Here is a 144,179-nt window from a genome sequence, read left to right as displayed (position 1 = left end):
ATTCTGCTGCTGAAAACCCATCTCTCAAAGGAAATTAAGCTGCTGCTGCTGCTGCTGTTCATCTCACCTCTGGCACTCTCTCTCTCTTTCTTTCACACACACACACACACACACACACACACACACTTTTAACTTCACTTGCATGTGGGTCAGACGCAAGACCAAGCTAACCATGGACAACATTATTCAACATTTAGGCATGGCGGCGAGAAAAGTTACTTGTTCTTTTTAAGTTGAAGGTTCTCAGTGAAAAAGCAAAAGCAAGCACAGCTGCTGTGTGATCTGAGACAAGTCATTTCTTTTTTAAGAGTTGCATTGACATCTTTCCCCCCCTGGACTCCAAAGGAGTCTAGATAATACAACATCTGGGGTTATCAATAGAACAATCCACATAAAAAAAAATCTTTAAAGCACATCAACAATATGATCTATAATCATAAAAGTCTTAAACAATCCAACATAACTTTTCTACTAAAATCTCATAGAAGTCTGGGAAATGGTCATTATTCACTCACATGAAATGGAGAAAAATACAGTGGTGCCCCGCTAGACGAATGCCTCGCTAGACGAAAAACTCGCTAGACGAAAAGCATTCGCTAGCGAAGGCTGCCCCGCAAGACAAAAAAGTCAATGGGGCTGCCTCGCAAGACGGGAAAAAAAAATTTTCGTCATGAAAACCGCTTTCTGCCTTGGTGCTTCGCTAGACGAAAAAATCACTAGACAAAGACACTCGCAGAACGAATTATTTTCGTCTAGCGAGGCACCACTGTACAAATCATAGCCTTGAAAATGCACAACTCATCTTAGGACAAAGGAGGAGGAGGGGAAGCAGTGGTGTAACATGGGGGGGGGGGTTGACAACAAAGGGGCAGTTGCTCCAGGCACAAAATTTTAAGGGAGCGCAAAATTTCAACACCCAGTGCTGCCTCAATACAGCTGCGCACTTCTGTCACTGAGCTTCTCCATGCAAACCAGGAAGTGACCTCTCCAGACAACGGAACAACTCTTCTTATCTCTGCAGCTGCCATCTCCTGGGTGATGCAGACGCCATTAGGCAGTTGGATGAGCATGTGGACTCCAGCTGCTTCCCTCCCTGCTAGCCCCGCTCCACGCTACCCTAGGTGCTGGCAACCCACGCTATGCCATTGAGGGGAAGAGGCACCCATGGGCACACTTATTTACTAATTTATTAAATAATAAATTACTATATTATTATTAGCCTGAGTTATGCACTTTTGAAAGAAAAATCACATGCGGGGAGGGTTTCCTTGGCAAAGAAAGCACTAATTCCCAAGCACAAATGGCTGACACCAGCCAGGTGGTGGTGGTCGCTTGTTCCTCACCCTGCCATAGACAAGCATTTCTTAATTTCCCTCCCATGGCCTGCAGTTGGGAAGGTGGGAACTAACTATGGCAGCTCCAGGGCTGGTGCATATTTCCAACCAGTTTCAGGATAGTTGGGGGGGTCAGGTGAATAGGACTGCTTCCAACACCCCGTTTCCAACCCTGCTGGAGCGTGAAGTGGAGCTCCCCATCTTCGCATCAGGGAGGGTTCTGACCATGAGCTGCCTCTGAGAAGGATTTATGTGGCCTCCTATAGCCCAGGGGTTGGGAGCCTCCTGGCTGCAGACCAGATTTGGCCCACAAAGCCATTTCCCCAAATGCATACCCAGTTGCCTCACACAGCTGATGCCACACATCAGGAGACGGTGATGGATCTGCTGTGAAGACATAATGAAGGCAGCTGGGTTGTCCTGCTCACCCATCAAAGTTAGCCTGAGGGGGTGGGGAGAGAGAACATCACTCTCCATTTGGGATTCCCTGCAGCTGATATGGCCAAACTGCGGAAGGCAGTGGAGGATAGGGGTGCCTGGCGTGCTCTGGTCCACGGGGTCACGAAGAGTCGGACACGACTGAACAACAACAAAGCAGCTGATATTCAATAGTACAGTGGTACCTTGGGTTACAAACACCGAGTTACAAACACTTCGGGTTACAGACTCTTCTAACCCAGAAGTAGTATCTTGGGTTAAAATCTTTACCTCAAGATGAGAACAGAAATTGTGCTCTGGCAGCGCAGCAGCAGTGGGAGGCCCCATTAGCTAAAGTGGTACCTCAGGTTAAGAACAGTTTCAGGTTAAGAACGGACCTCCGGAACTAATTGTGGGAACTTTTATATAATATAGTAGCAGAGTTAAACTTTCCTTATTTAAACCTGCACAACGACAAGCGGATTGCTGACTCGTTTGAGTCTTTCGTCCTTTTCTTGATTGTCAATCCCTTTATCTCCCTCAAAATAAAGATACACATGAATCTGATTAATAACCAAAGTAAAGTAATCTACTGACAGATCCATTCATGTACATATTTAGGTTACAAAATAAAAGATATAAACTATATAAACTATATTAGTGGGTCTCTTAACACATCTTTAAGCAGCAGCTGCCTAACCGACCAACAGACTAAAGCTAACTGACACAAAGTGGCAGTTGGTCCTCCCTTAGAATGTTGGAGTTGACTGACATCCCACACTAATTAACTTCGTAACCAGAGATACCGCTGTATATCGACTCAAACAGTGGAGGCAGAACAGAGCCATTGTAATCGGTAGCTACTGATAGCTCTGTCTTCCATAAATTTGCCCAACGCTCTTTTTCTTTTTCTTTTTAAGCCATCCAAGTTGGTTCCTGTCGCTTCATCTTGTGGGAGCGAATCCCATGATTTAACAATGTACTGTGTGAAGAAGTGCCACTCACCTGGGGGGAGCTGGGAACCTCTGTTCCAGAGACGCTCCCCCAACATCACTCCTCTTTGCTGACAGACACCAGAGGAGGGATGATTGCGCACCACCCTAACTTGTCCTCCTGTAGTGGAAACTCGCGGAAGATGTTTGTAATCACAAGGAGTCAGGTGGCATATCCTCCTCCCTTGAAATTAGCACAGTAATGCTTATCTTTGGTACATGCCGAAAGGAAGATGTCCAGCTGTAAGAAGTTGCCGGTGAGGAAGATACAATTAGTTGTGAACACCTTCAGCTGCCAATGATCTTAGCCAAGCCACACCCAGGTGCCTGACCAGTCGGGAATGGCACCTGATAGCCAGGTAGAATCAATCAAACCTATTAAGTTAACTATATAAACGAAGGAATGGAGGGGGACCGATTGGGCTTCGCCACAGACCAGGTACCGGGTGCTGTGGGTTTCCTGGCGTGAGGGGTCTCTCTCGCCGCTCCTTTGGGGCCCCGGGCGGCAGAAGGGGAGATTGTGCTTGGGCTTTTATCAGGTATGCTACATTTGTCTGTTGCTGATTGTATCTAGGAATAAAAGCATATTTGTTCTTCTTCCATTGGTGTGTTCATTGAATCCAGACCCCAAAAGAACTCTGCCCCTTCCCGGGACACCCCCTTCCCCACCCAGCCATCAACATCGGAGCTTAGGATTGCTCTGTTAGTGTCGTTGCTTTCAACCGGAGAGTGGGGCGTGTGCTTCTGTTACCACCCCCCCCCCATTGAAATTAATAGGACTCAGAAGTGCTTAGCTTTGGCCAGATTGTGCCCTATGCTTCTCTAATAAACTGAAGCGCATTCAGCCACAAAAACCGTGACGCAGATTCATACATAAATGCTGGCAAATGGATTAAACAACGACAAAGGTGTGGCAAGGTCCACTGCATCTTAGAATTGCTTTAATGAACTGCACAGAACAGATGTGGTGCTATTAAACAACAGAAACCTTTACCCAGGAACCAATTAAAGTTGCTAAATGACTCTGGTGTACTTACTTACTCATCACATTGTGTGCAAAACCACAAGCACTTAGCATAAAAGCGAAGTAATTAATTGCTAAATGCATCTTCTAGAGTAGCCAGGGAGCAAGTTGATTTTAGGGTTGCCATACGTCCAGAATTTCCCTGACATACCCAGAATACTGTAGTCGGGAGCAAAAAATAAGTCTGGGAAAATCTGGACAGATTTCACTTTTTGAAAAATGGCAACCCTACTTTACTCCTCTCCCTCCTTCTTTCCCCCTGTAAGTTCCTCAGGGCAGGGACTGTCCTCTCATTCTCTATAATATGACACATGCACTGATGGTGCTCTATAACAAGAAACAAACTGCATAGCATTACTTTGAATGCTTTAATGTGCTAATGAAAAGCTTGCAAGGCTGCAGCCCTATGGACGCACTTTCTTGGCAGTTAAGGTCATTGAACAGTGACACCAGGTTTCATGACAATTGGCCAGGGATGCTCCTGAACCAGAAAAAGCTTTCCCAGCTTCCAAGCTCAGGTGTGCTCACAGCAGCCACTGGCAAGGCCTGCTTGGGTTGATTGATGAGGTAAAGACAATGATGGTGCACTTTCACAGAAAGCCCAGAGCGACTCTGCACTGGGAAGAATACAGTTTGCTCCCCACCCCTTTTCTTCATTTACTAGGCTGTTTCCAAGATGGATGGTTTCGCTTACCAGCTATCTAGTCAATCCATCAAAGCTGTAAGGTATATGAAACAAAGCTGACCGTTGTGCCTTCGGAATCCCAGGTTGTGTGTAGCTAAAGTTTTGCAATGTGGTGTTGTTGCTGCTGCTGTTTAGATGGGTTATTAAAACCGAGTGCTCCTTTTTTCTCCTTGCTGGGCATTGTAATTGAAAGTTTAATTCACTCCTAGTGATTTAAACTTATGGGCTTCCTTGTGTCCCTTCCCTTCCTCCTAATGGCCTCTCTCCCTCTCTGCTCCCTCATCTCAACCACCATCTGTGTTCTGCTTCGAATGCTAATGGGATTTAATATGGATCATTTGCGTGTTCAGACCTTTTAACCTCACCCCAAATAAATTCAGAAAGGACTCAAATTTTAGTTGGTTTCTGACAGAATTTAGGCCACAACTTTATTGATTACAGCAACTGATTGGTTGCATAGGCTCTAGCTCCCTGCTCTGCAGGTAGCGCTGACCCAGGGTTCCAGCATAGGTCAGCCAAGGGTGAACACCTGGATAGAGAAAGCCAGGGACCTGCTCTATCCGCCATCCAAATGTCCCCCTGGACTCAGGCACGGGCACAACCCTCTCTCAGGGGTTGACCAAACCTTCGAGTCCCTGGATTCCTTTAACAGAATACACTTCACATAGGGATGGCGAGAGCATTCTCCCATCCCTCTGAACCAGAGCCTATCCACAACCTTACAAGTTGTGACAATTTGCTACGCAGCAGGTGAAACCCAAATGGCAACAGCCAATCAGCCAAGTGGGGAAAATTCCTGCCATGCCCCTGTCCCAACGACAGACGACGGCATAGCAAGGTCAAGCGCACAAGCCTTAAAAGTAGGGAGAGGTGGGCAGGTGTTCCGATGCACGCACCAAAAAGAGGAAGCTCTGGGTCACATGCATGGGTATTTATAGGTCGCTTGATCCCATTGGCCACATTGAATCCTGCATCAAGGGTCCTACCGATTGGGTGTTGTGGCTGTCAATCACTCTCACCCACAACACAGGGATTTGGTTGCCAGGTCTCACTGCAATACATGCCCCCTTTAAGGGAGGACCCGATCTATCGTAGCAGAGCATAGGTGCTAAAGATAGCTAGGCATAAAGCAGTCTTTGCCAATTGATCCCCCCCCCATTGTTTTGGACTCCGACTCCCATCAGCCTTTGTCAGCACAGCATGATGGGAGTTGTAGTCCAATAAGTCCTGGAGGGTAGCAGGTTGGCGAAGGCAGTAGTATATAGATAAAGTTCAGTCAGCGAGGACTAGTGACAGATATCTGGTGCCCACAAGCACTAGTGTACCTGCCGGTACCTCCTACGGTGCCCACAAAAGTTCCCTGTAAATATCCCCTAAAAATCCACAAATCACGAGAGTCTATGTGCCCTTCCTGATCAGTTGCAGTTTGCACTGGTTCAGCCTTTCCTGTATCGAACACACACACTTAAACATGCCCACATTTCGTTGGATGCCAGGTTTAGATACCCATCCTCCCATCTGTTCTGAACAAAGGAGAAGTGCAAGTGAATTCCTTCCATAAGCAAGCACACTGGTAGCTCATTTGTGTGCCTTTCTCCTGTTAAGTATAATTGTTTAATTGCGCACTGAAATGGAGAATGTCTGTATTTATATTGCAGAAATGTTTAACACTGGAAAATTTCTTTTTTTTTATTAATTTCTTTTGAAATTTTCCAATTAAAAGCACAAATCATTACATGGTTAAATGTTTCATACTCCCCCCTCTCCCACTGAGGGGAGCAAAGTATCCAAACCCCTCTCTCACAGGAGTACATAAAATCATTTTGCGTTTAACCCCCCATACTTTACAAAAATCGTTGCTTAACCCCAACCCACTTCCTGGGCCAGGTATTCATACATCTTACAATTTCATCTTTTAAATAGACTTCCTCAGATTCCCCCCCCCTGCTGACTTCATAGTAATACATAATTCCCAGTTTTCCTCTCATCTTCTAATCTAATTTAAACCACATTAATACAGTATTCCACAATTAATTACTAACATTTCTTCACTACCTCAGTGTTAGGGCGCCAACAAGTTGGCGTGCTGAAGTGCAGCAGTCAGTCAGATAAGCCAAGGTCAACAGTCCGGGTCAGAAGCCAGCTGAAGTCAGGTATCCGTATGAGGGTCAGGAGAAGCCGAAGTCAGAACAGTCCAAGTCAGGAACCAGCCAAGTCAGTCAGGGAAAAGCCAGGAGCCAGGAACAAGACAGGAGTCAGGAACAGAACAAGCATGAGCAACCACGCACTCAGCATAGCAGTTGCAGGTGCTAGTGAAGGGAGGAGCCAGCCTTTCTTAAGTAGCTGGCCTGCAACCACATCTCTTACGAGTTGCAGCTGCCTCTAATTGTTCCCTGCGTCTCTCAGCTCTACGCTCTACAGCTGAGAAGGGAGGAGGGGAAGGGCCCTGCCTGTTTCTCTCCTCACAAGGGCCTGATTCTGGCCCGACTTCCTCCTCCTCTTGTTCTGGTCTTTCCCCCTCTCCATCTGACTCTTCCTCTTCCGAGGAGTGCCGCCACCAGTCTTCTCCAGGTACGAACTCCTCCATTTCCCCAGGTTCTTCCGTGGGTGCAGCCTCACCAGGGGGGGCTTGCCACCACTCCTCCTCATCTGGCTCAACCCTGACACTCAGCTTCATTATACTTCTGCACTTTCCTTATTCCTCTACCAATTTTATCTATTCTAACCACATTTTCAAAACTACTCCCCTTTTTCTTATCCCCTTCCCTTCTTTCAGCCTCAAAAATTTTGGCTAATATTTTCTAACATTGTCCATTATCACGTTGTCCATATCCATTTGTCAAAACCATATATAAGTAAAATACCATATAATAAGTCCAGTCTTTTTATCCTACCCCAACCCTTTCAAAGAGCCCGACCCAAAAGTCAAAAAATTCTGGTTCTTGTTCCTGTATGTCTTCTTGCAGCCTTGTAATGTTCTCGCAGTGAAATGGCGCAGACCTAGGTAGTTGCGCTTGTTCATCTTCCTCCTGAACCACAACATTCTCATTGTCCATTTCTTCTTGCACACAGACTTCCATTTAGATTTCTTCTTTAAACTTTTCTTCTTCCTTTTGAACTGATATTAAATCCTCTGATCTGTCCTTAATCTCAAGTCTTTCATTCTGTGCAATCGCTTCTATTCCGACCGACTGTCCCCAGCGCTGCACTCCTTCAACTAGCTGCTGCAAGGTCGAAAAACAACTTTCCAGTCAAAACAACTTATTTTCTTTCTGCAGACAATGCCAATTTGCTTTGTTCATACCAAGTTTTTCGAGACCCCCAGAAAGAAGGGGTATATATTTTCCAAACCAAATCCAATCCAATCAAATCTCAAAGCCAAGTTCCCTTTTGCAGGGAAAACAGTTACAGAAGACTTCTCTGTTTCAAAACTTTAACAGCAGCTTTGGTTACAATGTATCACTGTCTCTTACTGTATCATCTGTCAGGGACCGACCTCCGTTTTTAAAGTCCCTTCCAAGCCAAATTTTAAAAGTCTTTTTCCTTCTTTAAATTGGTACTTACAGAGTCCAAATAGGTTCCAAATCTTGGAGAAATTGAGCGCTCCTTCTGCCAGCAGCCACTACTTCACGCTGAAGAGGTAGTGATTTATCCACAATACCCAAGCCTGCGACCCCACTCGCTCCGTCAGCCCTTACTAGGGCTTACCGGAGAATAGGGGAGGCTCATAGGGGTATCTGCTGGATCCACGCCTCCAGGATGCCCTTCCTGGAGTTTTTCTGGGGGGTCGCAGCGCAGTTGCGACTCCCCCTTCCCCCTCAGCGATAGAGAAACCTTAGAGCAGAGGTTTCTCCTTATGTGCAGCTCGGCACCCAACCAGAAGTCAACACTGGAAAATTTCGTTGGGGAATACTGAAGCTAGAAACAGCTCTCCACGCTTCTAGCTGGGTTAATAATTAACTGTTGGCGTTCTCTGCTTTTACACATGAGTGTTTAACCTTAGATCACATGATACAGGTATTCAGTTGCAAATAGACATTTTGAAGGGAGCTGTCTTTTGTCTTTTGTTCCCAGTCACAGTGGGAGAAGGATGTGCAAATGAGTCTGTCCAGGCTAATAGAGACTGTAATAGGAATAGAATAGAATAGAATAGAATAGAATAGAACAGAACAGAAATACTTTATTGTCACTGTACCACATGTTTACTGTAAGGAGAGAGAGACCCTTGATTTTAGGTCTGTTTGGAATTATATTTCTAAGAAGATGCTGAGCCTAAGCTTAGACAAGCATATCCCTTATGGAACTATTTGGATGTATCGTTGATTTGTTTTTGTACCTGTTTGGAAGTTCTGGGTGGTAAAGCTTTGAATCATATTTATGGGTCTGAACAACATTTATTTCAAAAGGAGTCTGTTTTTATTCATCTAATTGCTTCAAGCTGAACAATATTAATATCTGCAATATCTCCCCCCTAATGAAGCAGTTGATGGGCTAGCACCATTTTGTGTCCCTGATTTTCTGATGCGGCAGCCATTTTGTGTTATGCCACACCACCATGGCAGCCAGTTTGTGACTGGTGCCCATGGCACTTCGTCAAAATTCCAGATGTTCCCACTGACCCAAAAAGATTGGTGATCCTGGATTGTGAGAAAGAAAAAAGCAAGTGAACTCTGGGGCCACCCCTCTGGGCTGCACTAAACTTGCTTCTCTTTGAGGCTAAAATGCATTATTCTTATTATTAGTTAGTTAGTTAGTTAGTTAGTTAGTTAGTTAGTTAGTTAGTTTCTATACCACCCTCCATCCAAATACTACAGGGTGGATCATTCTGTCGAACAAACAGAAAACTTGTGCTGACCGAACCTTTGTAACAGTGCAATGTTGAATTCCTCCCTGGTTCTCATCATCCCTGACCATTGACCATGCTGTCTGGGGCTGGTGGCATTTGGAATCCAACAATATCTGAGGGCTACAGTTTTCCCCAAACTCTGATACAAGTAGTCTATTATTTATTTAAGAAGAAGGAAATAGCAATAAAAGAAACCTGTACAGTGAACCCAAACTCTGCAACTTGGTTCTGATAGTCATGGGAAAGAGAGAAGATACCTTCAAGAACACTAAAGCCCCGCTAGAAATCTTACTCAGCGATTTGCCTTGCCATTCTGCAAGGCATTGTTTCACTAGGCATTGCACCCATACTTCCATGCATGCTGTCACGACCATAAGGACTAGAAACCTGCTTCAGACAAAATGTAAAGCTGAGACTTTGTGGCTTGCCTATGCTTCCATGGAACTGGGGCATTCTTGTAGCCTTGGCCCTTGGAAACAAAAAGGAAAGAAAACATTACTGCTATTTTTCTCTGCTCTTAATCTAAAGCATCTGGAACACTCTAGGATGGCAATCACAATAACATCTGAAGAACTGGTTTTATTTCTCTTGCTGCGTCCTTTCAGAGTCTAGCCCTTTATCTCATTATTTAAAAAGGTGCTGGTGATGCAGTATTGAAATGATACACAATAGGCCAAATTCTTCCACTGCTGCCTACAGAAACCAGACAAAAGTGATGCATCATCACTAGGCAGGCAGATCTTCTTTCCACCTAAAAATATTGTGTCCTTCATCTGTTGTCAGAGGCAACATTTCCTTTTGTCTGCTTGAGGGAGCATGTGGAAGCATTTCCTTTCCTTTATTGTGGTTGTATGTCCAAAGCCTAGGCATTTGCAGAAAGGAATCTTCTCCGTCACGCAAATCTGCCTGCATTTAAGCAAGAGTGAAACCCATTATAGAAGCTTATCGCCTCACTTCTTTAAACTGTGGCTATCAGCTCTTCAAGCTGTTGCTGCTACCCACCAAAAACAAAACAGAAAAACCTTCTTTATTAGTCTTGCTCAGTTGCTTTTTCTTTTTCATAGAAAAAAAGGGGTGCTGTTACTCACCATGAAGTTGTTACAGTAAGTGACACACTTTTAACATTAAAAAAAGTTGCCAGTACAGAGTACCATTGAGTACCCCCAGAAAAAACCACTGGTGGTGGATTTCGCCAATTGAAGCCATTGCATTAAAGAAGTTAAATACAAGGTCAAAGTGGCCAACTTATAAACAGTTAATAAAGGAAGAACAAGGGAAATATACCGGTAGATTAAAGGCTTTCGAGGAAGTGAGAATGTTTGGAATAGATAGGCGGCAGTATATGCAATTGAGAAATGTTTTCATTGCGGATCAAAAGGAAGGTTCTTCCAAAGAAGATTCTAAATTTGATAGCGAAGTAATCCAAAGTGTTACGAAATTATTATCTAAGACATATAATTTATTACTAAATTGGGATTGAATGGATGAAGAAATCAAGGAAACAATGGTAAAATGGTCTAAAGATCTTGGACATACAATTTATGTTGAGCAATGGGGAAAACTCTGGAAAGAGGACATAAAATTTACCGCCTCGTATATGATCAAGGAGAACTTTATTAAGATGTTTTGTAGGTGGTATTTAATGCCGGTAAAATTAGCTAGGATGTATAAATTGAGGTTGAATCTGTGCTGGAGATGTAATAAAGAAACAGGAACGATAATGCATATGTGGTGGACATGTGAACAAATTTTTAAAAATTGGATAATGGTACAAGAAGAAATGAAAAAGATGCTTAAAAAATCAATTACTAAAAGACATGAAGTATATTTACTAGGGCTATTAGACAAAGAAATACCACAGAGAAAGAAAAAATTATTCCCGTATGCAAGCACTGCTGCTAGGGTAGTCATAGCGGCAAACTGGAAAGCACAGATGGTCCCAACAAAGGAGTACTGGATCTGCAAATTAAGTGAGTATTTATCATTGGCAAAATTAATGGTCACAATAAGAAATCAATCCAAACAAAAGTTAAAAGATGAATGGAAATACTGTGAGGATTACACGGTAAAATATTGCTCAAAAACTAATATACTATCATGCCTTGATTAAGAGATATGAAGTAAATAAGATAAAAAAATTAGAAAGGAATTAGGTGAATAAATATATAAATTAATATAAAGGGAAATCTGGAATGCAAGAGTAAGTTTACAACGTTCTTTTTTGTGGAAGTCAAATTGGTGACAGAGGGAAGTCAGAGGGGTGTGGTGAGGGGATTTTGGTGGTGGGATAAAGAAAGAAATTTGCGTAAGGAAGAATTACAATGTGATGTAATTTACTGTATGATTTTGATGTATGAAATGTATTGTGATAATTATAAGATTGTAAAGAAAGATTTATTATGGTAAATTAAAAAAACAACAACCACTGGTCTTGCTGAAGGCCCTGTCATCCACCATGATAAGAAAGACAACTGAATTCCTGTTAACTTGGGAGTTTTTGTCTCTCTGGAAGCTTTTCATCCAAAACAGCCACAGGGATAATTCTTGACAAACAGCTGTTGTACTTATCATTTTACCTACAAGCTTCTCATTTACCTTGGACTTCTTTGCCAACGTGTCTCCCATCAGTTCCCGCCAGTGTGGTCAATGGAAGGGGGTTATGGGAGTTGTAGTCCAACAACGTTTTATGATGTTTTTATATGTGTTGGAAGCCACCCAGAGTGGCTGGGGCAACCCAGCCAGATGGGTGGGGTATAACAACAACAACAACAACAACAACAACAACAACAACAACAACAACAACAACAACAATGCCACAGGTAAGCCACCTCTGGCCTGGGCAGTCCCAGCAGCAAGTGATGGCCTAGCAGTGGACAAGGGCAAGGAAGAGATGACCAGCAACTGCATCTGTCTCTCAGTCTCCTCTGGACCTAGGTTGCCTAGGGAGCTGGGAAACTTCCTTATTTCGAGTCAGGCCTTTGGACCATCTAGCTTAGTATTGCGTGCACTGATTGGCAGCAGCTTTTCAGGCTTCCTAGCTGAAATATTACCAGCCCTACCTGGGAATGTAGGGAGTTGCACCTGGGACCTTCTGCATTTAAAGCAGATGAGCTACGATGCTTCTTGTTAGCAGCTCCCTCTTGTTAGCCGCCTGACTTGATGCCCATCTTTTAGTAGGCTGCGAAAGGATAAATACTTTTTAAAAATTTTCTGTGTGGGCAGATAAACACTTTCAGTAACGTGTATGGTTTATTGCCTTCTGTTTATTTTTATGGCACTTTTGAATTTAAGATCTGCGCAAGAGATCTTTGAGTCTCTTTTTTTCAAAAAGCATGGAATGAATTCAAAATAAAATAATGAAAATGCTATCTTTATTTTCATCAGCATCGTCTCTCCAGCACCTGTCGGCTCAGCTCCTGCTGCAGTTTCCACATCAGTTGCAAATCATGGATAGGAAGACAATGGCTTCTCCCCAGAGAGCACTTGCTGAAGAGCTGGGGCTCCATCTTCCTTTTCCTACCCATCACAAGCTCTGTGTTGCGAAGAATCTCTCCTCCAAGCCCAGTGCTGCAATGGGAAGGGAGATAGGGGCTGGCGGGCCATTTCAAAGGGCTCTGTGATCCAAACTATGGTTTTTCCATCCCTGCTCTAGGGTCTCAAGCAGGAGGCCTTTTGAATCACCTGGTACATATTTTTAAAAATGGACATACCAAAGATTGAACCTACGCTCCCTCCCAAAACTTTGCATATGATAATCGGCACACTATTTAGAAAGCATGAAGACAAATGTTAGAAATCATTTAATAATGTTTTTAAAGCCCAACAGATTGAGCATAGATTGCATGTGAGTATCCCCCACACTGCACTCCTATTTTCTGAGGATATACCTGAAACACTTTCCATTACATATTTCTGATTTATTATATATATATCTCTGTTAAGTCACTTTGAAACTACTTTTTGTTTTAAAAAGCGGCTGGCGCTGTGGTCTAAACCACTGAGCCTCTTGGGCTTGCCGATCAGAAGGTCGGCGGTTCAAATCCGCACAACAGAGTGAGCTCCTGTTGCTCTGTCCCAGCTCCTGCCTACCTAGCAGTTCGAAAGCACACCAGTGCAAGTAGATAAATAGGTACCGCTCCAGCGGGAAGGTAAACGGCGTTTCCGTGCGCTGCTCTGGTTCACCAGAAGCAGCTTAGCCATGCTGGCCACATGACCTGGAAAAACTGTCTGCGGACATACGCCGGCTCCCTCGGCCTGTAAAGCGAGATGAGCGCCGCAACCCCAGAGTCGTCTGCAACTGGACTTAACTGTCAGGGGTCCTTTACCTTTACCTTCAACACGTGCAAATGATGGTGGTGGTGATTTTATTTTTTACCGAGGAGGGAATTCTAAACTTGGATCAATACCTCCTGCTCTGAACACAGTGCAGTTGTAACATCACTGCAATGGCTACATTAAGCAATGGCGCAAAGTTTATGGGCAAAAAAATTCAGTACTGCATTTTGACATTCCCCATCCTGTGTGTTTCCTCTGCCATACACACATGACTGCCAATTAGCCATGCTCTATTGTCGTGTGTGTATGTGTGTGCCATTGATTATTATTTTTTTAAGTTAGGGGAAGAGTGATTCCTGGTTCAACTGCATCACGAGCATTTAGTAAAGCTGCTCCCCACTGTTAACTGAAATGCAGGAGAAAACACCCACAGCCCAGATCTATAGTTAGGAAGGCATATGCTGGCTTTGGACAGGCAAATCCTTAATTAGATTGGCCGCCTGTGTCAACTTGCAACAACTAGTGTAACCAATGGGACATCTAGACTTGAATGCTGGACAGAGAGCATCTCGTTGTGAACTGCCTGCCACAATTCCAGAGGACGGGGGGGGGGGGGAATGTGTAAAGCAATCATCGGGTATTTGTCCAGCAGCTTCTCTGAAAGACGCAATCAGTTCATGCACTTTATGGAGGCAGAAGGAGAAGCTAAGTTAATTGAACAAATGATCCATGGCAAATTATTCGCAAGACTCTAATCAACAGCTCCGTGTGCGCGGGGGAGGGGGGGGATATCCAAGATGTAACATGCAATTAACTTTATCACATTTGATTAAGACCAAACTCAAGTGCTTATCTGGATAACTGTTTATATAGCTGGATTCTAATCAACTGGAAGGGGACTCTACGATTTGCTTTGTCAGGATGTTGTTCTCGAGGTCTTACAATATTCTCAGTTGTGGTATCAGGCCCAGAATACAATATAGGTTATTGTTAAAGGAACGAGTTAATGGAATGAAGCCAGTTATAAGGGAGCGGAAGCTTGAAGTTAAAATGGGACCCAGCACTATGTGGCAGAGATAAGATAAGCAACCACTAGCCGTTCTTCAAAGGAAACTCCCCGTCTTTGGTATCTGCCAGCATTCTCCAACCAGGTGCTAAATGGATAAAGGACAACTTGGCTGACAGAAGTTATTCCAGAGACTTTGATAAATACCTTCAAAATAGAGTCCCGTGGCTGGCAGAAGAGACACCTCTTCTAAATGCAGTGTGACATGTTGTCACTGATGAGCACTGAGCAAAATGCGAGCCAGGGCAGGTGAAAAGGAGCTAACCTTTTCATCACGGTAAAAGTCAGGGCTTTTTTTCCCAGCCGGAACTCTCTGGAACTCAGTTCCGGCACCTCTCAGGTGAGTGGCCGCCATTGCCATTCTAAGAGAACGAGGGATGTGTTCATGGTGAGTTCTCATACCTCTTTTTCTAGAAAAATAGCACTGGTAAGAGCCATACCCCATGCATTTCTTTCCTTCATCCCACCTTCACTATGCATATCACGGCTTACCTCCCAAAGAGTCCTGGGAACTGCAGTTTGCCCAGGGTGCTGGGGAACAGGAGTCTCCTAACAACTCTCGGCACCCTTAACAAACTGCAGTTGTCCAGGTTCTTTGGGACAAGACATGGCTGTTGAAAGCGGTATGATGCTGCTTTGAAATGCATAGCACAGACAGGGCCCTTATTAAAGCTAAACCAGAGTTATTTTGCACAGCTCGCCACATGGAACTAATCGGGACAAAACCACATAGTCCATTAAACAAACCCCCAAAGGCAATTAGCAATAAACGCTACTGAGGCTTCCTTGGCTATCAAAGTGATGCTGCTGCGATTTCTTGTTTACTTGACCTTGTTATTACCATTCCCCCATCCAAGCAGAAGGCTTGTAAATTTACCTGACCAGCCTTTTCATTATAGGAGACTTTTCCTCCTTGGGGAAATAATTTCAGCTGCCTATAGCTGCCTGCTAACTAGTGGTCTTGTCGCATGGCATAAAAAGGCATAAGAGGAAGGTGGTGATAAGAGAAGGGATAAGGTCATGAGACCGGCTGGATCAGAAGACTTACAGTATCTAGTCCAACATCCTGTTTGTCACAGGGGCCAACCAGATGCCCCAGGGATGCCCACAAGCAGGGCATGAGGGCAATAGCCCCCTCTCCCTACCTGCAGTTCCCAGCAGCCAATATAGCTAATGCCACAGAAGACAGAACTGGGATTCAATATGACCTTAACAGATCAAAATTAACCTTAACAGGGACAAAACCGAAAGGGCTTCCGGAACGGATTCTGTTTGACAACCAAGGTTTGACTATATATAAATACTAGGGGCTGCGCCCCTGTTTTCTTCACTTGCCAACACAGCTTAACCACCACCCGCTTGCCAACTCCCTCTCTTTAAAATTAACCACTTCCCCTCCCTTTACACCACAGTATTAGAAGGTACCGGTATACACAATCCTAGTGGTGGCCATGGGTTTTGGGGGGGCCTGGCAAGAGAGTTGTTTGGGGCTGCTTGAGAGCATCAAAGAAAACCAAGTAGAAACTTTCACTGACCTCTAAACATGAAGCTGCAGTGGAAGTGTGGGCGAATGCATCATGATACATTCGTTGTGGTCAAATTTTTATTGCAACTAGAGTGGAGAATACTACTTAATGATTACTACATTGTAAATACATGATGAATACAAGTCATAAAGGAAAAGGAACAATCTGCTACCTCCATATGTGATGCTCTTATGTAAACAAAAACAGCAAAAAAAAGACAAAATAGCACACAACTCCCCCCCCCCTTCCAAAAAACAACAACAAAGAACCGTATTGTATACTGTCAGGGTAGGAGGGACATATGGTGAATTGGTGAGAGCTAGTTCACTGATAAATAATGTTATGGTGATTAATCGTTTAATTCTCAAGTAGCCTATTTAATGACTCCAACTTTTTCAAGTCTTCTCGGAAGCAAAGCCTTCTGTCAACTCATGGTAATGCAAACTCTCCCAACCCTATGTTCAGCTGAAATCAGTGCTGATCCGACTGCGCGTTCTTGCGACACAGAAGAGCATAGCTCATTTTTGATCAGTTTGGACTTTGAAAATGACCTGTCATCAGACACAAATGTTTCAGGTACAGGTTAAATAATATAAAGTGCTACACCTAAATTGGGTTAAAGATATCGAATACTGCACATGGATAAATTGAAGGGGGGTTGCCAAAGCCGTGTGTTTTTCTTCAGGCTGATTATATTACCTTTTTTTTTAAAAAAAAAAAACAACCATCTTGATCTCTGCTAAATCATTGGCTGCGTACACATTACCAGTTAAAAACAATCTCTATGTGGATTGAAACTGGTTTATGGGGGGGAAATGCATCAAAATGCAGCGTTTCATATGAAATGATGTGATGGAGACGGGAGAAGTATGGATTGTGGCTAACCCTGCAGATACACTACTTCCCAAAACAGCATGCTCTGGATGCAGTGTAAATGGTACACAGCCAACATCTGTATACAAACCTACCCAGGTGTTAAGATTCTTGGGTGAGCACCTCCTCTCAGTCTCATCAACATGGATACTTGAGTTGAGATTCCTCCACTGCCAGAGGTTGGACTAGAGAGCCCTCGGAGTCCCTTCCAAGTCTACCATTCTAGGCTTCTGTTATCAGAGGCACTGTTGGCGATGACACAAGAGTGAGCCTTTTCTATGGCTGCTCCCACATTGTGGAATTCCCTCCTAAGAGAGGTTAGATTGGCTCCCTCTTAGGTATCCTTCCGCCAGCAGGCTAAGGCCTTCCTATTCAGACAGGCTAAGGTGCAGATGCTGATCAGCAGGTGGCGCTGTGGTCTAAACCACTGAACCTCTTGGGCTTGCTGACCGGAAGGTTGGCGGTTCAAATCCCCGCAATGGTGTGAGCTCCTGTTGCTTTGTCCCAGCTCCTGCCAACCTAACAGTTCGAAAGCACGTCAAACTGCAAGTAGATAAATAGGTACTACTGCGGTGGGAAGGTAAACGCCGTTTCCGTGCACTCTGGTTTCTGTCATGGTGTCCCGTTACACCAGAAGCTATTTAGTCCTGCTGGCCACATGACCCAGAAAGCTGTCTTTGGACAAACGCCGGCTCCCTCAGCCTCAGGGGCGTCACTAGGGGGGTGCGGTGGGGGCGGTACGCCCCGGGTGACAGGGGTGACAAGTGGCGGGTGGGGGTGACAAGCGGCAGGTGGGGGTGACAAGTGGCGGCCCCTCCTGCCACTCCCCATGCAACGCCAGTCACCCTGGGAGCAGCAGCGCTGCAAGGACGGGGTGCTCCCTCGGCCGTGCGCTGTTGCTCCCGGGGCGACGGAGCGAGCGGCGGCGCGTGGGGGTGACAAGAGGCAGCCCCTCCCACCATTCCCAAGCGCTGCCGCTCCCTCCGTCACCTTCACCACCCCGGGTACCGCGGAGCCTTACTCCGCCACTGCTCAGCCTGAAACCGAAATGAGCGCCACAACCCCATAGTCGCCTTTGACTGGACTTAACCATCCAGGGCTCCTTTACCTTTTAACCCAGGCATCCCCAAACTTCAGCCCTCCAGATGTTTTGGACTACAATTCCCATTATCCCTGACCACTGGTCCTGTTAGCTAGGGATCATGGGAGTTTTAGGCCAAAATAACTGGAGGGCCGCAGTTTGGGGATGCCTGTTTTAACCTTTTATTCAGACAGGCTAAGGTACAGATGCTGAACACTGGGCTGCTGTCAGAGCAAACTATGCATTAGTGCTGGTTTAAAATGTTTTGAATGTATTTTAACTATTGTTTTAAACACACTTCATTTTTATTGCTTTGCATTTTGTAACGACGCATTTCAATGTTGGTAAGCTGCCTTCAGTCCCAATATAAATACGTTAAATAAATAATAATTTAAAAAGTGGCTCCCTCTAAATCCCCTTGCTCTTTGCCTAACTCTGATTCTCACGCTGCCTTAGTTTTTCTTCTGTGATGCTCCAGAATGGTAATGATGTGATGCCATATTGATTAGCTCAAAAAATAATGGGGCTAATGGTATGCAGCCATTCCTTTCACTACCTGCATTTGCAGCAACAGCAAATAGCCAAGGCAGGAGAGAAATTCTGCCATATGCCCTTTCCCTAAAATCCGCTGCTTTTGAAAAAATAAATAAATATTTGCTTTCGAAAAAATGAAATGAAAAACACCCCCACCTTTCTTTGCAATGCAACCATAAAGGCTGCGAAGAACAAACAGAATGAAATGAAAGTCCGTCACAAGAAGAAAAGAAATATTGCAATAAAATAAAAGAGCAGATAATTAAAACAATGCAGAGAAGCAGTAAAAATAACAAAGCCTGAAAAGGTCTTTGTAACAAACAAACAAACAAACAAACAAACAAACAAACAAACAAAGAAAAAGGACATTGCCTACTTTTAAATGAAGATAGTTCTGAGACAATGTTCCCTAGCTGCTGGTGAAACACCAGTGTGATTTTGATTTGATATTTGTATTTTGCTTTTCCAGCAACAGATGTTGTGCTCAAAGCGGCTCCCAGTATTCACAGGAGTGTTAGGGAGGGGAGCACCATAAACATTATGCAGTCGTGCCTTGGTTCTCGAACGTCATCCATTCCCAAAGTCCGTTCGACTTCCAAAAATGTTCATAAACCAAGTCGTGGCTTTTTAGAGCAGCCTGCCAGATCCCAGTTTCTTCCAGAACTCATCCAGGCACTGCTTGCTCCTTCCCTCTCCCTCAAGGAAAACCCGGCCGCCCACCGCAGAGAAGCTGATTCAGCGTGAGGTGGGGGGGGTTGCACGCTCCTCCACTCTCTCTGGGGAACTCTTGGGGGGGGGTTAGCATGAGGCATCCCTCCAATCTCTCCTAAAACAGGTGAAAATATTTACTAGGGAGAAGTACCAGAAAAGAGGAACTACCTCAAGCCATGATGCTGCTCCTGTGCTGCAACTCAGGAAAGTGCAGCTGCCCTAGTGCTGTTGCACTGGGCAAAGTCTTACACAAGCCCAATTAGTTTTAAATAAGGCCAAAGAGGACAATAAAAGAGGCCCTGTTGGATATATGGGAGCTTCATCTGAGTACACAAGGCCAGGATTAAGCTTGGTCTCTTTTTTTCTTTCCCGCACTCTTCAGCTTGTAATCAGGATCAAAGTTCCAACTCTTGTTTTGTGTCAACGTTCCTCTTCCCAGTGTAATTGCTTTTTAACCTGCTGTTTCCATAACTGGCTGGCTCATTACAATTTCCTTTTTAATCCTTCTATATGCAGATCCCAGAGAGAGGGGTGGTGTTTTTTTTTAAGTGTGAGATAGATTAATTAAGAAGCAAAATGAGAGCTCCTGGGGTAGCGGATGCATCAACCCACTCACATTCTCATTCTCATAGTTTTGTGGTTTGAAGTAGCAGTTGAATTCTCAGCGTCCCAGTTTGGATTAGACCCCAGACCTTTGGGAACCTGAATCTAGTTCAAAACACTCCCACTCTCAGTTGCCTTCCCATTTTATGTTTCTAACCAAAAATGGAGAAGAGAGACTTGAGCACTGCACAAATGGCCTCTTGAATGTCTCCGGCATATTGGTGTGGGCAGAGAAACTTCAGGGACCATTTCAATGAATTTCTCAACATGAGGGTTGGATTCCCCAACAATTTCTCAGAGATGGGTCTCATCATTAGCAGTGACAGAGCTTCTTCCTACCCTCCCCAAATGGTTTCCCTCCCTTGCTGCTAGGGGTAACAGGAGTGAGTTATTTGCAATTCCGTACATACTTCGCCTTGGAAGGTCACCATTCCCCATCACTTCACATGGCTTGGCACTCCTCACCAACTCTGCAGCATGCAACCTCATGTTGGATGCCATGATAAACAAGCCGTTTCCAGAATCCCGCCTTCAGGCAAAATCATCACACACCTGTTATGTATTCAGTGGTCTGTGTTTGCCTGAGCTTGAGTCTGGACTAAGGATTCTGAGCCCCCATTTTCTGATTCGATACATGGTATCCAATCACAGAGCATTTCAGGATTTGGACCTCTGCCATTGGCCCTTAAACTCTGGGTCATGATTCACAGCTTGGAAGTTTAGACAGCCAATTACGTTGGGACTGGGAGTGGCCCAAGCCTTCAGAAATGTATATTGTTGTAGCGTGGGGTTAGTGATTTCAGTAAGTGATTTCAGCTCTCTGACATAGTAAGCAGGAGACAGTTTCTCCATGTAACAATTCTTTATTTAGGCAACAAGACTGGCTGAGGGGAAGGTTTTGTCTTTTGGGCAGCCCAGGACCTCAATACACATTGCCCAGGCTTAATCAAACCCTTGGTCCATCTACTTCACTTACTGGCAGCAAGTCTCTGGGATTTCAGACAAGGAATCTCTCCCAGCTCTACCTGGAGAAAGGTAAAGGTAAAAAAAGGTAAAGGACCCCTGGATGGTTAAGTCCAGTCAAAGGTGACTATGGGGTTGCGGCACTCATCTCGCTTTCAGGACGAGAGAGCTGGCGTTTGTCCACAGACAGCTTTCCGGGTCATGTGGCTAGCATGACTCAACCGCTTCTGGTGCAACAGAACACTGTGAAGGAAACCAGAGCGCACAGAAATGCCATTTGCCTTCCTGCGGCAGCGGTACCTATTTATCTACTTGCACTGGTGTGCTTTCAAACTGCTAGGTTGGCAGGAGCTGGGATAGAGCAACGGGAGCTCACCCCATCGCGGGGATTCGAACCACTGACCTTCTGATCAGCAAGCCCAAGAGGCTCAGTGGTTTAGACCACAGCACCGCCTGCACCTGGGACCTTCCACATGCAAAACAGATGCTCTACTACTGAGGTAGAACTCTATGACTTTATGATTCCATCATGTAGCATTCAGGTGCCTCTGAAGGTTAAGGAAGTCCCTGGCAGGATCACACCAGAGCTCTATCAGTTAGTAGGTGGGTTAAACAAACAGATCCAGTTTCCATATTGGGTTTCCATACTCGGCTGGAGGCTGGGTCACACAGCCTACCAAGACAATGAAAAGTAGCATCTTGTGAATGAATATTTAATAGCGATGAAAGGAGGGTGGGAAGAGGAATAGAAATGATCATTATGGAATAAAAATACTGTGCTGGCATGAATGTGCCCATGCAGAGGAAATTCATTTGAATAATAAAGAGCATCTCCTGCCCATGCTTCCTAGGTTGCAAACCAGCTTAGCAAACTAGGTTGCAAACCATTTGCCCATTCAAAATGCAAACACAGTTATCTTTCACGACACCTTCAAAGGCGGAAGTGGGAAGATGACCTCTAACCCGTAAATTAATCTGTTCATTAGTGTGCTTGTTTATTGGCCAATTATATTCGAAATTATGAGCTGCTTTCAAGGAGGGGCAGGATATGCTTTCTATGAATCAGGAACTCGTTTGCTGCAAAGAAGAAACTGCTGATACAAACAGAGCAGTCCTCTCTGTCAGCACATTTCTGTTCAGCCCCATATTTAATTAGACATCAGCTCCAGCAACCAAGGAACTAGATATGTCTGATGTACATGGTGCATGTTCACAGTTACTTCTTTTGAAATCCGCTGGGTTGCATAAAATGGTGTGCAATGAGACTAGACTTAACCATCCAGCGGTCCTTTACCTTCTAACTTTAATCATTTGCAACATGGACTTGAGCTAAGGACCCACCCTGTTCCGGTGACTTAATTTCTTTTGATTCAGTTACAGGTAGGTAGCCGTGTTGGTCTGCCATAGTAAAAATAAATAAATAAATAAATAAAATCCTTCCAGTAGCACCTTAGTGCACACTTCTTCAGATACACTGAAACAGAAGTCACCAGACCCTTATATATATAGTGAGAGAGTGGGGAGGGGTATTATACATGATGAAGCTATCTTTAGCCATCTCACCCCTTGCTTTTTCCTGTAAGACCAATTGCAGTCGTTAACAGTTGTCAACAGGTTTTCCACACCTATCAGCCAATCACCCATTCCCACCACCCTTCTGAGTCATACCCCTCCCCACTCTCTCACTATTTTTAAGGGTCTGGTGACTTCTGTTTCAGTGTATCTGAAGAAGTGTGCAGGCACAAGAAAGCTCAAACCAAGAACAAACTCAGTTGGTCTCTAAGGTGCTACTGGAAGGATTTTTCCCCCTTTTGATTGTTTTTAATATTGAATTCTAAATCGTTATAATTCATCCTGGTGAAGGTCAAGTAAAACAACAACAACAACAACAACAACAACAACAACAACAACAACACTTTAATCAAACCACAGTTTCCATAATTACAGCCAAACTAGGAACTCTGGTTTGATGGCTGTGTGCTAACCAGGATTAAACTAGGAGTTTCCCTGTTTGGATGTAACAGTGAACTGTGGTTTAAACAAGCCATGCTGCCCCATGTGGTGATCCATCAGACTGCAGCCTGGAATATCTTCCTGACGGTGAAGTATTTTCAGGCTCTGGGCTGGCCCCACATAGGATGACTTTAGTGGGCAACTTGGGTTTGGAGAGACCTGGGTTCACATTCCTCCTCAGCCTTGAAGCTCACTAGGTGGCCGTGGGCCAGTCACGCTCTCAGGCTGACCTACCTCACAGGGTTGATGTGAGGATAAAGGGAGAGGGAAATGTCCTGAACCTTTTGGAGGAAAGGCAGACTGTAAATGTAGCAAATGATTAGTGAGCAAATTACTCAGATGGCATGCTGTATTTCAGAAATCCTACTTTGCCCAAGAGGCAGGAGCAAGATTGTCCATTATAGTTGCTTACCAGGGGGGTCCCCAATGCGCGTTGGGGAGAATTGCATTTTTCACTAAAGGGTATATAACGTTTCCATGTTTCTGGCAAGTTATTATGTCAATGTTATGCAATATGAGCTCTTGTCAAGGAGCTGGAAAGACAAACACTGACAAGCCTAAATCAATTGCATAACACCCATTCTGATGCTTATGAGGGGTTTTTTTTCTGCTCCTGGACATTCTCTTAATGTTGAATGAGCATTTGCAATGTCAGTGGGCCCAGAGTGGCTGCTTTTATGGTGACAGCAGAGAGAGCCGCCTAATTATAACGGAGAGGATTTGGAGATTAGCATTTTCAATAAGGGATTCAGCACAAGAATAAATAAATAAAAAGATAAAAAGATGGACAGAAATGCTGCCTTTGCAGAATTTCATCCTTGTCTCTGCAACATGCAATTAAAAATGTCCACTGCAGAACTGCAAGGATGGCTGGGGAGAGAAATCCATCTTTCTTTGATGGCATAAGCAAAACAACTTGCTTTAGTTGTTATCAGCATATATTTCAGGCAAAAGAAAGCCGAGAACCGAAACTCGGAATGGCAGCAAAAGCTTTGCAACTGGTATTATTATGCAGCACAGCCAGAATCTGAAAAAATCCTGGCCTGTGTGGGTGGATCAACGTTCTGACAAAGAGAACGTGGCATCTGAACAGGAGAAGAGCCCTGCAGGATCAGACCAAGACTCCACCTAATCCTGTATCCTGTTTTTACCAGGGACCAGACAGATACTTCCTAGAAGCCTACCAGCAGCAGATGAAGGCCTGCTACTTGCTGCCGCAACCCGCCCACCCAGCTGGCATTCACAGCTACATTAACTCTCAATGCGCTAAATACCAGGGATGGGAAACTTCTGGCCTATGGGGCAAATGCAACCCAATGTCTTGAGCCCCACAGCCTTGGGCTTGGGTTGGCAGGCTCTGAGGCAGGAGGAAGGGAGAGAGGAGAGCTCTGAATTGCGGGAACCTGGGGTGGAGGAGCAGAGGCAGATTTAGAGCAGTGTGACCGGCTCCACCACACAGGCCGCCAAGCCGAGGGGGTCCACAGGGCGTTGCAATTACGATGTAATGGATTGAGCAGAGCAGAAGGTGAGAGGCAGGGGGCACCAAACTTTATCCTCGCACAGGGGACTGCTGAAATTTGAAAGACCAAAGTCTGCCCCTGGAAGGAGAGGCGATATCCCCTTTCAACACCAACTCCAGTTACTTAGAGGCTGCAATGGAGAAGAGACAGAGCTTTGATTTTAGCAAGTTGTTTGCAATCTAAGTTGCTTTGCCATATGCTGGGAGCAGTATTTTTTTAAAAAAATATACAGCTAACTGAATCCATATTTTTTATTGTTTTAAGTTGTTTGGAAGTTAAGCTCTTTTTGAACCATATTTTTGGACTGGGTCATTTTTTATTTTGATACAAGAGTCAGTTTTTGTTCATCCAGCGGCTTCCACGTGTGCAATATTAACCATCTCAATAAGAAGAACCCAAAGTGGAAGGGCCATCGCTCAGTGGCAGAGCACCTGCAGAAGGTCCCAAATCTCCAGGTAGGGCTGGGAGTAGCTCCTACCTGAAACCCCGGAGAGCCACTGCCACTCAGTGTAGACAATACTGAGCTAGGAGGACCAATGGTGTTACTCAGCCCCAGGCAGCTTTCTAGGTTTCCATCTAGTCCAGCATCCTGTTCTCACAGTGGCCGAACAGATGCTTATGAGAAGTCCGCTAGCAGAACTTGAGTAAAAGGTAGAGGTAAAGGTAAAGGACCCCTGGATGGTTAAGTCCAGTCAAAGGCAACTTATCTCGCTTTCAGGCTGAGGGAGCCAGCATTTGTCCACAGACAGCTTTTTGGGTCATGTGGCCAACAGGACTAAACCGCTTCTGGCACAACGGAACACCGTGACAGAAGCCAGAGCACATGGAAATGCCTTTTACCTTCCCACCACAGCGCTACCTGTTTATCTACTTGCACTGGTGTGCTTTCGAACTGCTAGGTTGGCAGGAGCTGGGACAGAGCAACAGGAGTTCACCCCATCATGGGGATTCGAACCACCAACCTTCTGATTGGCTAAGCCCAAGAGGCTCAGTGGTTTAGACCACAGCGCCACCTGCGTCCCCAACAGAACCTGAGTGCAACAGCCCTCTCCCTACTTGTGATCGCCAGCAACTGGTATTCAGAGGCATCCTGCCTCCAACAGTGAAGGTAGAACATAGCCCTTGGGTTCCTTGCTGTATGCCCAAGAGTCCTTCGGAGAGTTGGAAAGTGAAAACCAAGCAGAGGGCCTTCTCGGTAGTGGTGCCCGCCCTGTAGAACACCCTCCCATCAGATGTCAAGGAAATAAACAACTATCTGACTTTCAGAAGACATCTGAAGGCATCCCTGTTTAGGGAAGTTTTTAATGTTTGAAGTTTTATTCTGTTTGTAATGTTCTGTTGAAAGCCGCCCAGAGTGGCTGGGGAAACCCAGCTAGATGGACGGGGTAGAAGAAATAATAATAATAATAATAATAGATGATGATGATGTCATTAGTCAAACCAAAATGTGCAGCTTCTCACTAAAGCTGGACTGCTTAATGAAGGATTGAACCATAGCCAGTCAGAGAGAGAGAGAGAGAGAGAGAGAGAGAGAGAGAGAGAGAGAGAGAGAGAGAGAGAGAGAGAGAGAAGATCCAGAGAGATCCATAAAACGATTGACTCAAACAGTCTCATCCTGGTGACTTGGTCATTTGCCACTTGTTGCTTCTAGAACTGCATCCCTTGTTACTTCTTATACTCTGTGGGAAAAGTGATTCAGAGTACCTGACCAACAGGGAAGACCAGTGCAAACAGTTTGTTTAGTTTCTCAGTAAGTGCCTCCATCAATCCTCCTTCAGCCATTCTCTGTCATCTAAAGGTCCAACCATATCCCTGGCTACTAGTCTACTAATGCTTTGCGGGTATTTAAAGAAATTTGTTTGTTTTCACGTTCTTAGCAATATGCTAAAATTAAAAAATGTTTTTAGCACTTTGCTTCTTGTTTGCCTTAGCCTCCTCTTGTATTTGTTTTGTGAGAGTTTATTCCTGTTCCCTGTCCCCCTGCTGAGATGGCATCCCTGCTTCTTCCCCTGTTAAATATCTGTGTGCCAAGCTGATGGTAGGAAACAGAAGTCGGGGGCAATAACCTCAAGTGGCAACGACAAAGGGAAGCATATTCTATCCAGATGGACTCTTTCTGCCTCTGAATTGATTTTATGTCTTTGTTAAAGGGCAGCGGGACACATTTGGGGAGCTGGTATTGAACTTGTGGCTCAGAATCAATTAAGGCCAGGAGGTAATGGGGTTATGCTCTGTCTGCCACTGCTTTCCCCTTATTTTCCTCTGCTTATTATTATTATTATTGGTTTGCATCAATATTTGCCTTATCAGGTTGGACAGTAGCCCCAGCCCACAGAAATATTTCTGGAAATGCTGGCTCTTGCAAATCTTAGGAGCAATTCCCGTTTGCTGCTGGTAACAAAACAAGCCACCTACCAGAAGGAAGGATCAAACAGGACCAGAGCTGAGAATGAACTGTTTCCCCTTCAACCTAGGAAGAGAGGAAGCTATCTTACCTGTATACTGAATCAAGCCATTGCTCCATCTAGCTTGGCAGTGGCTTCAGACAAGGGTCTTTCTCCCAGTCTGACCTGGATATTGAACCAAGGACTTTCTGCATGCAAAGCAGATGCTCTAACCACTGAGCTACAGCCCTTCCCCCAACGCTTCCCCTGCTGTAGAGACTTCCAGATGTTCCACATGGTAGGGAATACTTCACACAATCCCCATTAGATGGCCGCCCAGGGAGAACTTGCGCCGCATCAAAAATACTATTCCAGAAACGCACCTGTTAAGTCTGAGGGTGCAGAAGGCAATAACAGCCCAAAATGGAATGGACCAGAATGGCTATTTTATAAATAAAATTGTTGCAATAACAACAAAAACCAGTGGGATGTGTTAGAGATTGCACTGAAATATTATTTTAGAAACGAGACTCCTGCAATATTGAATTTTCATTAACCCCTTCCATTCGCAAAAGTGTGGGAATGCAGGAAGTGACCTCATTTGGAGTCAGACCACTGGTCCAATAAGTGTGGTATTGTCTATAACAGGTGTAGGGAACCTTGGGCCCTCCAGATGTTGCTGAACTACAAATAACATCAGTCCCGGGAAGCATGGCCCAGGATGATAAGAATTATTTAGCAACATGGTGTCTTGATCCAGCTAGCGGCATGGTGTCTAGGACCGCCTTTCACCATCTTCAGCTGGTGTGTCAGCTACAGCCACTCCTAGACAGGGAAAGCCTGCCTGGCAACAGTGAGCCTCACGCTGATAACCTCAAGGTTAGATTACTGTAATGTATGCTATGTGGCCCTGCCCTTAAGGCTGGTCCGGATGCTACAACTGGCGCAAAACTCAGTCATTATGCTGCTGAGTGGAACTATCTACCATGAGCTTGTGACACCACTTCTGAAAGATCTGTGTCAGCTGTCAGCTTGCGGCCTGGTCAACTTTTAAAGTTTTTCCTGTGACCCATGTGCTGCAGAGGGAAGTGAGGGGCAGATGAGACTCATCTACCTCGGAAGGTAGCCCATCTAGAAGAAGGAAAACTCTGGTTGTAATCCTCCACTGCCTTGAGGAATATGTTTGGAGGGAGAAAAGGCTAAGGACTAAACCCTACACAAATTTGGAGTGGAGTCTCTAAGACAGTTGGTTGGCACCTTGTACGCCTCCTTCCAGCAACTCCTGCAGCCAAGCTGGTGCCAAGGGTATTGCTTTCCTTTCCTTTGGACCACATCAGTGAGTCCAGGGCGGCGGTGGGGGGTGGGTCTTGTCATCTGGGCAGCCCAGGACCTACATACGCACTGCCCAGCCTTGCTTCCCAGAGAGTTCACTTCATTGGTTTGACTTCATCCCTGGAAGTGTACTCCAGTTTCTCTCGAGACAGACAGATGCCAACAAAAATAAAGCCCTAAACAACTTGCGCTCAGATTATCTGAATGAATACCTTCCCCAATAGAGATCTGCCCACTTATTGAGTAACTTGGATGATGCCTGTCAGGGTTGAGATGGACGAGGAGGAGTGGTGGCAAGCCCCCCCCCCCCGGCAAGGCTGCACCCACGGAAGAATCTGGGGAAATGGAGGAATTCATACCTGGAGAAGACTGGTGGCAGCACTCCTCAGAAGAGGAAGAATCAGATAGGGAAGTGGGAAGACCAGAACAGGAGGAGGAAGAAGTCGAGCCAGAATCAGGCCCTTGTGAGGAGAGGAACCAGCGGGCCCCCTCTCCTCCTCCCTTCTCAGCTGTAAAACATAGAGCTGAGAGAAGTAGGGAACAATTAAAGGCAGCTGCAGCTCATAAGAGATGTGGTTATGAGCCGGCTACTTAAGGAAGACCAGCTGCTCCATTCACCAGCACCTGCAACTGCTGTGCTGGAGTGCGTGGTTGTTCTTGCTCGTCCTGTTCCTGATTCCTGTGTTTGTGACTTCAGCTTCCTGACCCCTGGCTTGTTCTTGACCACGGCTTCCTGATTCCTGGCTCGTACGTGACTTAGGCTTCCCTAACTCCTGACTCAACCGACTTCGGCTACTCCTGACCCCCGTGTGACTCTCTGTCCTGATTTGGCCTTGTGTGCTGGCCCCAAGGGTTTGTCCATGAAGCGAGGTCCAAGTCCAGTCCTGGGTCTAGGGGTCCAAAGGAGGTCAGTCCGGCGGGGAGCGAGGCAGGGAGCAGGTCAAGGTCCAAGGCAGGTTCAGGCACAAGGTTGCAGGTTGAGCACACGCTTGCAACTATGTTGCTCACGCAACTTGGGCTGGGTCTGGCTGGCTTTTATCTGGCCCTATGCTTAGGGCCGCCCCGATCCTCTGGAGACTCGCCTCTCCTCCGGGCCTGGAGGCGAGCACTCCTCCTGCAGACACTTAACTCCCTTCGCCTCTCTGCCCTGAGCCTCTGTAGCTCAGGAGAGGCTGGTGGGTTACTGGACCCAGGGGATGCCTCAGCTTCCTCTGAAGAGGCTGGGAGTGGAGCACCTGCAGGCAATGGGTCCTCCCTCCCATCAGGAGCCAGAGCAGACTCTGCTGATGCCTGCACCTGGGGATCCAGCACAGGTGGGGATCCTTCAGGCTCAAGCCCTGGCCCCGGCTCAGCTGGTTCTGGAGGCGGGGAATCCTGTGCAGGCTGGGATCCCTCAGGTTCAGCATCAGAGTCTGACTCCCAGGCCATCACACCATCCCCCCTCCCAGGCCTCCCCCTCAACTGAGGGGCCGGACCAGGCTTCCTGGGGTAAGCTGCATGGAAATCACGGAGGCAGGCAGGTGCGTGGACGTTTTCCACTGGTTCCCATGAACGATCCTCAGGCCCATACCCCTTCCAGTCGATGAGGTATTGGAGCTTCCCCCTGCGGTATCGTGAGTCGAGAATGCGCTCCACCTCGTACTCAGGCTCCCCCTCAACCAAAACTGGCTGCGGTCGTGGATTGTCTGGGTGGAACTCGTCGGGCGGGGCGACTGGACTAAGTAGGGACCGGTGGAATACTGGGTGAACCTTGAGTGATGGAGGTAACTGGAGGCGAAACGCCACCGGTGACACCTGCGCAGTGATGGTGAATGGGCCGGCAAACCGTGCATCCAGCTTTCGTGAGGGCCGAGAAGGATGCAGGTGACGGGTAGAGAGCCACACCCGATCGCCAACATGGAGTTCTGGCCCCTCCTGACGATGTCGGTCAGCCTGGACCTTGTATGCGTCCTTGGCCTGGCGCAGTTGCTCCATCAATAATTGTTGCTGGGACTGAAGCTCCTGAAGCCAGTCTGTCACTGCGGGGACCGCGGAAGCTGGCAGCACGTCCGGGAACAAACGTGGATGGTAGCCGTAGGAGGCCTGGAACGGGGTCTGCTGGGTGGAGGCGTTCACTGCATTGTTGTAGGCGAACTCCGCCAATGGCAAGTGATCGACCCAGTCATCCTGCTGGAAGCTGCAGTAACACCGGAGGTACTGCTCCAGCACCGCATTTGCCCGTTCCGTCTGGCCATCGGTCTGCGGGTGGTGGGCCGAAGATAGACAGACCTCCGTCCCAAGGGTCTGGTGCAGGGCTCGCCAGAAGTGGGATGTGAACTGGACGCCGCGGTCAGAAACCACACGCTCGGGAAGGCCATGCAGGCGGAAGATGTGCTGCATGTACAGTTGAGCCGTCTCCTTAGCTGTGGGTATGGACGGGCAGGGGGCACAGTGCACCATCTTAGTGAAATGGTCCGTGAAAACCAGGAGGCAGGTACAGTGACGAGATGGGGGCAAGTCTACCACAAAGTCCAGTGAGACCGTGTGCCAGGGACGTGGTGGGACTGGTAATGGCTGGAGCAGACCGGGGGGTCGCCCAGTAGGACCCTTGGCCCGCCGGCAGACATCGCAACCAGCAACATAGCGTGCCACATCAGCCTTCAGGCGGGGCCACCAGAACTCCCGGCTTACCAGATGAGTGGTCCGGTACCGCCCAAAGTGCCCTGCTGCTGGGGCATCGTGGGACATCTGGAGAACCTCAGCCCGCAATGGTCCTGGTGGGATGTATAGACGACCCTGGTGCAGCAGTAGGCCCTGGTGCAGGGCCAGCCCTGGATATCGAGGGCATGACCCGTCAGACAGTTCCCGGAGCCGTTCCTGAGCCCAAGCGTCGACCCGTTGCTGTTCTCGCACCCGAGCCTGCAGTGGCTTGGCCTCCTGAGTGGCCAGGAATGTGGCTGGTGGTAAGATAGTCGTCGGTACTGCCTGCTGTACAGTGTCTGCGACGTCCTCGGGTTTCCGGGACAGGGCATCCGCTTTCCGGTTTTGGGAGCTAGGGATGTAGCGGATCCGGAACTGGAACCGGGAGAAAAACAGCGCCCACCGGATCTGCCTTTGGTTCAACTTGCGGGTGGTCTGGAGGTACTCCAGATTCCGGTGGTCCGTTCTCACTTCCACCGGGTGTCGTGCCCCCTCAAGATGATGGCGCCAGACCTCAAAGGCCACCTTGATGGCCAGTAGTTCCCGCTCCCACACGGTATAGTTACGCTCCGCCGGAAGGAGCTGCCGGGAGTAGTAGGCGCAGGGTAACAGCGGCGCATCGGGTCCGTGTTGCTGAGACAGGATGGCACCGAGAGCCGTACTGGAGGCATCAGTCTCCACCACGAAGGGACGAGAGGGATCAGGATGCTGTAAAATCGGCGCCCTCTGGAAACAGGCTTTCAACCCCTGAAATGCCACTTCAGCCTCCTCATCCCAGGAGAAGGGTGTCTTGGGGCGCAGCAGTCGGGTTAATGGGGTGGTGCGATGAGCATAATCTGCAATGAAGGTCCGGTAATAGTTGGCGAACCCTAGGAACCGCTGTAAGTCCTTGCGGTTCCGGGGCGCTGCCCACTCTCGAACCGCAGCCACCTTCCCAGGGTCCATCTGCACCCCGTCAGGGGAGAGTCGGTGTCCAAGGAAGTCCACTGACCGCTGGTGGAACTCGCACTTGCTGAGCTTGGCATACAGGCGGTGCTCCCGCAAGCGCTGCAACACGGACCGAACATGACTCTCGTGACGGGCTGGGTCACGGGAAAAAACCAGAATATCATCTAGGTACACCACCACGTATTTGTCTAGCAAGTCCTGGAACACGTGGTTGATGTACCGTTGAAACACGGCGGGTGCGTTGCATAATCCGAACGGCATAACCAGGTATTCAAACTGCCCATACCGGGTCCCGAATGCCGTCTTCCACTCGTCCCCGGCACGGATCCGAATCAAGTTGTAGGCCCCTCGGAGGTCCAGTTTGGTGAACATCTGCGCCCCCTGCACCCGCTCCAGCAATTCTGCAATAAGGGGCAAGGGGTACCGGTCTGGGATGGTGATCTTATTCAGGGCCCGGTAGTCATGGCAGAGGCGAAGCTCCCCACACTTCTTCTTAACGAAGAGTACAGGAGCGGCAGTGGGTGAGGTAGAGGGCCTAATGAACCCGCGTTCCAGGTTCTTGCGAAGGAAGTCCTGCAAGGCTTCACGCTCTGGCTCCGAAAGAGAATATAGGCGGCTTACAGGCAGGGGCGCCCCAGGCTGGAGGTCTATGCCGCAGTCGAAGGACCGATGAGGTGGCAGCTGGTCTGCTCCCTGTTCCTCGAACACGTCTAAATAGTCCTGGTACACGGCAGGGAGCGTTGACACAGCCTGCCCCCATGGGGGCAGCTGCTACTAACTCGGACTGAGCATGGGAACCCGGGTCTGGGAAGCGTACAGTCCGATTGACCCAGTCAATGTGAACATTGTGCGACTCCAGCCAGTCCATCCCAAGCACCAGGGGAAACCGGGGCATGGTGGCAATGTCCAGGGTTCGCACCTCCCGGTGCTGCTGGTAGCACAGGACCAAGGGCTGGGTCTCCCGAGTAACCGCGCCCGAGCGTAGGAGCCGTCCGTCAATTGCCTCCACCTGTACTGGTTCCGGCTTGTTCTGAAGCGGCACCTGATGCTGAGTGGCGAAGGCAGAGTCCATATAGGAGCGGGTTGCCCCCGAATCCACCAGAGCGTGGGTGAGAATCCAGGGCCCACCGGGGGGGTATAGACGCACCGGTATCATGAGGTGTTGCAATTCCACTGGTGAGGGCCCATCATGCGATGCTTGGGGCCCCAGGTAGCCTGGGCCATCGGCTACTGGGGTTGGCCGTTTCACCTGCGGCTGGCGTTTCTCAGGGCAGGTTCGGGCGTAGTGTCCACTCCCACCGCAGTAGAGACACAGGTTCCCCTCCCGACGCCGAGTCTTTTCCGAGGGGGAGAGGCGAGGCCGCGCTGCCCCGAGCTGCATCGGCTCCTCCAATGACTCAGCTCTGGCCACGGAACTGCAGGGAAGCACCGGCGCTGGGAGCCCGGAGTGCCGGCGGCCCCGGGCCTGGCGACGGTCCTCCAACCGATCATCTATCTGCAGACTCCGTTGGATGAGGGCATCCAGTGTGGCAGGGCGATCCAACGTGGCCAGCTGATCCAGTACCTCGTCTGAAAGTCCCTCGAGATACTGGTCCCGCAGTGCAGAGTCGTTCCAGGTCAAGTCCTGCGCCAGCAGCCGAAATTCTGTGGCGTAGGTGGCCACTGTGGACTTGCCCTGTTTCAACCGCCGAATTGCCCGATTGGCTTGACTCCCCTTCTGAGGGTTGGCAAACGTGGTTTCCAGAAGATTGCAAAACCCCGTATAGTCTGTCAGCAAGGGGGAGTCTTGCCGGAGCAGCGGCAACGCCCACTTGGCCGCCTGGTCCTTCAGCAAGCTGATCAGGAAGTGCACCTTGGTGCGGTCGTCGGGGAAATCCCGAGCTCGCCCCTGAATATACAGCTTGGCCTGGGCGAGAAACATGGGAAAGCTGGCTGGGGACCCATCAAATTTCTCTGGCAGGGCCACGGGGTACTTGCCAGGAGCTGGGGCGGCGGCCCCAGGAGCCGGTAAGGCATCCAAACGCTGCTGAAGCGCCGTAACCACATTGCTTAGCTGCTGCACGGTGTGGGTCAAGGCCTGGTTCTCCTGGGCCAATGCCACCAGCGCAGCCGCCTGGTCAGCCATGGCTATTAGTTCCTCCCGAACGCACCCCAGCGAAGGGGGAGTGCGGGTGGGGCGTGAGCAAACTGTGCTGGCCCCAAGGGTTTGTCCATGAAGCGAGGTCCAAGTCCAGTCCTGGGTCTAGGGGTCCAAAGGAGGTCAGTCCGGCGGGGAGCGAGGCAGGGAGCAGGTCAAGGTCCAAGGCAGGTTCAGGCACAAGGTTGCAGGTTGAGCACACGCTTGCAACTATGTTGCTCACGCAACTTGGGCTGGGTCTGGCTGGCTTTTATCTGGCCCTATGCTTAGGGCCGCCCCGATCCTCTGGAGACTCGCCTCTCCTCCGGGCCTGGAGGCGAGCACTCCTCCTGCAGACACTTAACTCCCTTCGCCTCTCTGCCCTGAGCCTCTGTAGCTCAGGAGAGGCTGGTGGGTTACTGGACCCAGGGGATGCCTCAGCTTCCTCTGAAGAGGCTGGGAGTGGAGCACCTGCAGGCAATGGGTCCTCCCTCCCATCAGGAGCCAGAGCAGACTCTGCTGATGCCTGCACCTGGGGATCCAGCACAGGTGGGGATCCTTCAGGCTCAAGCCCTGGCCCCGGCTCAGCTGGTTCTGGAGGCGGGGAATCCTGTGCAGGCTGGGATCCCTCAGGTTCAGCATCAGAGTCTGACTCCCAGGCCATCACACCTTGGCTCGGACTGTTACTGACTTCGGCTTTTCCTGGCCCCGGTACTGTTACCTGGCTTTGGCTGGCTCCTGACCCATACTGTTGGACCTTGACTTTATCTGACTCTGCCTGTTGCTCTTCAGCACGCCAGCCTGTTGGCGTCCTAACAATGCCCTTCAGGGCCTTCTTTGCGGTGGAGCCCAGTTTATGGAACCATTTCCCCTTTTGAAGGATAGCAAGCATCAACTCAGATGTGTTTTTGATGCTCATGCAATGCTTCCTTGTTCACTCGGGCGTTTGCTGTGCCACCTATGCCAACCTTTTGGTGTTGTTGTGACTTAGAAAGAGTGTGTGTGTGTGTGCTTCCATCTTGCGGTGAGCCACCTTGGGTATGTCAATAAAGGGCTGCATAGAAATGCTGTAAATAAAGGAAGGCAGACAGGAAGAAAGATAGATAGAAGAGCCTTGGGCATAGACATTTCTAAGTGCTTGCAGGGCTCCCTTACCTGGGCTGGCATTATTATTCACTTTAATAGAACAAGCCAATTCCCCAAGTCTCCGTGGCAATTCAAGGAATGCTTGCTCAGGAAAAGGCTTCCCCTGTCCCTTTCTGCCTTTTATTCTGGGGCAGGTGCTGCGAAGACAGGCAGCCTGGGAGGGGAATGCTGACGCTGAAAAATGTTTCTGTTCCTCCAAGCTGTTTTCTATGCAGAGCAGGCAGCTTTGCAAGTCCCCGGAAAGTGGACTCGCCCCTAATAATTCCCTCTAATTTCCCCCATAATCAGCCAATAAGTAGGCAGGCTAATGAATCAACCCTAGCGTAGCAGCTGGAGGGGGAACACTGATGGCTGGACCTGCCCTAAAGCAAAGTGGCACAGAGTTTGATAGGAGCTTTGACCTAGGGGGATGCAATCCGGGGAAGGGCAATAGTTCAGTGGTTGGAGCACCTGCTTTTGCATGCAGAACGTCCCAAGTTCAATCCCCAGCATCTCCAGATAAAGTTGGGAGAGACGCCTTCCCGAAACCTGGACAGCCACAGCAGGTCAGTGCAGACAATACTGAGCTAAGATGCAACTCGGTGTGAGGCAGTTTCCCATGTTCCAAAAGGTTAGGAAATTTTTTCGCACTTGCCCTATTAAAATGGAGTTATCGAAGAGCACAGGGGCCTTGCATGATTCCCCTTTGTTGCAATGAGGTATTGCACTTCCTGGTGAGCCATGTTAGTTAGTGGGTCAGGAGCGGTGCCATTTGGCTCTTCTGCCGCAGGCAAACTAGCATCTCGAGCCAGCCCTGCCAAGCCGCATGTACGTCTCGCAGAGAACAGTTGCATAATCAGGTCTGCAGCCTCCCTTGACATTTGACGACCATGACTTGCTGCATAATTTGCAAGGGGGAAAGGGGAGAGGCTAAAGCAAAGGCTTTCGTTTGCTGAGCGGTTTCCAGTCCCAGGCATTTTTCCAGTAGCTTTCTGGAGTAGCGTTCTTTGCCCAGTTTGCAATGCTTTAGGTTGCTAAGTTGCCAGTCATCAGGAGCTTTCCCCATAATTTTTCTGGCAGTTGATGGACAACTACAACATTGTGTGTGTGTGTGTGTGTGTGTGTAGCAAAACAAAACAAAACAAAACCCTATGGCCTGGAGAAGCTAGGATGGGTAGCCCTTCTTATCTCAGCATTCTCTGCCTTTGAAATGTATCTGTGCATGCAGACAAATCCAAGCCTGCAATGAAAAGGCTAATTGTCAGACACACACACACACACACACACACACACACACACACACACACACGGCTTGTGGGAACTTATGAAAAGAAATGGAAACAGAAGCTTCTAACGTCCATTCCTGGCTGAGGCTGGCGTTAGGTGCTTTTGATGCATAAGGCATCCAACAGATAAAGCTAGGGATGAGAAACGGGGGGGGGGGGGGGGGTTGAGTGGTAAAATTCAATCTGCTACCTACACCTGCAGCATCCGCTCTGCTGAGAATTGAGTTTCCCCTCTTGTCTGATTCAATCTCGCCAGCAGAAGTCTGTATACGGGGCTCTCTTTGTGCACATTCAATGTCAACAAAAAGGCAGCACTTGCTTTTCAAATATCTCTTATGGAAGCCGAGACATGCTGGTGTTTGGTCATAGTAGTATGCTTCCCACTAAGAAACTTCTGGGAAACAGGGCCACACAGGTTTGCTTTCTCTTGTACAAGAGAGTTTTGTAGATGTAAGAACACAAGAGCCTGGCTGCTTGATCGGGTCAAAGGCCCACCTAGTTCAGTGTCCTGTTTTCACAGTGGCCAACAAGTTGCCGATGGGAAGCCCCACAAGCAGGACCTGAGCGCAACAATATTCAGTGTGGTGTGGTGCTTAAGAGCAGTGGACTCATAATCTGGTGAACCGGGTTTGATTCCCTGCTCCTCCACATGCAGCTGCTGGGTGACCTTGGGCTAGTCACACTTCTCTGATGTCTCTCAGGCTCATTCACCTCACAGAATGAGTGTTTGTTGTGGGGGGAGGAAGGGAAAAGAAGATTGTTAGCTGCTTTGAGACTCCTTAGGGTAGTGATAAAGCGGGATATCAAATCCAAACTCCTCCTCTTCTTCTTCTTCTTCTTCTTCTTCTTCTTCTTCTTCTTCTTCTTCTTCTCCCCACCTGCGATTCTCAGCAACTGGTTTCCAGAGGCATGCTTCCTCCATTGTAGAGCAGAACCATTGTGACAAGTAGCCACTGATAGCTTTGTCCTCCATGAATTTACCGTATTTTTCGCTCCATAGGACGCTCCGGACCATAGGGCGCACCTCATTTTTAGAGGAGGAAACAAGGAAAAAAATATTTGCAGCTTTTTTTGCAAAGGGAGAAGCCCTGGGGTTTTGGGGTTTGTTTTTTTTGGAGGATCAGCTAAAGGTTTTGCTGCTGTTTTTGCAAAGGCAAAAGGCCTTTTTTGAGAATCAGCTAAAAGTTTTGCAGCTTTTTTTGCAAAGGGAAAAGCCCTAGGGTTTTTTTTTGTTTTTTTTGAGGATCAGCTAAAGGTTTTGCAGCTTTTTTTGCAAAGGGGGAAAAGCAAAGCTCCTTTTGCAAAGGGGGAAAAGCAAAGAGGAAAAGCCCCATTTTTATGGGGTTTAACTCACATTTCTGAAAAATCCTAAGGAAAGGGAGCCTTTCTACTGTTTGTAGACAGATAATCTAATCAGCCAGTCACATGTCCTGGGGAAACAAACAACCTCCCTCTGCAGCACATTCAACAAAGGAGGGCGGGGCTGAAAGGGAGCCGGGACTCTTATCTCTCTCCCGATCTCTTGCTGATCAGCTGCTGAGCGGGTCCTTTCAACACTCCCTTTTCTCTTTGTAAAATAAAAAGCACAATTTGCTTTTGGCCCCTGGGCAATTCAGCTCCAGGGACCACCATTCGCTCCATAAGACACACAGGTATTTCCCCTTACTTTTTGGGAGGAAAAAAGTGCGTCTTATGGAGCAAAAAATACGGTATCTAATCAACTTTTAAAGCTGTTGAAACTGATAACCATCTCTACATGCTGTGGCAACAAATTCTATAGGTTAACTGTGCACTGTGTAAACAGCTGGAGCCTGATTTTGTAATATTTGTTCTGCCCACCTTCTCTACATCCCGTTGGATTTTGCATTCACAACCACACAAAGTGATTTTCCCATGTATTAGGAAAGCATTTCCTAACAATTAGCTCCCATCAGCTGATGACCCCGGGCAATTAGCCTAATGAAGGATTCCAGGCACAAACTCACACAAGCATGTGCTCAAGTAGCCTGGATATGCCATGTTAGTGAGCCCAGCGAGAGGTGGTGGTGGTGGCAGTTATGCAAAGGTATAGACCACTTCACAGCATAAAGTAATCAAAGTGGTGTGTGCACACACAAAAGCAGAAAAAAGCATGCAAACACAATAAAAACCAATTCAACAAATTCTAAACTCATTAAAGCCATCCATACAAACTCCATACAATAATTTCATCAGGTATAAAATCCATCTTCCATTCATGACTTGGGGCTCATCCACACTTCTGTGATTCCTAGGCATGGGTCCGAGAATCATAGAATTGTAGAGTTGGAAGGGACCCTGAGGGTCATCTAGTCCAACCCCCTGCAATGCAGGAAACTCAGCTAAAGCATCCATGACAGATGGCCATCCAACCTCTGCTTAAAAACCTGCAAAGAAGGAGAGGTTTCTGCTTTTTGTCCCGCTGCTTTCCCTGGGAAAGCCAGCTGTTTACTGATGAATCGGAACAAACATCAGCTGGGGTTTCTGTGGATTGTTGCTTGTTCCAATTCATCGGTAAGCAGCAGCAGGTTTTCCTGGGATAAAACGGTGGCACAAAAGAAAAACCTCTCAAAAACATGCCTAGAAATCCCACAACAAAGTGTGGATGGAGCCCTTGGCTACACCTCAGGGAAAGTCTTCTCAAACAAAACTGCATGTGGCTGGCAACTAAACATAATCATGCTGGGCACCTGTCTAGTGACTGATTCCTGAGAGCTGGAGCTGCCACACTAAAAGCCTGGTTTCTAGTACAGGCTTAAATGCACCTCTGGGGCATATGGAGATTTCCATTCCCCAGCAAAAGGATGGTGCCTCGGAGATGCTCAAGAACTATGTAAGGGCTTGACCCAATAGGTCTTTGAATAAGTTGTCTCTTGCGTTGGATCTGTCCAAGGTGCTGAAGGACCTGTCTCTAACCTTCTGCTGTTCATTTTTGACTTTTCAGTCTTCTCCCTGCTACGTGCTCCGAGTCCAGACCGCTGTTTTCTCCTGACTTTACAGGGTAACATAAGCAAAATTAAGAGAGAGAAAAGGCAGGTTTTTTTATTCCCAGCAACCAGTATTCAGAAGCAAACTGGAGGTACAGTACAGCCATCATGTCTTGTAGGCATCATGTCATCCTCCAGGAACTTATCTAATCCTCTTTCAAACCTATCCAAGTTGGTGGCCATCACTACATCTTGTGGGAACAAATTCCACAGCATGGGGGCGAATTCCACTTGTGCTGTGCGATGAAATGCTTTCATTTGTCTGTCCTGAAGCTTCCAGTGTTCACTTTCATTGAATTTCACTCCCAATCTCCAGTATTATGAGAGAGGGAGGGCAACTTTTCTCATCCACTTTCTCTACATCATTGCATGGTTGTATATGCCTCTACCATGTCTCCCCTCACTTACTTTCCTTACGAACTTCTTTTTGTAATTAAGATTACAGAACCATATAACATACAGTATATGCAAACGGATGAACTTATTGTTTCCCTCAAATATGCATTGATTCATGGGTCACTGTGGTTTTGATGAATACGTTCCAAATAACTTTAAATTTGCCCATACATAATCTTTGTCTGAGAGTGATCCGTTTGTAGGTTGCAAGAGTTGTCATGTCATCTATCCATTGGCCTTCCTTGTGAACTTTAAAACGTTCCAAATGTTTTAACCTTTCTCCATAGGAGAAGGGACACAGCTCAGTGGTAGAGCAGCTGTTTGGCGTGTAAAAGGTATCGGGTTCAATCTCCGGGGTGTGGGTATGTGTGGCTAGGATAGATTCCTGTCTGAAACCCTGGAGAGCTGCTGCCAGTCAGTGTTGACAAACTGAGCTACTTGAACTGGTGGTCTGATTAAGTATAATGTAGCTTCCTGGGAGTTGGGCTGGCAAAGGTTGTATTATGATGATATTTTTCAGGGTCTGAGAGATGGCTCACTGACAAATGTGCCCCACCACCACCACTGCAGGGGAGTACATTTCATTCCCAGCAGTGGAAACAGCGGCTTCCTTTCGCTGCTGCTAATACTGAAGGGAGCCATCATTCAGCCACGGCACATGGAATCGGCTCCTTTCTGTGTTAATCTAACCATCTTTTTTTTAAAAAAAAAATGCAGGCTCCCTAGACAACCTATAGGAGCCAATAATATTGCAGCAGCTACTTATGCCTTTTTAGTAGATATATTATTGTGACGTTGATGGTTCCATGGCCAGGGTGGGTGGGCGGCAAGTCAGAAGGGGGAGGAGACGCTTGAAAATGACAAATTTCAGAAGTAAAACAAATGGGAACGGCAGAAATGAATCTTTCAGACCACTGACTTGGCTAATTCAAATCAATCTGCAGTGAACTGGCCTTTTCAATTCCTTCTGTGTCTCTGCCCTTCCGTGGGAGCAAACTCCAGACAGACAGCATGAAAAACCAAGCGGGGTTATGCAGCAAAGGCTCTGCATTGGTGATCTGTTACATCCTACCCTGTCGTGCAGACAAGGATGGTTTTCTTCCCCCTGAGGGGTACCGCAAAGCCGTTTATTTTGGGGAGTCTGCAATAATTTTGCAGTAGGTGAAAGACAGGCAGAACAAGATCCCTTCATTTCTTTTAGCCATTGCTTTCTGGCCATGTCAGAATCTGAAGTGATTGTGGAGGCATTAAGTACTTCAGGAGAGCACGTCTCTGCTTTCTTCTCCTCTTCTTCTCACCATAATCTTGCTGTGAGTCCTGGAAGACCTGTTCCCTGCCTGGCTGGCCTTATTATTATTATTATTATTATTATTATTATTATTATTATTTGTTGTTGTTGTTCAGTCGTTCAGTCGTGTCCGACTCTTCGTGACCCCATGGACCAGAGCACGCCAGGCACGCCTATCCTTCACTGCCTCTCGCAGTTTGGCCAAACTCATGTTAGTAGCTTCGAGAACACTGTCCAACCATCTCATCCTCTGTCGTCCCCTTCTCCTTGTGGCCTCCATCTTTCCCAACATCAGGGTCTTTTCTAGGGATTCTTCTCTTCTCATGAGGTGGCCAAAGTACTGGAGCCTCAACTTCAGGATCTGTCCTTCTAGTGAGTACTCAGGGCTGATTTCTTTGAGAATGGATAGGTTTGATCTTCTTACAGTCCATGGGACTCTCAAGAGTCTTCTCCAGCACCATAATTCAAAAGCATCAATTCTACGGCGATCAGCCTTCTTTATGGTCCAGCTCTCACTTCCGTACATTACTACTGGGAAAACCATAGCTTGAACTATACGGACCTTTGTCGGCAAGGTGATGTCTTTGCTTTTTAAGATGCTGTCTAGGTTTGTCATTGCTTTTCTCCCAAGAAGCAGGCGTCTTCTAATTTCGTGACTGCTGTCACCATCTGCAGTGATCATGGAACCCAGGAAAGTGAAATCTCTCACTGCCTCCATTTCTTCCCCTTCTCTTTGCCAGGAGGTGATGGGACCAGTGGCCATGATCTTAGTTTTTTTGATGTTGAGCTTCAGACCATATTTTGCGCTCTCTTCTTTCACCCTCATTAAAAGGTTCTTTAATTCTTCCTCACTTTCTGCCATCAAGGTAGTATCATCAGCATATCTGAGGTTGTTGATATTTTTTCCGGCAATCTTAATTCCGGTTGGGGATTCATCCAGTCCAGCCTTTCGCATGATGAATTCTGCATATAAGTTAAATAAGCAGGGAGACAATATACAGCCTTGTCGTACTCCTTTCCCAATTTTGAACCAATCAGTTGTTCCATATCCAGTTCTAACTGTAGCTTCTTGTCCCACATAGAGATTTCTCAGGAGACAAATGAGGTGATCCGGCACTCCCATTTCTTTAAGAACTTGCCATAGTTTGCTGTGGTCGACACAGTCAAATGCTTTTGCGTAGTCAATGAAGCAGAAGTAGATGTTTTTCTGGAACTCTCTGGCTTTCTCCATAATCCAGCGCATGTTTGCAATTTGGTCTCTGGTTCCTCTGCCCCTTCGAAATCCAGCTTGCACTTCTGGGAGTTCTTGGTCCACATACTGCTTAAGCCTGCCTTGTAGAATTTTAAGCATAACCTTACTAGCGTGTGAAATGAGTGCAATTGTGCGGTAGTTGCAGCATTCTTTGGCACTGCCCTTCTTTGGGATTGGGATGTAGACTGATCTTCTCCAATCCTCTGGCCACTGCTGAGTTTTCCAAACTTGCTGGCATATTGAGTGTAGCACCTTAACAGCATCCTCTTTTAAAATTTTAAATAGTTCAGCTGGAATAACATCACTTCCACTGGCCTTGTTGTTAGCGAGGCTTTCTAAGGCCCATTTGACTTCACTCTCCAGGATGTCTGGCTCAAGGTCAGCAACCACATTACCTGGGGTGTATGAGACCTCCATATCTTTCTGGTATAATTCCTCTGTGTATTCTTGCCACCTCTTCTTGATGTCTTCTGCTTCTGTTAGGTCCTTTCCACTTTTGTCCTTAATTGTGGTAATCTTTGTACGAAATGTTCCTTTCATATCTCCAATTTTCTTGAATAAATCTCTGGTTTTTCCCATTCTGTTATTTTCCTCTATTTCTTTGCATTGCTCGTTTAGAAAGGCCCTCTTGTCTCTCCTTGCTATTCTTTGGAAATCTGCATTCAATTTCCTGTATCTTTCACGATCTCCTTCGCATTTTGCTTGTCTTCTCTCCCCCACTATTTGTAAGGCCTCATTGGACAGCCACTTTGCTTTCTTGCATTTCTTTTTCATTGGGATGGTTTTCGTTGCTGCCTCCTGTATAATGTTACGAGCCTCCATCCACAGTTCTTCAGGTACTCTATCCACCAAATCTAAATCTTTGAACCTGTTCTTCACGTCAACTGTGTATTCATAAGAAATTTGATTTAGATTGAATCTTACTGGCCCAGTGGTTTTTCCTACTTTCTTCAGTTTAAGCTGGAATTTTGCTATAAGAAGCTGATGATCTGAGCCACAGTCAGCTCCAGGTCTTGTTTTTGCTGAGTGTATAGAGCTTCTCCATCTTTGGCTGCAGAGAATATAATCAATCTGATTTCGATGTTGCCCATCTGGTGATGTCCATGTGTAGAGTCGTCTCTTGTGTTGTTGGAAAAGAGTGTTTGTGATGACCAGCTTGTTCTCTTGACAGAACTCTATTAGCCTTTGCCCTGCTTCATTTTGATCTCCAAGGCCAAACTTGCCAGTTGTTCCTTTTATCTCTTGACTCCCTACTTTAGCATTCCAATCCCCTATAATGAGAAGAACATCCTTCTTTGGTGTCATTTCTATAAGGTGTTGTAAGTCTTCATAGAATTGGTCAATTTCGGTTTCTTCAGCACTGGTAGTTGGTGCATAAACTTGGATTACTGTGATGTTAAAAGGTCTGCCTTGGATTCGTATCGAGATCATTCTATCATTTTTGAAATTGCATCCCAGTACAGCTTTCGCCACTCTTTTGTTGACTATGAGGGCCACTCCATTTCTTTTACGGGATTCCTGTCCACAGTAGTAGATATGATAGTCATCCGAACTGAATTCGCCCATTCCTGTCCATTTTAGTTCACTGATGCCTAGGATGTCAATGTTTATTCTTGCCATCTCATTTTTTATCACATCCAGCTTACCAAGGTTCATGGTTCTTACATTCCAGGTTCCTATGCAATACTTTTCTTTACAGCATTGGACTTTCCTTTCGCTTCCAGGCATATCCGCAACTGAGCGTCCTTTCGGCTTTGGCCCAGCCGCTTCATCAGCTCTGGATCTACTTGTACTTGTCCTCCACTCTTCCCCAGTAGCATGTTGGACGCCTTCCGACCTGAGGGGCTCATCTTCCAGCGTCATATCTTTTATATGCCTGTTGTCTTTGTCCATGGAGTTTTCTTGGCAGGGATACTGGAGCGGCTTGCCAGTTCCTTCTCCAGGTGGATCACATTTGGTCCAAACTCTCCACTATGACCTGTCCATCTTGACCTGTCCATAGCTTCCCTGAGTAATTCAAGCCCCTTCGCCACGACAAGGCAGTGATCCATGAAGGGGATTATTATTATTATTTGAATGTAAATATCACCCTATACACCTCAGGGTGGATCACAGGATAAAATCAGAAATATAAAACCACAAAGTACATAATCAAAATAAAAACAACAACAACCCAATAACCACCACCCCTAACACATTTTAAAATGGATGGGATTTCCCACCTGGCCTGGGAGGGTGGGCCTGGACTGACTCCAGCTACAAAAGCTGTGGCTGCTGAACAGATTCTTGGGTTAGGGAATTGTTGGGGGGGGGGGTTGCTGCTGCAGTTGATATGAATTTTTTGTATCTTTCTTTTAGATCAGCTCCAAGGGCCTTCTGGCAGTTCTCTTGCTGCAAGAAGTGAGGTTACAGGGAACCAGGCAGAGGGCCTTCTCGGTAGTGGTGCCCACCCTATGGAATGCCCTCCCGTCAGATGTCAAGGAAATAAACAACTATCTGACTTTTAGAAGACATCTGATGGCAGCCCTGTTTAGGGAAGTTGTTAATGTTTGATGTTTTATCGTGTTTTTAATATTCTGTTGGGAATTGTTCAGTTTAGTTGTCTGCCTTTTGATGTTTTATTACTGTTTATGCTTGTAATTATGTGGATTCCCCCCACCCACCCATGTTGTACGCCACCTTGAGCATGGTTTGAACTATGGAAAGGGAGCATCCAGATAAAATAATGTATTTATGAATACATAATCTTCACGTCTGTGCCTGTACATTTGGAGATGGAGCATGCTCGGGAGGGCAGAACCTGTACCAATGGAGTTAAGTTACAAGAAAGAAGATTCTGAATCAACATCAGGAAGAACTTTCTGATGGTAGGAGCCATTCAACAGTGGAGCGGACTCCCTCGGAAGGTGGTTGTGGACTCTCCTTTCTTGGAGGTTTTTAAGCAGGGGTTGGATGACCGTTGGTCATGGATTATCTAGTTGAGATTCCTGCATTGCAGGGGGTTGGACTGGATGACCCTCAGGGTCCCTTCCAGCTCTACAATTCTATTATTCTATGTATAAATGCAAGGAAGCTACCACCTCTGACAAGCAGCTAGAAGGAGAAGATGATCACTGTGCATACCGCTGGGGGAATGGAAGAGGGTGATCTGGGGTTGTATGGTGTATAGGAGTGCCAATCAATGCACAGCATGAGCCGATGACTGCCTCACTCCCCAACCCTCATGAGAAATACACAATGACTGGGCTGAAATGAAGGGCAATTTTCATACAAATTGTTTTTCTTTCCCTGATGGAGTGTCATTAGGAGGAATGAAATTGTTTGCCTATTCAGGGCCCAGAATCCAGAGTATGCTTCATTTGCCCTCAGTGATGTGATCACGTTCGCTGATCGACTAGGATTCACCCGTATGACTAAAAATTAGGTTCTTAATTTTCCCCAAAGGGTCAGTAAGTGGTGACCAAATGTTTGATCTGACTCTGATACGTAGCTCACTGGAGCAAGCTCAGTGGTGTGGAATTTCAAACCTATTTTCAATTAGCAGTCCAGGAATTCATCAGCTTTTGTTTGTTTCTATGCTATACATTTTAAAAGTGAATTTTTGTCTTAAAAAAAAAAACACTTTAAAAATGGGGTAGGCGCTTCTTCTCCTTTGGTGATCACTTGTAGCTGAGTAAGATTGTCTTCCATAACACAGTCTTAACAAAACAAAATAAAAAATAAAAAAATTCCTTCCAGTAGCACCTTAGAGACCAACCAAGTTTGTTCTTTGTATGAGCTCTAAGGTGCTACTGGAAGGAATTTTTTATTTTTTATTTTGTTTTGCCTATGGTAGACCAACATGGCTACCTACCTGTAACAGTCTTAACAGTGAGTCCATAAGTGACTGTGGAGGCCAATTCTGGATCCACACATCCTTCCACAGTGGGGACATAGGTTTCCGGGTGGGAGTTGATCACGGTGAGGGTTTGCCAAACGTGCCTTCCTCTTAGCTAGTTTCTCCTTTTCGCCCTGAGTTCCTGCTTCTTCAAAGTCCATGACACCTTTGGTAAAGGCTGTTCTCCAATTGGAGTGCTTGTCGGATGGGTCTATCATTGGGTGTGCGCAAAACTGACACAGAGGATAAATAGTTGTATCTATCTACCTCTCATCGGACCCCAGCCTTTGGGGCAATTGGCCAATCACAAAATATTCACAACCATTAAGAGATGTGATTAACTTTTATTTGTCAGCTAACCAGGACCTAAATCAGGTATCAAACAGTGATATAAATTTAAGGCAGGACAAAGTTGTTGTTGTTGTTGTTGTTCTCATCCAACTCTGGATTTGTTCCTTGGAATTTCTCTTTCCTTCCAGGGAGTTTCCTGGCTTCCTAGAAAGGCTGGTGATTAATGTTTGCCTTCTGTTGCATCAGCCCAAGTCAACAAACATGTCACTGAGTTATCTGATTGAGGCCAAATGGAAGGCTGAATCCAGCAGACAGGAGGGAGGAACAGCAATCGAGAATGACAAATGAAACCTTTCCGTAACTGGTTGGCCCACCCTGCCACAGCAGAAAAGGCTAGGCACAGGAATCAATATATGTCTGGCATAGAGGAAAAGAAAACTGGGGAAAGAGGGATGCATCTGTTAATTGCAACCTACTAATTGCTGCTATATAAATATAAAAGAAAAGAAGACAAAAATTCAGTAGCATTTTAGTGTTGGTTTCCCCTATTATACAAACCCTTTAAGGTAATTTTGCCTAATATGCACATTTTTTGCAAACCAGTTTTCTCTTAGACATGCTATTTTTATTTTTTGCCAACTTTGCCCTCATTTATGCATTTTTTGTACATATTGTTTGGCTGGACAACTGCACTACAAAATTCAGAGACTTTCAAAAGTTCAAAAAGCTGAAGTTTGAAATTCAAAAGCTTGCCTGTGTCCCAGTTCACATATTGTTTTGGAATGTATGAACGAGGTAGGGTGGCCTAGAAATATGAACTGGGTCAAGTTGCTCCCCAATCCTTAACCACAGCCGATGAAATTGAAGAAGAAGAAGAGTTTGGATTTGATATCCCGCTTCTCACTACCCGAAGGAGTCTCAAAGCGGCTAACATTCTCCTTTCCCTTCCTCCCCCCACAACAAACACTCTGTGACTAGCCCAAAGTCACCCAGCAGCTGCATGTGGAGGAGTGGAGACACGAACCCGGTTCCCCAGATTACGAGTCTACCGCTCTTAACCACTACACCACACTGGCTCTCACTATACTCAGTATAGTAGCAATCTAACATAATTCTGTCTTTCATCTTTTAAAATGGAGAGAACACACAATCTTGGGCTGTCTTCTGTGATGGATAGAGCTGCTCCCAGTTTTGACAGGCAGTCTTAGCATAAACTTTAGCAGAATAGCATAAAGGAAAAATAATTCTAAAGCAGAAAGGAAGCATCCATCAGATGGTGTCTTCTACCTTCATTAGTCAGGTGGTATCTCATTACCTTCATCCAGATGCGTTCTGCTTTCTGATATATGCATTCATGTCGAGCCGCTCTGGGCACCACACCTCACCACTCGGGGCTAAAGGTGAGATTTATTTAATCCCAGTTGTGTCAGACTAAGACAGAAAAAAATATATCCTGCAGAACAATTAAGCATTGATTTAAAGATTTCCTTATTTCAAGCCGTCCATCTTGCCGCATGTTATGTGATATATTAGATGGATTGGACAGATTGTGAAATTTCTCACAACAAGCAAAACTGGGAAAATGAGGTATTTGGCATATGGAGGCTTGGAAGGAACAGATTGTTATTGATAAATGTCAGTTCACTGCATACACATTGGCTGGTGTTTTTTTTTTTTTAAAGAATTCTAGGAAAGCTTACTTAAATTTGCAGAGAGTGAAAGCGGGGGGAGAATTCTGAAACACAGCTTTGGGTTTCAGTTGTTTATGACGTTAAACTAGCATTGTTTTAGAATAACAATAAGGGTAGCACTCTCTATGTCGGGGCAGGAATGTTGTTGGACTAGAAATTCCATTATTCCTCATCGTTGTCCATGCTGGCTGGAACAGATGGGCATTGGAGTCTAGTGAAGGCCACAGATAGATCTATCTGCAGTGCATTTTACAAGGTACAAGAGGACAGCCCCTTACTGTCATGGACTGGTTGGATCACAACAATACAAACACAACACGTAGGCTAATAGTTAGTAGAAAATATATAATAGAATAATGATATCATTCAGATTATAGGAGTAAGCCAATCAAAGTTCATATATACAATATAACAGAGTGGTAGCGAGGACCGTCAAGCCGTGTGTTCAAAACAGATGTCTAAGGACAGTCTCGCAATAGTCTTTCAAAAGTATCAACAGAAGATGTCTCAAAAGTTTCAAAAGCAAAGTCTCTCAATAGTCTTTCAAAAGTTTCAACGGAAGACATCTCAAAAGCCTTGAAACGACAATTGTCTCCAGAATGATACTACTGTTTCGTAATAGTCTTCTCAGCCGATGTTTTTCAACAGAATATGTAAGATTCTTGCTAAGGTTCAGTGCTCACTAGATACACTACACTACATTACACTACACTACACTACACTACACTACACTAATCTAGTGAGCACTGATCCCTAGCATGAATCTTACTTACATATTCTGTTGAAAAATATCGGCTGAGAAGACTATTACGAAACAGTAGTATCATTCTAGAGAAAACTGTTGTTTCAAGGCTTTTGAGATGTCTTCCGTTGAAACTTTTGAAAGACTATTGTGAGACTGTCCTTAGACATCTGTTTTGAACACACGGATACTGCTCTGTTATATTGTATAATATATGAACTTTGATTGGCTTACTCCTATAATTTGAATGATATCATTATATATTTTCTACTTTTAGCCTACGTGTTGTGTTTGTATTGTTGTGATTGGTTCTTATTGCAACACGGGTTTGTTTTTGGTTCATGGACTGGTTGGAGGCAGCAGAAAGGTGGGAGGAACCACCTGGGGGAAACAGGGGGAACTCTGAAAGATGGTGTAGCCATGCATTATTTTTGTTTTCTAAAGGTTACAATATAAACTTCCTCTGATGCAACCATCTTTAGTGCTGGGGAAACCCAACGATGGGAAAAAGTATTTTATTCATCACCACTTACGTCAATGGACACCTTTTGTTTTTAAAAAAGCTTACATTATAGTAATAGAATCGCATATATCCAGATAAATAAATATGCTCTCATCTTTTCCTGTTGATTAAAAAAATAAAAAGGTAAGACCAAAAATAAAAACAATAAAATAACCTGCCCCAAACTGATATGAGTGTGGAATCAAGTGTACTATCCATCACCAGAAATGGCAGGTATACTGTCCCACAGGTGTCTACACACAACTGTTCACTAGTTGTTTGGGGAATAATTTGGGCTTTCTTCAGGCATTGTTTGAAGTGTGGAATTGGGGGGGGGGAGAGAAAAGAACAGCTTTTACAGTGATGGGATGGAAAAGGTGACCAAGTGGGATAAATGACTGCCTCTTCAAATCTCAGAAACATTTTTGTCTTGCAAATAGCATTCCTTTGACGACACTTTTTACGTTTGTATGCAGACAGGCTATTTATATTTCCAAGGAGAGTGATAATCCCAGCATATGGTTATGAACTAACCTACATTGTTTTGGTCCTTACCTCCTGCCAGGATTTCAGACATCCTAAATTATGTTCTCAATTTGCAACAGAAGCACATGAGCCAATTAAAACTGCTCGTGCAAGAAGAAGAAGAAGAAGAAACAACAACAGAAAGCGAATGGAACAGATGCATATGAGCTCTCTGGCACAAATGAATTAAGGACATCAAGCTGCCATTGCTCTCTTACTCATCATTGCTATGCCTTGCGCTCATTTGATTTCCACCTCTGGTTCTTCAGAAGTCTACTCCAATATAATGCAGACAACAACCAGGGATTTATTTTTTTAAGACAATGTTCTGTTGCTGTCTTTTTTTTTTACCCCCTTTGTCTTGCAGCAGAGGCCTTTCCTTTCAGAAGGTGGTCAATATTGCACCCTTCTATTTAAAAAAATTAATTAATTTATACATTTCCCATTTTATGTTTTACATACATTAATCATCCTATCATACTCTTATATAGACTTCCCAACCTATCTTCCCTTGACATCCTGTATTGCTTCCTTTAATCATGACCTGGAAAAGCTGTCTGTGGACAAACACTGGCTCCCTTGGCCTGAAAGCAGAGATGAGTGCCACACCCCACAGTCAAATTTGACTGGAATTAACCATCCAGTGGTCCTTTTCCTTTACATTACCATCACGGCCAACTGGATGTTGTGTCATTTCATTATTCCTTGAGAACCAGCTTTGTAGCTTCTGGGATGTGTTCACGCTACCGATGTCAAGTTTTTGTTGTTGTTGTTGTGAAACGACACTAGTAAAATAGATGCATAATGTTATGAATTTGGGGTGGGTAGGCTGTATGCCTGAGCCTCCCTTCTGCTTCCTGGATCCAGCCATGGATCCCGTTGCTGGAATATCCAGGCCAGCCTGGTAGTGGCCCTCTAAGTATGGGTCTTTCAGGTAACAAAGGGAGTGGCTCTGTATCCAAGGACAGATGGGTGGGCCTCCCTCCCTCAACTGCCTGTCAGTTAGAAAGACAAAGGGCCGGAGCGGAAAGTTGAGTTACATGAGCTGGAGGAAGCTGGAGGAAAAAGCTGCAGGCTGGAAAGGCAGAGATAGAGTGTCATGCCTGATTTCTGTTTGATTCCAAGGCTGTGGCTATGGGGAAGGCAAGACTCTTTTGGGGTGTTAAGACTGTCCACCCCTCCATTGCAGGCTCAGGTTGCCTCCAACATGAATAGGGATGTCTTCTTCTTCCTCCTCTTCTTCTTCTTCTTCTTCTTCTTCTTCTTCTTCTTCTTCTTCTTCTTCTTCTTCTTCCCTGCCCATTTGACTTGGATGTCTCAGCCATTCTGGGTGGTTTTCAACATATATAAAAATATAATAAAACATTTAAAATCTCCCTATACAGGGTTGACTTCAGATGTCTTCTAAAAGTGGTAAGATTACTTATCTCCTTGGTTCAGGGGTTACATTCCCTCCCTCACCCGCTTTTCATCTTCTGTTGATATCCCCAAGGAATCTGAGAAAAACAAAAAAAAACAATATTGTTCATCTCTCTGTAGATTTCTAGTTGCAGACATGGGATTTGAGCTCCCCCACCCCATATTAAAACTCTTCAGTTTTTGTTCTTCTCCGTCCTTTTAGTTTATTTTATGTCTATTCCTTTGACTCTTGTGTTTTCCCTCTAGCCTTCAGATCTAAGTTCAGATCTCATTTGCAAGCCTGATTTATCCTTAAATATTTGAGCTGTTTAAATTTTACTTCTCTGGTTAAAGCACCTTGGGATGTATTTAATGAAAGTCACTGTCGACATCAAGCGTGTGGTGGTGACAGATTAATTGAGTGATTAATTATGTACATTTGCTGCTTTGTGCAACAATGGTGTGTGTCTGCAGTGTCTCCCTTTCATTTCTCAGGCTGTTTAATTAGATCTCTGCCATAGAAGCAGACAAGAGCCAACACTCACAAGAAGGGAAGGGTTTGACCATGGGTAGGCAAAGTAAGACCCGGGGGCCGGATCCAGCCCAATCACCTCCTAAATCCGGCCCGTGGATGGTCCGGGAATCAGCGTGTTTTGTCCTTTTATTTAAAATGCATCTCTGGGTTATTTGTCGGGCCTCCCTGGTGTTTTTACATGAGTAGAATTTGTCCTTTCATTTAAGATGCATCTCTGGGTTATTTGTGGGGCATAGGAATTCATTCTTTTTCTTTTCTTTTCAAAATATAGTCTGCCACGCTGCCGACCCCCACACAAGGTCTGAGGGACAGTGGACCAGCCCCCTGCTGAAAAAGTTTGCTGACCCTTGGGTTTGACCATTCATCCTTCCACCTAACAAAAACATTAAAAATGTTATTCATCTGATGTCATGGTGGCTCTGGGCTTCCTTCCCCCTTGTGTTATTCCTTTTGCCTAGTGGAATGGGAAGTAATGATGACTTAGATATTTATGCAATGAATGTATACACATCCTGTAGCTGGCTCCTGACCAGCTCTGATTGGTGCTGCTATTTCCTCAATCCCAAGAAGATAATGCAGCCTACTGTGCAAAGGTAAGCGTTATCTTCCTTGCTCCACCCAGTTTTGCCTTTGGCCCCACCCACTACTAATAATGGCCTCCAGATGTTCACGGAGAAGGGAATGTGGACCTTGGGCTGAGAACAACATGGCTTTTTGTAGAATTTGCTCATGAATTGTGTCCCAAGCAAAATGGCCCCGGGAAGAAGCAGGTAAGATGTGCTTTGCCCTCTTGCGGCTGTCAGGATCATGCCCACAAATTCACAAGCTCACAGTAAACCTCACACAAAGCAGCTGGACTCCAGAGACCTTAGGAAGCTATGAGATGCCATTGCTTTGTTTGTTGGTTAAATAATGCGTTTGGTGGACTCTCCATCATTGGAGGGTTTTGTCAGGGATTCTTTAGGTGTGATTCCTGCATTGCAGTGGGGTTGGAGTAGATGATCCTTGGGCTCCCTTCCAACTTCGCTGGTTTTCTTGAGGTAAAATTTAACAAAATGTTAACTGATGGACATCATCCTGCTCTGGCTACCTGAAATGCCAGAAGTAATATAACCGACCCTGCTGTACACCTTCGTTGAGTGCTTTTGCCTGGCTGGAATGTGTCCTTGATCTGTGAGAATACTCTGGGTGGAAAAGAAGGAAATTAAGAAAAGAATTATATGAATTCTGCCTCTGGATCAGAACATTACTCCAACGCCATCAATCACCTTCACTCTTATTGTTCAGAATGGCTGGCTTCCTTTGAGGCTGCCCAGAATGAGAGGTGGAAAGGTGAAGATCAATAAGAACTCACCCTGAAGGTAGGACTGAGGAGCAATGATTCAGAAGGAGCTTCTGGCCTGTGCCGACTTCAGAAATCAGACAGAAATAGGGCTCCCATCAGTGGTTGCTAGTGGGTGAAAAGGATGACAGGACGATCCTTGTCCTTGTGGCTTCTTTGAAAGAACTTAAGGGAAGATAGGGGCCACATTTTTAATATTGCAGAGGTGATTTGATGGCACCATACCTTCCCTCTAAACACCTGTCCATTTCCCCCCTGCCTTGGGCAGCAGAGATATGGTGGAAGCATTTGCTGGAGAAATTCCAAAATGGGATGCGACCCAGCTGTGTAGGTTGCAAACATGGTTCAGTTTGTACCAACGATAAGCAGGCTGCAGCAGGTGATTGTTGCCTGTGCCATTCCACTGGTTCTCTCCATCTCACCAGACTTATGTTATGCCCAATATGTCTATGCTTTCCCATAGGACCACGCACTGTAGCTCACCCATCTTGGCTCACAGGCATCTACATGCTAGCATATAAACAGCTCTACATGGTGCAGAAATGGCTTACCCAGTGGGATGGAGCCTTAGTCATGGTGTTGCTGCCGCTTACTGGGAACAGCGGTGTTGGGGTCAGCATGCTGTGGGTTGGTTCTGCCAATGCGTTCCCACTGCACCAACCTCCACCCTCTTTCTCACGTCAGTCACTCACAAGCAAACATATTCGTGCACAAACACCCAATTGCTATTAGCCCATCATTCATGCACAGCTCTGTTCCAGTTCAGAACCCCCACGATTGCTTTTAAATAAAAATATCAGGAGATCTGTCTAAACATATCCCACGTTACATATAGCTTGCCATCATTGCAAACCAAAGCGTTGCGTGATGGCAAGGAAACATCCTGCTTAAGTTTATGGACTGGGCTGCTTTGCTTTTAAACAGAAATGTTAATTTAGTGATGCAACGCTAGTATTTTTAGTTATTGTTTTGTCATGGTTTTACTGTGCTAACAGCAAAAGGTAGGTGTAGCTATTGAGATGCCCTTTAAAATGTGTTGTGGGAGGGAGGATTCTTAGTTTGTTGTTGTTCTTATTTTTACTATGTATTTTGTGGTTTTTATATTGTACTTTTATGCTGTGAACCACCCAGAGATCTGCGTGTGAAGGATGGTATACAGATTTTAATAATAAATAAATAAATAAATAATACCCCTGGACAGTTAAATCCAGTCAAAATTGAATAGGGGAGTGGTGCTTATCTCCACTTTCAGGCCAAGGGAGCCAGCGTTTGTCCACAGACAGCTTTTCCAAGTCATGTGGCTAGCATGACCAAACCACTTCTGGCACAACGGAACAGTGTGACGAATGTCAGAGCGCACGGAAACGCCGTTTACCTTCCTGCCGCAGCAATATCTGTTTATTTACTTGTGCTGGTATGCTTTCAAATTGCTAGGTTGGCAGGAGCTGAGACAAAGCAACGGGAGCTCACTCCATGGTGTGGATTCGATCTGCCAACCTTCAGATCGGCAAGCCCAAGAGGCTGGTGGTTTAGACCCATTGGCCACAATGACCAAGATAGCAGCCAACCCGAGCCTCATCGCTGTCTTCCATCATCTTTGTCATGCTAGTATTTAAAGTAAAATCAAGTTGGCACTTTACATTGGTACAAATGTGGGATTAATTCGTATCTCAGGGAAAACAAAGTGTGCTCGATAACATGTGCTATCTTTTTAAAACGTCAGGCTGCGCCATCTGTTCCATCCCTGCTACATTTTTCCACCAGAAGGTCTTTCTTTCCTCCAAAGGAAGGAAAAGAATATACATAAATCGCTGCATTCCTTCGATCAGGAAGTGACATCTGCAATGGGAGGGAGAGAGCGGTAAGCCCCATGGGGAGCGGGGGCTATGTTTACTTTCCTAAGGAACAAAGAAGGGGGGTACTGTAGATTGACATGCTATATATACACACACACACACAGAGAGAGAGAGAGAGAGAGAGAGAGCTGTTTCTGCAGCTGAAAACCCTCTTATATCACATGGAGAATGCTGAAATATGTCCTATTTAGAAAACTATTTGCTCGCCTGACAAAGTGAACGAAATTTGTTCATCCTGTTACCTGTTACCAAGTCATATTTGCATAAATACAACTCTCTTTTTTTTAAAGAGAGGACATCAACTCCTACCACTCCTCTGACTACGGCATCAACCTTCTGCTAGGCCACACCAATCCAAGAAGAAGAGGAGGAGGAGGAGGAGTTTGGATTTGATATCCCGCTTTCTCACTACCCGAAGGAGTCTCAAAGCAGCTAATATTCTCCTTTCCCTTCCTCCCCCACAACAAACACTCTGTGAGGTGAGTGGGGCTGAGAGACTTCAAAGAAGTGTGACTAGCCCAAGGTCACCCAGCAGTTGCATGTGGAGGAGCGGAGACGCGAACCCGGTTCACCAGATTACAAGTCTACCGCTCTTAACCACTACACCACACTGGCTCTCCACTGTAGGGTGGAGAGATGCTGCACAGGCCAGTTGACCTCATGCCAGGTGTGCCAGTCCCCAAGGCGTCACCCAACACCGTGCAGGCTGGTGTAAACTTCCACAATGTCACGCTGGGCCCCCTCAACACTGGGGGGGGGGGGTGCTGAGCCCTCTTCAAACAAGTATTGAGGGAGTTGGAGACACCCCCGCCCCCCTAGGGTTGGCATGCCTGTCCAACACTCTAACCAGTACACCAGACTGACTCTCGCTAGTGAGTCCCCTCGGACAAATTCAGAGCAGAACCACACTGCTCTACCCATCTTTACTGCAGACGCTGGTCTCCTGCTTGCATGAGGCAAGGCTGGGACCTGAAACTGCCCTCCCCCCAAGCACGTTCAGTATTGGAGAATAGGTTTCACAGCAGCCAGCTGAAGCGTGTTCATTGTCATGCTGCAAACCACTGATAAGTATAAATAGTGTTTAACATTTCACGTTAATGAAACTAAGTGTTGTGCAGGTCTGGACGATAATAGACATCAAGTTTTCATTTGGAATATTTTAGGAAAGAGCCCCACTGGCAGTTGCTGCCAATCCAGAAGTGGGGGCAGGGAGAGATTTGCCCAGAGAATATTTTAGCAGTTCATTAAAGCTCAGCTGCATTTTTCTTTTGCGGCATTAAAGGAATTCACTCAGCAATTAACCAAATTCACGACAAGGCATTTAAATCAAATATATGTGTTTTCTCTTAGCAGCTCTTTCCGGTGGCTTCATGACAAAGGTGAACACATAGGCGGTAATTCAGGTGTAATGCTGAACCACGATTCAGTGTTATATGTGAAACTGCACCGGCTGTCAAACCACAGTTTCTGGGGTACTGCAATTCACAAACCAGTTACAGCTTCGCCTCAAAAGGGTGCTACACCATGAAAATGAGAGTAAACTTAGGAACGCTTGAAGCCGAAGAGATGGGAGAGAAAAGGAGAGAAGCAGCTTGGTTTGGCGTGATGTCTGCTGTGAACCATGGGTTGCAATGTGTGGGAAGTGTGGGCATGCAATTCAGCTTGTACTGGAGGCTGATACATCTGCATGAGAAAGGGGAGATAGAGATAGGAACTCCTAAGTTTCCTAGACTGTCTAGTGTTAATCTTCCTTCAGAGTTAAAACTCTTAGGGTTGATGATCTCTCCTTCCTTCCTTCCTTCCTTCCTTCCTTCCTTCCTTCCTTCCTTCCCATGCCTCCCTCTTGAGAGCCGACATATTTGGAGCTCTCTCACTTTACATGCAAGAGCAAACTTTCTTCTTCTTCTTCTTCTTCTTCTTCTTCTCCTCCTCCTCCTCCTCCTCCTCCTCCTCCTCCTCCTCCTCCTCCTCCATTTCATTTCAGGGGGGATTTCAAAGTGGTTAACAACACATTAAAACGTCAAATAAAACAATCCAGAATAAGTTACAGGTAGGTAGCCGTGTTGGTCTGCCATAGTCAAAACAAAATAAAAAATAAAAATAAAAATAAATCCTTCCAGTAGCACCTTAGAGACCAACTAAAACATTGCTGAAGAAAGTAAAGAATAAAGTATACATTCAAAGCAACATCATTAGCATGATTAAAATGCTGGTGAATTTTCAGGAGAACTTTGGGGGGGTGGGGAAAGGGAAGGAATTGCAAATTGGCACCAAAATGTGGGGAACTGAAGACGGGAGAAACTGGGAGAAACTGAAATTGGCAGGAGCCAATGTGGTATCCTCCAGAGGACCCCAACTCCCACCAGCATGCCCAATGGTCAGGGAAGATGGGAGTTGTAGCGGTGCAACAGATGACCCCCGTGGTCCCTTCCAACCCTACAATTCTTTGATCTGTGAAGAATCTGGAACCCTGCAGGTTCCCACCTCTACTGCATCATACGGAATCAATTTCATATGGGATCTGCTCTAAATGTTTGGAATTGATTTTAATTTAATCGGCTTTAGTCTGATGGTTTTACTGTTTCACTACTGCTGCACACCGCTTTGGGACCTCTGGTGAAAAGCGGCTTGTGAATTCTATTAAATAAAATGACTATTGTCCTAATGTGGCATTATTGCCACAGTGATAAATTTACTATGATGTGAGTGAAGCCTTTTCTTTTCTTTTCCCCCTGAAAAAGAAAATATTTTGCTCCCCCATTACCATGGTGACAGATGCACTGCCTTCTGGGAACACAATTCTTGTTAAATGTCACTTTACTCCTTGCCAACATCCAAGTTGCAAGCAAATGGGGAAGTGAGTGACAGATATACTTAAAATGTCACTCGCAAGGTGTTTGGCCAGCACACTCATGACTGCGGTTACTTTATATATCTAGTGAATATGTAATGCAGATATGATGATGCATTTATGAACATGCCACAATAAATTGCTCACAGAATTATAGTGTTAGAAGGGACCCTGAGGGTCATCTAGTCCAACCCCCTGCAATGTAGGAATCTCAACTAAAGCATCCATGACAGATGGCCATCCAACCTCTGCTTAAAAACCTCCAAGGAAGGAGAGTCCACCACCTCCCAAGGGAGTCTTTTCCACCATCGAACAGCTCTTACCGCCATAAAATTATTCCTAACGTTTAATTGAAATCTCCTTTCTTGTAACTTGAAGCCATTGGTGCAGGTTCTATTCTCCAAAGCAGGAAAAAAACAAGTTTGCTCCATCCTCCATGTGACAGTCCTTTAGATATTTAAAAGCATTGTATGTCCTCTCAATCTTCTCTTTTCCGAACTAAACATGCCCTCATAAGGCTTGGTTTCCAGACCCTTGATCATCTTAGTTGCCCTCCTCTGCACATGTTCCAGCTTGTTAACATCCTTCTTAAATTGTGGTGGCCAGAACTGGACACACTACTCCAGGTATGGTCTGACTAAGGCCGAATGGAGAGGTACTATTCCTTCCCTTGACCTGGACCCTATACTTCTGTTGATGCAGCCTAAAAAGAACATCAACTGTGGTAGAACACGTCTCCCTGATCCCAGAGAAGAGTTTGAAGAAGAAGAAGAGTTTGGATTTGATGTCCCGCTTTTCACTACCCGAAGGAGTCTCAAAGCGGCTAACATTCTCCTTTCCCTTCCTCCTCCACAACAAACACTCTGTGAGGTGAGTGGGGCTGAGAGACTTCAGAGAAATGTGACTAGCCCAAGGTCACCCAGCAGCTGCATGTGGAGGAGTGGAGACGCGAACCCGGTTCCCCAGATTACGAGTCTACCGCTCTTGACCACTACACCACACTGGCAGAGGGGAGATGTTATTCCACCACTGGAAATAACTTCAGCACTTTTACAGCTGCTATGACCATCTACATGTTAGAGCTAAGTGCTGGTGATGTGTTCCACAGAGTTTGGAGTAAAGCAAGATTTTCACTATTTAATGACATCATTAAATACCTACCTACCTACCTATCCTGCTGCTTGATGGATTGAACAGTGTGCTGCATGATTTGGGGGGGGGGGGGGGTTGTAACAACATGGTCTCAGAAGAATCACTCAGGAAGACTTAAGCCACCTCTTTGTGTACGTTTAATGTCCTAGTAGGCAATCTGTAAAGTAGGTGTGCCATTAACTTTCCTGGCTTTTTCCACATTGCCGTTGAAATCTTGTCTCTTTTGTATTAATATCCTCAGAGCACAAATCAAATATCCAACTATGAATACAGGAATTACCATTAGCGGCTGAAGCTAGCTAAACAGTCAATTATATTTCAATATATTTGATTGCAAGTAGGCAGGCTTTATTATATGAATATTAATAAACACCATTTGTTCCAGTCTTCATTCCCCCCCTTGTTAAATGTAATGCGTAACTATGGAAACCTGCAAACCCAGTCAGTTCAAGTTACACACATGCAGATGCACGCACAGCGCCAAGTAGAGGAAGAGAAGAAATTGTGTTTCTGGGCAAAGTTTTGACAGCCTACAAAAACCGTGAAAATCTTCTGAGCACAGGTTGATGAACTAGGTCTGGGTTTTAAAGGAAGTGGAACCTGCACTAGAATGTTGCAGCATGGGGTGCTCCTATTCAGGGTTCCAGACGCCGCCGCCCCCAGGCTTTGTTGCTTTTGAAAATATAATGTTTTATATTTTACGTATTTTCATGTTTGCATTATAATATATTTTGGATCGCAATGGGATAAAAATGGTTATAAGCCTCCCTGACAAGTGTACAAGTCCTGGAAAGCAGGAGGATAGATTTTTATGTGAATAAATCAAAATTTCCTGGGTAAGCAGGTTCCTATTATCCCCATTTTGCAGCTGGAGAACTGAGGCTGAAACACTCTGACATGCTCATTTACTGATTGAAGTTCACAGAGGAGGAGCACGTGGGGCATCTGTCTCCAGGGTCCATGCCCACCACTATTTGCGATACCCTCATTGGTACAGTAAAACTACATACATATAAAATTGCATGGTGACATATCATGGTGTACGTCCCCATTCACTCTCTGATGTGAAGCCCACCATGCAATTTTAGCTTGAAATGCAGCAGGAGTAAACAACCTCTCTGCCGTCTAAGTGTGGGAGCCAGTGTGGTGTAGTGGTTAGAGCGCTGCTTGTGAAACATGGACCACTTATAAACGCCATTTCCAACTCCTCGAAAGATTCCATCAATGGTGTCTCCAAAAAATTTTACCCATCACCTGGGAAGACAGGCAAACTAATGCCAGTGTACTGGAAGAAGCAAAGATCACCAGTGTTGAAGCAAAATAAAAAATAAATAAATTCCTTCCAGTAGCACCTTAGAGACCAACTAAGTTTGTTCTTGGTATGAGCTTTCGTGTGCATGCACACTTCTTCAGATACACTGAAACAGAAGTCACCAGACCCTTATATATAGTGAGGGAGTGGCAATGATCCTTCAACATCAACTTTGTTGGACTGGTCATGTTGTGCGGATGCCTGATTGTCATCTTCCAAAGCAACTTCTCTATTCCCAACTTAAAAATGGAAAGCCTAATGCTGGTGGTCAACAAAAAAGGTTTAAAGACTCTCTCAAGGCAAATAAAATGTAGTATAAACACCAATAACTGGGAAACACTGGCCTGCAAGCGCTCCAGTTGAAGAACAGCCTTTATGGAAGACAATCTTACTCGGCTACGAGTGATGGCCAAAGAAGAAGAAGAAGAGACTAGGACCTGGGTAGACCAGGGTTCAAATCCCCACTTGGCCATGAATCTGGACCAGTCACTGCCTTTCCACCTAACCTACTGTGGCGATCACCCAAACTTAGGAATGGCACAGAAGGGGTTAACAGGAATAACCAGTAAGAACCTTTAGGGGACGGAGTTATGTGGGCTATATAAACCCCTCCCGGGGAAGGAAGGGGGGTCGTTGGTTCTTTAGTCTTTTGGTTCTTTAGTCTTTAGTCTTGTCTTTAGTCTTTGGCAAGGGGGTTTGTTGTTGGGATTTAGAGGTTGGAAGGAGGGTGGCAAGGGAAGGAGTAGGAACAAGGGTGGGAGAAATAGTTGGGCACTGTTGTTAACAAGAACACAACCAAGAAAGTACTGTTTATTCAGAAACCACATGCTTATGTACTAAACTTCAAATAAAACAGTTTTGTTCCAATATTCTCCTTGACTGAACTGAGTGAAGTAAATACCAGACAAACTGGTTGGTGGCAGCGGTTAATTAATAAAGTGGTGAGTGCAGGTATCAACGGACCGTTAAACGTCTGGGGGACCTGTGCAGGTTGAGCGAACCGCCACACCTACCTCACAGGGCTGTTGCGGAAATTAAAGCAGAGGAACCATGTACATCACCTTGAGCTCCTTGGAGGAAAAGATGAGCTACTAATGCAATAATTTTGAAGCTGCTAATGTGAACAAACCTTGAAATCCTGGCTTGGCTGCTGCTGCTGAGATGAACCATTGGTCTGGCTCGAGAGAAGGCAGCTCTGTGTTCCAGTTCGAGGAACTGGGTCTGGGAGGCGGCACCACACCCCTTCTCTTATCATGCCCATGTTCTCCTAATTTCCATGGAAACAAGCTAACTAGCAAGCTTCCCTCCATAAAGAAATTGCCTGCGCTGGGAAGCAGCCGCAGCAGCAGCAGCAGCAGCAACAGCAGCAGGAGATAACCTTGAATGCTGTTTGTTCCTCTGACCATGAATGTAAATAAAACCCAGCCAGCTGCCTAAGAGATACAGCAGGTCTCAGAGGATAGCACTACAGAGAATAATGTCACATAAATGCATTGAATTTTTTATTATTATTAAAAAGAAACCAACAACCCACAAACAAAAGCTAGTAAATGATGTTTGAGGTTACGGAAGACACTCAATGTTAACAAAACAAACAAACGAAAAGCCCTATGGGATACTACTCACTCCTGCCTCAACAAGGCTCTCTGCTACAAAATTGGTTCCATAAATTGAAATTGATTAATAAAAAAGAAATTGATGAATAATTCAGGCTATAAGTACAAAGCAAAATTACTTCGAAGTAAGCCCCATCAAATTCAGTGGGACTTAACTTTCGGCAAATATCTCCAAGATTTCACCGTAAAAATGTAACAACCCCTCCAGGGCAAATAGATAATATTATCCATAACCCGAGCAACCTCTTTTCTGAATTAACCATAACAGGAAGAGTACAAACTAATCAACCTTCATGGTGTCAATCAAACTCTGGGTTTATTGCCATTGTTCCTACAAACAGGTCTTCCATGGAATTGATGTGGAATTTATGGACTCCTCTTAGTATGAATGTAACCCTATGATTTATTATCGTTTCCTTATACAGCGGTACCTTGGAAGTCAAATGGAATCTGTTGCGGAAGTCCGTTCGACTTCCAAAACGTTCAGAAACCAAAGCGTGGCTTCTGATTGGTTGCATGAAGCCCCATCAGATGTTCAGGTTCCAAAGAAGTTCACAAACCGGAACAGTCACTTCCAGGTTGGCAGCGTTCGGGAGCCAAAACATCCAAGTGTTTGGGATCCAACATACAGTTGCACATGCCTTTAAAGGGGGCTTAGAAAAAAAATCATGGTGGATGGAGCTATTGATAGCTGTTAATCACAATGATATAACCCAGGGCTGGGGGTCCCTATTTTAGAAGATGTCAGAATTCAGAGCGGGAGGGGGCTCTGAGGGTCAAACTTGGATATCCCTACTATCCTTGGAGACCTGGCTCTAGATGAATCCATTATGCCAATACTTTGTCCAGACTGAGGCTACATCCACACCAAACATTTAAAACACTAGGATAAAATTTTAAACGGACATGACTTCCCCCCAAAGAATTCTGGGAGCTGGAGTTTGTCCAGGGCATTGATAAGATACCCCCTTCACAGAACTACAATTCCCAGAGTGCCTTTACAATCCCTTTTGACATGGAACTATGGGGAATGTAGCTTTATGAGAGAAATAGAGGTCTCCCAGAAGCTGGATTTTCCCAACTCTAAACTGTGATGCAATACTGAGAAATGGCTTTTATACAAACAAGATAGTGCAGGAACCAAACACTGCAAGCTTATGCAAACTTAGGCTAGGATTCCCTAAAGCAAGGCTCAAAATTATGTTCTTAACCAAGAGGAAAAGCAGAAGAGAATATATAAATTTTACATCCACGATGGAGTTAGGTTAGCCGATACCCTACAATCAAGCAGGTTTCTCTGTGTTTGCCAACTCTTTGGCAATCAGTAGAATCAATGAACTCAGTTCTCTCATATGAATTTGCACCCGCAGAGGAGCTGAATGAGCAGGATAATTGCCGTGAATTTCTATCACTCTCTAATGAAGGATTTCAAACACAGTGTTAAAGAGAGCATAATTTTCAATTATTTGCAAAGTCTGAAGCAATTGACTGTGTAACACTATTAAAATGATTCCACCATGTTCCCGATTTGAATAACTTCACAGTTCACATAGCGACACCTGGGCAGAGGTGGTCCAGCTCACAGCGTATAGGAGACAATTAGAGAGTTTACATGAGCCATCATGTTGCTTTTTAAATAAAAGATGATTAAGTTACAGACTAACCCAAAGCTTTTCTTTTAAGCTGGTGCAAACACACACATAAGGACCATACGAAAAGAAAGATGAGCTGAAAAGTTATTTTAATAACTTCTTACACTCCTGGGAGTCGTTCTTCACCACGTATCTTTTTTGATGCTGCAGCGATTGTTCTTGGAACCATTGCAATTTCTTCCCTGTGGCATTTCTCCTGTTTCTGCCCAGATAGGAAGCATGGTTTTCTTTGGCACTTCTGAATTTGCCACTACATCACTGGGGGTGAAGGGTGAGGGTGGAGTCAGGCTTACCACCCTAAACTCTTTAGGGCAGTGGTGGTGAACCTGTGGCTCTCTTGATGCTGCTAGACTACCAACACCCATCAGTCACCTCCCCCCCCCCCCCCCAGCATGTGTGGGATGTATCTTCACTGAAGCAGTCAAATACAACATTTCCTGTTTCCTAGAGTGGAAACACAGGGGGATGTTGCTCCAGACAGAGAGGACTTCCTGTTATACCTGCTCTGGAGCATCCTCCCCCTGTGTATGAACAGGTAGATGGGCGTGACCCTAGCAGACCCTGTAAAAGGGCTAGTCATGCAACCATCTTCCTCTTTTTCGCCTTTTCCATTTTCACCGTTTGGACTCCTCTTAGCCGGCAGCACATGGCTCATCCTTACAGAGGATGGAAGCCACAAGGTAGAAAGTCTGAGGCCTAGCTCAGACTTCTTTTCTCTATAAATGTAACTGTAACTACAAGATAAAGCCTGCCTTTAGGACAATACTGTGAACTGAATGTAAGTAAACTTTACCATTACTTTTAATGGTACTTTTAATGGTACTTAATGGTACATTACTTTTAAGCCGGCCAGAGTGGCTGGGGAGACACGGCCAGATGGGCGGGGTATAAATAATAATAAATTATTATTATTATTATTATTATTATTATTATTATTATTATTAGACTGTCATTATTGTTTTTAAGAGGGAACTAAAAAGAGTTAAACCACAGAGCCTAGGGCTTGCTGATCAGAAGGTCGGCGGTTCGAATCCCTGCCACGGGGTGAGCTCCCATTGGTCCAGCTCCTGCCCACCTAGCAGTTTGAAAGTACATCAAAGTGCAAGTAGATAAATAGGGACTGCTCCAGCAGGAAGGTAAACGGCGTTTCCGTGCACTGCTCTGGTTCGCCAGAAGCGGCTTTGTCATGCTGGCCACATGACCCGGAAGCTGTCTGCAGACAAACACCGGCTCCCTTGGCCTATAGAACGAGATGAGCGCTGCAACCCCAGAGTCGGACATGACTGGACCTGATGGTCAGGGGTCCCTTTACCTTTTTAAAGGGAAATTTACCAGGAACAATCCAATCTGGACAAGCCAGACTGGCTTGCTCAACTCAAATGATTCTCACGAATCCATTAACTTGCTTCCAGCAATGTGCAAGGGAATGTGCTCTGCTACTAGCTCACTAACGAGGATATATAATCAATATATCCTCTCTTACTATCCACAACATTCCCACAGCATGGCCAATGGTCAGGGATGATGGGAGTTGTAGTCTGATAACATTTGGAGGGTCAACAAGTTCCCCATCCCTGCCTTCAGCAAAAATGCAGTAAGAAGTTTGCAAATGGGGTGGTGATGTTGGGCAGGGGGTGGGCATTTTGGCTCAGCTCTAATGCAAATAATAATAATAATAATAATAATAATAATAATAATAATAATAATAATGCAAAGGGAACCAACAATTATCTCATTTTCATTGTAGCACAAATCGCAGGACAGGCTTTGCACCCAGTCCAAAAAAATGCTTCACTTGCTCAAGTTTCTTCTGGAACATGGCCCAGGCTGAGATGTTCAGAGATCACAGGCTCTGTTGGCAATGTTCTGATATCCCTGTGAAGTTGTTGTCATACATGGAATTTGAAGAGCTTTTCATCTTAGAAAAGTGGGTCAGGTCCCCTGCATGTAATGAAAGTTAGAACGCATTGTGGAAATCTGTTTGGTCCTTTAAACCAAAGGCCTATATTTATAGATGCACTGATGGCTAAGCCCAGTGTCCTAATTTTGAAAGGACAGCCCATCAAAATCACACACACACACACACACACACACACACACACACACACACACCATACCCTAAAGTAAGGATGCCTTCAAAAGCCAAATAATATACTGAATTTATGAAGTGCAGGGGAGTGGGGGGTACCTTTCGGAAGACCGGTTTCCATGCCATATGTTGCCCTTTCCAGATGTTCAACCAGCTAGTAGAGCCAATGAGATTAGGGGTGGATGGAGCCCATCTGTGGGTTCCTCACTGAAAATGTCTTACAGATCGTTGAATGAAATAAATCTTGCCTTCCCAAAATTCTGGAATGGATTTTGGAATGTGGTGAAAGTTCACCAACCTACCCAAAGCACTGAAATGGCACCAGAAGCCCCTGAGAACGACAGGTTCATTTTTCAGTGGCCTGCAAATGTGACCAGGCTGTCCCCTTGGCTCCGTATCACACCTTATTTCTGAACTACACTAAGTCACCCCCGGGGAAGTGGGGGACTCATCTTCGCTGGAGGTTTTTAAGCAGAGTTTGGATGGCTGTCTTTCATGGATGCTTTGGTTGAGATTCCTTCATGGCAGGGGGTTGGATATGTTGACCCTCAAAGTCCCTTCCAACTTAGGGTTGCCCTATTTCAAACAGTGAAAATTCAGACAGGCAAGTTGTTGAACTTTTTTAAGCAAAATCACAAAAACGTTTTTGAGCTATTTTTATGAAAAATATGGGCTGCCGACATGGGCTGCTGTGCATCCAGATTTTCCTGGGCATTTCCCCCAATTTCTGCCCACACACTGCTGCCTACTGCAGTGTTCCGGATATGTCCAGGAAATCCCAGACAAATGGCAACCCTCTTCCAACTCTACAATTCTATGATTTCATTATTCTAATCCACCAGAAACCGGCAGGTTCCAAACCAATCAAGAGATCAGTCAACACTGCTGCTGCTGTTGCTGCTGCTGTGAGTGTCTGGGAAGACTGCTCCCTCCTCCGGCCAACTCCATCGGGCCTAGGAGGTGGGCCCACACTCAACCGCCACAGCTTAAGAGGCTCCAGAGAAGCCTCCGGAACACTGCTGCTGCTGCTGCTGCTGCTGCTGTGAGTGTCTGGGAAGACCGCTCCCTCCTCCGGCCAACTCCATCGGGCCTAGGAGGCGGGCCCACACTCACCAACACAGCTTAAGAGGCGCCGAGAAGGGCAGCCTCGGCTCTTGCTCTGTAAATTACTATTGTTTGCATAATGTATTTTACATTGTAATGTAGCCAAAGCAAATTCCAAGTATATTGAAAAATGTACTTGGCCAATAAATTATTATTCTTATTATTCTTATTCTTAGAATTTAGCTAGAGAAGGCAAGCCTCAGTAAGCATGGCCGATGGTAAGGAATAGTTAAATTATGGAGTTATTTTGCACAGGAGGTACTGATGGCCACCAAATCAATGGAGGATAAAGCTCTCAACAGCTGTTAGTCCGATGGCTATGCTCTACCTCCGCTGTCAGGGGCAGTATTGCTTCTGAATACCAATTGCCGGCAATTGCAGGCAGGGCTGTGTTGCACTTAACTTATATCCCACTTGTGGTCTTCCCACAAAGACATCTGGTCAGCTACTGTGGGAAAAGGATGCTGGACTAGATGAGCCATTGACCTGATCCAGCAGCTTCTTATGTTCTCATGGATGGATCCAACAACAGCTGGAGGACAACACATTGGCTACCTCTAAGCTTGAGTAAAATTCAGCACCATCCTTCCTTGTGATTCGGAGTCTGTGTCTGTGTCATGGAATTCTACTCAATATTGATCCAGAGCAGATTCCAACATATAGTTAGCAGAGTGAAAACTTAAAACACGTTGCAGCATCTCCCCCCCCAAAAAAAAATAGACCAGAGGCAATCATATTTCATCCAGCAGAGCTTTACTGCTACTGAAGGCAAATGAGCATAATGGTCACAAATCCAATACATTCAAGATTGGCACTGTCCATAAGAAATCCAGTTACAGGTAGGCCAAACTGCGGGAGGCAGTGGAGGATAGGGGTGCCTGGCGTGCTCTGGTCCATGGGGTCACGAAGAGTCGGACACGACTGAACGACTGAACAACAACAACAAAGCCGTGTTGGTCTGCCATAGTCAAAACAAAATAAAAATTTAAAAAAATAAAAAAAATCCTTCCAGTAGCACCTTAGAGACCAACTGTTATGTATGGGAACCAATAGGAGCTGTTCAACCACCTTACAGGGTCCGCCTCCTTGTGCGACCTAGCCAATTACAGAAGAGCTAGGAGGGCGAACACTCCTATTAGAAACAAGCTAACTAAGGACTCTTTTCTCTGAACACAGTTTTAGGCGGCAGCGAGTCAGTCTGGCTCGGGCAAGCTCACACGCAGCATGGGTTGTTCTTGAGTTCTAGTTCTGTTGTTAATAATAAAGGACATTTGGAACCAACGCTGACTCTGACTCTTATCCTAGCTCAGTACGTAACACCAACCAAGTTTGTTCTTGGTATGAGCTTTCGTGTGCATTCAGATACCTTCAGATAAGAAATCCAGTTGCAGCAGACTTAACTTAAACCTACAACATGGTAAGTCTAAACCTTTACACCAAGCATACTATGTACAGAACACAAGTGTCAGAGGTATCTATTGGAAAGGGTTTGCGACACTGGCAATGATGAGCAGCTACAACCCAATTCCATATTGTTGCAGAAAAGCAAGCCCGCAGGACAACCTGTAACATATCACATAGGTATCACAGATCCCAAACACATGCCACAACGTTCTAGAGAAAGATGTGTTAAATTCATTTTTATTTTTATTTCTTTAGTAATTCAGGCTATCAACCCAAATCTGTCACATCAAGGCATATACATTTTCAGTTTCTTGACAGGGACTCTGAATTGCAGTGCAAGGAACTGCCAATTACACAGAACCCAAACCCCCACATTGTACAAAATATGTCTTTGTATCTTCTGGTCCTCATCCCATTATTTATTAGCTCGATATCAAAGTGTTTACAAGAGGGCCTGGATTTAAAGTACAAATCATCACATCTCACAGAAACAGGTATCAAAAATTATGTTTGCTTTTCTTTTGTAACATGTAATTTTACAGCGTCATCTGCACAGGCTGGAGGTGGGGGGGGGGATATAGGTTTCCTTATAGGTCCCATTCCACAAAGTAGCATACTGGAGCAAGTTTAAGTGCCTCAGGACCTCAAAAGGCCCAGGGCTGGTCTGCCCCAGACGTGATTCTCCATCCCTATCATCAGGAAAAATCAATTGTGAGTGTACATGTGTGCGCACACAATAACAACACATCGCTCTTAAGGACCTACCGCTAACCTGATCATTACCATGTGCAACGAACCTCCACTTCAGACTCTCCCCTTGTTACTACGGTAAGTTAAATTTTTAATCAGGTGTTCTGGGTCAAATTACCAAGCACCCCACCTGTCCCTCTGAGGTCCGTCTGTTATTGCCTTTCCCTTTGATTAACAAACTGGGAATTCCTTAGTAACGGGAGTTTTCCTGTCCAGCGGCCGTGGCCAGTTATATCCACTGCTCTGGGCTTCGGGGGTTAACCTCTCCTTTGCCTATAGATCGGGGCCTCTCTTTATTAGATCCCCTCACTATATCAGTTGACTAAGCCCTCTTAGCAACTCTGTGGCAATCCCAGGTTTTCCGCCCGCTAGCCCCTCCTGAGGGAACTCCAAGACACAAACTATCGTCTTTCAGGTTAGTTTTGCCCTTTTCCTGAGTTCCCCTCCTCAAGAGCTTATATAACTCGCTGGACCAAAAGAACGACGATCTTTTCTTGGCTCAAAAACAAGAGATCTTTATTTATTACAGAGCATAATGGTTTCAGTATAGGTTCATAAGCTTAGATTCTTAACAGTGTAGATTTTTCCTTTCAGTAACATAAACACATCTTCAACAATCCTAACCTAACCTAAACCTAACCTCGCCCCACACCCTCCTTCTTCAGTCACCACTCTCCAACCCTCTCACTCTCACAATCAACCCCTCTCTAACGGCTGCTCCCTCCTTTTAAATAGCGGAATGTCCCGCCTCCCAAGGGGTGCCTGCCACTCAAACTGGGGAGCCCATTAACCCTTAAAACTCCATGGGTCTCTGAACAGCCCCTAACTATGACCTGATTCATTACACCATGCAACAGAGCCATCCTGGATTCCATTATGGGCACCTCCTCATCTTTTTACTTGCTAGGGTTCATTCGTGGTACCTCTGGTGAGTTCAGTGAGCTGAATGTATTACTCCACATCAGGGTGAAGGCAAACGTAACATGTTAAAAAGGGGTTGGATGGTGCAGTTGTTGCCCTCCAAACATAACTTACATTTTCTGTCCCAAGGTGAGTTTCCCCCCCCAAAAAAAGTACAGCTTCCTGCTTCAATTTGCCCCAGAAGGAGTCTGCTATGATGGGCACCAATCAGCTAGCATCTTTGAGACCACCAGACCACTTCTTCCTCTCCCCACACCATCCCTGGATCAATTCGGTAAGGTTTTGGTTTTTTAATGATCTGGAAGGATAGGGTGGTTACGCACTCCCTAATTCCAAGAAGAGTCCCATGGCAGCACTACATGGTTTACAGTGAACTCTTCTCCTGCACTGGTGGGGAACCTGAGATGATGTCCACTTACCTGGGACAAAGCCCCTTCACAGTGGGACATAATTCTGAGCAGACCTGCATATGATTGCTTTGGAGACTTGCACACCTATGCATGAGATTGTGACAGAAGTTTACAGATTTGCCTTATTTACAAATTATTGGCTTCAGTGAAGGCAAGCAGGAGATCCACTACATCATCTCAGATCTCCCAAGGGACTGTTTTCAGCCTGTTAAGTTGTGGGTGGACACAGCAGACGACACAGTGATTTCCAAGCAGCTCTTGTTTATTCTCAGGCTGGAACAGAAGTGAGCTGAAGGGCTCAGCAGCCTGCTTATATAGAACTCAGCTACAAAGCAACAGTAACAACTTTCTGTAGTTACCCAATCCCTGAACGTCACTTTTCAATCCCTCATTTGCATGTGCGGACCTGAGTGAAAACTGCAGCAGAATGAACGATATACACACACCCCTAGTGGCCTAGGGTGATAACTTCAATACATAACACAGCCATCTCACAGCTCTCTCCTTCCACTCTGGGTCCCACTGTAGATTATTATAGTCTAGATAGACAGACTGGCCAAATTTTCTTTTTCTGAAGAAGTAACCACAAGAGCGCCATCTGGACTGTTAACAGAATACTGGTGATAATCTGGATTGCCAGTACTTTCTAAATGGAGGCCTGCAGCTGCTTTTTTCTTCACCATAAAAGTGGGCAATTTCACCATGATTTGTTTTTGTTTTTTTTAAAGTGTGAATAGCACAGAATGTAGTTTAACTCTCTGTCTCCAGATTCAAAAACTGGCAAGCTGCTCTGGCACTCGGCATGCTGTCCCGTTGCGCCAGAAATGGTTTAGTCATGCTGGCGACATGACCCGGAAAGCTGTCTGTGGACAAAGGCCGGCTCCCTCGGCCTGAAGCGAGATGAGCGCCACACCCCATAGTCGCCTTTGACTGGATCTAACCGTCCAGGGGTCTTTTTCCTTTACCTTACCTATAATTTTGTTGAAAGTATTTCAAGGGAACCAAATAAAGGAAAAATAAAAAGTGCATTAAAAGGAAAAGAAAAAAATAAGTTTAATATATCACTATATATGCAAGCAACTCTTTGACATCTGGTGGGAGGGCATTCCACATTGCAGGTGCCACTACCAAGAAGGCCCTCTACCTGCTTCCCTGTAACCTCGTTTCTCGGTGAGGGAACTGCTGGAAGGCCCTCGGAGCTACATCTCAGTGTCCAGAATAAACAATGCTGGGGGAGATGTTCCATCAGTTATACAGGGCCGAGGCCGTTTAGGGCTTTATTCCTCCACGTGTTAAGAGAATTGATCCCAAACACTAAAAAACAGGTTATGGGGCTACGATCCAGTCACGTAGATTAAAATTAAACCTCCTGCTTGGTCTGCTGCCTCCAAGACCACTATCTGCTACCGGGACCAAGGGCACTGCCTGTTCTGCACTCAGCAGGCCCTGCGGGGGAAATAATGAGTTCTTAATAACTGAAACTTCGGGAGGTTTCTTTTCATTAGCATCAAAGCAGCAGTTCGTTCTAACACAGTTTGCACTACCGAGCCGCTAAAGGGTGCTTTAGCATTCCTAATCTGCGTCGGCTAAATTTCTGAGGTAAAGATGCTGTAAACTGGGAAAGGGAAGGGAAACAAGGCTCCGTACACTTAAAGCACATTATTCATGGCTTCCAGCAGAGAATCCTGGGAACTACACACAGGATGCAAACTTATATCGGCCACATCTGCACCATACATTTAAAGAACACTTTATACCAAAGAGTCCTGGGAACTGCAGCTTCTTAAGGGTGCTGAGAGTTGTTAATAGACCCCTTATTCCCCTCACACAGCTGCAATTCCCAGAGTTCCCGGGGAAGAGGGGTTGATTGTTAAACCGCCCTGAGTGTTGTAGCTCTATGAAGGGAATGGGGGGGGGGGTTTCCTCCTAAGAACTCTCAGGACCCTTAACAAGCTACAGATCACAGCATTCTTTGGGGGAGGCCATGACGGTTTAAAGTGGCATTGTAGTCTTTTTCACACACGCACATTGCTCCCTCAAAGCAACCTGGGATTTCATTTGTAGCTGCAATTCCCTAAGCAACATGTGAAGCTAAACGGCTATCCTTTGAAACCCACAGTTATGAAATTCAAACTTAAAAAATTCATACAGAAATGCGCGCGTTATGGTAGGATAAACTGCATACAAAAATGTGTATATTTGGCAAAATTTCACTCAGAAATGTAGATGTGTGTGCATGTGCACTGTTTATTAGGAGATTGTGCGTATTAAAATGCCGGTGGTTTTTTTAAAAGAACAAACCTGATGCACAAATGCGGAAAACTGGACTGAGAACCAGTTGAGTTGAAATCGGCAGGTCCCTCCATCCCTAGGTGGAGCTAATGGGAGATGGCAGTCCAACGAAATCTGGAGAGCAACAGATTTCTCCTCTCTGTATGTTTTAGGAGCCCTCCTCTAGCTCTCTAACTATGGACCGATCCACACACTGAAGTTGGCTGAGGTGAAAAAGATATGAGAAAGTGCTATTGTGCCACAGTCCTGCTACCGGGCTTCCCATAGGCATTTGGGTGGGCCTCTGTAGGAACAGAGTGAGAGCTGGACCATAAAGAAGGCTGATCACTGAAGAATTGATGCTTTTGAGTTATGGTGCTGGAGGAGACACTTGAGAGTCCCATGGACTGCAAAAAGATCAAACATATCCATCCTTAAAGAAATCAGCCCTGAGTGCTCACTGGAAGGGCAGATCCTGAAGTTGAGGCTCCAGTACTTTGGCCACCTCATGAGAAGAGAAGACTCCCTGGAAAAGACCCTGATGTTGGGAAAGATGGAGGGCACAAGGAGAAGGGGACGACAGAGGATGAGATGGTTGGGCAGTGTTCTCGAAGCGACTGGCATGAGTTTGGCCAAACTGTGGGAGGCAGTGGAGGATGGGGGTGCCTGGCGTGCTCTGGTCCATGGGGTCACGAAGAGTTGGACATGACTGAACAACAACAACTGTAGGAACGGGATGCTGGACTCCAGGGGCCATCAACCTCACCTGGCAGGGCTCCTCCTGTCTTCTGAGCCTGCACATTGAAAATCAGTCGATGCACCTCCTGTTGTGTATGGAGGGACAGTGTATCTAAATAGAACCCTTTCCCCTCCCTAAAAGTGTGGCCTGTGAGGGCAAAGCATCCAATAATGGGATGGGAGCACAAATGCTACAATCCAGATTGTAATTTTCCATTTCTGCAGCCAACGTCTTTTCAGGCTCTCGATAACAATGCACGTTGGTAACCGTTGCTACCATGCTTTCTACATCATCTTTACTTTTCATTCTGCGTATTGTAGAGTCTTAATAAACAGATGCTGCACTCCGGGCTGGGGGGGGGGTGTGAGGCAGCAGCGCTGTGTTTTTTCTTTAAATTATGAAGAACAGCGTAACTTTTTAGAAACCTTTGTGCCTTTTTCTGAAAATTAGAAAACTGTTGCCTCTGGTGAACTGCTCCCAAAGCTGGCTAATCCCTTTGAAAGCAGTGAATGGGCACCTGCTATTTTCTCTTCTTGTTAAAGGCATTGTGTTGAAGGAACAGCAGTGCACCTGAGATACTCCTGTGATGAACTAAGAGCTATGAATGTGCAAACAAGGCTCTCCGAAAAGATCCCTGGTGAGGTAACAGCCATGCGAGAGCATCTGTTTTGCATGCTGAAGGTCCTAGGTTCAATCCCCTATGTCAATCCAGGGAGAACTTCCTGCCTGAAATCCTGTCAGGTTGCTGCCAGTCGGTGTAAAGCAATACTGAACTAGATAGATCAATTACAGGTAGGTAGCCGTGTTGGTGCTGGAGGAGACTCTTGAGAGTCCCATGGACTGCAAGAAGATCAAACCTATCCATTCTCAAGGAAATCAGCCATGAGTGCTCACTAGAAGGACAGATCCTGAAGTTGAAGCTCCAGTACTTTGGCCACCTCATGAGAAGAGAAGACTCCCTGGAAAAGACCCTGATGTTGGGAAAGATGGAGGGGCACAAGGAGAAGGGGACGACAGAGGATGAGATGGTTGGACAGTGTTCTCGAAGCTACTAACATGAGTTTGGCCAAACTGCGGGAGGCAGTGAAGGATAGGCGTGCCTGGCGTGCTCTGGTCCATGGGGTCACGAAGAGTCGGACACGACTGAACGACTGAACAACAACAAAGCCGTGTTGGTTTGCCATAGTCAAAACAAAATAAAAAATAAAAATAAATAAATAAATTCCTTCCACCCTTCTGAGTAATACCCCTCCCCACTCTCTCACTATATATAAGGGTCTCCCCACTCTCTCACTATATATAAGGGTCTGGTGACTTCTGTTTCAGTGTATCTGAAGAAGTGTGCATGCACATGAAAGCTCATACCAAGAACAAATGTAGTTGGTCTCTAAGGTGCTACTGGAAGGAATTTTATTATTATTATTATTTAGATAGATCAATGACTCAGTATATGGTTTTTTTAAGAAGACAAAAGCACAAGGCAAAAGGTAGCTACAGTAACTATCATGCATGTTCCCTCAAGTCAGGAAGACAAAAACTTAGATGAGAACTGTTCCTTCTACAAATAAGCCACAGAGACTGTCCAACCTTCCAAGTGTCCCTATTTTGCAGGGCAGTCACGGATTTACAGATGCTGTCCCAGTTTCTGATTTGATCCTCGAATCTCCTACTTTGCCGTAGGACATCAACTCCCATCATCCCTAGCTACCAGTGGTCAGGAATGATGAGAACTGTAGTCCAAAAACAGCTGGAGACCCAAGTCTGGGAGACCCTGTCTTAAAGTTATGGTCTGGGAAAGGCTCCTAGGGCTGGAGGGTGGGGCAAGGCAGGTTGGAAAAGCCATTGCCTGATGGCCAGCACAAAATCTCTCTTCCCCATTGTTATAATTTAAACAGAAATACAATACATCTCACCATAGTGGGGACTATATGCTTCTCAGTTGGCTATCAGGTGCTAACGGCTGATGGGCAACATCAAGGCTTCTCCAGCTCTCCCTTGGTGAGTTAGAATCATAGAATCATAGAGTTGGAAGAGACTACAAGGGCCATCCAGTCCAACCCCCTGCCAAGCAGGAAACAACATCAAAGAATTCCTGACAGATGGCTGTCAAGCCTCTGCTTAAAGACCTCCAAAGAAGGAGACTCCACCACACTCCTTGGCAGCAAATTCCACTGTCGAACAGCTCTTACTGTCAGGAAGTTCTTCCTAATGTTTAGGTGGAATCATCTTTCTTGTAGTTTGAATCCATTGCCCCGTGTCCGCTTCTCTGGAGCAGCAGAAAACAACCTTTCTCCCTCCTCTATATGACATCCTTTTATATATTTGAACATGGCTATCATATCACCCCTTCACCTTCTCTTCTCCAGGCTAAACATACCCAGCTCCCTAAGCCGTTCCTCATAAGGCATTGTTTCCAGGCCTTTGACCATTTTGGTTGCCCTCTTCTGGACATTAAAGTTCTTTTTCTTTAATGCAGACTTACAATGGACATCCGTCTCAATAGGTGATGCTGTCAAATAGAGAACTACCCTCTGTAGAACAGGACATATAGCTGGTCTACTTCCCTTTTCTGCATCTGTCCCTAACTTTATGCTCTCCAAAGGCTTATCAGAGAAGGAGCTTGCTAGTATTCGAATTTTCTCCAGCTGCTGGGGGAAAGTACTTGAGATACAAACATGATGTACTCTCATGGTTTGGTGCTCCTTAATAGGATAGGTTGGTCCACGTCCTTTCATTACTGATCTAGCTCAGGTAATAAACCTTGGGGCTCCATTAAGTTGATCCATCGCACATTACATCTCCCTAGCCGGCATGAGTTTTGTAGCTTTCTGCAAAATCTCTCTTTAAGCATGCAACAACACACCACTCCGAACTCAACCTCTCCTTTTCTCTCCTTTAATCTGAAGTTAATTTACGACACCACACACAAATCGTGGAAATTATTACTTTTGCTAGAGCCTCATTACCGCCTCTTGATACTTTTACTGGTTAAACTTCACGCCATTATGTAAAATACCGGGAGCAAAGCAACGGCTGATTTCCTTAATCCCTTTCAGGCAAAGCCTCAGCTGCATCAACGAGAAATGCGGTTCCACAGGAGAGAACACACGAGGCAGCTAAATTAAGATTTGCCTCCTTCACCGTTCAGATGACAAAGTGAGGATTATCTTTCTTGCTTTGTGAGCCTCGCCTTTTTATTTTATTTTTCAAACCACAGAAAGAAAAGAAAAGGTTCTGGTTGGTTTCTTGAGGCCTCCTACAACGACCATGACTGCAATTACTGAATTAGGCGACCATTTCCTTCCTTTCCTGGTGGCAGTCCTGCATAGGGGAGTAAGGGGAGAAATCCAGCTCCATTCCTATTTAAACATAAAGTTACCAAATTCACATTTCCCAAAACAGTGTGTGAAGCATAACACAGGTATCCTTCAAAATTTGCACTTTTCCAAATTTTGCAACACGGTTCTCCTGCCAAGCAATGTGATGGAAATGCATACACTGTGGCAAATTGTGTATGCATTTTAGTGAAAATAAGATATACAAAAATCCATATCAGGCAGCAAGATTCCAAAGGTCTTGGCACTTAACCAGGAGGGCTTTTGTGTTCCTTGGGAATGAGGCATGGCAGAGACTGTTGTGTCCTTATGCAATATGGCTTATTTTACACATATTTAAAACTTGAGTTTCAGTGGAAGGAGTGCAGCAGAACATTGCACCGCAAGAGTGTCTATCACTTCTCTTATAGGTTCAGCAAGCTTGGGTCCCAAGCATCAGCCATCCAGCCAGGCTTCCAGGTCTCTGCATTCACGTGCAGCCTCCTCCGGCCAGTGCCACATGGAGTTCTCCCCTTGCCTTCTTATTCCCAGAAACCCTTGCTCCAAAACCTCTGTTTTAAAAGGACACCTCTTTTGATGTGCATCACACCCCCTATTATACTAGCAACCTCCCCCTTTCAATTCTTCTGTGTCTGTCCACTTCTCAGCTGGGGGAAGGACAACATCTGCCTGGTCAATTGTTCTTAATGGCTGTCTTTGTGTTAACAGCACTGCTATCAGCAAACTGAGCCTAATATAGTTATGTTACATGTCACATGTCTGCATAACATCCTGTTATGTTGCATGTCACATGTCTGCGTAATGTCCCAGCACTGCTTGCTGGGAACATCCGTTTTGTGTATAGTTTTCGCTTATGCTTTGGACAAGAAGATTAGACATGTTTTCTCTTTGTCCTGATGTATGCTTAATAAAATGCTTGTAGATATGCTCACACAAGCCTCTCGCGCCACTTCTGTTACGCAATGGACTCTGCAGATAGTGTGCCCAGCCTTTTGAAGGTCTGGGTCGCTGAATTTTGGCTGCTCCAGGGATCGGACATCGCCTGGCAGTTCAGCCGGCAGGGGGTGAGCCAGCTGGGGGCCTGCCAGATGCCCGTTCCCCTGGTAAATTGCCAACATGTCTATCTGTTTTCCAACAAAAAAATGTGTTGTTATGGGTTTGTAGTATGGTTACTAGACGTCCCCGTTTCCTGGGGACAGTTCCTGGATTTACAAATCTGTCCCTGGACAAAATCCGTCCCCGGAATGTCCCCGGATTTCATATAATGTCCCCAGATTTGTATTTTAAGTGTTGTAGATTTATTAGTTTTATTAGATCCTGAAGTTGAGGCTCCAGTACTTTGGCCACCTCATGAGAAGAGAAGACTCCCTAGAAAAGACCCTGATGTTGGGAAAGATGGAGGGCACAAGGAGAAGGGGACGACAGAGGATGAGATGGTTGGACAGTGTTCTCAAAGCGACTGGCATGAGTTTGGCCAAACTGCGAGAGGCAGTGAAGGATAGGGGTGCCTGGCGTGCTCTGGTCCATGGGGTCACGAAGAGTCGGACACGACTGAACGACTGAACAACAACATGATTTATTAGTAGGGAATGAATGTTGCGTGATTGGTTCAACAGCACAATACACATCATATGGGGACTTCTGGCGAGGTAACATGGCAGGCACCACGGCAGCAAGCAGCTCCTGAAGGCAGACAGAGTCAACTGTGCTACGAGGCTGGCTCAGGGCTGCTGATACTGCCGCTGTCGCTGTGGAGCGGGAACCAAGGACGCCCGGCGCGCCAACTGGAGGAACCGCTGACCCCCCCGTGACCCAAATTGAGCAAGAGCGCCCAGCCACCCAGCTGACTGCCCAGCGGCGCTCCAGGGCCAGGAAAACCCCGGAGCTGACGCAGGGAGAAGGAGGAGAGGAGGAAGAGAAGGAAGAGAGAGAAAGAGGAAAGAGAAAAAAGAGGGGAGCCCCAACTGGAGAGTACTGGGAGGACAAGGGCACGTGGCAAAGCCCAGGTCCAACCCAAGCCTACTCCATGGTGGCTAGCACACCAAGAGAGCAGGCCGGGGCTGCACAACAGGGGAGACCACAGAAGAGAAGATATTGCTTCTTAATTATTCTTTTTTTAAATAACTTTTTTTTCTCTTTTCAAAAAAAAAAAAAAGTGTCCCCGCATTCTTTGGGGGGTGGATCTGGTAACCTTAGTTTGTGGGAGTGCCAGATCCTCCCCATAATGTGAGACTGGGGCGGCAGGACCTCCTTATGTGAGACATAATGATGTGAGGCTTGGGCGGCAGGACCTCCGGGCCTTATTCTGGCGGAAGGAACTCCTCCTGGAGGCCACGGAATCTGCTTGGTCCATGGCTGGTTTCCTCGCAGTCATAAAGTGGGCTCTTGGGAACGAGACAGAGTAACATCTCTCCAGGGTTTTTCAGGCAGGGCGTCTCTCCCAGCCCTATCTGGACCTGGGACCTTCTGCCTGAAAAGCAGCCACTGAGCTGCAGCCCTTTCCCCAAAAGCTTTTGGAGCGGCAGTTGGGTGCAGTGGTTAGAGCAGTGGTTCTCAAAGGGTATGGCGCCGGCGAGGACGGGGAGTGTGGCAGAAAGATTCAAGGGCAATCACGTAAAACATTTTAGCATGCTATTATAGTATCAAAATATTTTATTTTTATTGTTTGCAGAATACGGATAGATACCTTTTGCAAATGAGAGCAGGAGAGCACCGAGTGGTAACGGACGGAGGACAATACCAGCTGCAGTCTTTTTGCTTTCCAATGTATTGCTTATCAGCTACAAAGTTCAATGTGGCGCAAGCAAAGTTTTATTCTGAAAGGCATGGCCTAGAGGAAAACGTTTTGAGACCGGCCAGGTTAGAGCGTAGGGTTAGGACCTTGGAGAGAGCAGGGTTCAAATTCCCTTCTACTTGCTCAGTCAGTGGAGCATGAGACTCTTAACCACGGGGGTGTGGGTTCGAGCCCCACGTTGGGTAAAAAGATTCCTGCATTGCGGGGGGTTGGACTAGATAACCCTTGGGATCCCTTCCAACTCTGCCATTCTATAGTTCTATAATGCCTGGATTTAGTAAAAGTTAGAATTAATCAAGGTTGGGTTAAATTAATCAAGGTTTGATTAAACTTTGCCAGACACGGAAACCCACTGGAATGGCCATTAGCAGGGGACAAAGGTATGGGAGAGTGGGGTCCTTTCCTTGTTGGGTGCTAGTGGGCAGAGGCAAATGCCGGGTTTAGGGTTTCAACTTTGAATGACAGGCTGGGGAGAATCCTTGGAGTCAGTTAGCAGGGAGAAGGAGGGGCAGAACTCCAGGTGAGCTGCAGAAGACAGGTTGTAACTGACACACAGGATAGCTTTTTGCTGTCCTTGATTTGTTTTTATATGATTTTATGAGCTGTGTTACTGGTTTTATGTTGTATTCTTGTTTTAACTATGTTGTTTACTTTTTTCCGTTCAAAATGCAGAGTTTTAAAAAATAATTATGTGGTTTATGAATGTTTTAAATAAATAAATAAATAAATAAATAAATAAAAGCCAGAGAAACAGTCCAGGCTTCCTTGCACCCCTTTTGATCCTGCTTTCAAAACACTCCAACTGAAAACGAGCCTCTTAACGACACTGCTCCATCTACCTCTTTGGCATTTTCAACGTTAGCTTCCGCGGGCAGCTGCCCTTCGCAGCCCCGCACATGGGAGATTCCGGGAGCGGCTTTCCGAACCACTCCCTGAAGTGTATAGAAAAACCACAAAGTGGCTTGTGACTCCCTTTGGGCTGCCTCCACCTAATGCGCGGAGAGGAGTCTTCGGGTCCTAAAGTGAAGGCCCCCTCCACCGGGGAGCAGGGGCTGTCCTCAGTACTGCCTGCAGCGCATACTGAAAGTATGGACAGGCGAGTAGAGGTTCGACACCTCCCTCATACCTCACTGACCGCCGCGAAACGGAGCCGGTGATAGGCGCCGTGTTCTGGAGATCTCGGGCAAACGCGCGGGCACCAAGTACGGTGGCCGAGGAGGATCTTCGCCAACATGGCGGCCGCCATAGTTGCCGTGGCTCAAAGAGCCTGCAGCGCCGGAACCCTCAGAGCCGCGTGGAGAGGTGAAGCCCCCCTTTTTACTTATTCTTGCTTCCTCGGCGGGGTCGGGAAGCTGTTGGCCTCCGGCTGCTCTCGCCCTTCGAGGCGGCGGCTTCTGTACCTCGTAGGTTCTCCTCGCCTGACTCCTCTGCCCAGATCCTTCCGCCTCCCATCGCCGCCGCCTTGGGCTTTGTGGTCCTCGGTGCGGCGCAGCTTTCCAGGCAGCGAAACCACAAACAGGCCCCTGTCGCGAGGGTTCCACACTCGCAAGCGACCGTGCAGATAGGATAGGATCGCACGTTTACCTGGGAGTAAAACCCCATTGAGCACAGCGCGGTTGACCGTTGAGAGAATATGCAATATAGTTATCAGTTGTTATTTTTTAATGGTGTGTGTGTGTGTGTCCCCCGTTTTTAGTGGTTCTTATTTTTATCCGTAAACCGCCTCCAGTCCCTGCTGGGGTGGGGGAATGTAGAGCATAAATAAAGGAGCCATTTGGCACCTAGATTATATATCTGAGTTTCTAACACTGCTTTGTTGAACATAACTGCACCCCACCCACCCCCGTAAACGTACATGGTTTTTCTCTGCAGGAGACTGACACAGGAAGCTGCATTATACCAATGGCCCATCTAGTTCCCCAATGTGGGGCCCTCCAGGTGTTAAGACTTATAACTTCCACCATTCCTGAGCAACAACCTGCAGTCAAACAACCCCTGGAGGTCATCACATTGGTAACCAGTTGGCTATACTGGCTGGCAGTGGATTTTCATAGTTTTAAACCTAGATCTTTTCCAGCCTTCCTTGGAGATGCCAGGGATGTTTAAACTGGAAGAAAGGAGGTTATGACTAAACACCAGTACTTTCTGGCAATAAAAGCTGTTGGACAGTGGAACAGTCTCCCTCAGGAAGTCGTGGACTCTCCTTCCTTGGAGGTTTTAAGCAGAGGTTGGATGGCCATCTGACATAGATGCTTTTGCGGAGATTCTTGTATTGCAGGAGGTTGGACTAGATGACCCTTGGGGTCCATTCCAACTCTACAGTTCTATAATTCTATGACATAAGAAATGATGCAATAAAGATACAATTAAAAACCAATCTGAATGTTTAGTGTGATGGGTATGCCATCTCCTGACTTCCACCACAAATCCACAGATCACCAGAATGAAGCTTACAGTTTGGGAACCTCTGGTCTGGTCAATAAGCACAGGGGACAGCTATTTCCAGTGCAGATCAGCTATTTCCAGTGCCAGTTTGCTAGGACGGAGTCCTTTGGCCCTCCATGAGTCCCATGGGTTGTCCATATGCCACACATGTTATTGAGATCTGTTATTGAGAGCCTGAGGCACCCCTCAGCTACGATTCTCTGAAATAAAGGGCACCCATTAATTTGAGGTGTTGCCATATTTTGAAGTAAAAGTCATTTGAGCAATTGTGTCCCTGAAAGGTGGTGAAACACGAACTATGCAGGGTTGTGGGGCTTCTTGTTCAGTGTAATTCTTTTGTAATGCAATTTAACATTTTGCCTTTTTGGATTCTGTTCAGATAAAAGATACAGAAAACTTGAGGTGAAGGAGTTGGTTGCCCACTAGAAGATTAAAATTAATAGGACTGGATGTTTCTAGAGCTGCAATCTTGCAGCTTAATCAGGTTTCTTTGTACATTAACTTTCCTAGAACATTGCAGCTATTTCAGCCCAGGTGTTTTTGGTTTACAGTCCTGGTGAAAGGGAGCAATTTATAGAAAGGCAACAGCTGTGGGAGTTTCTCCACCTTCCTGTGTGGTTATTCATCAGCCATAACTATTTCTGTTGCTCACATATTAGTTCTGCATATTGGGCGACTCGATATAAACCAGTAGTTCTCAGTTGTGTTTCAGAGAATCCCAAAGGTTCTTCCAGTGAGTTCTTCCAGTGAGAAGATCACTTTCTTCAATGCCAGCTTTGCCAATCCATTCAGTCTTCCTGCTTTAATGTGAAGCCACAAAGAGCAGTCCTCTTCTTTGAAACTTAATCCAAAAATGGGTCTTTGAAACTTGCTTTGAATCTTGCCCTCATTTCCCCCACCCGAAACCCAGTCGTGCCTTGTCCTGGTGCTGTAGCTAACTAACTTAAATGCAAGTCTATTTTTAAAGTAAGAATGGAGCATATCAGCATTTCTGTATTGCAGGAAGTTGGACTACAAGACCCTGAGGGTCCCTTCCAACTCTACGATTCTGTGATTCTTGTAACTTATAGAAGGGCTTTGTTAACATGGATCTTGACATTTGAACTTGCTGTTTTCATTTATTAGTTGCTCTTTTCAGAAAGGTGAAACTCAAAGTGGCTTACAGAAACAAACAGTAAATAAAAACATGAAACCCAAGAGTAAAAACAATCTAAAATGCTCACCAATGTAAAGGTAAAGGGACCTCTGGCCGTTAGGTCCAGTCGCAGACGACTCTGGGGTTGCGGCGCTCATCTCGCTTTATTGGCTGAGGGAGCTGGCGTACAACTTCTGTGTCATGTGGCCAGCATGCTTGAGCCGCTTCTGGCGAACCAGAGCAGCGCACGGAAACGCCGTTTACCTCTCCGCCAGAGCGGTACCTATTTATCTGCTTGCACTTTGATGAGATATATATATAAAAGAGCAGATCCAGCTCAACCCTATTCCATTAAGTCAGAAAAATGTGGAGCAATGACCTGAGTGAATAAGAATGTGGTTTTTTTTTGCCTGGCACCTAAACATGGATAGTGATGACACCAGTTGCAATGCCCTAGGAAGAGCACTCAACAAGTGGGACGCCACCACCAAGAAGGCCCTTTATTGTGTTGCCACCCTCAAAGTGTTCTAAGAATAGAATTCATAGGGTTGTTGTATTATGCTTACACACAAGCCTCATGGGTTACTTTATTTTTTGCTTGCTATTTGTTTCTTAATTAACGATTTAACAAAGAAAGTATAATAGTGGGGAAGGGGGGGGGGCAAGAGGGATGTGAAGAAGGAAAAAACCCGAAACAGTAAGCTGATTTTAAGATACAATAACCATTCATACATCCATCTTAATTTAAGCATATACATTAATAAAAATCATCCAAATATCTAGATAGGTATCCACATAAAATCGATGTTGTTATAAAAAAAGGCTTCAAGTGTACCAAGGGCTGTGAGGCCCTCAGAACATCATAGCTGCCAACTTTCCCTTTTTTTGTGGGAAATTTCCTTATTCCAGCGCAGTTTCCCACTGCAAAAAAGGGAACGTTGACAGCTATGGCCGTTTCTCAATGCAAGAAAAAGGAAGGTTGACAGCTATGCAGAACTTTGTGTAACAGGCAGTAGGTGTTTTTCCTGTTATTATTATTATTATTATTATTATTATTATTATTACAGTGGTACCTCTGGTTACGAACGGGATCCGTCCCGGAGCCCTGTTCGTAACGCATGACGTGTGTAACCTGAAGCGCCACGTCCGCGCATGTGCGCAACGTGATTCGGTGCTTCTGCGCATGCGCGTGACATCATTTGACGCGTCTGCGCATGCGCGAACCACTGAACCCGGAAGTAGCGCATTCCATTATTTCCAGGTTTGGCGTGTTCGTAACCCGTGTTGTACGCATCCTGAAGCATTCGTAACAAGAGGTACGACTGTAATTGTATACCGCCCTTCATCTAGATCTCAGGGTGGTTCACAACAACAAAAATACAATATAAGAAAACAAATGAGGTGATAAAAACAAGGAGAAACAAACAAAAGCTAATAACACCCCCTTCCCCCACATCATGGTGGCCATAAGGGCTTGCAAAATCTGCTTTTGCTGTCCTTCTGCTAATCACCCATGAGTGCGATCCTGATAAGGATCTGGCCCATGAAGCCAAAGAGGTTCCCCATTCCTGGTCTTAAGGTTGCTTAATTATTCATAGCATGGACTTCTTTTTGTTGTTGTTGTTCAGTCGTTCAGTCGTGTCCGACTCTTCGTGACCCCATGGACCAGAGCACGCCAGGCACGCCTATCCTTCACCGCCTCCCGCAGTTTGGCCAAACTCATGTTAGTAGCTTCGAGAATACTGTCCAACCATCTCATCCTTTGTCGTCCCCTTTTCCTTGTGCCCTCCATCTTTCCCAACATCAGGGTCTTTTCCAGGGAGTCTTCTCTTCTCATGAGGTGGCCAAAGTACTGGAGCCTCAACTTCAGGATCTGTCCTTCTAGTGAGCACTCGGGGCCGATTTCCTTGAGAATGGATAGGTTTGATCTTCTTGCAGTCCATGGGACTCTCAAGAGTCTCCTCCAGCCCATAATTCAAAAGCATCAATTCTTCGGCGATCAGCCTTCTTGATGGTCCAGCTCTCACTTCCGTACATTACTACTGGGAAAACCATAGCTTTAACTATACGGACCTTTGTTGGCAAGGTGATGTCTTTGCTTTTTAAGATGCTGTCTAGGTTTGTCATTGCTTTTCTCCCAAGAAGCAGGCGTCTTCTAATTTCGTGACTGCTGTCACCATCTGCAGTGATCGTGGAACCCAAGAAAGTGAAATCTCTCACTGCCTCCATTTCTTCCCCTTCTATTTGCCAGGAGGTGATGGGACCAGTGGCCATGATCTTAGTTTTTTTTGATGTTGAGCTTCAGACCATATTTTGCGCTCTCTTCTTTCACCCTCATTAAAAGGTTCTTTAATTCTTCCTCACTTTCTGCCATCAAGGTAGTATCATCAGCATATCTGAGGTTGTTGATATTTTTTCCGGCAATCTTAATTCCGGTTTGGGATTCATCCAGCCCAGCCTTTCGCATGATGAATTCTGCATATAAGTTAAATAAGCAGGGAGACAATATACAGCCTTGTCGTACTCCTTTCCCAATTTTGAACCAATCAGTTATTCCATATCCAGTTCTAACTGTAGCTTCTTGTCCCACATACAGATTACTCAGGAGACGGATGAGGTGATCCGGCACTCCCATTTCTTTAAGAACTTTCCATAGTTTGCTGTGGTCGACACAGTCAAATGCTTTTGCGTAGTCAATGAAGCAGAAGTAGATGTTTTTCTGGAACTCTCTAGCTTTCTCCATAATCCAGCGCATGTTTGCAATTTGGTCTCTGGTTCCTCTGCCCCTTCGAAATCCAGCTTGCACTTCTGGGAGTTCTCGGTCCACGTACTGCTTAAGCCTGCCTTGTAGAATTTTAAGCATAACCTTGCTAGCGTGTGAAATGAGTGCAATTGTGCGGTAGTTAGAGCATTCTTTGGCACTGCCCTTCTTTGGGATTGGGATGTAAACTGATCTTCTCCAATCCTCTGGCCACTGCTGAGTTTTCCAAACTTGTTGGCATATTGAGTGTAGCACCTTAACAGCATCATCTTTTAGGATTTTAAATAGTTCAGCTGGAATATCATCACTTCCACTGGCCTTGTTGTTAGCAAGGCTTTCTAAGGCCCATTTGACTTCACTCTCCAGGATGGACTTCTTAGTAGGAACCTATACAAAACAGAGGCTATGGGGATCCGAAAACGCTGTTGGTTAAGAGGCAAGTGCTTGATTAACAAAAAGTCTTTAATTGGTTGACAACCCTAGTTAAGATTAATGATGATGTTTACTGTGGTGCCTGGTGATGTAAACAGCACTGAAATCAGTTACCTGCCGGTGTTTATAACTCTTGTGTTTATTATCCAGTAGCTCCTTTTCCTTCTAATTGGCTTTCTGTGCATTTTCCCATCCTCATCCAGCTAAAATCAATTTCTTTATTGGGCAGCTGTTGTAAACTGTTGTCTTTGCCTCATTTCTCCGATTCTGTTGTCAGACTTCTCATTGGAATCGGCTCCCTCTCCCTCCATCATGATAATTCTGTTGAAATTGTTTTCACCAAATGCTGTTCGCCTTCCATCGTGTCTTATTAAGGGTTAAGCACCAGGCAATTGGGTTTCAGTGCCCATTGAGAGCTGGCTGTTAGGCCAGGTGAGCCAGAAACTCAGGCGTAAACCACAAACAAGGATCATGGGAAGCTGCACCATCAAGGGCTAACAGCGGGCATTCATTCATTTATTACATTTATATACCACATTTTCCTCCAAGGAGCTCAAGATACATGGTTCTCCCCTCCGCCTCCCCATTTTATCCTTACAACAACCCTGTGAGGTAGCATAGGCTGAGAGACAGTGACTGGTGCAAGCTCACCCATTGAGCACTGTGGTTGAGTGTGGAGTCAAACCCACGTCTTCCAGGTCCTAAGCCAACACTCTAACCCAGTGTTTCTCAAACTTGGACTACAACTCCCATCATCCCTGACCACTGGTCCTGATAGCTAGGGGTGATGGGAGTTGTAGTCCAATAACAGCTGGGGACCCAAGGAAAGTGTATGGATTGATGTAGGCTCCAGAAGCATTGGTTTAATACACCAGGCTGTGCTAAATGCCTTATGGCAGAGGTTTTCAACCTTTTTTAGTCCATGTCTCCCTTGACCAACTACATTCTTTCTGCGGCACCCCTGTGGGGCTCAGGAGCCCAGCCATGTCACCCCTTGCCTGCAGAGCTGGCAGCCTCTCACCCTTTTTCGGACACCCTCCCTTGTGGAGTGTTCTCTCAGCCTCCTCTCCCTACTCCTTCGGATTCCTCCGGGCAGCCACTGCCGCCACCCCTAGTCTCTGAGCTGCTTCCCCCCAACACCCAGCCAGCCCCAAAGAGAGGTGCCTCCCAGAGGCACCATTCACTTGCGGAGCTTATAGACAGGGCTGCTGCGACAAACAGTTGTGCAACCCTTTGGGATGCGGAGGTGTGAGAGGGCATCAGAGGAGGGATGGAATGAAAGAGGGACAGAGGCCAGTGTTGCTCAAGGAACCTCTGACCATCATTCAAGGCACCCTGGTTGAAAACCACTGTCTTATGGGGGTGATTTGACATTGGGGGTGCAGAAGAAAGATACAACCTGGAAAAGAAGAAGATACAACTGAGAATGTCAAGTTCAGAACTGGGCATGATGGAAACAACAAAAGATGATGAAGGAGCTGGAAAGAGTGGACTTTGGGGGGGGGAGAGATCCGTGGGGGATGGGAAGGTAAAAGGGAAGGGTTAGAATGGTTAGGAAAGGTATGGGGTGAAGGTAGATTTTTTAAAGGGGAAATACAAATAGCTGACCACGAAACTCCGAAACCAGAGGGGGGGAAACGGTGTAAGAAAATTGGAAGAAATGTATAAATATTTGAAAGGAAGTGATTAATAAATATTTGAAATTGGAATCAGAAGATGTGTAAGGCTAAAGTAATTCGAAGTTTAATTTAAGAGAGGATGTAAGAAGTTGAAGTCGTGTATTGTTTATTTTGTTAGGAATAAGATTATAGGTACATGATGATTTAGATTTGTAAAGAATAAGATTAGTTGTGAGAAGGAAGATTTTACAATGTTACAAAGTTACTAAAGAAGATTAGATATGAATGCAGAAGAGAGGACGCGAGGAAGTCCCAAAATAATGGTTATAAAGAAGATAAGGATAGTTAAATAAGTGTGTGTAAGTTTTTTTCTTTTTTGTATTGTTTTGTAGTTTTTTTGTAGTGTGTGTTTTATTTTGTGTGTTTTTATTGTTAAAATTTAATAAATTCTTATAAAATGACATTGGGGATGCATCATAAATCAGTCAGTTAGATTAATAGATCTAACGCCTATTAAGATTTATGTTAATAAATCTAAAAATAGTGTCCCCAATTAATTTGGCAGCCAGGGTTTCAAAAATCATTCATAATTTTTAATGCAAAAATGGCAAGTGGCAGGATTGTCTTAGAAGAGACATTCCCCCCTTTCCAAGATGGCATGTGCATGCATTTGTAAAACAAACAAACAAAAAAAAAAAAACCCAAAGCAAAATGTGCTCCCTTTTCTTCTTCAGAAATATTATCTTATTTACGTTAATTTAATTTATCAGCTAACATTTTTTTAACTGGGTGACAGCCCTGTTGGTTAGGTTAACCTCTCTTTGCTACTCTTCCCAGGCTGCGCCTTGATTCCAGGGTCTGGAGTCAATTGTCAGTATGCTACCTTGGCATATGCTTTGCAGACGCATTGCTACATTTCCGGCCCCCGCGACGTGACTGTGCAGCCATGCAGGCGCAGCAGCTTCTTCAACAAATGTAAGTCTTGTAAACAGCAGGTGCTGCGGCTTATAACCAGAAACAACATTTGCGTAGCTTTTCTCCCCTCTCGGGCCACCGTCCTGTATCCATTTAACCCGCCCATTGAAGCCCTTGAAGCTGAGCCTAAGTAACTGGGTACCATCTTGATTTCAGTAGGAGGAAATTGAACACATACTTAGGCTGCACATGTCCTGATGTGCTCGCTCGGGACTTCATGTCCTCCACGGAAACCATGAGACTGTCTTAGTGCATCAGGGGCTTAACGTTGTGTGGCCAGAGATGAAATTTGCTCAGATTCACGTGGAATTGGATGCCAGAGTGAGTCTTGAGGAAGCATCCAAAGCACCAGTCAACAGTGTGATGCAGCAGTTAAAAAAGCCAATGCATTTCTGGGCTCCATCAATAGGAGTATAGCATCTAGATCAAGGGAAGTAATAGTACCACTGTACTCCGCTCTGGTCAGACCTCACCTGGAATACTGTCCAGTTCTGGGCACCACAGTTCAAGAAGGATACTGACAAGCTGGAACGTGTCCAGAGGAGGGAAACCAAAATGGTCAAAGGCCTGGAAACGGTGCCTTATGAGGAACGGCTTAGGGAGCTGGGTATGTTTAGCCTGGAGAAGAGAAGGTTAAGGGGTGATATGATAGCCATGTTCAAATCTATGAAAGGATGTCATATAGAGGAGGGAGAAAGGTTGTTTTCTACTGCTCCAGAGAAGTGGACACGGAGCAATGGATTCAAACTACAAGGAAGAAGATTCCACCTAAACATTAGGAAGAACTTCCTGACAGTAAGAGCTGTTCGACAGAGGAATTTGCTGCCAAGGAGTGTGGTGGAGTCTCTTTCTTTGGAGGTCTTTAAGCAGAGGCTTGACAGCCATCTGTCAGGAATGCTTTGATGGTGTTTCCTGCTTGGCAGAGGGTTGGACTGGATGGCCCTTGTGGTCTCTTCCAACTCTATGATTCTGTGATTCACCATCTGGTCAGGTTATTGTGGATCAGTTTGATTTGTGGCAGTCTGAGAATGTGGAGGTGCTATAATCCCCTAAGAAGACAGGTAAAGATAAAGGTAAAGGGACCCCTGACCATTAGGTCCAGTCGTGGACAACTCTGGGGTTGCAGTGCTCATCTCGCTTTATTGGCCGAGGGAGCCGGCGTACAGCTTCTGGGTCATGTGGCCAGCATGACTAAGCCGCTTCTTGCGAACCAGAGCAGTGCACGGAAACGCCGTTTACCTTCCCGTTGGAGTGGTACCTATTTATCTACTTGCACTTTGTCGTGCTTTCGAACTGTTAGGTTGGCAGGAGCAGGGACCAAGCAATGGGAGCTCACCCCATCGTGGGGATTCGAACTGCCAGCCTTCTGATCAGCAAGCTCTAGGCTCTGTGGTTTAACCCACAGCGCCACCCGCATCCCCTAAGAAGACTTGTTTGGGCCCACAAATGCAAGGTGTTGTGAAGTGGGTAGTGGTGATCCAACTTCAGGCACGTTTAGATAAATTATCTGGGCCCTTTTGAGTCTGGCTTTGTGCCTGGATAGGGTACCAAAGCTGCCTCAGTTGTGCCTATTAAAGCCCTTAGGAGAAGGACGGAGAAGTGGTTTTCTTTGACCTTTCCTCAGCTTTTGATACCATCAAGAAAAGTACTGTTGGATCAGGCCAAAAGCCCAGCTAGTCCAGCATCCTGTCCTCACAGTGGCCAACCCAGAGGCTTATGGGAATTCCAGAAGCAGGACCTGTGCCACAACACCCTTTTTTTTTTTATTCCCAGCAACTGGTATTCAGAGAATGCTTCCTTCAACAGTGGTGAGAGAACATAGTCATTAATATATATAAATGCAGTAGGTTAATCCCAACTCTTTATTTGCTTATTATTTGTATTCAGCATGGTTCGCACTTCAAGACAAGGGTTGGGAACCATTGGACCTCCAGATGTTTCTGAACTACACAGTGGTGTAGCATTGGGGGGCAGAGGGGCAGTGTCCCCAGGAGCAAAATTCTGGAGGGGCGCAATGCCCTTGCCCCCTGTCCCCTGGGCTGCCCAAGCCAGAAGGATGAGAAAGGCACGCAGCCACTGTCACCAGCAGCGCCAGCAGCCATGTGTCTTGCAGGTTCCATACACCCCATTCTCTGGCCCTTGCCTCCACCGCAGCTGCCCAGTCCACTAGGGAGGCACAACACTTTCCCTGCTCCGGGCACCAGCAGCCCACGCTACACCACTGGAACTACAGCTCCCATCATCCCCAGCAAGCATAGCCAATAGCCAGGGGTGATAAGGTTTGTGTTGTACTGCAGCAAACTATAGTGGGGCAAAGTTTCCCCACACCTGGTTTAAAATAACATTTATTACACCCAGTACACAAATGTGAAGGGAAGAGGAGAATAAGTGCATGGAGGCACCTTTGCATGTGATTGAACCTTGAGAGGAGGAGCAAAATAACAGATGGTCCCAGCTGAGCTGGCAGAGAAGGCCATGCTTTGGATCGATTGGATAAGCCCTCCTGGATCTGACCAAAGCCTTATCTAGAAGCAGCATCCTGTTTTCAGAGTGGCCAACCTGATGCCTATGGGAAGCCCTCGGGCAGGGCATGAGTGCCACAACACTCTCCCCCTATAATTCCCCAGCGGCTGTCATTCAGAGGCATGCTGACTCAGATCTTGGGAGGTAGCATCCAGCCTGGAGGTAGCATCCAGCCATCACAACATGTTATCAGTCTCTTGTCACAATCTGTGCCCTTTTGCTTTGTGATATTTAACCGTAAGGAGCTGAATGCCCCGTGCACGCTTTGGTTTCCATGATGAACATTTGAAGGCCCTCTTCTGTGTCCCTGTGGCTAGTTAAGAGCTCAGAGCTGGGAATTTAGGGGAAATCACAGGAAGTGATCAATGTCCTTTGACGCTGGCTGGGCACTGTCACAGTATGAGGTGTTGCAGGAGACTGGAAGGGGCACTTAGCGGCATTGTCACCACACGCTGTGAATTGATTCCTTTCTGTTTCCATTCCTTTCTGCCTTGCCTGTGGAAGATGGAAAGGCAGCAGGGTTGGGGAGGGAGCAAGGCTGCTCCCTTTTAAGAAGTGATGATTCATGTGGCTGATGGGAGGGGAGGAAAATAAGTTAAATACAGGATACAAGGTGTCAGGGGAGGTGAGAGGAAAATAAGAGTCCCTGTCTGGGTTGGGTCTGCTGTTACTGTTACTGAAAAGGAAGCTGAGCAAAGAATAGATGGAGGAAATCTGTGGACCATTTTGCAAGTAATTTTTGACACAGGCTACCCTCGGTGCAATCATTCTCGGTCTGCATATGTCTCTGCAATCACACGGAGCGAGACCTGTCTGGAGCTGGCCTGTGCTTTCTGGATCTACCCCTCATTATAGTAATCTTAACCTTGAGGAGCGGGGACAGAGGGCAAAGCCAGTTAGGAGGGAAATTCAGCAGAGCATCTGCTCTGCATTCAGAAGCTCCTCAGCATCTCCAGGTAGGGCTGTGAATGCCCTACTTCTGAAATCCTGGAGAGACACTTCCCGTCAGGGTAGACAGCATTGAGCTACCGGTATATGGACCAATGGTCTCCGTACGAGGCAGGTTGTTGTTGTGAAATATTAGATATTAAAACTAATATTAGATATTGTTGATTGTGGGAAATTAACTGACGCGATGAACAGGATGATGTGAAGGGAAGGCCACCTCGAGGCATTCTCGGGGGCTCCTTTTATTGAAAACTCACAGCTAGGTTAAACATTAACATACAGAGAGAACTCCAAAGACCAAATAAGGAATGGTGTGCCTTCTAATACCAAATATGGAAGTTGCTCCTTTGGCTACACCCATATGACATCTTCATTGTGTACGTGCTCTCCTCTCACTTACTCACCCCCTCCCGCTGAACACCTCATGATCCCCCAGTACTTTTCCAGCTATTCCTTTTTCTCCTGCTCTGCCTAAACATGTGTTTCCCAACTTGGTGCCCACAATGCCCACAGAGCCATATGGCGTGCCAATTGAGGCTCTGTAGCTTGGCTAATTAAGTGTGGTATGCCAACACTTATATATTAATTATTCTGTCTTGATAAAAGGGCGTGGCATGCCAGCGCCTGGCTAAACTATAATTCCCACAGCAGGTTCCTATGTTCCCATGAGCGGGTATTGAAGTTGGTAGCCGCTCGTCTGCTCAACCACAGCCCATCTTCATAGCCATGTTTCCTGACACACACTCATGATTTGGTAGGCATTCATATTCAGCAAGCCATGATGATGATGATGATGATGATGATGATGATTCAAGATTGTTGTGAAGAAGATGTGAGCTTTATCATTATCCATCCAGAGCCTTAATACGTCAGGCTACAGACCCAAGACTCCTGTGACCTTGTTTTTGATCCCTGCAAAGAGTCCCTGTGGGAATTAAATGCAAACATCTCTTGGCGACACTTCAGCACTTTCTCAAGGCACAGTCGGCTTTGCATACCTTAGATTAAATGACACCTAAGCACGTTTTCCCCACCCCACCCTTGAATTGCCGCTGTTAAGAATTTGGATGAGTTGTGTGCGATATCTGTTTCAGTGACGGCCGATCAGCTCTGGAAAGGCGTTTTGGCAGAGAGCGGTGCCAGTGGAAGGAAAGGAAGAGGGAAGAGGACCAAGAAGAGGCTGAAGAAGGATCTCAATAGAGGCCAGGTCATTGGCGAAGGTAAATCCACGACATAAGCAAGAGGCCAGAAACCTATTTATTCATCATGGGTCCCTCTAAGAGTGAACTCTGGCTCCACTCCCATCAGCACTCAACACCAAAGCAGGGCTGCTGAGATGCGAAAGGGAGGTATCTGCATGCTGGGGGGACACCCCAAAGTTTGCAGAAGTAATACATATAAATAATTTGAAACCCTATTGAGTGCACACACACACACACAAACACAACCAGACAGCCAGCTCTGGGAGGACATAGTTAGCCACAGAATGCTAAGTCTAGGAGGTGTATAAACAAGAAAGTAAAAAATACTCTCTGTGCGAATATCTGATTCTGCAGTGTGCACAGCGAGGCTTGGGTACTTCAGTAGTATCTCGGGTTACAAACACTTGGGGTTACAGACTCCGCTAACCCGGCAGTAGTAGCTTGGGTTAAGAACTTTACCTCAGGATGAGAACAGAAATTGTGCAGCGGCAGCGGGAGGCCCCATTAGCTAAAGTGGTACCTCAGGTTAAGAACGGTTTCAGGTTAAGAACGGACCTCCGGAATGAATTAAGTTCGTAACCAGAGGTACCACTGTAATTCCACATGTTCGTTTAAGTGATTTTTTTCACATGTTTGTAAAGCGAGATCTGTGCGTACTGTATTTTTATTTGCTTTGAAATACATCCGGTCCCAAAATGGGACACACACACCCTCAAGGTGCCTAAATAAATGTTGCTTATTGCTTTTAGTTCACTGAGTTCACCCTCTTCTGTATTTTATCTCAGTGCACATGCTTTGTCAGCTGAAGCTGGTTATATATCCACAAACAGAGAAATAAAATGTATTTATTATCAATATACTTTGTGCACGCTGTTTTCCTTAATTGTTGTTGAGCTCCCCACCCCATTCATCCTAAAAAGCAGTTGAATCTTAACACCGGACAATGCTTGTTGTACAACTTCAGCTCATTTCACAGTTACGGCTGTGATCTGAAAAGTACTCTAAGTCGTTCTTGTGCTCTCCGACTGCCTTAGGACGCTCGGGTTTCCTCTGGCCTGGCCTCAACGCTCCGGTACTGAAACAAGGAGCGGTCCAGGCCATTGAGCAGCGGGATAAAGAGGAGCAAGAGAAGCTGCAAACAGAAAAGCTCCGTCTGCGGGAAGAGTTGGACAGGAAAAGAAAGATAAAGGTGAAGAGGGAGAGAGGATGGACCGGAAGATCTTGGGGAGGTATCAGCCTAGGACCCCCGGATCCAAGTCCTACTGGAGGTAAGATAACTAGGTTCATTCTAGTTGTTTTATTTGTGCATGTCATAAAACTTATTCCGTGCATGTCTATGTAGCTCAGTGGTAGAACATCTGCTTTTCTTAAGGCAGTATTGGGGTTGCTAATAACCCCCTTAAGAAAAGGTTTCTATAAGCTGCAGTTTGATCAGGGGTGGGGAACCTCGGGTTCAGGAGGTTATGTATGGCCCTCCAGGCATCTCTGTCCAGCCCTCAAGACCCTCTTCTGTTAAATAAATCACGATACAGTGTAATGTGTCATGTGTTGTTGTTCGGCCGAGGTTGCATTTAACTAATTTTAAGGCCTGCTGAGGAACAGGTGGTTGTTATTATGTCCTGATATGTAAAATCACAGAATTCAAAGAGGAGGTACTTCCCCCCCCCCATGACTATAAATTGTCATCTGAACTTATGAGCATCTTAAAAAAAAAAGTGGGCAACCTGCCTGACTGCTCAAGGCGGTTTGCAACGGACAATTGAAAAATATACAGATAAAACAACACCAAGAAAATCTAATAACAGGAACCTAGGAAACAGATAAAACAACACCAAGAAAATCTAATAACAGGAACCTAGGAAGCTGATCAATACTGCATACACTAACTGGCAGCAGCTTTCCAGGGTTTCAGGCAGAAGCTATCCCCAGTCCCACCTGGAGATGCCAAGGATTGAACCCAACACCTTGTGCATGCAAAGCTCTTCCACTGAGCCGTGGTCCTTCCTTGATCAGCCTAAAGAGCCATAGAAGGCTGTACAGTGACTCGGGCAGTTTGGTGTAGTGGTTAGGAGCGGCAGACTCGTAATCTGGGGAACCGGGTTCGTGTCTGCACTCCTCCACATGCAGCTGCTGGGTGACCTTGGGCTAGTCACACTTCTCTGAAGTCTCTCAGTCCCACTCACCTCACAGAGTGTTTGTTGTGGGGGAGGAAGGGAAAGGAGAATGTTAGCCGCTTTGAGACTCCTTCGGGTAGTAAAAAGCGGGATATCAAATCCAAACTCTTCTTCTTCTTCTTCTTCTCGGGCAGTCGATCTGTTTAACCCAGAAGTACTTCTCTGGCTTGCAGTGACTTTCTAGGGTCACCGGCAGACAATTTATCTTCTTGAGCTGGAGGTGCCAGGGATGGAACTCAGGAGCTTCTGCATGCAAATCATGCGCTCTGCCACTGAGCTATGGCGCTTTGGGTTCAGAGAGGTTTCTGGCGTTTTAGAGCGATGTGTCTGATGTGACATGCCGCTTGCCATGCTCCGCCTGCCCGCCTGCCAGTGGGAGTTGGCAACTATGCTGGGCATACCTTGCAGAATGCTGTCCTCATTTCCAGCACATCCACTGCAGCCCCATCAGTTTCCTGGAGCATGTCCTTAACACCTGCAGTGGGCAGAAGTGGGTGGGAATGGGTGCTGTGCGGCCAGCATTTAGAAGCCTGGTCTGTTCAAAGTACTTTGGCTCAGCGCTGTTCCCTTAGCTCTTCAGAGATGTTGCAGTGATTGCATCTGACTGATTACAGGCTTCCCCCCACCCCACCCCTGGCAGCCTTTTCAATTGAAATGCAGAGCAAGATGGCTGTTAACTCTGAGACATGACTTGATTTGAAGCGCCTGGGGTGGTCGTGCGTCTCCCCCCCCCCAAAAAAAAAACCACACGCAACTTCCCTCCGTCGCTGTGCGAGCAACATGTGTTGGATAAGACCTCAGCCTGTTTATTTGTTTGATTTGAATCACTGCAAACCGCTTGATAGTTGGTCATTGAGCATGCTCGTTTCTAAAACAATCCCCTGTTGTGGTGTCGGCACGGTACATGTGAGCCGTTTATAGCCTGGCTGCTCCTGTTAGACCTTAAAACACTCCGCGATCTACGCCTGACTGCTCAGCCAGCTTACGGTATCCCTTTGGCCGATGGCGTGTGCAAGGAGGCAGCTCTAAATTTAGCCGAAAATGTCATTGTCTGTATGCAATCTGTTCGCTTCCTAACATGGCTTGCTAGTTTTAACAGTTTGCAGAGCTTTTAGCAGTGGAAAAGCAGCAGGAGAAGCACAATAACATTGGGACCTACCACGTTCATGAAACTGCCTTCCTTGTCTCTCCCACTCTTCTTCCCTTTGCCACAAATGCAAATGCACAAGCGGAGTTGAAATTTGGGCCCCCATCTGCTCTATATCTTTTAAAGCACCATTACTCCACTTCTACAGTCATGGTTCCCCCCCAAGATTCCTGGGAACTGTAGTTTGTTATGGGTGCTGAGAGTTGATAGGAGACCCCTGGTTCCTTCACAGAGCTATACTTCCCGGAGTGGTTTAATAATCAGTCCCTCTTCCCTGGGAACTCTGCATGGCTTGATCATGCTTGAATCAGACCTAGACGAGGTAACATTTTTATACAGTTACATATATGGAGATGGTGCATTTATGTGTATGTGAGTCATACTTCTCTGACTTTCCTTTTCTTTACCGACAGAAACATATGAAGATTTCGACTCCAGAGTGATTGAGGTAAGCGCAGCAAAACATCTGCAGGGATTCGCGCCTTATAAACACAAAATGCTTCTGGTCTTATCATCCTTTGACCATAACTCACTAGTAATGGGAGCTGGGGAATTCTGAAGTAGCGTTATTGCAGCTGCGGAGTAAAGTGCGCTATTCCTTTGGCTCTTGCCAAAGCACCCAGTTCAAAGGACTCTTGGATAGAGTTCAAAGGCTGCAAAGCTGCAAAGTCAACCATTAGTTTAGCCACTAGAATTATGGGGTTGGAAGGGACCCAAGAGTCATCTGGTCCAAGCTAGAGAGAGAGAGAATTTTCTCCAAATGTCTTTTCTAATTTGCGTTCTTTTACCCCTGTTACGAAGCCATGAACAAAACAACTTTTGCTTTTCAAAAGCTTGGAATCTCTGCTTTTCAAAAGGTTGGAATCCATCCCACCTTTCCTTTGCCTTGTTTGCATAGGTGTATTAGCTAGGGAATTTGTCTACCTGGTGCATTCATGTCATCTAGGGATGAGGAATTCAGGCCCAATAACCAAATACAGTGGTACCTCTGGTTACGTACTTAATTCGTTCCTGAGGTCCATTCTTAACCTGAAACTGTTCTTAACCTGAAGCACCACTTTAGCTAATGGGGCCTCCCGCTGCCACTGCACCGCCAGAGCACGGTTTCTGTTCTCATCCTGAAGCAAAGTTCTTAACCTGAAGCGTTATTTCTGGGTTAGCGGAGTATGTAACCTGAAGCGTATGTAACCCGAGGTACCACTGAACAGCCCTGCAAGCCTCTCTGCCTGTCTCTGTCGACTCTCTTCAAACCACATCTCTTTGCCAGCCATGCCCCCTCCTTTACGCCCATCACCTTCACACCCTCCTTCGAAAAATTGTGTGGTTGTTTATATATAGACTTTTTACAAACTATGCATTTGGAGGTTTTTTATTTTCACTTCCCTTGCCTGGTGTGTCATATCTCCCTGACGGACCCACCTTTCACTTTCAGAAACGCTGGTATAATGCTTTTTTTAATACTTTCAATGAGAGACCACTTGCCCCTGTTCGAATGCCGAGACATTGCTTTTGTGTGCCATCTCACCGTTCTTTTGCCCAGAGCCAGGATTAGATTTGCATGTGTAATCTATGGGAATTTGCAGTTAGTCACAGCTCCTGTATGATGTACTTGTTTGCAAGCGTGTACATCATAGGTGTACTAAAAAAAACAAATACACTGTCTGAAGTGTTCCTATTGCCACTAGCTCTTGGCTTAGCATTGGTGAAGATACTCATAGACTGCATTTCAGATTTCATAAAACATTTTGCAGCCTTCCTGAACCTGCTTTCTTTTCCGTCGCCTCTTCGGAATGTGTGTTGAGATTTCTCCTTTCAAGAGCAGCTTGAAATTGCATCCCATACGCAATTAACTTTTGTACTGAGGTCAGCAGATTGTTGAACCCAGGGTTAGAGCGTTTTCAATAGCGTGCCAGCTTTCGCTTATCGTTACTGGGAGGAAAGTCGAGGTACTCACCGAAGGCACCTAGCAACAACTCGGATCGCAATTCCATGCGGGCTGAAATTTGAATTTCAAAACAGCATGAGTATCCTCCGGCAGCGTTTCAATTATTTCTGGGGTGGGCAGATGGAGGAATTGCAATAAGTGGAATGCAGGGTGCTAAAGGAGGCCTGGCACCTTAATTGCACTTTCAGTTCTGTAACTACAGCATAATGTGCTGCACTTGGTTCTTGTTAGAGCTGGTGGAGTGAGTAGAACTGATTGCCACCAGTAGGCTGGCATGGGGTGGAGACTCACATAAGAAGAGTACTGGATCAGGCCAGGGACCTGTCTAGCTCAGCATCCTGTTCTCTTTGTGGCCAACCTGTAGGAAGCATGAAGGCAGGACCAGAGTGCAGCAGGACTCTCCCCTCCTGCAGTTTTCAGCAGCTGGTACTCAGTAGCCTATTGCCTTAAACCAGGGGTCAGCAAACTAAGGTCCGGGGGGCCAGATGTGGCCCACTGGGCTCATTAATCTGGCCCGCAAACCTTGCGGACCCTGCCGCCAGCTCAGTCAGTCCCCACGCTAAACCGGCGCGGTGTGGAGGCCCCGCCATGCGAGGACTGACTTTCGTGACGCTGGCGTGGCTTCGGATTGGCCGCAGGAAGTTCCTGCAACCAATCCGAAGCCACGGATGCCTCTGGGCGACACCCCTTCCTTCCCGCTGAGGCTGAGCGGAAGGAAGCAGCAGTGGCAGGGAGGCTGCCTCCACTGCCCAGACCAGCAGCATGGGCTCTGTGCCCCGCGGACCCCTTGGCGAGGCAGAGGACGACTGCAACACTGCTGAAGACGAGGCGGCGTTGGCGGCAGCGGCGTGAGTGGTGGCAGGGGGGCTCCTTTGTGGAGAGGGGGTGCTTTCGGGAAAGGGTGGGTCCAGCCCCCTACAAGGTCTGAGGGACAGTGGACCGAACCCCTCCTGAAAAAGTTTGCTGACGCTTCCTTAAACAGTGGAGGTACAGCTCTGCTGGGGCAGAGAGATGGGGAGGTCAGGGCTGCCAGATGCTCCACAGTTTGGTTTCACAGATGCAGCTTGCACAGCTCCAGCCTTGTGACATAGACAGGATGTTTGTCTCACTATGTTCCCTGAAGTGGGACTATTGTCCTTTGCTCTTTCTCTTTGCTGTCTGATGCTAGAGAGAGAGGGAGCCATGTTGCAGTGCTCCGTGTGTATTTATATGTAAATAAAGTAGATTAGTCAAAATGCTGAGTCGCTGAGTTCTGTCTCACAAGCTGGGCAAACCTCTGCAGATCCGTTAGTGTGCTGATGTCTTCTGGCATCAGTCGCTGTGATGTTTGGGCTGAAGAATGCTTGAGAAGCTCCCGAACGATCGCCCAGGAGGGAGGGAGCATGCCAGTCGGGCATGTGTGTCTGCCAGGGTTCTACTGGTGCGTAAGAGATCTCCTGACATCTGCCACCAGGCCCCAGCACCATCCACTCAACTGTAGCGATGTTGGCATCGTGGCAACGCCTCTGTGGCTCTGCCCCACTGCACCAGCCACTACTGATTGCCTCTTCCCCTCCCCACCGCATCTCCTCACCTCGACCATGGATCTCACACCCAGCAGTGATTTTCAAGCACAGTCATATGTAACTGTATGCATATGAAATTTAATTTGGTTTAACCTCCATGGCCATGACCCCTGCAATGTTCTGATGGAGAGAGGAGCTGCAGTAACAGGGGAGCTGGAATATGGACTCCTGTGCCTGACCCCCCAGGGCCAAAGAAGGCATTACAGTAAGTACAGTTGCAAGCAACTTCCTCTCTTCTTTAACAAAAAGCAGCCTAGGGAGGCTGTAATTTTAAATGGAAGAATGGCAGAGGGACAGGAGCTGCTTAACCCTTTCCCCTCCCACTGTTTTTCTGTTCAGAATTCCCTCCTTCTCCACTCACAGGCTGAAAGACACATACTCCCATTGGCAAGTATATAAAAAGATATTGCTTTTCCTGTTGCAATGTTCCTGCCTTCCTGAGGGATGCCTAGAGAACTCTGGCATGGGGGACAGCATTAAAAAAGGGGGGTTGCCATTATTTTTCATTTCAATACTGCTTTATATTTTTAACAAAAAAAATTATTGCATACCTGTTTCCCTCAAACCAGTAAGATGGAGAGAGGCTTGGAAATATCCAGGGGTGACACGTTTTTCTTTACTCGTTTTTATTTGGGCCATTGATATACCTCTCGTAGTTAAACAAAACTCTTAAGCAGTTTACAACATAGGTTGAAACATCTTAAATAAACAGCAAATAACAAAGCAAGAAGGAGAGAATTTCTATGTTCTGTGAAACTTAACTAAATAGAACATCCTTGTCAGTATCAAAATAAACGTTGCCACATAAAACCAGCTGCAAAAAATGCAAGGAAAATCCATAGTAAAGGACTAAATCCAAGCATGCTCGAAAGATCAGGAAGTAAAATAATTAAAAATGAAAATGAGATAAAAAAAATATATTTCACCTTAAAAAAAAACCACCTGATTCACAATGAAGGAAAAGAAAATCAACTCATCCTTCCCCACCATCATACATCAATCAATCAACCCATTATCTTGTGACTATCAGGAATGTAGAAAGAGACAACAGTTAATGTTGCCTTGTCCTGTGTGTGAACTTCCTGTCCAGGGTACAATCCAACACATCCTTAACCTTTGTTGCAATGCGTTGACTTTAATGTTATGCAGGTGTAACATTACTAAGGCCCAATGTGTGGGATGGTATTGCAACTAAGTTTTACTCGGCGTAGACCTGTTGGCGAGTACAGTCTCAAAAAGTAACTTATTTCTAAAACCCTCAGTACTGTCTTTCTCACAGAAGTGCGTTGTCATTCACACTAAGCATTTTTTCTTTCTTTCTTTTTCTGTGTGAAAACATTTTAACTTGCATGTTTCCTTAGGGACAACTCGAAACATCAGTTGTGAAAACACTGTGGGTGAAACGACCCACAGAAAAACGCAGGAATCGCAAAAATACAGCATCGCAAACAACAAATTCAGGCGTCGGTCAAAAAGGAATCGAGGAATAATAATTAAATTCCCATCTTTTGGGGGTTGGTTGAGGGTTTATCCCAGAAGAATGAATCCGTTCACAAAAATTAATCCTGTTATTTATTTCTGGTGAAATCTGAATTCATTTATCTGTCCACTTGTCCCTTCCTGACCAGGCAAATAGGTGAAACAGACTGGAAGTTGTGAACTCCCCTTCCTCAGAGTTTTTTTTAAGCAGAGGTTGGATGGGCAACTCTCATGGATGCTTTAGCTGAGATTCCTGCATTGCAGGGGGTTGGGCTAGATGACCTTTGGGGGTCCCTTCCAAGTGCGATTCTATGCAACGGCTGAAATAGGCACGTCTCCTTCAGCCTAAGAGTGGGAGCAGCTTGTAAAGAAGCTGCTTTTGACGTGGGGGGAGCTTGAGCAGAAAGATGAGAGGAAGCCGGGGTGGGGAGTTCATGTTCAGTCCTTAATCCCCCAGGCAAGTAAGCAAGCTGCTACATTTTCCTCCCCAGAGGTTTTAGAATAGCAAGCCGCTTCCAAAAGAGAAGTTGTGCAAGCTGCTCGGGGCCACAGATCTTTATTGCGGATCTGCTCTAACTTAGTCGCTATGAAGTACTTTGAGACCTAATTGACTCTGGTGGGCAGTGAAACCTCCCATATATATACCTGTAGAGAATCATATTTTTATTGCAACTGTAAAGCTGGGTTTTATTTTCCACCCTTTAAAAAAAAAATTACAAGACAACTCAGGCTGAGAAGCTTCGGTTTTAAGGTTACTGCGTGCTTCTCTCCAAGTAATAAAGAAGGGTGAGTAATGGAAAGTGTCAGGTTCCCAAATACAAAGGGAGTGAGCAGCAGGCGTACAGTAATACAAGGATCTAGTCAACTGTACGTGCCATTCTTTTTATGTTTTAATCGCAGAAAGAAATCCAGTGCTGTATCTAGAGAGGCGTCAGATCCATTGCCACCAGCAGACAATAAATAAGTATCTGAGCATCCTTTTCTGATTAGAGAGGAGCAACACAGGAAGTTTATAGCAAGTTTAGGCAATTGGTCCATCTACCGTATTTTTCGCTCCATAGGACGCTCCGGACCATAGGGCGCACCTCGTTTTTAGAGGAGGAAACTAATATATATATATATATATATATATATATTCTGGTTTTCCTCCTCTAAAACCCATGGTTTTTTGAGAATCAGCTCAAAGTTTTGCAGCTTTTTTTGCAAAGGGAAAAGCCCTGCTTTTTTGAGGATCAGTTCAGATTTGTGCAGCTTTTGCAAAGGGGGGAAAGCATTGCTTACAAACCAGTAAGCACCAGTACAGACCAGTAAGCATCAGCAAGTAATAGGAGGCAAGAGGAAAGCGAACCAGTACAGACCAGTAAGCACCAGTAGAAACCAGTACAGACCAGTAAGCACCAGCAGGTAATAGGAAGCAAGAGGAAAGTGAACCAGTACAAACCAGTAAGCACCAGTACAAACCAGTACAGACCAGTAAGCACCAGCAAGTAATAGAAAGCAAGAGGAAAGCAAACCAGTACAAACCAGTAAGCACCAGTAGGTAATAGGAAGCAAGAAGAAAGCAAACCAGTAAGCACCAGCAAGTAATAGAAAGCAAGAGGAAAAGTAACAGAAAGCCCCAAATGGCTGAAAAACTCAATTTCCCAGGATCATCAGCCATCGCAAAGGAACTACTGTGCAAGGGGCCTGGGCGGGGCAGGAAGGGAGCTAGCTCCCTTATCTCCCTCCCAATCTCTTGCAATCAGCTGTTGAGCGGGTTCCTTTCAACACTCTTTCCCTCTTGTTAGCCTTTAGCTCTTTCTAAAACAGAAAAAGCAGGATCTGCCTTTCGCCCCTGGGCAATTTGGCTCCAGGGACCATGCATTCGCTCCATAAGACGCACAGACATTTCCCCTTACTTTTTAGGAAGAAAAAAGTGTGTTTTATGGTAAGTCAGTATTGTCTACACTGCCTGGCAGGGATAGAGCATCTGCTTTGCATGCAGAAGAATCCCAGGGATGTCCCAGGGTGAGGAATTAAAACTATTGTCAAAAGCGCACTTACAAGTTAGGAAAAGGCATGTCCATCAGTCCTATGACGTCTCTCAGCTACTCCTAGGTGTGCACCTGATGAGGCAGGTGCCATGGACTTTGAAGAGGCAGGAACATGGGGCAAAAAGGAGAAATGAGCTAAGAGGAAGGCACGTTTGGCAAACTCACCGTGATCTACTTCCGCCCGAAAACCTATGTCTCCGCTATGGAATAAAACCGTGTTTATGAAAGACAATTTTACTTGGCTATGAGAGATCGCCAAAGGAGAAGAAGAAGAAGAAGGTCCTGGGAGGCAGTGGAATAGGAGGGGTGGCAGCAGCAGCAGCAGGAGGGGTGGAAGCCCTTGATTCCACACCAGCCTAACCTCTTCCTCCTCCTGCACCTGCTCTCCAGTCCTGCAGCTTCTCCTGCCTCTGACTCTCGTCTCCTGGATGTTACAGGCTCCCCCAGATCACAGATCCCTTCTCCCATGTTGGTCTCCAACACTGTTTCTCCCAGTGCCTGCTCCTTTCCAGGCACCGCTCCTCAGCGTCCAGCCAGTCCCTGACAGCAGGGCTAGGAGAGACCCTGGTCTGGAATTCTGAAGAGTTGCTGCCAATCAGTTTAGACCAGAGGTCCCCAAACTAAGGCCCAGGGGCCGGATCTGGCCCAGTCGCCTTCTAAATCTGGCCTGCAGACAGTCCAGGAATCAGCGTGTTTTTACATGAGTAGAATGTGTCCTTTTATTTAAAATGCATCTCTGGGTTATTTGTGGGACATGCCTGGTGTTTTTACATGAGTAGAATGTGTCCTTTTATTTAAAATGCATCTCTGGGTTATTTGTGGGGCATAGGAATTCGTTCATATAATTTTTTTCAAAATATAATCCGGCCCCCCACAAGGTCTGAGGGACAGTGGACCGGCCCCCTGCTGAAAAAGTTTGCTGACTCCTGGTTTAGACAGTACTGACCTAGGTTGACCACTGTCTAACCCTGTATAAGGCAGTTCCCTATGAATTGTAGGCTGAGGAGGAGGGTGGCCTCTTCGTGGAGCTACATTCCCCAGGGCACATTGGTGAGGAGCCATGGCAGTTAAACAGCTCTGAAACTAGTCGGCGCATATATTATTTTTATCATGATTGTTTATTTCATTTATGAATTGCTTCCCGTGAAGCACCTCAAAGCGATTCCACAGTGCAATAAAATCCTATAGAAAGCCATTTCTTATATTAAAAAACCATTGCCTTGTAAACACACACACACACACACACAGAGAGAGAGAGAGAGAGAGAGAGAGAGTTAAAGCCACTGCATATATGAAAACAGTTTCAAATCCAATGCAGGTAGAGAGTGAGATTTTAAAAATCTCCACTTAAGAGGCTTGTTGGAAAAGGAAGGACTTCAGGGGGCCTCTCTGATGTGTAAACGGGAAGGAGGTCTTAAGAATAGGTGCTGTCACGCTAAAGACCCGATTGCTACATCATAAAAGAAGGATGAGGTGGTATCTGCAGGAGGTCCTCTCCTGCCGAGCACAGCTGTTGGTTGGGAATATAATAAGTGAGACAATTTTTTCGGTATTTTTGTCCCAAGCTGTAGCAGCACCATTAGCCTAGCTTGGTAGCTAAATGACACATGTGGACATGTTCTAAGCAGAAGTTTGGAGGATGATATGGAGCAACATGTTGCGAAGTGGCAGTTCCAGTGCACCTATCAGACTCCTTCCTCCACCCTCACGGGCAGCTCGGCTTCGAGATTTAAGTTTAAAATTTCACACCAAGCAGGCGACTGCTAGTTTATATTAAGTAATAAAGAGAGCTGCCCCAATGGCAATTTCGTTAGAATTAAATAGGTGCGGCAGGGCTTTTAAGAACGGCAGGGGGGGCATGTGATTTTCCTTGGGTTCCTACGCTATTGGCAGGCAAAGCATTATGTTTCAAATGCCTTGGGAACGAGACGTTCGCCATAGGCTGCAGCAGGTAATTAAGAATCCTCCACAGTAACCCAAACTTCTGCAGCAAATGTGTGCTCTGTGCTCTAGGTTTTGGATAATGCAAATGATAAGGTGGTAGGAGTTTGCACACAATTATCTGGGGTGGGGAAGAGGCTTCCCTCTCAACTTGCTTGCTTCCATTTGTGTTAGCAAGGGAAGGGGAGCACACCAGAGTGCTTGAATTTTGGCCTACGCTAATCAGTGTTTCCCTGAAAATTAATTATACCGTAGAAGAAACCCCTTTGTGAACAAAGATGCCAAAGCAGCGTTACTAGTGTTTAATGCACAATGAATCCTAATGCTATCCTTCTGTAAACACTGATTAGCACGTCTAGCTCGTGCAAGAAGATATTAATATTTGTATGCAGGGTTGGTTGCCGTCGCTGGCGTCTTGTTCTAACGGCGGCACGAACTCATCTCTAATTTGTACCGTCAGAATTTTTCTCATTTGTGGCCCAGCACGTGTGGCTGCTTCGCCCTTGAGCCCCTAAAATGCAATTCGGCCAGAAACGCCCTCGCCCACCCTTGCGCCCGTGACATAAAAGTAGCGCTTGGTGGTGGCTTGCGAAATTGCAGAGCTAGCAATTTAAACAGCAGCTGAGCGTGAGAAGCAAACTCTAATGAATAGTAAGTGACCCAGTGTGTGGAATGAAAGCACAAAGAAGTCCCTTGGGATTTTGCTCAAAGGCAAATGAAAGGAGAGTACCCTAAGGACCCGGAGGTGTGTTGAGCAATTAAGCAACTGTCCTCTTAGCAATGGCAAATTTTGAAGCTGGCATTTCCTTGGCAGCTTGGCTTATCTGCTGTTCAAAAGCATTTGGTGACCGCTAGCCACGATGGTTATGTTTTACCTCCCCTGTTGGAGGCAGTACAGGTGGCTCCCCATTTGGGCTCTGGGGAGGGTCTCCTCGTTCACCAGAGGTGCCACAGCTGTCTTTTAAGTCGTTTTAATCATTGTCTTATATTTGTTGTTAGCCGCCCTGAGCCCGGTCTTTGGATTGGGAAGGGCGGGGTAGAAATAAAAATTTACCGTATTTTCCGGCGTATAAGACGACTGGGCGTATAAGACGACCCCCAACTTTTCCAGTTAAAATATAGAGTTTGAGATATACTCTGTCGCAGATTCTCCACCTGGCATATAAAACGACCCCTAACTTTTGAGAAAATTTTCCTGGATTAAAAAGTAGTCTTAATATGCCAGAATATACATTATTATTATTAAGAAGAGTTTGGATTTGATATCCCGCTTTTCACTACCCGAAGGAGTCTCAAAGCGGCTAACATTCTCCTTTCCCTTCCTCCCCCACAACAAACACTCTGTGAGGTGAGTGGGGCTGAGAGACTTCAGAGAAGTGTGACTAGCCCAAGGTCACCCAGCAGCTGCATGTGGAGGAGCGGAGATGCAAACCCGGTTCACCAGATTATGAGTCTACCGCTCTTAACCACTACACCACACTGGCTCTTATTATTATTATTATGCTTTGTTGAGGCTCTTCAGGTCCCCCCCCCCATTTCTTGTGCATATGCACAATTTTGTGTTTTTTCTTTGTATAGCATTTATTTAAATAGTCAACCACTGGTGCCCACCCTACCCCCCCCAACAGGAGGAGGAAGAGAAGGAGTATTTTAGGGATCCTTGTCAGCATTCACGTCACCGTCATCTGATTCTGCCCCAATCTGAATGATATTTGCAGATACCACCACAATTTCATCTCAGTGTTGTAATTTAACACTAAGACACTGTTAAGACTAAAAAACAAAAACTTTCAAGCGTCATAGCCAACCAGGCCACATTTGCCTATGATTTCGCCAATGTAAAACCACATTAGCACTTCAGTAGCCACCAAGCCATTCCTTACAGATTCCTTGACAGTGAGCTGTTTGATGCGGCCAGACTGCATGCTCTTCAGCAATCCTTTCATGCCGCCAGTAGCCTTAGGAATGTCAGTAGGAGTTGAGAGAACCAGTACCAAAAAGTGGCCAGGCAAGTCTTTGAATTAGCGACAGCAGCAGAGACAAGCTTGGGCCCTTGGGTGATGATGGCCGTCACCAGCTTCTGCGCAGCCTGCGCCATCCCGAGAGCGAGCCCTGCGCACATGTGAATTGAACACGTGTAATTGTGTGGGTGCCTGTATGTCCCTGAATGCCATTTACTGGGAATCATAAATGGAGAGAATGCTGTTGCACTCGGGTCCTGTTTGGGGGCTTTGCATAGGTCACTGTGAGAACAGGATGCTGGACTAGATGGGCCTTTGGCCTAATCCAGCAGGGCTCTTTTTATATTCGTATGCTGTGGTTGCTGGTACTATTACATTTATAGCCCACTTCCGCCTCCAGGTCCCAGGGCAGGTCACAACACTTCAAACGAATTACAGTCATTGGAATAGGATGGGTCCTGAAAACCCCTATCTGAGGAGCTAAGCATTCACTCCCTTGACCATGTTCTGAGATTTTGGGTCTTCTCTCTAATGAAACTTCCATTTGTGCAGAAGGTGTGGTGTGTGTGTGTGTGTGTGTGTGTGTGTGTGTGTGTGTGTGTGTGTTTTCTTTGATTTTGCCAAATCTTGAAGGCTTACTGCTGGTGAGAACATCTGAAGAGCATGTTATGGGGGAAATGGGAATAATGCTAAAAATGAATTCAAGCTGAACCTGCAAGTGGAGATTTTTTTTTTCCTCTGCAGGCTGTCTGCATGGGGGTGGGAAGTGGGAATCAATTTTGGGGTATGCTTTGATTCCAAACTGTGCCTGCAGATGGACAACTTCAAAGGGGTGCACTGTCAGCTCCAAACAGCTGAGTGTGTGTGTGTGTGTGAGAGAGAGAGAGAGAGAGAGAGAAGAGAAGAGAAGAGAATGGTCTAGTGCTTTTGCTAGATCAAGAATTTGGGCTGAGCCTGAAGTGCAGAAGGTGCTGATTTGTCGGCTGAATGCTCAGTAGTTGTACCAGGCATGCCCAATCCAAAGAAAGCATTCTGCCGACCAATCACAGGTGCTGATCAATCACAGGTGCTGACCAATCACAGGTGCTGATGCAACCCTGTTTGGTTCTTCTGATTAGTTGATAATAAAACCTTATATTCAGATCCCTACATTTCTCTTTTCCATTGTTTGAAATGGGAGACTGAACATGCCAAAGTTTATTGAAGGCTATAACACGAAGCAGCACTTAACCTGCTTATTAGTGTCAATGGAAGCTGTAACCTGCATTTTCATAATCATTCTTCCTGCTTCCCCTAATTAAATATAGATTTCTCCCCTTGTTCTCCAGAAGATGGAATAAAATAGTTTAAGCAGTAACCTTAAAGTAACCTTTTGCTGTCCAGAGATGTCCCTTTTATAAAGCTTGTTTCTCCCTTCATATTTCTGCAGTGCTGGTAAATCAAACCTTTTGCCAGTGTTTCTCAACTTGGGTCTCCAGCTGGTTTTGTCCATAACAGGACAGCTATGCCAGAGCCGCTATCATAGAATCGTAGAGTGGGAAGGAGCCACGAGGGTCATTTAGTCCAACCCCCTGCAATGCAGGAATCTTTCACCCAACATGGGGCTCGGACCCACAACCCTGGGATCAAGAGCCTCACGCTTTACTGACTGAGCTATCATCCTCCTGCCTCACCATCAGACATTAAAGAACCCTTAGGCTCTACGCCAGTGTGGTGTAGTGGTTAAGAGCGGTAGACTCGTAATCTGGGGAACCGGGTTCGCGTCTCCGCTCCTCCACATGCAGCTGCTGGGTGACCTTGGGCTAGTCACACTTCTCTGAAGTCTCTCAGCCCCACTCACCTCACAGAGTGTTTGTTGTGGGGGAGGAAGGGAAAGGAGAATGTTAGCCGCTTTGAGACTCCTTCGGGTAGTGAAAAGCGGGATATCAAATCCAAACTCTTCTTCTTATTTGCTCAGTTTAAAGCATGCTGCCTGTTAAGAGGAAGAAGAAAAGAGTCCTTCTGTTGGTTCTGGGAGTCCTTCTGTCAGGATCTGTAAACCACAGTGCCAAATAGCATAAGGCCTGCATTGCCTTCCTGGTGTGCGGCTCTCTTGTCAAAGAAGAAATAAAATAATTACTGTTTCTTTCCCTTTTTTTGGTCGGCAGGCTGAGCAGTTGTGGCATGATTAAGGGTCTGTATTGATATTTTTGTGAGTTTGTCTTCTCCTCACCCACCCCACCCCCTTTTCATAGCTCGACTAAGGTTGTTGCACCACATAGCACCATACTTAGAATTCATTGAATTGTAGAGTTTTGGGAGGGATCACGAGGGTCCTCTGGTCCAATCCCCCTGCAATGCAAGAATCTTTGGCCCAACATGGGTCTCGAACCCACAACCCTGAGAGTCTTGTCATAACAGCTGAGCTAGGTACCAAATGAAAGCCACATAGGAGACAGTTCCTTCAGCAGACAGACCGTAGCAATGCGCATGTTATCCTCACCCCTTTAAAACCTCCCCCCAAAAAAACCCATAGCTTATACTTACATAGGCAGCTGTCATAAGAACATAAGAATCTAGCTTCCTGTTCTCACAGTGCCCATGGGAAGCTCACAAGCAGGACCCAAGTGCGAGAGCACACTCCCCACTTTTCACAACCAGCAACTGGCATTCAGATGCATACAGCGGATATTTTCCTGTACGCCAACTTTGTATTCGTCATATGACAATATATGTGAATGAGAATATATATCTGTACAAGCTGCAAAATCGATACTGCTTTTGCAGTGGGGCGTTTTAGCTGCTTTTGTCTACTCCAGGATGAGAGAGGGGAAATTCTGCCAGAGCTCAGTAGGTTAAAAAAAAAAAAGTTGCTTTTTTAAATTGCATTGTTTGATGTCAGGACAGTTGATGTAGTAACAGTCCATGGCTGCCTGTGCACATTATCAAGCCTGAAAGGCCTTTACAGAGTTTTAAGAGAGATGTGATGGGTCTGATTGTGATGGGTGACTGGGCACATTTCTCTTCAGAGCTGCACAGAAACAGCTGACAGGAGTAATTTTGTGTGTATGTGGTTTTTCCCCTCCAGTAGCCTGACTCGCTTCCATGTGCTGCTGTTGCCACCTTCTGGGGAAAAAGGAGGGAGCCTCGTTTTTCTGGATTTGGAAGTAAGGAAACTCTAGTTAAGAGGAAATCTGGCCAGTGGTTAAGAGATCAAGAGCAAGCCTTGGAACCTGATCCTCACAGCTAGCATAAATTCTTCCTCTTCTGCCATAACTGTGGTTAACAGCAGGCAGCGGGACCTCTTAGCTAGGGTTTCCTAACCTTCAAACTCTGATGGACGTGAAAAACTTGCTTAGTGTTAACCGTTGATTGACACTGTCGCTTCCAAAATCTGTATTAGGGCAAATCCTTTTATTAGCGTAACCAAAAAGTTGCAGAATAACGTGCAAGGTTTTGAGTTCTCCAGAGTTCTTCTTTTGCCTAGATGGTAAGCAAAGCAAGGGGCAAGGGGCTGGTGTTGAAATTGTGGAGTTTGCATCCCAAGGGCTGTGAGTGACTAAATGCAATGTTGGAAAGAGATAGTTCGTATGAGGTCTGTTAGGTGCTATGCAGGCTTCTGGTTGGACCTGCGGACGCTGAGAAGAAGGAGCAAACAGCAGTTGTTTCCAAGTATCTGTCAAAGGTTGATTCCCCCACCCCTATATTTGAAATATAAAAATCCAGCTGTTACCCAGGTTTGCTTCCATCCTTAGGTCGCACACACAGGTTTTGGGGGAAGTGGAGAACAGAAGTACAGCCGTACCTTGGTTGTCAAACGTAATCCATTCCGGAAGTCCGTTCGACTTCCAAAAACGTTCGACAACCAAGGTGCGGCTTCCGATTGGCTGCAGGAGCTTCCTGCACTCAATTGGAAACCACGGAAGCCCCGTCGGATGTTCAGCTTCCAAAGAATGTTCACAGACCAGAACACACACTTCCAGGTTTGCGGAGTTCGGGAGCCAAAATGTTTGAGTCACAGGGCGTTCAGGATCCAAGGTACGACTGTAAAGAGAAACCAGGCTGCTTCTGTTATTGTAGAAACTAGGTAGTTCTTATCTTGTTGCAGTTGCTATTGTGGAGTTATTGGTGTCACCCTTGACTGTGCCTTGAGTTGTGGAGCAGGGTGTTCATGCCGGAGAGCCGGTGATCCTGTGTCCTGCCCCCAGTCTCCTTATGCTGCTCCCAATCTCTTAGCCAGGGTTAGGAAATCGAGAGCAGTACTCTTTCTCAGCGACCCAAGTGTGCAGAGAGGGGATTTTCAAAAAGCTCCTTTTTCTTGCCTTGGGGGGTTGTTTTCCTCCCATAAATCAGCCTATGAACTTCAGATATCTACCAGTAAAAGCTTAAGAAATAAAGGAGAAGAGCTTTCATAGTAATAAAACCCAGACTTCCCACGGATCTGGGTTGTCCAGATAGTTTATCGGGACAGCCAAATGCAGACTCTCCAGTAGCAGAGAACTTGTTGATTCAGCTGTGCTCCTGTTGAAACAGCACCGGTGATGCATGGATCTCATTGGCAAAGGTCAGCAGATAATATCTGCTGAAATCCTCCCTCGGGTTGATCTTTTCCTTTACTTTTTTCCTCCCTCCTGCAGCTACAAAGAAATCACGTGCAGCCTGCTTCATATCATTGCATACATTTAGGCGTGGTGCCCTGTTACGGCATCTCTAGGCAGTGCAGAATCCTAGAAACACGTCATCACAGAGAACGCTTCCGATGTGCCGTGTTTTGAGGGGGAGGTGTTAACTTTATGGTTGCTGGATGAAGCTGTGGGTTTGGTTAGCTAGGAAATGTGTCTATTTAACCTGATTCAGCAAATGCTCCTTCCAGTTCCATTGCACAAAGGCTGGTATTGGAAATTGTGCATTGCTGGTGAACACTCATTTCTGAAGCAGAGAAGATCCTAGCATCCAGATCTGCATGTCTTACCCTTGAAAATAGATGGGTAGTAACAGTGAGGTTCTTCATTTCCTGCAGTTGGTGAGAGGGTAGTGACCATTTTGGTTTATGAAAGATATTAGCAGCCTCATATCTACCATTGCTTGGGAATTCAAAGAAACACAAAAATTGGTGCAGTTTTGAAAGGATCAGCTTGCCACCTGCAACTTAATTTTTACAAACAATAATTATGGCGTGCAAAACTTTTAACTATTATGCAAGTCTGCTTTTATAGTCCAACCTAGTTAAAGGCTTTGCTGTGTTCCAGCTATATAATAACTTGTCCTAAATATTAAGGAAAAAGAAAACAAATAACATGATCGCTACTTGTCCAAGCAAAGATTCAAAGGAACCCGTTTCTGTGGGTTCGGAGAAGAGCTAAGAGAGGAATGCAAGATGCTACAAGTAATCCAGGTGGAATCCTGTGCGCAATCCCGATTAAGGGGGAAAGGTTGGGAAACTGAAATTGTGAGTGTAAACCTCACCTGGGAGCAAGCAAAAGCCAGAGGCCAAAGTCTGTTCCAAGTTGCTTACAGGCCAAAGCCCCAAAGGACTGGTTTGTAGAAGAATGGCCACAAACAGCTTCAGAACTTGAAGGGACAGGTTCAAAGTAAGACATCCTTTCATCTAGCAAAAAGGCCTCGGAACAAGCCAGCGTTGATCAGAAAAGCTTGGAGCTAAGCAAAACAACAGACAGACAGACAAACAGACAGACAGACATGCGCTCTGAGATCAGTGATGAAGACTGGCATATAAAACCTAAATAAATACATTGTCTTTGTTGTTCTTCTGGAAACCTGGTGGCAGTTCTCTAGCTCCCATCAGTTGCATTTTAGCACACAAGTCTTTAGCCGCTGCTGATTCAAGCAGAATCTGTTCTGCCAACTGAAAAATAAATAAATTGAGATCTCCTCCCTCAAATGACACAGCACGTTAACCTGTCGCTGGGAGAGCCCTCCAGGAACATGTCAACTTAGAAAGCAAAATAGAGCAGGGTTTGATGTCTCTCCGCATTATTGTTTTTATCCTGCGCAGTGATATTTCTTTAGCACGCTGATTAGAAACGAAGTGTGAAGCTTGAGTGAAGTACTGCAGGGAAGAGAACTTCAAATGTCTCGCGTCTGGTTTCTTAACCAAGCAGACGCCTTAGCAAAGAGAAGTTATGGCTAACCATTGAACCGGCCTCACAGAAATCAAACGAAAGGCGCCCACCAGTCTGCTCTCCTGCCCGTACATCCATGCCGGGTCCTGGATGACTTTAAAAAAGAATAAGAAGAATTCTGTGCTGCATTTGGTCTCAGTTCTGCAAGTGGAATCCTGCAGCCCTTATAAGTTGTGCAGCAGAACAGATCTGATTGTTTTCCCCTGCTTTGTTTCATTCTGAACTGATACATTGGCGACCATGAAAAGAGGTGTGTTGATGGTAGAGATACATTAAAGGGGGTGTGTGGATGTGCACAGAAACACTCCATGGATGGTAAAAGATCCAGACATGTCCGTTCACATAATTTATTCTTATGCCTCCATTCCACAAGATGGTATCCGAAGGAGTTTACAGCATCAAATGGACAACCGTTCCCAGGTAACACTATAAACAGGTAGCACTATGCAAATAAAAGTTTTAAACCTGGGGTGGGGAATTTGTGGCCTTCCTGGTGTCGTTGGAATTCAAGTCCCATCATCCCTTGGCTGGGGCTGATGGGGACTGGAGTGCCCCAGATTCCTGCACCCCTGGTTTAAACAAAACTAATCATTTAACTTTATTGGGCTCCATGATCACTGCAGACGGTGACAGCAGCCACGAAATTAAAAGACGCCTGCTTCTTGGGAGGAAAGCAATGACAAATCTAGACAGCATCTTAAAAAGCAGAGACATCACCTTGCCAACAAAGGTCCCATATAGTTAAAGCTATGGTTTTGCCTGTAGTAATGTATGGAAGTGAGAGCTGGACCATAAAGAAGACTGATCGCCGAAGAAATGATGCTTTTGAATTATGGTGCTGGAGGAGACTGCAAAAAGATCAAACTTATCCATCCTTAAAGAAATCAACCCTGAGTGCTCACTGGAAGGACAGATCCTGAAGTTGAGGCTCCAGTACTTTGGCCACCTCATGAGAAAAAGACCCTGATGTACTTTGGCCACTCCCTGGAAAAGACTGTGATGTTGGGAAAGATGGAGGGCACAAGCAGAAGGGGACGACAGAGGATGAGATGGTTGGACAGTGTTCTCGAAGCTACTAACATGAGTTTGGCCAAACTGCGAGAGGCAGTGAAGGATAGGGGTGCCTGGCGTGCTCTGGTCCATGGGGTCACAAAGAGTCGGACACGACTAAACAACAACAACAACAAATCATTTAACACCAATAGGGAGAGAGAAACAAGGCCTAACACGGAAATAAAATGCAATGCGCACAAGGCCAAATAGATCTCCATACCATACTTTAGGAAGGCAGCATAGGAGTCTCCCATCTGCCTGTCCTCCCCACACACTTTGTTGTTCAGTCGTTCAGTCGTGTCCGACTCTTCGTGACCCCATGGACCAGAGCACGCCAGGCACCCCTACCTCCACTGCCTCCCGCAGTTTGGCCAAACTCATGCAGTGCTCCCAACAACCCACCCATATCAAGAGAACTGTCAAAATGATGAATGCTGATTTGCAAAGAGGCAGTGTCCATCAGAACAGTCTTACAACAAACATCCTCTTTTTATTTTAACTTGTAAACAATCTTAAACTTTTCCTGCATTTTCTCTTTCTCTCTCTCTCTCTCTCTCTCTCTCTCTCTCTCTCTCTCTCTCGCTTTCAGTTGAAAAATGTATTTAATATGACAGCCAAGGAAGGAAGGAGAAGATCAGTCAGTGCCCTGGTGGCGGTTGGAAATGGAAATGGAATTGCTGGTAAGTGAGCACTTCATTCTCAGGGGGCAGCTTTTGTTCGTTTCATAACTGTAGCGCCCCCCCCCCCCACTATTTTTCTATGACTTCTTTTCAGTTCCGTTTCTGTTCCTTTTGTGTGTGCGTCTACGTCCAGTGTTTGTGCTCTGTGTTGGCCGCAGCCCTTGAATATGTGCTTTTGTCTATCATCTTCCGTATTTCATGCCCAAGTTATTTTCGATCTTCATCACCCAAGGGATGGAAGGGGGAGAATTTCTACAAGGGTGGGAGGAGATGGAACACAGCGTTGCCTGAAGCGTGGAAAGGCCAAGGAACTGGTCAGGGGAGGAGTATTTTGCCCCAGAGTGGAAGGCTGTTTCCTGTCCTCTGACTCGAAAGGACACTTCGGCCTTTGCAACGCACAAAGTTTGGCTGCCCCTGTTTAAAAGGACTGCTGATAAGGGGGCTTTTTCTTGACTGTCAGCAATTTTCTTTGGAACATAGTTAAATACGAACTTAGCAAGGAAATAACACTTCTCTTGCAGCAGCTTCTAAAATACACCATCAGACACCAATTTATTTTTCCTCGGAGAGTAAGAATCTAATGCTGTTGCCAAGATTACAGCCCAGCAGCAAAGCCTCCCTCATTGGCTGTGTTCTCGGGATGTAGATCAATACAGGGTCCTTTGCTTTTAATTTGCAGAGGTTGGATGGCCGTGTGCCACGGATGCTTTAGTTGGGATTCCTGCGTGGCAGGGGATCCCTTCCAACACCACGATTCTATAATTACGCTCTGTGGTTCCCGGTGACACTCTGTTCCATGAAAGCCAAGACTTGTGCCGTTTAATTGCACGGAAAGTAGATTGATCAAGGAGCCAAGGGCACATTTAGTAAGGTGTTTTTTTCTCCCTTTTGCTGAAAGCTGGCAAGCCGTTCCACAGACAGAAGGGAGAGGTGAAGAATTTCGCAACTGCCATCTGATTCCTTGAGCACATTTCTGGACAGTTTTAGCATCCTGGGGTGGGGGGGGGAGGGAAGCCAAGCTGAAAATGCAGAAGCACTTCAGCACCGCCACTTGCATCGGTGGGGCGAAGTGCGGCGATATGAGGAGGCCTCCTTGTTTGCAAGTGCTTTGCAGATTTCCAAGTGCGGCATTTGTCTACTAACCAATCTGTTTGCATCCCTCAGGTTTTGCACTGGGAAAAGCAACGGACAGGATGATTGCATTGAGGAAAGTATGTCCTTTGAAAAGTAAACACAATCCTTCAAATCTGGTCTTCCTTTACTTGGTATTTATGCATAAAATGCACACAGTGCCGTGGTTCTGTCTTGGCATGAGAACATACGGGGGGGCAGGGCGGGATGTAGCTCAGTGATGGGAACATTTGCAATGCTTGCAGGTTTCAATCCCTATCATCTTTAGGTAGGGCTGGGGAACGTTCCCTGCCTGAGGCCCACTGCCGGTCAGCGTAGATGGTGCTGTAGCTAGATAGACTAATGATCTGACTTGGTAGAAGGCAGATTCCTATGTTCCATGTGAAGGACACAGGAAACTTAGGCCAGCCTCAAACCAGTTGCTCTCTTTTGCCAAAGGAGGGCATAGCTGTGTTATAGATTGCCTCCCCCCTCCGGTTCCAGCCCTCCCTTCATGTATACAAAAGAAAAATGATCTTGAGGATCCGCTATCCTTCGGGAGCAGCATTTTGGGGGCATGTCGGCAGCTGTTGAGGGGAGGAAAAGAAGCAGAAGCCCTGTTGGAACTGCAGGACATCTCACCCATCGTTCCTTTTAGACCCCCAAATAGCTGACCTTGCCAGGGTGGGCAGGTAGGCTGGCAAGTTTGGTTGGGCATAGTCTGTGGTACTTTATAATAGCATTTTGATCCCTTTTAATTTATCAAGCTAATTACATTTCAGGTCAGTACGTAATTGGCAGAAATAGCTCTTTATTTTTGAGCCGCTTCCTTTTTATCTTAAATTTGATCTCGCCGTAAAATGGAAACAGTCATCCGACATAATCATTTCTTAATGAAAAGTGTCCTCTTGGATTCCCCCCCCCCCCAGGCGAAGAACAGAGCTATCCACTATTTGCACTATATCGAGAGATACGAAGATCACACAAGTAAGTTGCAAGATTTTAGACTCTACCTAAGGTTTTAAAAGCCAGCTAGTTGCATTATACTTCTTATAGAATTGTAGAGTTGGAAGAGACCCCAAGGGGTCATCTAGACCAACCCCCTGCAATGCAGGAATCGCAGCTAAAGCATCCCTAACAGGCAGCCATCAAAGCTCTGATTAAAAACCTCCAATGAAAAAGAGTCCCATCGCCCTCCAAGGGAGTCCGTTCCACTGTCAAAAAGCTCTTACCACCAGAAAGTTTCCCCCCATGTTTGGTTGGAATCTCCTTTCTTGTAACTTGAATCCATTGGCTCGTGTCCTACCCTCCAGAGCCGGAGAAAACAAGCTTGTCCATCTTCCATGTGACAGCCCTTTTGATATTTGAAGATGGCTATCATATCTCCTCTTTTCCCAGCTAAACATACCCACCTCCCTCAACCGTTCCTCATAAGGCTTGGTCTCCAGACCCTTGACCATCTTGATTGCCCTCCTCTGCCCAAATTCCAGTTTGTCAATATCCCCCTTATTAAATTGTGGTGCCCAGAACTGGACGCAGTATTCCAGGTGTGGTCTGACCAAGGCAGAATAGAACGGGACTATTCCTTCCCTTGATCCGGACACTAGACTTCTGTTGGCGCAGCCTACGCAGCTTGCCAGTCTGCTTGTCTCAAAAGCTCCAAGTCCATCAGTTTGAATGAACATGCGAATCACAGAAGTGTAGAGTTGGAAGAGGGACCCCCCAAGGGTCATCAAGTCCAACCCCCTGCCTTGCAGGAATACTGGTTCAGTTCAGATGCCGCTGTCTCATGTACCATACTCTGAACATTTGAAAGTGAATTGCAGTACTACTTCCAGTATCAGAGGTAGTTTACCTCTGAATGCCAGTTGTTGGAGAGTGGGCTGTTGCACTGAGATCCTCTGTTCATGCTGAGCTAGATGAGCCTTTGGTCCAACCCGGGATCACTCTTCTTACTGTAACATTTACTTTTTCTCCTAGTTTTTCACGACGTCGCGAGCACCGTTAAGAAAACAACCATCCGGATGAAGAAGCAGAACAAGGGTAAGTAAAAGCTGCAACGGATGCAGAATTTAGAAGTGTTCTCGTCCAAATCACTGTGGTGTAGTGGTTAAGAGCGGTAGACTTGTAATCTGGTGAACCAGGTTTGCGTCTCCACTCCTCCACATGCAGCTGCTGGGTGACCTTGGGCTAGTCACACTTCTTTGAAGTCTCTCAGCCCCACTCACCTCACAGAGTGTTTGTTGTGGGGGAGGAAGGGAAAGGAGAATGTGAGCCGCTTTGAGACTCCTTTGGGTAGTGATAAAGCGGGATATCAAATCCAAACTCCTCCTCCTCCTCCTCCTCCTCCTCCTCCTCCTCCTCCTCCTCTTCTTCTTCTTCTTCTTCTTCTTCTTTTCTTAACATAACCTTTCCTGTAATGTGAAACAGTCACTCTATCGGGATTGAAGCCCAGCACTCTCAGTTCTTCAGCATTTTTAATTCCCCCATAAGTTCAGTGGGCAGGCGGCAATGCTGAATGCGCAGAACTTAGGTCAGGAGTGCTGTCGCAAGCTGACAAATGGAAGCATTAAGAATTCCCATATGCGGAAGGTCGGGGTGGCAGTGGAAGTTTTATTGCTCATCCTTGCCGATGCCTCGGGCGTCGTTCTGTTGACTGTGAACTCCTTCACCTGTGCAATGAAACGCGTTTTCCCTTGCTGTCTCTTGAACGTTAATTCCGCTGGAGCATCTTGTGGAAGAAGGAAAGAGGGGAAGGCGCCGAATGCAAGAAGATGGAGAACAAACCAGTACAGCAGGGTTTATTGATCCAATGCATTTTTCACCTTTTGGGGGGTCTGTCTTCTGGCATAACTGATTTACGTATTTCAGAAATGGCCGAAAAATATATCTCATGCCTTCCCAAAATTTGAAGGTTCATACAAATGGAAAGTCACGCAAACCACACTAGTGTAGCTCTGATTGTAAAGCAAGTGCCCCCACTCCTCTTAACCTCACGGAAAAAATATTCCAGAGCAAAACACAGCCCTCCTTCCTTTTCAGGGTTGTGTGTCTGTCGTAATTTTGTAAAGGAGCACAGGAAAATGCAGCGTGTGACATTGGGTGTGGGATTCAACTTCCCGAGAACCTCTTTCCCTCTGCTTGTTTTTTGCAGGGGAGTAAAAAAGCAAAATTCTGATCCTTACGATTGCAAAAACAGACTTGTAAGCATGTGAGCACTGCCTGCTGAAACCTCAGATACAAGAGAGGTTGCTAAATAAGATTTCTGGGTGGGATGGGGGGCAGTTCTCACGTTAGTCCCCCTAGACTAGCGAAAGAACCAATTGTGTAAAACGTTCAGTTTGTGTCATTGCCACCAGTCGCAGAATTCAGGTTTTCATGGCGCAGGTGTTGGATTGCCAGGGTAAGAAATTTGCACTTCGTAAGAACACAAGGCGAGCCTGCTGGATCAGGCCGATGGCCCATCTGGTCCAGCCCCTTTTTCACACAGTCACCTGTCACATGCCCGTGGGAAACCTGCAAGCGAGACCTGAGCATAACAGCACTCAGCTCACTCGTGTTTCTCAGCGCCTGCTTTTCAGAGGCATATGACCTCTAACAGCGGAACTATTACAACACACCCACCATGACTAGAAGCCATTGATAACATGAATGTGTCTAATCGTCTCTTAAAGCTGTACAAGTTGGTGGCCGTCACTCCCACCTGCCAGGGGCGAGTTCCGTAGTTCAGCTGTGAAGAATTCCTTTCTTTTATCAGTGTCTTTAGACGGGTTTGGATGTAAGAGGGAACCTCTAGTCTCCTTCCTTTCTGGAACATTACAATGATTGTTCCTGCAGATTTGCAAATCTGTTACCATTTTAAATGAGAATTTGGGGAGTTGGACTACTAGGAGATGATCGCTTGAGTCCCTTCCAACTCAGCAATTCCATGGTTCTGTGCTGGGGTTTTCGCTTAGAATGACCCAGCCCTCTTTAAGATGTGCTAGTTCGTGTGACTCAGGCCAATAAATCTTTTAAAAACCCAAGTGTGATCTAATGCATTTTATTAAAAAGCCATTAAGACAGCTCTTCGAGATTATTCCAGTCTGCAGGGCAAGCTCGGTGCTCAGCAAATGGAGGAAAGGAAGTCTATTAGCAGGCCACAGGCTTCGCTGTGCTAATATTTCCCTCTTTTCCCCCCTTATTTCCCCCCATCCCACCCCACCCCTATAATTGAAAAACAAGCGATAGCCATCTAAAGCCATTTGCTCTGCTGTTTTGAGAAAGTATCAATTTCATGCTCGGAGATGGAATCAGGTTTCCGACATAATTACGTCTGAGCGATATCTGAAAGGCTATTTATCAAGAGTTTCATTTCCATCCTTGGACTCAAAAACTGCATTTCTGTGGATTACATCTTAGCGGGTGCGAATTGGCCGGCTTGCACGGTGAACGATCAGCTGCTGCCCCGGGTCACTTTGCGATAGGAGCTAAATCTTTGCACCTGACTGGAGGCAGAGGTGGTGCTAGAGGTTACAGAAAATTCTTTTTTTTTTTCCCTCGGGACCAGAGACACGCACCCAAATTTGTGCATTTGCCGCTTTGTACAGATGTGGCGGGAATGGGGGGGTGGCCCTCCAGGTGTTCTCACATTCCCAGCCCCAGCCAGTATGGTCAATTGGTAGGAGATGTCAGAGTTCAAGAACATCTGCAAGGCCACAGATTCCCCCCCACACACCTTGGAATGGGGGCTTCAGTGTCCCGTTTACATTGAGCGTGCTCTGTGTGTGCCACTAGGGATTTCCTGTTTTCCATTCTTAGGTAAAGGTAAAGGGACCCCTGACCATTTGGTCCAGTCGTGCCCGACTCTGGGGTTGCGGTGCTCATCTCATGTTAATGGCTGAGGGAGCCAGTGTACAGCTTCCGGGTCATGTGGCCAGCATGACAAAGCCACTTCTGGCGAACCAGAGCAGCGCATGGAAACACCGTTTACCTTCCCGCCAGAGCGGTACCTATTTATCTACTTGCACTTTGACGTGCTTTCGAACTGCTAGGTGGGCAGGAGCTGGGACTGAGCAACGGGAGCTCACCACATTGCGGGGATTCGAACTGCCGACCTTCTGATCAGCAAGCCCTAGGCTCTGTGGTTTAACCCACAGCGTCACCCGCGTCCCTTTTTCCATTCATAACATTATTCAAATGAAGAGAGCAGTGCAGCCTTCACTCGTGTAGGGATCAGTTGTGCACTGCAGAGAGCCTACCTGAGATTTGTGCCCAGGATGCATCATTTTAATGAGACCTTCAGGTGTCCTTTAAAGGACCGGACTGTTTTCACAGCCTGGCAAAGAGTTACTTTTGAAATGAATTAGGATCCTAAGAAGAATTGAAGAAGTACAGTGGTACCTCTAGTTAAGAACGTAATTCGTTCTGGAGGTCTGTTCTTACCCTGAAACTGTTCTTCACCTGAGTTACCACTTTAGCTAATAAGGCCTCACTCTGCCGCCGTGCGATTTCTGTTCTCATCCTGAAGTAAAGTTCTTAACCCGAGGTACTACTTCCAGGTTAGTGGAGTCTGTAACCCAAAGCGTTTGTAACCCGAGGGACCACTGTATTACGATCCTTAAGGAAGAACAGATAGGTTCTTATGCCAGGCCAGGCTGCTTGGTCCACCTTCCCAGTATTGCCCACCCTGGCTGGCAGCAGCTCTCGAGAGTCTCCAGACAAGGTTTTTCTGCTACCTGAGACCCTTTCAACAGGAGATTCTAAGTCCTGGACTGGGGACTTCATGTGTGTGCTCTGCCATTGATCTCTATTCCTCTCTCTGTGCATTGAAATGGGGTCTGCTTCTCTGCAATTTCCAAACAGGAGTTCTGCTTTCTGGCGCAACAGAGACCAAGTCCACCCCATCTTCTGCATGACAGCCCTTCAGATATTTGAAGAGCACTATCATGTTCTTCCCTCCCTTTCAATTTCTTCTTTTCTTTAGGCTAAACATTCCCAGCTCTATCTGCCTGCTTACCTCCAGCAGCTGTGCTGCATTCTTCTGTCTCATAACCAAATCGTGCCTTGAAAAGCAATCTTCATATCACCGGCATTATGGTACCTAACGCACATCCCACAGCGCTTAAACGTGAAATAGTGGCAGCAGTGTACAAAACAGGGCCTATGTTACCTCGCTCTGTTGGCTTCAAAGTGATGGGGAGAGAGGCTTGGAGCTCCCTTCCCTCCCAAAGGCGAAAATGAATTGCCAAAGGATCCGGGTGTGATTGCAATTCCCTCGGCCTCCTGTAGGACCAGTTTTGCAGAATAAAAAAGCTTTGAGCAGGTGGCATATTCGGATGACAAATGAAAGCAGCGCAGGGAGTTTGCTTAGCAACAGAGCAGTGACCAGCACTTTCAATAATAAATCGCCTTGATCCCGTTAACAAGCACGTTGCCTCCCACCCAAATGAATGAATGAAATGAATGCCATTCAAAATCCTGTCGCTTTGGTAGCAACCTTCCCATTTTAAGCTTCTCGGAAGCTCTGACCGCTCCTCAGACACATTCTCACAGCCTGCACATTCTCACAGCCTGTTTCTCATTCCTAGCTACCCAGACTGTTACAGAGATCAGCTCAATGGGAGTGTTTCCTCCGCCAAAGCACAATTATTTCAGAAGGGCAGTCCTCCTTTTGCATCACTTGTGGCTGATGCCTTTTAAGTAGTGCCCTTAATTGGAGGCCTATAAGAACCTCGCTATAAATCTCATGTTGTGCAGTTGGTATAAATGTCTTGGGATGTGGGGAAGACGTGCACTAAATCTCCATGCTGTGCAATATTTGGATAGGACTTTGTTCTCCCTTTCTCTCTTCCTTCTCTCCTACACCTCCAGAATAACAAATGGGATACAATGCACCATGCCATGGCCTTCTGGCTTGAATTAAAGCCTCTAACAGGCCTTAAGGACGAATACACAGTTTCTCAGTTCCTGTGGTTCTTGTTCTTTCCCCATCTCGGGTCTGCTCAACGTTGTAGTCCAGGGTTGTGTGCATCTCTGATTAGGGTCCGATTCTCTGATGTGTAGGAAGGTCTAGTCTCCGGAGCTCTGCAAACTATATTTGGGCAGGCGGTGGCTCAGTATGGACTCGGGTAAATAAGGTATGATTCACTTAACTGATGTTCTAGCCCGCAGTTTAAACACTTGCGCGAAAGAGTTTAGTGGCAGCAAGAGCGGAGACCCTGGCCAATATGTACCCTGTATCTCAGGCTCAGGTGCAGATTGTGATGGTTCAAACTGGTGTCATTTGTGGTGTACTAATTCCATGCCGAAAGCAATCGTTTAGTAATTATTTTACTGGACTGCTTTAATGCTCACTAACTGCTTCCCCCAGGATACGGCCTTCACTGCCACCGAGCTATCATTACCATGTGCAAACTTATTGGGATTCAAGACATGTACGCCAAGCTTTATGGATCCAGGAATTTACTGAATGTCACCCGAGCGCTCTTCAAGGGATTAGCAAAACAGGTAGGACATGCCTGGTCTTATCCAGGGTGGCTCATGTTTTGTTACAGTACAGTCCTATGTATGCCAGTTGGAGAGCCAAGATTGCCACTTTGAATTCTAACCTGCCCTCTGCCAAAAAGTTTGCTATGTTGAATGTTTTTATGGAAATTCTCTTTATGTCATGGTACAGACATATGGTTTGGTAATGGACAATGGTTAACGAATAAGAAATATAATTGTAGGGAGTATAGGAGGAAAGGGGGGGACAGAATTAAAATGAAATTAATTTTAAAATGGGTTGTTGTAATGGAATTTGGAATTAGGCAATGGAGGTTCAGGAATATAGTGAATGCAGAGGATAGGATAAAATGATAAATAAGATGCGTAAGATGAATAACTATTTAGTAAAAATAAGAAGTGTGCATGCACACGAAAGCTCATACCAAGAACAAACTCAGTTGGTCTCTAAGGTGCTACTGGAAAGAATTTCCTATTTTGTTTCGACTATGGCAGACCAACACGGCTACCCACCTGTATTTAGTAAAAGAATTAATTAAGAAAAATGTGAGAAGGAGGAAAAGCAAAATGGGGATTAATTGGCAATAACTTTGAATTAGGGTTAATCTGGAAATCAACGGGGGGGGGGGAATCGGGGAAGTCGAAAAGGCAAAGATGATATGTGCAAAGTAAGTGGTTAAATTGGGAAATAATCACCCCATTGAGAGGGGGGGTTTGTTTTATATGCTCCCCTTGGTGAGAGAAAGGGGAGTTTGGAAAAATTTAATCATGTATTGTAATTTGAATTTAATTGGAAAAACCTTTAATAAATATTATTTGGGGGGGGGGAGTTTGCTATCCATGGTTAAGAGATGATGCACTGGGTGTTGGAATCTGTTAGTGCAACAGCCTGGCAAGAGAGGAGCAAAGCAGCTTTAGTTGCCTCTCTGGGTTTGCACTAAGCCATGGTTTAGCTTAGTGTTGTGTGCAAACCAGTCCAGGGTCTGAGAGATCGTGCACTCAACCTTCCTCATTCCTTCCTGAGAACACAGGCTCTCACAGTTAAGGCTTATTAGGGCATCAGCCTTAATCTTTATTCATGCTAACTGAGCTGATCACGAGACTTGAAAGAAACAAAACAGAATGATTTTGAGTTTCTTTGCTTTCTTTCTGGTTTCATATCACCTGGATATTTTTTAGCTCATTGTTGCATCCGTATATGTGGTACCTCGCAAGACGAATGCCTCGCACAACGAAAAACTCGCAAAACGAAAGGGTTTTGCGAGTTTTTAGTTGACTCGCGAGACGAATTCGTCTATGGCTGTTTTTCGCAAAGACGAATTCGTCTGGCGAGGTACCACTGTAAGCCGGCACCGGACCGCGCTGCGCCGCATTTTAAGGCTGCAGCGAGCGAACAGCAGCGCTGCTGTTTGCTCGCTGCAGCCTTAAAACGCGGCACTGGTCGGGAGGGGCGCCGTCGGAACATGTCCGCCATCTTGGGTGGGCGGGTGCGATTGGACGGCGCCCCTCCCGACCGGCACCGGAGCCGCGCGGTGCCACGTTTTAAGGCTGCAGCGAGCAAACAGCAGCGCTGCTGTTTGCTCGCTGCAGCCTTAAAACGCGGCGTGGCTCCGGTGCCGGTTGGAAGGGGCCCCCAGACTTTTCCCCCCATAGGAACGCATTAATTAAATTTTAATGCGTTCCTATGGGAAACGGTGTCTCGCAAGATGAAATTTCTGCAAGACGAAAAGTCTAGCAGGTGCCTGTTTTCTTTCCAAAACGGTTTCTGAGTTGCTGGATCCCTAAGCGCCCCTTCTCATATTTAGAAAAAAAAAAAAAGGTGACTTGCCAATCTCACCACTAAAGCCTTAGAGCCAACTATGCAGAATATCTACATGGTTACGGTTTGAAACTGGGTGGATCAGACCACTTGTGGCTTGAATGTTTGTCTTTCCTCTCCCCTCCCCGACTAGGAAACTCACGAAAACCTAGCCAATAAGAAAGGCCTCTACGTCGTGGAATTCCGTGAGGAACGCGGCCCGCTTCCCATCGTCGTCGCAAAGCCCCAGGGGGCGATCAGAGAAGATCCAGAGCCCAAAGATGAAGTTCTCAATGTCAAATTGGAGTACAGTGAAGTGAAGGCGGCGCAAGGAATGAAGAAGAACGCCTGGGCAAATGTGAGAAGAACAGCTTCGTAGACCGGATCCGTATTTAGATGCCCAAAAGCCGAGGAAGATGTACCATCAACAGAGAGTCATAGAATTTAATTTCCAAGATAAATGCCGTGTGAAGGTTTCGTTCCAACTTAGGGGCTCAAAACAGCTTGGCTGCCTCTCTCCAGTGGGCAGTTCTCTGTTGAGTGCAATCGACGGATGCACTAAGGTTGCGATTTCATAACTGCATCTGCTTTATTGCGACTGATCCGGGCCGTGGGGGGGGGGGGGAGAGCCTGCAACAAACAGGTTGTTTTCATGTGTTAACTGTCAACCAACGTGGCAAAAATAAAGTCGTGACAAAATCCTGTCCTGCCTACCTATTTGTTTCACAGCATTTCTATACTGTCTGATTGTTAATAAAACCTCTAAGCGCACAAAATTTAAAACTGTCGCTAAAAAGATGCTTAAAAACAGGCATTGAAGACGTTCGCAAGATAATTAAAATCCAAAATTAGCATTAAAAGATTAAAACACAAGTTGGCATTCTACGTTCATTGACTGAACAAAAATGTTTTAAGCCAGCACCAAAGAAAACACAGCAAACGCCCCCCGCCCCCGCCGCCTTCTGTCAATCGGCAGGGAGTTCCAAAGTTTAGGCACTGCCACACTAAAAAAACCTAACCACCTCCTTGCACAGTGTTGGAGGCAACCCAAATTTTGCTTCAAGGCACCACTGTTTTAAAGACATAAAATCCGCAAGCTTGCCAGAAACATGCCTTGTACTCAGGAAAAGCACTACCCTGTCCTGTTAGCGGTGTAAGAAAGGTGGGAGATAGAAAAAACCCCGAAAGTCTGCTCTTGAAGCAATTAATTTAAAACAAAAAAGCAAAAAACAAGACCTATTGTTAAGAGAAGGCTACAGTTGTAATAGTCGTTCCAAAATGCATCCACCGCGATCCAGCAAACTCTTATAAATGCAGGTGATTTGAACCATGTGTAATGGGAGCTCTCCCATCCGCGGTGGAAGCCTCATTAATTTCAATAGAGACAGAAGGTCTTCACAGATGTTCCTGTAGGCATGCAGCCTGCGCTGCACTGTGCTTCTGGATTAAGATGAATGAGAATAATAGCTGTTTTTTATGGCTTCCCCCATTAAAGCAGCAGTGGCAGGGGATCAAGGGTTGCCAACCTTTTCTGGGCCGGTGGAATTTCAATGATTAAAGTGCCCGTAACAAAATGTGTGCTGTGTTGTATCCAACAGATACCGGGGCAGGGGAGAGAGAGAGAGGACCACAAAATGGGATGCCCCATTAATGGGGGGAAATCGCCTCCATCAGCTGTGGGTGCCCTTGTTCACAAACAAGCTCCTTGCACCTCTTCTCGGTTCAAAATGGCAGGGAAGGTGGGAGTCAAAACCTGGCATCCTATGGGGAGCGGGGCGTTTTCGATATCGGAGATGCTGAGAAGCGAACGAAAACTGAGCAGGAGGAGCCAACTGGTTTTTTTTTTTTTAGGGGATAGGTGCACGAACTTAATAGATGATTGGTTTCGAGAAGCCCGGACGACAGCATTGATGGAGGAACCCACGTGCTCAGTATGAGAACAGGAACACAGTCTGGCAATGCTTTTGTGGTTTGGATCCTTTTCATTTACTATGCAGCTGGGGAGGCCATCTCCCAGCCCCTCGGAGTCCTGTGCCCTCTGATGGAAAGGTGCTCCCAACTAACGGACACTAGGGGTGTCTGCTGTCACCGGAGCAGAACTCCCCTCTGCGAACTCGCTTGGTCCCTCTCTGAGGTCTAGCTTGCCATCCTTCACACTACCAAGAGCTTCCCTGGACTCTTGACGCTTACAGCTCCCAACTCCCTGAGCTCCTCCCTCCTTGGGATCAGACCACCACCGCCCCTCCATGACACCTCCACGGAACTTCTACAAATACAGATCTGGCAAAAGAGGCAGGTCCCGCAAAGCAAAAACCTTTTTAACTGTCAAAAGGCCAGGATAGAAAGTTACATATTCAGAATGCACCAGACAACAAATGTGCTACGTGCACCTCTTTGGGGATGGAGTTTCGGAGTTTAGGGTGTGTGTGTGTGTGTGTGTGGCCATTGCAGAGTGTGCGCCTATGTGTGTGCATTGAAAGCAGCCTTTCAGGAGCCACCCTGAATGACCGACGCATCATCCAGGAGGGAAAGGCTAAAGAAGTTCTGAGCCTGGTAGGTAGGTACCAGAGATCAAGTTGATGGATTATGCCGAAATGGCTAAAATGACGGGAAGAACCAGAAATCGGGAAGACCATAATTTTAATAAGGAATGGGGAAATTTTATAATTTATCTTAAAAGCCATTGCGAACAGTTAAAATCGTTAGTAGGATCGGAATAACACTTGTAGTTCAATGGTGTCCATTTTGGATATAACGGAGAGGTAAAAGATTTGGATTATTATAAAAGACGCGGGAGGAAATGATTAACAATAGGACCCACAATGGGGAGGAGGGAAGTCCAGGAGATTCTTTGGAATCTTGTTTCTATGTTGTATGTTGAGTATGGGACTAAAATTTTAATCTGAAAAACCAAATAAATAAATCTATATAAAAAAGAAGTTTTGAGCCAACCACTAACCGCAGGTACTTTATTTTTCCTGTACAGAACTTTTTTATTTAAAAAAAATGATACATGTGTTCTTTGTGTTCTATCTAGTCCTTAGTTCTTCTTCATCATCATGAACCAGCATCGATTTACTGCCCAGCCTTGAAGAGAATTTTTTTTTGGGGGGGGGGGTGTATTGCAAGAGTCCACAGACTTCCGCCCACAAACCATACGTCATATTGACCAATCTTGGTAATATTTCCATGGAGAAGCAGCTCAACCAACAGCCTAATGAACAACAGCAAGAAAGAGACGCTCCTCTGTGTTCTCCCAACAGATTTCTGTTTCTGGATCTTGCTTTCAAAGGCTTGCAAAGTAGGGTTTTAGTGCTTGGACGGTTTGAAACGATAAGCCAATTTTACTATTTCAGTTGTGAATCTTGGTTTTTGTGCTGTATTTTATGCGACATTTTGGAAATATATTTTGAAAGGCAGCTTAGACGTCTTTCTCATCAGGCACAGGAAGCCTGCACCCCTCCACATATTGCTGGATTACCCCCCTGCCCAAACCATTTATTAGGCTGGTTTAAGCAATAAATGGCCAGAAGAGCTGCATTTTCCTTTAGGACACACGACAGCCACAAGGTGGCACTCTTCTCTGTACTCCATTGTACCCTTGACAAAAGGCAGGGGAAAGATCTTGTTCCAGAGGTCATAGATAAAAAGCTACTGAACTGAGGAACGGCTTATTCAGGGATGGGAAGCCAATGCATTTCGACCTTGGTCCCCAGATGTTGTTGGACTCCATCTCCTATCACCACAATCAGGCAGCATGGGCAATGATCAGGGATGGTGGAGCTAAAGTTGAGCCACATCTGCAGCGCCAAAAATTCATCATCCTTGGCTTCTCTGAAACCTTTAATCTCTATAAGGCAGTGGGCTGAGACAGTGGCATAGCAAGGGTTGCAAGCACCCAGGGCTGCACGGAGGAGGGTGGGAAACAGACTGAGTACACATGAGCATTCAACTGCCTAATTGGTGTCTGCATCACCCAAGATATTGCAAGGAAGAAAAGAGTTGTTCTGTTGCCCAGAGAGGTCACTTCCTGGTTCACGGGGAGAAGCCGTTTTCAGTGGAGCCCAGCGATGGAAGTGTGCCGCTGTATTGAGGCAGCGCCGGGTGTTGAAATTTTGTATCCCCTAACAATTTTGCACCCAGGGTAACCTCCCCTGTGCCCATAGCTGTCAAGTTTCGGATTTGAAAATAAGGGATCAGCAGTCTCACCTATCCCGGGGACAGTCACATATCAGTGGTGGGCGGAGCCAGAAGCAAAAGTGGGCGGGGCAGCAATGTAAACTCCAAGCTAGCCAGCTAACCCTATTGGCCGGCTGAGGGGCTCGGCGGCAACGGATAGGGGCTGGTGCAGGGGGAGGAATACACCCCCCCTGTAAGCGCGGGAAACGGCTCCCACTTGCTTTGAGGGCTGAGGCTTTTCTCTCCAAGTAGGCGAGGTCTTCGCACCCAGTCCCTGGCCAGCAGGGGAGGAGCTGCTTCCATTAAAAACGGGAAATTTAAGGGAAATTAAAAATAAGGGAGAACAGCGGGAAACTGCTTGAAATAAGGGAGAATCCCGGGGAAAACGGGATACTTGACAGCACTGCCTGTGCCCCCCTCCACTATGCTATGGGGTTGAGATGGTGGGGTTTGCTAGCTGCAGCGGTGTGAAGAGCATTCAAAGTTGAAATTTGCCCCAACTTGCAGTGATGCAGTTCAGAGGCCATTGAGCCTGGCATGCACTGGATAAAATCTTTGCTATCCCTTGCATCCATGCGCAACCTTGGGGTTGCATTGTCCGTCAAGGAATCGGCTACTTCCCTGGGAATTCCTTAAAAATAATTGAGAAGATGAATTAATTCCAATTGTTTTTAATGGGTGTGCCACTGCCACATTCTCACATAGAATGTTTTGTTGATCGTGTTCCTGTTGCCGAGACTCTTATCAGATTTTGCCACTGAGATCATGGCTCTAGCAACATCACTTGGAATTCGTGGAAATGACTCTGAATAGGAGGAAAGGCGCAGTTCGGAACCAGTGATGTTTAAAAGGTCATGCTGAGTCATTGTACCTAGGATTTTTATTTTTATTTAACCCACTCCGTATTATGTTCAGCTAATTACTTTAAACAAATTAGTGGGGAAAGCGAGTTTTGCATTTGTTTTAATTGCTGTTGCTGAGGGTTTCCAACAGCATCCTCCCACACTCCAGGAAGAAATAATTAGATCTCAAGAAATAATAAGAAACAATTGGCGCAGACGGCGCTCCCATTTGCCATTGGAGTTTCTCCATTGCTGAGCAGGTAGCTGATTATTCAGGCATGCGGAGATCTGTAAAGCAGGTTGAGTTCTAGCCATCAACTCATATAAAATGATATAGCTTAGCTGGTTAGAGCGTGTCTACTATTCTATGTCTACTATGATTTGAGGTGACCGATGTGAAAGTTTAAAACAAACAGAAATGAAGTACCTCTTTATACAGCTCAGCGCGTCCTTATCCTGAAGAAATCATTCCAACAGCATGTAATGATGGCTACTGTACTTGCCAAAGCAGATTTTAAAAATAAAGGAGTACAGGGAGGAGAAGTATTCTACCACTGCTGCTGTCTGCCAGCCCCAATAGCCAGAAATGTGATCTCCCGTGTTCCAAGATGATACACTTTTGACTATCAGCTGCTGGTGATAAATGGCATAGAATCATAGAATTGTAGGGTTGGGAAGGACCACGAGGGTCATCTAGTCCAACCCCCTGCAATCTTTCGCCCAACGTGGGACTTGAACACATGACTCTGAGATTAAGGGTCTCATGCTCTTCTGACTGAGCTGTCTCCATCTTCTCTGTGGCATGTGGGCTTCAACTGCCAGAAAACTAACCTAGATGGACTGTTTCTGTCTGCCACAGCACAGCAGTTCGACGTTGAATTATGATGTTCGGTTGCACTCTATAGAACGTTTTAAAGAATATAATAAAATCAGCTGTCGAGATGAGCCAGGTTGATGGTGGTATGGAACGAGTGCTCGGAGCAGGTTGCATTTTGCAAGCGTGACAAGAGTCTGAAAGCAGCTCCTGCTCCGAGCAGTTTGTAATGCAAATGTAAAACCTGCATTGGGGAGAATGCTCCTTGCCAAAAGAAGATAAATGCCTTTCTTGTGCTTTTCCTTTCTCATGCAGATGCAGATCGGATGGCTGAATAAATGTACGAGAGGGAGGCGATCAGAGGTGATTTAAGCCTCACGTGGCCAGGCAGCTTTGGATTTCCAAATCCCCAACTATGCTGGCATCTGTCCATGGCCAGAAGACAAATGGTTTGCCACATTTCTCTGGCTGAAAGCAAGTTTCAAATTTTCTCTCCCCGTCTGCGAAAGCTTGGGCAGTGATAAGAAGGCTGAGTTCCCTCTTTTTAACCTCACAGGTGGAACCTAGATGAAGGACAAACTAATCTCAATGTAGCTGGAGCTAATTTGGCTGCAAGAATGTCAAACTATTCCTGATACGAGCGCACTGAAATGTTGCGTTAAATTAAACTCCCTTCGCTTTGGGAAAGGATCTCAGACAATGCAGGAGAATGCTACTGGTATGATGGACCATAGCCAAAGACAGTTAGGCTTCTCATCAACCTGGGCTGGATCTATAGTGCTCTAAAAAACAACAACAACAAACACTAACACAAAAAAGTTAGATAACTCTTAACGTAAGCTTCCATTGACTGCTGTACAGCGCCCCCTGGTGTCACAATTTTATAAAGCATTTATAACATTATAATTCACAAGTATAGATTGGTCCCTGGAGAAATGTGGTGTGGGATACCACAGGATACTGGTCCATCCCATTTCTCGACTTGAGCTGAAACAGGAATGTGCCACCCTGCATGAGATCCAGGGGAAAGGAAGTGTGCATAATTAGTTGGTATAATTCATTGCCACATGGTGTGCTGATGGCCACATTTGCCCTTAAAAGGTGATTAGACAAATGACTGGTTCATAGTTGCATCAGTGGCTATTATTCATGGTGACTATAAGAAACTTCATATTCAGAAGCAATTCCTGGGGATCATGAGCAGCAGAGGGCTACTGCCCTCATTTCTTGCTTGGGGGGCTTCCCAGAGGCACCTGGTTGGCTACTGTGGAAAGCAGGGCACTTGACTAGTAAAACTTTGGTCTGGTCCACCATGGATGCTCTTAGGAGAGCATCCGTACAGAGCCAGTGTGGTGTAGTGGTTAAGAGCGGTAGACTCGTAATCTGGTGAACCGGATTCGTGTCTCTGCTCCTCCACATGCAGCTGCTGGGTGACCTTGGGCTAGTCACACTTCTTTGAAGTCTCTCAGCCCCACTCATCTCACAGAGTGTTTGTTGTGGGGGAGGAAGGGAAAGGAGAATGTTAGCCGCTTTGAGACTCCTTAGGGTAGTGATAAAGCGGGGTATGAAATCCAAACTCTTCTTCTTCTGAGTGTATTTTCTTCATTAGTTCCGCAAGAATTCATGGCTCGCTATTGGAAGACATATGCATTATATTCCGGCTTCAGCCATCTGCCCAGAAATCTTCCTCCTTGCTGCAGGGCCTAAAGAATGAGGGGGATTTGCTATTTCAGATCTGCCCTGAGCCTTGTCAGTGGGTCTTCTTAAAAAGTTTACTGAGCTGTTCTGTTCTGTCCCTTGGGCTCCACCGATATAACTCAAGCGCAATGCAGGCTTGGGCGGCGGGAGGTATTCGTCTTCTTGTCAGTTAAGTGCCAGAACAAACTCCCCTACAGGAACAAAGTCTGTTTCTCTTAGTCAAATAAGGGCCCATGTCAAATATTTTGTCAGAGAAATGCACAGAGACAAGCATCTTCCATGCTCTCTGGCTCTGTGCATCTGCTAGACAGCAGCCAATTCATGTTTCGCTCCAGGGACAGTCAACACCACTGACGTATGGGCAGGAGGGACCCTAGACTGACATAAAACAGGGGGGGTGTTGAACTGCAGGGTTTGAAAGGCACTGATAGGATTGATCAATCTGGCATCTTCAGAAACTGAACAACACTGAATCCCATGCCAAAAGCACCTCGCATCTCCAATATGTTTGAATTAAACATTTGCTTCAGTCCTAAGAAATGCTTGTGCCCCGAATTTCATAAGCTTGAAGTGTTAGCATGGAAGGTGAGAATCAAGACATTTATGGAGTCTTTTGATATTCACACCTTAGCAAGCAATATGCGAAACACATCCTGAATTTGCACAAATAATCGTAATTAATAAATTCTTATCAAACATTAAAAGCTTCCTGAAGCAAGGCAGCAGAGGTTTAATATCTAGAAGGGCTAGCTTCCCAGGCTTCCCCCCCCCCACACACACACCCAAAAAAGATGTCCCACGAGAGGTTGTATATATATGCAAATAAATCCAGTGTGGTGTAGTGGTTAAGAGTGGTATATTTGTAATCTGGGGAACCGGGTTCGTGTCTCCGCTCCTCCACATGCAGCTTCATATATCGAAAATACTCCCCAGTCTTGCCCGGAATTCCAAGGAAACCAAACCCTGGGTGAGCTCTAGAACCCCTGCAGCTTTTCTGCAGAGAAATTGGGGTGGCATGTAACAATATTGAGGATCCATGGATCTTTCACAAAAGTCAGATTTTTTGTGGTAGAAAAGGAAGCGGGTTTTTGAGTACTTTATTCCAGAACACTGGCTGAATAATGATAACTTAGAAGATTCATAATCTCTCCACCTTCAACCCCAGTCATCTTCCTCCGCCAAATTTACACTGTGCAGGGAAAACCCCCATTTACAACATTTTCCAGTTCCACTGCTGTAGGGGCAGTCAACCAGGAAGTTCTCGTTCCAAATCTCTCTTCTTGCCATGGACTCGGCAGGTAGCCTCAGGCAAGTCACTGACTTTCCGCCTCCGTGCCCTTGCCTGCCCTGTTTCTGCAATATGGGGTTCTTAATCCTGATTTCCCTTACAAAGCTGCTGTAAAAATTCACTGCGACACCACGACTGAAGCCCTTTGAGCACTCTCAAACACTTTCTAAACGCGCAGTGATTTTACTGCACTTTGAACAGGATTGTCCCCTTGACTGCTGACACGGTTGCAGCGCAGCAGGGAGGAATTTCCACCCGAGCATCTCTTTCCAGCTTCACCGATTAAATTTTGCCCGGTCATGTAGACATGAAAGACGCACAGAGCCAAAGCCAGCACACACAGGGCATTATGGGAAATGAAAAAGGCAGCTTCAAGCCACCCACTTCTGACCACAGCGCCATTGCCACCTGCCGCTGCTAACACAGCCAGGTAAACTATTGCTGAGAATCACATGTAACTGGGATGCGGCCCATTTTGTCAGCAGCCCCCTCAAGACTCCTAAGGCAAATATTGGAACCTGCCGGAAAAATAATTGTTGACAGCACTGGCTTTTAACCATCATTGTTGTTGTTGTTGTTGTTCACTCGTTCAGTCGTGTCCGACTCTTCGTGACCCCATGGACCAGAGCACGCCAGGCACGCCTATCCTTCACTGCCTCTCTCAGTTTGGCCAAACTCATGTTAGTAGCTTCGAGAACACTGTCCAACCATCTCATCCTCTGTCGTCCCCTTCTCCTTGTGTCCTCCATCTTTCCCAACATCAGGGTCTTTTCTAGGGAGTCTTCTCTTCTCATGAGGTGGCCAAAGTACTGGAGCCTCAACTTCAGGATCTGTCCTTCTAGTGAGCACTCAGGGCTGATTTCTTTGAGAATGGATAGGTTTGATCTTCTTGCAGTCCATGGGACTCTCAAGAGTCTCCTCCAGCACCATAATTCAAAAGCATCAATTCTTCGGCAATCAGCCTTCTTTATGGTCCAGCTCTCACTTCCATACATTACTACTGGGAAAACCATAGCTTTAACTATACGGACCTTTGTCGGCAAGGTGATGTCTTTGCTTTTTAAGATGCTGTCTAGGTTTGTCATTGCTTTTCTCCCAAGAAGCAGGCGTCTTCTAATTTCGTGACTGCTGTCACCATCTGCAGTGATCATGGAACCCAAGAAAGTGAAATCTCTCACTGCCTCCATTTCTTCCCCTTCTATTTGCCAGGAGGTGATGGGACCAGTGGCCATGATCTTAGTTTTTTTGATGTTGAGCTTCAGACCATATTTTGCGCTCTCCTCTTTCACCCTCATTAAAAGGTTCTTTAATTCCTCCTCACTTTCTGCCATCAAGGTAGTATCATCAGCATATCTGAGGTATGCACCATCGTGCTTTAGTGTAAATAAGATCCAGCAGTAGATACCGGTTTGTTTTCATGTGATAAATCAGGTTTGTGTAGTTGCTACGTAGGCGCCTCTTTCATTCAGACTCTTCGAAGAAACTGTTGTTCTGAGGTAATAAAAGGGGGAGGGCATTGCTTAATATGGGAGGCAAAACAAATGTACAAAGAGAAGAATATTTTTCTTACATTTTAATGGGGATACTTCAAACACAGCTGAGAGCCGAGAGTCCCTGTGGCTTGCCAGATCTTTTCCCTCAGTTCCCTTCTTCCACAGATGGTCACTGTACAGAGCGATAAGACTACTATAATTCATGTTTGCACACCTTTATTGTGTACCCTATAATGCAGTGTTTTTCAACCTTTTTTGGGCAAAGGCACACTTGTTTCATGAAAAAAATCACGAGGCACACCACCATTAGAAAATGTTGAAAAATTTAACTCTGTGCCTATATTTACTATATATAAAGTAATTCTCTTGAATAGGAATCAAATAAACAAATTCTTCCCACGGCACACCAGGCAACATCTCGCGGCACACTAGTGTGCCGCGGAACAGTGGTTGAAAAACACTGCTATAATGCAAGTGCCGGCTTGCATTGGTATGCAGAAAACCCTAGGCAACTCGCTGTGAAGGCGTTTTCCCTTTCCGATCAACACGGGTGTAATGTTCAAAACGTGACTTGAGTGGACTGAGGAGGACCAGAGCTTCAGAGCCAGATATCTCAAGGACTGAGATTGTCATCGGGGCCATCTCATCCTTTGGGGCTGGTGGCGCGGCGCACCAGGGCGCAATGCCTGGAGGGCGCCTCCGCCCTCCAACCTCGCTGGCAGCACCTGCCGGCAGTGCCCTCCGACTGCCCGGCGGAGCACAGGAATGCCACACCCTCTGGCTGCCCGGCAGAGCACAGGAACGTGAGCTGGATGCCCGCACCGCGCCATCAGGCTGCCCAGCGGAGTGCCGGCCACCCTCGCCTCCCGTCCCGGATGCGCTGGAAGGGCGCGCAGAGCCCCGCACCGCTCCAGCGCCACGCCCCTCATCCCCTGCTCGCCCACCCACCTCCCAAGGGGCGGCAAGTGCAGGAGGGAGGCAGCGGAGAGGCGGCATGGCGGGGGCGCCGGAGGGATGTCCGCGCCAGGGCGGCCGATCTCTTTAAGACGGCCCTGATTGTCATCTAAAAGCACGGGGGAAGAGAGAAATGGGCATATTTCAATGTATTGTTTATTTTATGGTGTTTTGAATATTTTGTGGTAAACTGCCCAGGTAACGTATTAGAAAGGCAAGGAATAATAATAATAATAATAATAATAATAATAATAATAATAATAGGTAATAATACACACACCCCAATCTCTGAGCAGCAAGAAGCTTGTTCCAGAAGATCCATTGTTTACCTGAAATCAAAGTCAATAGAGATGTTGGTGATTTTACAATATGAGGCTTTACTTAAACACATATACAACCAGAGCATGGGATGGAGGGGCTTACAGAATTAACACTCCAGCAGATCTTGCCTCCCCATTAGGTTCCCAGGGGCATCCACAATCCATAGCTTTGGGGTCCCAGCACAAAAACAAGACAAGCTTCTGTGTCTCCAGCTTCTGGCGTCAGTCAAAACTCTCTCCACCTCCCCTTGCCCTCCCTCTCACTCTCACACACAATACCCCTGCTGGGCCTGTTGCTCTCCATCCTAGGTTGATGTGGCATTCAGTCAGATGAGTTGGGAGGGGGGGGGGGAGACCATCCATTTGTTCATTATGGCAACAGAGTTCATTCTTTAATATTCAATTCTTTTATAGTTAGCTGGGCAGCTAAGGCCTTAAGAACTCATTTGGCCGGTTCAGCAGGTTTCCACTTATAGATTCTGACCTCACAGATACAGGATCAAAAGGCTTTTCGATTTTGCCCAGGGTTGAGTGTTCACACTTAGGGTTTTTGGCTTAGAGTTTTACTTAGCGAAAGACCCCTGAAACCCTGAGTTTTCTTGTTCTTTCTTCCTATAAGCAATAGACCACTTTTCATGACAGAGAATCAGAAAGCCAGAGAATCGATCAATCATTCGACATAAACAATGGCATAAACGCCGTTTATCATACAACATAAACACGGGGGGCACTGTGGTCTAAACCACTGAGCCTCTTGGCCTTGCCAGTCAGAAGGTTGGCGGTTTGAATCCCTGTTATGGAGTGAGCTCCCGTTGCTCTGTCCCAGCTCCTGCCAACCTAGCAGTTTGAAAGCATGCCGGTACAAGTAGATAAATAGGTACCACTGCGGCGGGAAGATAAACGGTGTTTCTGTGCAGTCTGGCTTCCATCGCGGTGTCCCATTGCGCCAGAAGTGGTTTAGTCCTGCTGGCCACATGACCCGGAAAGCTGTCTGCGGACAAACGGCGGCTCCCTCAGCCTGAAAGTGAGATGAGCGCCACAACCCCATAGTCGCCTTTGACTGGACTTAACCGCCCTTTACCTTTACCTTTTAAACAAAAGAAGCTGTGACACTTCCAGTACATATTATTTAATGGCTACTACAATTAAAACAAATAAGTGGGAACACATATGTTTTGCACAATTTTTGTATGAGCACTAAAAAGTGGAAAGTATTTTTTTTTATTAAAAAAAATTAAGCACACCGAGAAAACCACAAGTGCACTGCTCAAAGCTGAAGAGATAGTGGGGGAAATTATATTGCAGAGGGGGGAAAGGAAAGGAGGTAGGAGTGGACTACCCGAAACACAGCTCCCAGGAAAGTATGCAAAATCCCCTTCAGGAGCTATTTTAGGAACAGAACAATTTTTTCACACCAGAGCACAGCCCCTCAAAACGGGATGTCCTGATTTAATTGGGACAGCTGACGAGTAAGGGTGTATAATACTAATGCTCTTCTACATAAATTTGTCGTGGGGTTTGCTTGCATGTGGAAGAGACATACACATGCAGAATAATTCTCCCCCATGTGTTCTTTCATTGGAGTCCGGGAGCTTCACGCTCCTTCTTTGCTCTTTTCTTATTTTTGACAAATCCTGGTCTTAAGAGGTATTTAAGAGATTACTTCAAACAAAACCGCATGCTTAACAAAACCAAAAGGAAAAAAGCTCTTCAGAGACGGAGCCAGACCCTGGACACACCTCTCCAGAAAACCACCCTTCATGTTTTGAGAACCTGCCCTTCGACAGGTGTACGAGTGTAAAAGACACCGGAAAATGAATTTTCTCACACAAGCAGTTTTGCTGCATATTTCTGATTGTTTGCAAGACGTGGAGCCAAACCGCACTGGATTTATTAGGCTCTTTGGTTCCATCTTAGAAAAAAGAAGCCCATACAAGGGTGCTCTCTGCTCCCCTCCAGATACTGCCATCCCTTTTGTCCCACAGGTTCCTTGGGAATTTATTGCACAAGTGCGTGTACATGCTGTCATTTGAAGAGTGAGGCTTTCCTTTCCGGCGTCATTAAAAGTTCAGTAACAATTCATACCTATTAGGGGTGGAACGGGCTTCTCTCAGACCTTTTCCAGCATGGCAAAAGACTCGCAAATAACTGACTCTCCAAGAGTCCCTATTTTCCAGAGACACTCCCAGATTTACAGAAGCTGCCCCGGTTTCTGATTTGATCCTGGAATATCCCACTTTTCCTTAGGACATCCATATTTTCATCTGAGAAATGTTGGAAGGTATGGAGTTATCCGACCCCCGAGCCAAGGAGATAAGTAACTATACAACTTTTAGAAGACATCTGAAGGCAGCTCTGTATAGGGATGTTTTTTAATGTTCAAATCAAATCAAATTTTATTAAACGGTCACAGACCAAATCGATTTTTTAATGTTTAATGTTTTATTATGTTGGAAGCCTCCCAGAGTGGCTGGGGCAACCCAGTCATCATCATCATCATCTTTGAATAGCGCATCCCTATTTTCATCAGTGAACTGTTGAAAGTGTATGAAATTATAGCTTGCTATAGGCCACCCAACAGAATTCTTCCAAATGCCTGGCATTTGGGGAATGTGGCAGGAAATGCTGTCAAACCCAAGATAATTAATCACAAAGGAGGCAGCCCAGATTAGATGGCTGCTGTGTTGAAATACAGGGTTGGGGAACCTTTTTCAGCCAAATGGCACATGCCATTCAGGGGCAGGACCAAAGGTGGGCAAAAAATAGAGCAGAGGAATGTATGTCAGTTTTTGCATTTCTACAGCAGGCTAGTTCCTACACACATTCACACACCCCTCTGGACAAGCAGGAGGCTTTATCAGAGTTCAGAGATATATTCCAAACAGGAAGAAACACTTGAGTTGTGAAGCAGGGACAGCGAAGAGTGTGGGCTGACAAATACAGGATGGGTGACACCTGGCTTGAGAGCTGTACATGTGAAAAGGATCTAGGAGTCTTGGTAGACCATAAACTTGACATGAGTCAACAGTGTGATGCAGCAGCTAAAAAAGCCAATGCAATTCTGGGCTGCATCAATAGGAGTATAGCATCTAGATCAAGGGAAGTAATAGTACCACTGTATTCCGCTCTGGTCAAACCTCACCTGGAATACTGTGTCCAGTTCTGGGCACCACAGTTCAAGAAGGATACTGACAAGCTGGAAGGTGTCCAGAGGAGGGCAACCAAAATGGTCAAAGGCCTGGAAACAATGCCTTATGAGGAACGGCTTAGGGAGCTGGGTATGTTTAGCCTGGAGAAGAGAAGGTGAAGGGGCGATATGATAGCCATGTTCAAATATATCAAAGGATGTCATATAGAGGAGGGAGAGAGGTTGTTTTCTGCTGCTCCAGAGAAGTGGACACGGGGCAATGGATTCAAACTACAAGAAAGAAGATTCCACCTAAACATTAGGAAGAACTTCCTGATAGTAAGAGCTGTTTGACAGTGGAATTTGCCGCCAAGGAGTGTGGTGGAGTCTCCCTCTTTGGAGGTCTTTAAGCAGAGGGTTGACAGCCATCTATCAGGAATGCTTTGATGGTGTTTCCTGCTTGGCAGGGGGTTGGACTGGATGGCCCTTGGGGTCTCTTCTAACTCTATGATTCTATTGTGTTGTTGGCAGTTTTATTTTTGATCTCTTTCTCAATTTATTTATTTATTTATTCATTAAAATAAAATGTTCATTACAATAAATCCCAGAGCAGGGAACAACATCAAAGTATACAGTACATCACCAGCACTGTACAATATTGTAAAACCTTGTCAGCCTGGATAGCTCAATTGGTTAGAGTGCTGATAACGCCAAGGTTGCAGGTTCGATCCCTGTATGGGACAGCAGCATATATTCCTGTATTGCAGGGGTTTGGACTAGATGATCCTTAGGGTCCCTTCCAACTCTATGATTCTAATAAGGGCAGTAGTTCAAATCACGAAGCAACCCAGCAAGAGTGAAAAACACATCACTTGCCCATGAATCAACGAGATGCCTGGGTAAAGATGTCAAAAGGATTCCTAAAAGCCACCAGCCAGGATCAGTGCCAAGTGGATTCCATAATCAGGGTACTGCTCTTGAGAACATCATCTCATACATGATGGTCCCTGGAGTGGAATTCATCTTTTTCACAGCCGCCGCATACTGGATCAATGGTTTCGCTGAGCTATGCAACATGACCCCAAATCTCTTTCCTGGTTAGTTGCCAACCACTCAGACATAACAGTCTATGGATGTCTATAGAAGAGCATTGGATGGTTTCATGGAAGATAAGGCTACCAATGGCTGCTAATCACAACACTATCAGAGGCATTTTGCTTCAGGATTCCACTTGCTGAGAATCACACGTCCTGTTACACTTAGGTCCTGCTTTTGGGCTCCCCAGAGGCATCTAGTTGGCCACTGTGAGAACAGGATGCTGGACTTGATGCACCTTTCTTATGTCATTTTACGTTCCTCAGCATATATTTGAAGTTGCGCTTTTCTGGCCCCAAAGGCGCCTCACTTTCCTCTTACAGTGGTACCCCGCAAGACGAATGCCTCGCTAGACGAAAAACTCGCAAAACGAAAGGGTTTTGCGAGTTTTTAGTTGACTCGCAAGACGAATTCGTCTATGCCTGTTTTTCGCAAGACGAATTCGTCTGGCGAGGTACCACTGTAAGCTGGCTTACCTTTTCGCTCTGGTCGGGAGGGGTGATGTCCGCGTCCGCCATTTTGGATCGACTGTGCATGCGCAGTCGATCCAAAATGGCAGACGCGGACAACATCCCTCCCGACCGCAGCGAAAAGGTAAGCTCCGCTGCCGGTCGGGAGGGGGCCGTGGGATCGTGCCCAATGTCGGGCATCATCCCACGGCCCTCTCCCTCCTTCCCGGAGCCCCGCCGCTGCGTTTTAAGACTGCAACAATCGTTGCAGTCTTAAAACTCGGCGGCGCGGAGCTCCGGTGCCGGTCGGGAGGGGGCCGTGGGATCGTGCCCAATGTCGGGCATCATCCCACGGCCCTCTCCCTCCTTCCCGGAGCCCCGCCGCTGCGTTTTAAGACTGCAACGATCGTTGCAGTCTTAAAACTCGGCGGCGCGGAGCTCCGGTGCCGGTCGGGAGGGGGCCGTGGGATCGTGCCCAATGTCGGGCATCATCCCACGGCCCTCTCCCTCTTTCCCGGAGCCCCGCCGCTGCGTTTTAAGACTGCAACGATCGTTGCAGTCTTAAAACTCGGCGGCGCGGAGCTCCGGTGCCGGTCGGGAGGGGGCCGTGGGATCGTGCCCAATGTCGGGCATGATGCCACGGCCCCCTCCCTCCCTCCCGGAGCCGCGGAGCTGCGTTTTAAGACTGCAGCGATCGCTGCAGTCTTAAAACACAGCACCGCGGAGCTCCGGTGCCGGTCGGGAGGGGGCCGTGGCATCATGCCCGATGTCGGGCATGATGCCACGGCCCCCTCCCTCCCTCCCGGAGCCGCGGAGCTGCGTTTTAAGACTGCAGCGATCGCTGCAGTCTTAAAACACAGCACTGCGGAGCTCCGGTGCCGGTCGGGAGGGGGCCGTGGCATCATGCCCGATGTCGGGCATCATCCCACGGCCCTCTCCCTCCCTCCCGGAGCCGCGGAGCTGCGTTTTAAGACTGCAGCGATCGCTGCAGTCTTAAAACACAGCACCGCGGAGCTCCGGTGCCGGTCGGGAGGGGGCCGTGGCATCATGCCCGATGTCGGGCATCATCCCACGGCCCCCTCCCTCCCTCCCGGAGCCGCGGAGCTGCGTTTTAAGACTGAAGCGAGCGAACAGCAGCGCTGCTGTTCGCTCACTGCAGTCTTAAAACGCGGCTTGGCTTGGCTCCGGTGCCGGTCGGGAGGGGCCCCCGGACTTTTTTTCCCATAGGAACGCATTAATTAAATTTTAATGCGTTCCTATGGGAAAAGGTGCCTCGCAAGACGAAATTTCCGCAAGACGAAGAGTCTTGCGGAACGAATTAATTTCGTCTTGCGAGGCACCACTGTACTTATATTGAACCGGCTTTTGCCATTTTGTCGCCCCTTCACCCAATTTGGAGACATCCTTTTGGAGCTCTTTGCAATCTGCTTTTGTTTCTCCCAGGGCTCATCTGCATGTCTGTTAGTCCCCGAGATTTCTATTCAAAGGTATGAGAGGTTCTCTTTCCATCCCTAGGAAAACCCGCTGTTTACTGCTGAATCGGAACAAACTCCAATATGCAGAAAACCCGACTGGTGTTTGTTCCAACTCAGCAGTAAACAGTGGGTTTTCACAGGGGAAGCGGGCGGACATCTCAGACCCATGATGACTCGAAATCTTAGGACAAACGGAAGTGTGGATGAGCCCTCACATCAAATAATTTTGTGTCACCTGTGAAGTTGGCCGCCTCGCACTGCTTATGCAGGAGGTGTGAAAATGTTTTTTTTAGAAAAAGAGAACAGCAGACAATTTATTTGAAGCTTTTTATTGTACAAACTGAGGCACCAAGGTACCAGAGGGTAGGTAGAAAGAGCCACAGAACCCCATTTTAGATGCAGCTTCACTCTGATTCCATTTCAGAAGATGCAGTTTTGCTCACTCTAGCTAAAGCTTAACACTGCAGCTTTTTTAGACA

At 46.1% G+C, this 144,179-nt stretch overlaps 1 protein-coding gene across 1 annotated transcript; it reads left to right on the top strand.

Annotated features, from left to right (window-relative positions):
* Positions 1 to 80,613: 80,613 nt before the first annotated feature.
* Positions 80,614 to 126,670, top strand: MRPS5 (mitochondrial ribosomal protein S5). Its single transcript, XM_033144996.1, has 11 exons — positions 80,614 to 80,735; positions 88,663 to 88,800; positions 93,366 to 93,491; positions 94,508 to 94,741; positions 97,208 to 97,242; positions 115,483 to 115,573; positions 116,738 to 116,784; positions 117,613 to 117,670; positions 118,664 to 118,726; positions 124,035 to 124,171; positions 126,121 to 126,670. Exons 1-11 carry the CDS (start codon positions 80,666 to 80,668, stop codon positions 126,343 to 126,345), a joined length of 1,224 nt encoding a protein of 407 aa, XP_033000887.1. The 5' UTR covers positions 80,614 to 80,665; the 3' UTR covers positions 126,346 to 126,670.
* Positions 126,671 to 144,179: the final 17,509 nt, after the last annotated feature.

Source organism: Lacerta agilis, chromosome 3 (assembly GCF_009819535.1).
Source record: "Lacerta agilis isolate rLacAgi1 chromosome 3, rLacAgi1.pri, whole genome shotgun sequence".
Classification (NCBI taxonomy): domain Eukaryota; kingdom Metazoa; phylum Chordata; class Lepidosauria; order Squamata; family Lacertidae; genus Lacerta; species Lacerta agilis.
The sequence above is the reverse complement of the archived record's forward strand: the minus strand, read 5'-3'. Positions and strand labels throughout refer to the sequence as shown.

What these genes read in the sequence shown, in the direction of transcription:
- MRPS5 (XM_033144996.1), top strand. Translation starts at nt 80,666, where the DNA reads ATGGCGGCCGCCATAGTTGCCGTGGCTCAAAGAGCCTGCAGCGCCGGA. An exon ending in GGATCCAAGTCCTACTGGAG is followed by an intron (nt 94,742 to 97,207) that starts GTAAGATAACTA and finishes CTTTACCGACAG; the next exon opens with AAACATATGAAGATTTCGAC. An exon ending in TCGACTCCAGAGTGATTGAG is followed by an intron (nt 97,243 to 115,482) that starts GTAAGCGCAGCA and finishes TCTCGCTTTCAG; the next exon opens with TTGAAAAATGTATTTAATAT.